The sequence below is a fragment of the Genypterus blacodes genome, unplaced genomic scaffold (genome assembly GCF_046128005.1).
Source record: "Genypterus blacodes isolate CSIRO-AG114 ecotype Tasmania unplaced genomic scaffold, CSIRO-AGI_Gbla_v1 ptg000090l_1, whole genome shotgun sequence".
Taxonomy (NCBI): domain Eukaryota; kingdom Metazoa; phylum Chordata; class Actinopteri; order Ophidiiformes; family Ophidiidae; genus Genypterus; species Genypterus blacodes.
In genome coordinates this window covers 2,260,267-2,402,582 of record NW_027466895.1, presented here as the reverse complement: position 1 = coordinate 2,402,582, position 142,316 = coordinate 2,260,267, and the positions used below count along the sequence as shown (strand labels likewise).

General features: G+C 44.5%; 5 protein-coding genes, 1 long non-coding RNA gene and 1 other non-coding gene across 9 annotated transcripts; 2 read left to right on the top strand and 5 right to left on the bottom strand.

Moving 5' to 3' along the window:
• Positions 1-7,444: 7,444 nt before the first annotated feature.
• trnal-caa (transfer RNA leucine (anticodon CAA)) lies at positions 7,445-7,554 on the bottom strand. Its single transcript has 2 exons — positions 7,517-7,554; positions 7,445-7,490 (listed from the first exon to the last, which is right to left on the bottom strand). It is a non-coding gene; the product is annotated as a tRNA-Leu (tRNA).
• Positions 7,555-50,652: 43,098 nt separating this feature from the next.
• On the top strand, positions 50,653-81,082 carry atp2b1a (ATPase plasma membrane Ca2+ transporting 1a). Of its 2 annotated transcripts, XM_076158829.1 has the most exons (22): positions 50,653-50,743; positions 58,327-58,797; positions 64,787-64,984; positions 65,186-65,443; positions 65,667-65,792; positions 66,776-66,937; positions 67,400-67,438; positions 69,283-69,438; positions 69,559-69,773; positions 70,097-70,339; positions 70,454-70,695; positions 71,175-71,412; positions 71,507-71,686; positions 71,778-71,865; positions 71,971-72,077; positions 72,221-72,412; positions 73,547-73,760; positions 73,863-74,074; positions 74,174-74,281; positions 74,749-74,937; positions 75,556-75,672; positions 77,899-81,082. In XM_076158829.1, exons 2-22 carry the CDS (start codon positions 58,605-58,607, stop codon positions 78,286-78,288), a joined length of 3,867 nt encoding a protein of 1,288 aa, XP_076014944.1. In that variant the 5' UTR covers positions 50,653-50,743; positions 58,327-58,604; the 3' UTR covers positions 78,289-81,082. The 2 variants fall into 2 exon arrangements, with proteins under 2 accessions (XP_076014944.1, XP_076014943.1); XM_076158828.1 differs by lacking the exon at positions 75,556-75,672.
• A 1,027-nt stretch (positions 81,083-82,109) lies between these two features.
• mest (mesoderm specific transcript) lies at positions 82,110-85,488 on the top strand. Of its 2 annotated transcripts, XM_076158919.1 has the most exons (12): positions 82,110-82,198; positions 82,788-83,005; positions 83,138-83,217; positions 83,325-83,402; positions 83,500-83,636; positions 83,732-83,790; positions 83,879-83,919; positions 84,040-84,110; positions 84,219-84,320; positions 84,424-84,500; positions 84,972-85,035; positions 85,282-85,488. In XM_076158919.1, the coding sequence occupies exons 2-12, from the start codon at positions 82,852-82,854 to the stop codon at positions 85,397-85,399; spliced, it is 981 nt and encodes a 326-aa protein (XP_076015034.1). In that variant the 5' UTR covers positions 82,110-82,198; positions 82,788-82,851; the 3' UTR covers positions 85,400-85,488. The 2 variants fall into 2 exon arrangements, with proteins under 2 accessions (XP_076015034.1, XP_076015035.1); XM_076158920.1 differs by lacking the exon at positions 84,219-84,320.
• A 360-nt stretch (positions 85,489-85,848) lies between these two features.
• copg2 (COPI coat complex subunit gamma 2) lies at positions 85,849-92,384 on the bottom strand. The gene is made up of 24 exons (XM_076158918.1): positions 92,235-92,384; positions 91,766-91,818; positions 91,589-91,669; positions 91,433-91,504; positions 91,274-91,353; positions 91,105-91,180; positions 90,935-91,027; positions 90,757-90,843; positions 90,417-90,574; positions 90,073-90,206; positions 89,911-89,978; positions 89,429-89,617; positions 89,136-89,231; positions 88,522-88,765; positions 88,345-88,420; positions 88,116-88,219; positions 87,899-88,024; positions 87,746-87,814; positions 87,448-87,629; positions 87,231-87,360; positions 86,881-86,978; positions 86,641-86,779; positions 86,400-86,498; positions 85,849-86,233 (listed from the first exon to the last, which is right to left on the bottom strand). Exons 1-24 carry the CDS (start codon positions 92,269-92,271, stop codon positions 86,103-86,105), a joined length of 2,622 nt encoding a protein of 873 aa, XP_076015033.1. The 5' UTR covers positions 92,272-92,384; the 3' UTR covers positions 85,849-86,102.
• A 1,361-nt stretch (positions 92,385-93,745) lies between these two features.
• Positions 93,746-95,709, bottom strand: ucn3l (urocortin 3, like). The gene is made up of 2 exons (XM_076158981.1): positions 95,508-95,709; positions 93,746-95,216 (listed from the first exon to the last, which is right to left on the bottom strand). Exon 2 carries the CDS (start codon positions 95,204-95,206, stop codon positions 94,736-94,738), a length of 471 nt encoding a protein of 156 aa, XP_076015096.1. The 5' UTR covers positions 95,207-95,216; positions 95,508-95,709; the 3' UTR covers positions 93,746-94,735.
• A 2,067-nt stretch (positions 95,710-97,776) lies between these two features.
• Positions 97,777-130,548, bottom strand: col7a1l (collagen type VII alpha 1-like). The gene is made up of 106 exons (XM_076158894.1): positions 130,360-130,548; positions 129,459-129,552; positions 128,432-128,605; positions 128,172-128,335; positions 127,936-128,065; positions 127,656-127,772; positions 127,334-127,489; positions 126,647-126,763; positions 126,386-126,532; positions 126,175-126,294; positions 125,595-125,753; positions 124,962-125,075; positions 124,671-124,820; positions 123,758-123,895; positions 123,508-123,654; positions 123,076-123,195; positions 122,331-122,477; positions 121,983-122,252; positions 121,742-121,881; positions 121,071-121,194; positions 120,738-120,881; positions 120,461-120,648; positions 120,297-120,374; positions 119,994-120,011; positions 119,877-119,903; positions 119,592-119,657; positions 119,025-119,105; positions 118,899-118,925; positions 118,707-118,751; positions 118,510-118,584; positions 118,335-118,430; positions 118,159-118,185; positions 117,945-117,998; positions 117,717-117,788; positions 117,557-117,616; positions 117,360-117,395; positions 117,220-117,264; positions 116,997-117,032; positions 116,715-116,759; positions 116,060-116,131; positions 115,935-115,967; positions 114,874-114,945; positions 114,723-114,782; positions 114,577-114,612; positions 114,412-114,492; positions 113,736-113,771; positions 113,615-113,659; positions 113,432-113,503; positions 113,274-113,300; positions 112,975-113,001; positions 112,773-112,811; positions 112,610-112,681; positions 112,442-112,480; positions 112,248-112,301; positions 112,124-112,156; positions 111,891-111,956; positions 111,722-111,766; positions 111,574-111,609; positions 111,459-111,485; positions 111,308-111,379; positions 111,038-111,100; positions 110,829-110,846; positions 110,699-110,734; positions 110,476-110,514; positions 110,354-110,389; positions 110,119-110,253; positions 109,905-110,003; positions 109,516-109,722; positions 109,319-109,426; positions 108,623-108,667; positions 108,149-108,211; positions 107,808-107,867; positions 107,548-107,625; positions 107,184-107,237; positions 107,022-107,072; positions 105,797-105,850; positions 105,673-105,726; positions 105,516-105,554; positions 104,881-105,435; positions 104,718-104,753; positions 104,216-104,242; positions 103,985-104,044; positions 103,576-103,701; positions 103,428-103,499; positions 103,312-103,347; positions 103,164-103,223; positions 102,983-103,027; positions 102,846-102,881; positions 102,501-102,536; positions 102,368-102,424; positions 102,224-102,295; positions 102,055-102,126; positions 101,942-101,977; positions 101,779-101,859; positions 101,646-101,699; positions 101,490-101,543; positions 101,327-101,389; positions 101,149-101,211; positions 100,916-101,032; positions 99,830-99,907; positions 99,681-99,734; positions 99,519-99,567; positions 98,995-99,231; positions 98,450-98,527; positions 98,153-98,354; positions 97,777-98,034 (listed from the first exon to the last, which is right to left on the bottom strand). The coding sequence occupies exons 1-106, from the start codon at positions 130,546-130,548 to the stop codon at positions 98,028-98,030; spliced, it is 8,883 nt and encodes a 2,960-aa protein (XP_076015009.1). The 3' UTR covers positions 97,777-98,027.
• A 96-nt stretch (positions 130,549-130,644) lies between these two features.
• Positions 130,645-137,860, bottom strand: LOC143007474 (uncharacterized). Its single transcript, XR_012964480.1, has 3 exons — positions 137,605-137,860; positions 133,501-133,725; positions 130,645-130,793 (listed from the first exon to the last, which is right to left on the bottom strand). It is a non-coding gene; the product is annotated as an uncharacterized LOC143007474 (long non-coding RNA).
• Positions 137,861-142,316: the final 4,456 nt, after the last annotated feature.

The window sequence follows — 142,316 nt, the reverse complement described above, 5'->3', positions numbered from 1 at the left end:
TGAGATGATCATAGGTAATAAGGTAAAGAGAGAAAACGTCTTCGTATGTGATCCTTAAATGACCAAAATACCTTCTTTTAAGAAAAATATATATTCTATATTTTAATCCCTCTATTCTATAACAATATTGTCTAATTATGAGGTAAGATATAGCATCAATATATCGTTAATACCTAACCAGCAGTTTGATCTGTATTCAGTAATGATGTTTACATGATGCGTCATTCTTTGTTTAACTTAAGTTTGATTACTACTGATTAAAAATGCATCATATATTTCAAGCTGTATTGAGAAAATGCATCAAAAACCCTATTGGAAAATTGATAATATTGATTCTTACTATAATATTCTATAGATTAGAATGTGTTGATTGTTCCTTCAACCATTTTGAATTCATATAGAAAAAGACAAAGACACATATAGAGAACTTAAATGTGTCTATTTTTGTCCATCACTGTTGACAACTTGAGTATTTTCATTGAAATTGAAATGAGGCTCCAGGGTTCTAATAGGCAAATGAAATTGAATGAAAAGAAAAGATTAAGAGTACTAGTTTTCTCTGCATTGAATAGCTGAAATAGCTCTTATTTCAGAATATTCACCTGTGAGTTTCCATTTTGCCGTTGTGACATTTTGAAGCAAATGGGGAGAAATTTTAATTTCATGGATACAGAAGTCAACAACTCTGTCTTCACACAAGGTGCCAGTCATTTGGATTCACTGGATTCATTTAAAACTCCCCATCAGCCAACAATTGCTGCATTCCTTTTAAAGCAGCGATGATAAGTGTGATGCAATCGGGCTTAAGGTTTTTAAAGCCTTCTTTTGAAAAAGCACTGCATAATCGGGTGTGTTAGCCGACTAAAAAAAAACTTGTTTGTAATCTGCCAAGGTAGCGTCTTTTCATGGAAGCGGAGCAGCAGCATGCCCTCCAGAGCGTCTGCAATAATGTCCTGCTCTGTCTCTATTAGGAGGAAGGCTTTCATTCACTCTCTGAATACCAGGGTCATGATAAAACGTGGTTTGAATAAGTGCAACAAACTCGCTGCACTGCCCTATAGTCATGTGGTGCTTTGTAAAGGCAAGAATACCCTTCATTAGTCATCTGAGATTTTTGCTTTAGGAAAGATAATTACATCATTTTAACCTCCTCAAATAGTCCCTGACTAAGTGTTCCATACAATAGAAGGTTCTTGGACTTGATGTACAAGCTGCTGAAATGTCATCGCTGCGATTTGCAATAGCAAACTCACAGACGTCATTTCTATGTGGCAAAAACAAAAGCTGTGCTCTATTTATCACTCGGCTCCCAATTCATTTTAAAGCTGTTTACCGCCTTATCAGTGGGACTTCTCAGAGAAAGCATTCCTCTGTGGCTGGAGGCACACGCACGCACACACTCACACACTCAATGCAGCCTTTGAGTTGGCGCTCGTCTTCTCAAGGCTCCGCACTGAGAGCCGCACTTGTTAAAGAACACAAAAGAGACAAGGCTCAGCTCGGAAGAGGGTGATGAAGGCAGACTGGGTAGGGACATTAAGCCAGAATCCCCCCCCACCCCCCCCGATTCACTTTTTTTAATCATCATATCATCATTTGCATATTACCAAATGCAAATGAGGAGCAAGTATCAACATCTGGGACAGCTAACGACTGACTTTGCTGTGTAAGAAGATTGGCTTGTGTTGAGTTCATGCTGTGTCGTTGCTTTGTGGTTGGTCGGTTACACAGTGCAGCCCAGAAGGGTTGTTGTCACAACAGATGGATTATAATTGTGGACGATCACGATAATTTTCTTCTAGTTTGAGAGGAACAGGGTGCAGTGATGCCTCCATCATGTAATCCTGCTATACTGAGTGAGGCCTGGATCAGCTTAGCCACATCAGAATGAGCGAATCATCACGCTCCAGTCGTTGGCGTTAATCGCCCTGCCGACAGTGTTTCATCAGCCTTATTGCCTCGGGCCTGTTTGTCCAGTTGAATTTTATGGATATTTAGATGTTGTGTCATCAAAGAGTTGATTAGATATTGAGGCCGCCTCAGGACTTACAATCATGTTCCAGACTTGCAGCTACCACCATGAAGCCAAGATGACACAGCTGCAGTAGAATCCATGTTGTTTTACTCTCAACAGTTATTTATACAGATTCATAAGAGAATGATGTCACCAATGGGCAATACATGTTAATGTCTTTTCAGGTCCACTCATTCATCCTCTGCTTAGGCTTGCAGGTACGTGTTCAGCAGTAACATCAGCACCAGACTGCTGCTGCAACACTCCTCTGAATCCAGGAGGCATGTTGTGGCGTGTTTTTCAAAGAGCGCCACCCGTGGGCAAAATTCACCGCTCTGTTTGTGTTTCATAGAGTGACAGAGCCTTGGGCAAAGTGCTGCCTTTTTCTAGTTCAACTTCACAAAACTGTTCACTCAAAAATAACTCAAGCTCTATCCTCAAATCTAAAAGATCCATGTGTGAGTGGATTGGGAGGACTGATGGCCATCTTGGCTGTCCTAAAATGGCTCTCTATGAATGGATGCCATGTCTGTGTTCATTTGCTCTATTTTCTACACTGTGTGTAGAACCACCCGGGGAGATGCTCCACATTTTATTCTTAGCACTTTTTCTCTCCACGTCCCACCAATAATCTCCTTGATGTGGGAGTACAGAGGGTTCATGGGTCATCTGCCACACATGGACCTCAGCCCACCCACTGTCCGTCCCCTACATCTGCTGTAATGTCAGTGGACTGTAAATTCCCTTATATACCAAAGTGCGTGGGAGCTCCTCATGTCCATATGTATGCACCCAAACGTCATGTATGGAAAACCTACCATTCCTTGTGTATGATTGGTCACAGCTACTACACACACACTCAGGCCTGAGGCTCCCCTGTGACGCGTCCTGCAGCTCTGTGAAGTGCATCCATGCTAAGAAAAGCTCCTGCATCCATTGATTTCTCCTTCTAGTTTCCTTTCTAGCTCATCCCCACCACTGAGCGCGCCGCTATTTCCTTCTCTGTGTCATGGTGACATGTAAAGACACATGTGGCGTCGCTGACGTTGTGTGTTCTAGACAGATTACCAGTCCTGAAATAGATTAACCTTTTGTCTTTCTCCCCCTCCACCCCTCAGTCCCATTTATCCATCCATCTATCTCACTCCTGTCTTACTCCCTCTCTGAGAATTTTCACAATCAAATAAGATGGATTACACAAGTGCAAGGCGAGATGTTTTGAGTTATGGCTCCGAATCAATTACAACTGTTAAATAGCAAAGGTCAAGTGTGTATGGACAAAACTGGGGGAAGATTTTCAATATCTGCCATTCTGTCATTCTGACGAGTATTTTGCCTTCAGTCACGTCAAAGTGTATTTGAAAAGCACAGCATCACAGGCCGTCTCAAAGGGCTTTACAGGCCCCACAGCAAACGAGGATGAGAGAACGAGAAGACGAGGAAAAACTCCACAGGGAGGCAATTCAAAGAGAGATTCCTTCTCCTGGAGCGTCCATGTGAGCAACCGGAGCCATAGGTGGCAGAGACATAACTTACAAAGAGAGCCAAGGATGTATTAATACAGGAAGATAAGTATGAATCAAACATGTGTTGCTGAGTGGGGGTGTGGAAGTATAAAGTGTCCCGATGCGGACGAGTCCAAAGCAAGGTGCAGGGACAGAGTTAGTGTTGAGGCACTTGGCACCCTGACAGCTGGTATTGTCAACACAGAGACAAAATGGACTCCTCCCCCGCCTGCCCTCGCCGTGCCAAGGAAAACTAATTACCGGCCGTGTCAGATCTCCGGCTCGCGAATGTCCCAAAGCCATCGGCTAATGTGGCGCGGCGCTTTTGCTGTCAGAACAATGGCGGAGACCTATCACATCCTGGCACAGCACACACGCCTGAAAGGGAAGCACTTCCTATCGCGCTCATTGAAACGCAGCGCGGGGAGAGATTGAGTCTTCAGGTGGGATATTTAATGGAGTCAAACTCGGGCTTCCACCCAACTGTGAGTGAGCGAGGAGATAGCGGTGTTATGGCGTAATGAAGCAGGAGTGCGTGAAGGTGGAGACATGCCAAGATGAACCCTGTCGCTGCTTAAAATCACTTTCTCTCTCTCATGAGACAATGCTCCTTTGAGTCACGGAATGACTTAATCTACTGCGAAGGCCATCAGGCACACACACACACACACACACACACACACACACACACTCCGACTACATGTAATACCTCAAACTAGAAACAACTTTCTGTCTTCACTTAAGTTCTGATCTCTCTTCGTTCCAACACTTCTAAACTCAGAGATGTTCTTCCCTCCTGCTCTAGTTTCAACCCTGTCACCCCAGCCGTTCCCTTCACCCCTAACACCACCCTCGCTGGACCCCCGTGCCCCCCCTGTCCCAATTTGTACAATGATACGAATGTGAAAGAGATTATGCTTGGATTATCATGTGTTTTTGCCTTTATTACACACCAAATCAATGAATTTAGGGAAAATATTGATATGTTTGATGATTTCACTTGATTAGATATGTTTGTGGGTGGTAGTTTTGTTGGCTATCCACTATAATTGTCCTGGTTGTTGTTGGTCCACTTGCCAAATGTCTCCACAGCAAATCAAGTGAAAACAACACACAGGTAATTGAAAATGCATCGTACTCGGCCCTGTTTTTCTTTCTGCTTCTTCTTCTAGCTCATCTATCAATTGCGGCGTAATTGCACAGTCAAAATGAATAAACTCTGACATGGGAAAGAAACTAATTTCCGTTGCAGTTGCAGTACTTAATGCTGCATGTGGGCAAAGGCGAGCATGACAAATGGTTTTGTTCCCAATCTACTGTGCAGCGTCTAAGTTCACAAAGGTCTGGGCCCTGTGATGAAACCTGCTGTCACTGGGGGAGTGTGGGTGGTGTCACTGTAAAGCATATCATCTGTCAACACACACATGCTGTAGATACACACACACACACACACACACATCGCCCCCTGTATTCATTTTGGCATCCAAGACCAGGGGATGGTCATGTCACCCTGCGTAAGTTCTGCATAGGTGTTCCATGTCGCCCGTAAACATGCCTCCAGGCTTTAGAGGTTCATGCTTCTCGCTTGATTTTGAGTGTGTGTGTGAGTGTATGTGCAGGGTTGGCAGGGACGACAGGCGGACACATGGCACATGGCAGGTGTGTAAGCAGCTCCCAGAAACACCTGAGCCCCTGTGTGTGTGTGTGTGTGTGTGTGTGTGTGTGTGTTTCCATGGTGGAGGGGTGTGCTCGTCACCACAGCACCTGTCACTGGGTGTTGATGGTCTATCTCGCTATTCTTACCAGCTTCCCTTTAATTGGTCATTATTATCCTGCCAGTTTGTCCTACTGGAAAGCTACATGTTTGTTTGTTTGCGACTCTTCTCAATTACAGCTCACACATTGTGCACGTCAATTTTCTGCCGCATTCTCCCTCATTGTTTGGTGCGACTTTCATTAAAATCCCATTATGAACTCTAAAGGTTCATGTAATTACGTTGTTTTCTACAAGATGCAGCTGGAAAACACAGGAGCACCAGGCTGCAGGGACGGGAACATTCAATTAATGACACGGAAATAAAGTTACTACACTGAGTGCTGCACTCGCCTGATTTTATTAAATGTATTTATGATGATTTAATAGAATTTGTTGTAGTTTTTTGCAATTCTCTGGCTTCCCAAGCATGAACTATTTCTCAGATTTTTACATTTCTATATCTCCAATTACAGCTTGAAACTAATTTCAGAAACTCCGACCATTTCATACGCCATGCGTGATTAATTTAAAATATTGACTTAAAATTGTCGATCCTGACTTCCTTAGATTTCATCATCTGCTTTCATTCAGTGCTTTCGCTTGAATGCTGCAGTGCGTAAACGACTAAGAATAGAGCTCAAAATCCTCCTCGCCCAAACCGGAAACTGCTATATTTAACCCGTCTAAGTCTGGTTTCCATGACGAATGAGAGACACGCATCCTATATTGCATTACATAGACGGCTATCTGGGCAGGAATTGTTTTGAAGAGCAGATCAATAGATTGTAGACCTTGGCTAGTCATCAATATCATTAAAGTCAAACAACGATGATGCTGCGTGAGTCACTCTTGGATGTTTGCTGCAGCTTCTATGTCAAATAGGATTTATCCTCCCTGTGACTGCTGATGCAATTTCTGTGCTCGTTACAGGGCCGATGTTCAGTCCATTACGTTGGGAAGAGGTTTCAAACCACACATGCGGCACATGAGAACAAAATGTAAATGAAACGTGTGTAAAACAGACTTTGATATATTTAGGTCAGCTTATTCACAGTCGCTGCAAAAAGATCTGCCTCCAGCAAGGCTACACACATCCTGCATTCACATGGGAGATGTTGGTGCATTTGTGTGTGTGTGTGTGTGTGTGTGTGAGAGAGAGAGAGAGAGAGAGAGAGATGTTATTTCTAGAGCTGGAAAGGCTATAAATATTCCAATATCGCTCTGCCCCTCAGGGTGGTGAAGGAACATTATTCCAAACCAACTCATTGTTATACTGAAAATGTGCAGTTTATTGCTGTCCATTTAAAGGACATTACATATGCACATATAGACTATACACGCATACTGTAGAGACGAGGCAAAATGAGCACGCACTTTGCTTCCATTCTGCTTCAGTGTGTGAGTGAACAGTGAAGAAGAGATGAGTGTGTGAAAGTGTCGGTTTGCCTGATCCATGTTATTGCGGCTTTAACCCAGAATTGTGGGAAGTATTCCCGTCCCTCCATGCTGCTTTATCTTTGGTTATTATTGTCTTTAATGAGAACCAACACAGGAAGATAATAAAAACACACTCCCGATGGTTAATCATGTGATGGCAACATAGAGGTGGTTATGAATTATACTGCTGTAACAGCTACAGCAGTAATAGGAGTACCACATATATCTGGACTATAATGATGTGGAACCAAAACACTTCTAATATCAGCTGCTTACTTACTAACTGAAATTACAGACATAAATAAAAAGGAACAAATAATTACAACACCGGATGTCTATAGTTGGTCCCCCTGTCACATGTTCAGCAAATGTTCACAAATCTATCAACAACGGCTGCCATTTGTCAAATAATTCCAGTTGGTCGTCGTGGTAACGGTGTGTTTAACCTCTCAGCTCAGTTTCAAATTCTTGAGCAAAGTTGTTGCATTGTTGAATACAAATGCTTTGCATTTTGACTTGACTATCGCTCCTTTTGTGATGACTCTTGTAGATAAGACCAAATATCATTTATTTTATCAAATGTTACTGGAAAACCCTTTGGTGTCCTTGAGCTTTGTTCTCATCTCCAGAGTGATTGTGATAAGCTAAAGCGCTCGGTCCTGAGTCTGATTTATCTCACACCTTAGATAAGATAAAACTTTATTTATCCCAAGGGAAATTGCTGAAAAGACTTGTCAGGAGTGGGATTTGAACCCACGCCTCCATTCGGAGACCAGAAGCCCCTATGGTTGGGAAGGCAAACACCTTGAGTCTGGCGCCTTAGACCGCTCGGCCACCCTGACTGCTGAGGAGCTAACTTGCAGGGGATTATCAGGGTCAGATAGGAGGCCCAAAGTGTGTGTGTGTGTGTGTGTGTGTGTGTGTGTGTGTGTGTGTGTGTGTGTGTGTGTGTGTGTGTGTGTGTGTGTGTGTGTGTGCGCGCGCGTTTGTCTGTGTCTGTACAGTATGTGTCTGTGTGTGAAGGAAACATGATTAGATTATATGAAAATGTTCTGGTTAATAGGTTATTGGATCAAATAGTTTACTGAGAGATTATGGCGGTGTTTGTGATGGGCGGTGCAAATGTCATCTGTGTGTGTGTGTAACCAGAGTGCTGCTCATTTAGCATCGTCTTCAGTGTAGTTTGGCCACAGGATAATTGAGAGAAACCAGATTTAATTTGATCAACACAAAGGATTATAATGCTGGGTCAGTGTTCGGTAATCCATACAGATTACACTTTAAAAAGGAGCCTTGGACACGTGTGTGTGTGTGGTGGTGGTGGTGGTGGAGGGGGGGGGGGAGTAAGATTGCAAACAGGAAATGAAACACAGTCGTGCAGATGATACAAAAAAAGAAAAGGTTCCTTACTGTGGTCACTTCTCGCTCCACTTCCTGCCCGGCATCTGCCTCTGCTTGACCATAATGAGCGTAGGTGGTACACAGCAAGTGCAGAACAGAGAGAGGGCGAGAGAGAGAGCGGGAGAGAGAGAAAGAGAGAAGGGGTCAACATGCACTTATCTACACAATAATAACACTTTTAACTTTTTATGTTTATGACAAAAGAACACCAGACAAAGACAAACAAAAATGTCCCCCAGTGTGATGCCGCACTGCTGTTTGTTTGCTCTCCTCCCTGCAGGTAAACGCTGGCACACACTGCAAGGTGCCTTTATGCTCGACGGAGTCCCATTACGGTCTTGTTGTTTTCCTGCAGCTCCCCAAACTCTCCTTTTTTTAATTGGCAGATAGCTCTTGATGATGACGGATGGCCTGTGTGTGTTGTGTGTCTGTGTGTGTGTGTGTGTTTGTGTGTTGTAGCTACGTCCAGTCCAGTATAGTAAACACTCCACCTGTGCTACTGTCCAGGCGGAGCTCACTGACAGGAGGCAGATACATATCTCTTAGTCTGTCAGATGGGACGGTGAGGCAACACTTCCCTCTCCTGCCCAACGCCCCGTTTTCATTATTGAACGTTACGCCGACGGGAGGAAGTTAACAGGAAGGAGAAATACGTTTGCCCTTGGGCTAAAAGAAAAGAGAGGCATCCATGAGGATCGCAGTAAAAAAACTATGTGGTGGTGTGTTCTGTCATTCTGTCAGGAACTTTCTGCTATAGGGAGGCAGTAGCTCAGTGCTTCCGTTTGGGAACCGGAGGGTTGCCGGTCCGAGTCCCTGCCGAGGTGCCCCTGAGCAAGGCACCGAACCCTCAATTGCTCCCCCCTCTGCGAAGGGTGGTAATGTAATGTAAGTCGCTTTGGATAAAAGCGTCTGCCAAATGATTGTAATGTAATGTAATCTACAGAAGCACAGTAATATCACAACGGAGAGAATGTTTAATGTCTGCATGCATTTGTATTCACATATGCGTATATATAGATACTGTGTGCAAAGACTGTATGTTAATGTGGTTTTCACACCACAATGCCCCCCCTCTCTCATACACACGTTGGGCAAGCTGCTCACCGCGCAGGCAGGCTGTAATGTAATGTAATGTGGGCGCACAGGCAGAGGTTGAAGAACCACACAGGAAGCACCTGAGAGCGCCGCTCTGTGTACACACTCCTGGTGCTGTTATGGTGGCAACAAGGTGGTTTGCTGAGTGATGTATGTGCCGCATTTTTGCAACGGCACCATTATCAGTCTAACTGCAGGTTTAGTACTTGCCGTGTTCACATCTCTGTTTGTGTGTGTGTGTGTGTGTGTGTTTTAGCCAACAGCATGGCAGCATATGCAGGTTCACACTCCACAGAGCCTCAAATGATTTAATCAATTTGAAGGATCAGCGGAGAAGAGTGTGTGTGTATGTGCCAATGTGTGCAACATGGCATACTCATATGGTCTGATTTCTGTGTGTGTGCTTGTAAAATCTGTATGCTTCGATCCACATATCACACTGCGCACATAATATGAGCGATCATGCAAATTAATGTACACACTGCACATTTACATGCTTATTTACTGTATATGGCATGATGACAAATGGAAAAAGGATTGGAATCCCTGTGATGCTGGACTGGGCCGCATTGAAATCTATCTGCAGAAACATTAAATTTGATGACACATGTGCAAGTGTGTGGGTATCTCACTGTGTATGTTGGGCAACGTGATTCACCACGACTTAATTTAGCACATGCTGTGTGTGTGTGTGTGTGTGTGTGTGTGTGTGTGTGTGTGTGTGTGTCTGTGTGTGTCTGTGTGTGTGTAGTATGATGTAAAGCCCATCAGAAACTCTGATCATAGCGGTACAGTAAGAAGTGTTCAACCTTGGAACTGTTTGTAGTCATAATGGTTTAGACCCTAATGTTTGGCAAGTAAAAATGTATTTAGAGCTGCAGGGTGCGTGTGTGTGTGTGCATGTGTGTGTGTGTGAGTTTACGCCACAGCCAAACCTCCTCTCCTTGCCTCTCTCTCCTCTGCTGTGACATACAAAGTAGTTACATCTCTTTCCACTGTCACCCCCCAACACACAAACACACACACACACACACACACACACACAGCCCACCCTTGTCTCTGGGTTCTATATGTCAGTGTCATCACCTCAGTTATCCACCTTACATAATTAGCATCACTCCCCAATGATCCACCTTACGTTGCCGCTTGATAATTTTTCATTTTGCCTACTCCGGGTCTTTTCTTGGACACATACAGTTTGGTTACGTGATCGATGATGTCGCCCTGTTGTTTCATTCAGAAATCCCTCACTCTTCACCTTTCACTATCTCCAGTTGACAGATAGGCGTGTCGTTATTTCATTGGGGGAAAAGATCCATTTTGACAAAGTGAAGCTTCACTGGAGAATACACACCATCTATTTTTGTGAACACAGGTGTGTGTGAGTCATGTTGAAATGCCCTTGATGTGTGTGTGAGAGTGTGTGTGTGTGCCCTTTTGTCTTGCAGAGGGGGGTGAAGGTGTGTGTGGGAGGGGGGGCATATATGCATGCATAATGGGGCCAGCTCATAGAAAATGGACGTGAATCACTCTCCGATTATTTAGTCGTCACACCCTCCGTCTTTCTTCATTTCCTCCATTCTCCTACTTGGTCTCAGGTGTTATGGATGTGATTATTAAGCATGTTGCAGTACATATCATTTATCAGGTCTTCTATAAATGGACAGAATATATAGTTGCTGACAACCACAAATATACTGTGGCCCATCAAATACAATACGATACAAATACGATGCAAAAAACTGCGACGCTAAGAAAGATGTCGATATCAATATGTGGTGATGCAGCATTGGATTGCATCATCATATCAAATTATACTCCATCCACAAAATGTGGCTTGTCAAATATTGCAACAATTGCTGCAAATAATCCACACTTTTCCTACTTTGCCAGCTTTTCCCGGGCACATATTCCCCTCTGGGCTCCATCTCATTCAGCCTAAGCATCTTTAGCGCCAACACTCCTCATCCTCTGTTGCATCGTGTTAATGAAAGCAGCTCGGTTAAGCAGCTTTACCTAATAACTGCATTTTTCGCTTATATTTCTCGTTCACTGCTATTTGCTTCCTCGGCCTATTTGCCATCATGGCAGCTAAATCCGCGCACCTCCTCCTGCGCTATTGTAGATAACGTAGCCTTGGCTGGGAGGCGTGAGAGGGTGTCACTCTGGCATTACATAGCGTCTAATGTGCAGGCATGACACCCGCTCTGACACCTACTGTAGGCCCGTTAAATGTGGAGTGGGAGTTCCGACTCATTTTAAATAATTTGTGAGGTAAAGCCGTGCTAAAGGGAACGACTGGCCTGGCTGCGTTACTGTAGTTGGCTTTGTGGCGTTTGAAGCTAGATTAGAGTCACACTCGCTTTATCTCTCATATTGTGTATCGCTGCGCTGTCCCTTCCCATCTCCGTCATCATCTACTTCCTCCGCAAAGACAACCGCAGCAAGAATTCATCATGGGAAAGTTTGTATTCATTTTACGCTACATGGTTTCCACCTGCTGCCTGTTTTAGTCTTTTACATTTTTTGAAAGATAAATACTCTCAACAAGGATGTGATCTTTACCCGGGATTCAACCCCCCGAGAACCCAAGATGAGCGTCTCGTCTCGTTGTTCCCTCATGCAAGTCTGTGTTTGTGTCTCTGTCTGAGGCTTGGCTCTCCACAGTGCAGTGAGGAGGAGAGGGATTATCACAGCAGAGCATGCTAGGTGTCAAGCAAGCTGGTGACTGAAGGAGCTGCCAAATAGAAGCCTCTTTAACCTTTATCTTACTGCAGATAGCATCTCGGATAACCTTAGAGGACAGATGGGTGAAGGAGGGGAGGAATGGAGGATTGGAGGGAAATATGGAATTTGCTGCAGAATTTTCCATACATTTATCCCGCAGATGGTGAAAAGTTGCATCAGTAGATGGTTCAAGGTCAGTGAATGCCGCATCATAGGCACATAGGCTGCTGTTTAGTCAGTGAGGGCCCCGTTTAGTCTGCCCATCATGCATGGAGTCCTATTTCCACTGTCTGTCCCCTTTGTAAATCCTGACACCACTGTCTTTATTTCGTGTTACCTCTGCCCTTTGCTGTAGCAGTCCCTCTCTCTCTCTCTCTCTCTTTCTCCCTCTCTGTCTCTGTCTCTCTCTCCTCCGCCGCCTCATCTCCCTGTGCGCCGCTGATAAGCAAAGTGCCCGCCCTGTCTCGGAGGGGAAACCATGGAAACGTACCAGCTACGTGTTAACATCACAGCATGTTAAATATAACTGCCCCTCCCCCCATCACCCCCACCCACCCAACCACCCACACCTCAACCCCCTCCCCTCCCCTCCCGCCCACCCTGCCCACCCACCCGCCCGCCCGTGCCACACAGCCCAGTCGTTCTGCCGTTGATCCTCGCCTGGCTATAAATACATGGTTTCCTTCCCATAATTGCACCTCTGACAGGCTTGTTTGGATGGAGGGAGGAATAGGAAATGCCAGAGAGAAAGAAGGAGAGCCTCCTTCTCCTCTCCTCTCCTCTGTCTCTGTCTCTCTCTCTCTCTCTCTCTCTCTCTCTCTTGCCTCTCTCTTATCTGTGCCAGTCTGTGTGAATGCACATGTGTGTGCCCTCAATTGATTAATTCTCATTATAGGCCAATCAAGGAAACTGGTGGTACAGATTGTGAAATTCAGACCATTTAAGATGATCTCATTTAGAACAAACACGCTCCGAAATGACCTTATATGGAACACAATCACCTAATGATCTAGACGTCATTCTTGTCGCACATAGAGGCAGAGTGGTATTGATTTCTACACAGTTGGGATATGAGACATTACTGGCATGCTTACTCAATTCCTCAATTCAATGCTTAAAGCCCCTTAAACACAGCTAACTTCATACAAAAGATTACAATTTAACAGCGTTTAAGGTGAATTGGATTAATGGATTTTGCATAACTTAAATGATTCTTTTCAATGAGCAAATCAACAACCATGCACATATGCATCCATGCAAGTACGTATGACAAAGTGATGCTTTTTTTTGTCATTTTCCAGAAAGAATGATCATTTACGAGCCACCTATCCCTTAATTACTCATGTAAATTGGATGAATGTACATTGTAACTGAAGCTGACAGTCTGTAATTTGAGTCTGTCATGTCTCATCCACATGAATAAGAACACTGAGATATAAAAACAGAACTAAAACAGCTTTTATATTTTTAAATCCATTGTATTTAGCTGCTCCTTCTGTTTTTGATCATCTTCCACAGTTCAAGCTAAAATTCAGCGACGTAATGCAACATCCATACTGTGATTCACTCCACTGAAAGACGTGATTGATTAGGATTCTCCTTTAGGCAGCGTTGTGCACAAGCAGTTTAAGATTAATGCAAAACATCACAAGGTTTGAAGTATAGAGCAGTCGTGGCTCTCATGTCTGGAGTCTTGTCTGTGACTCTGTGTTGCTCTGTACCGCTGGCCGCCGGTGTGCACGGGAGACTGTTGTCAGCGAGAGAACATTGCATGTTGTGACTCAGTCTCTTAGCAGCCACCTCGTCTTCACAGCCCGGCGTCAGCGTCCCCAGAGTGCCACTGCAGAGGCGACCAATCAGAATCACACATTGACCAAAAGAATGATGCGGGCCTTTCACAAGCTACGAAATGGGTTAGGGCCAGGAAATGAGTGTTTATGTGTGTGTGTGTCTGTGCACTGTATGTGAATTTAATAGTCGCCAGTATGGAGCGAGAGGAGAGCTGCTACAATATGCTGTGTGTGTGTGTGTGTGGGGGGTGGGGTGGGGGGGGGGGTGGTTATCCCACTGTCTCCTAATGCAGTTTAATCTCTCTTAAACCCACACGATTTGTTATTTCCTCTGACACACTCACATCCACACACACACACTTTTATAAATCCTGCTCCTCAGCATGCATCAAGGAATGTGTGTGTGTGTGTGTGTCTGTGTGTGTGTGTGTGTGTGTGTGTGTGTGTGTGTGTGTGTGACACGCTTGACATGTGACCTGAGCTACCACAATAGAGGAAGTGAGAAGGAGGAAGAAGAAGAAGAACAATCGTCTTTATGTGTGTGTAGTTCTTTTATTACAGTGAACGGAGCTCAAATTGCTTTTGCATACATTTTCCTTTGAAATACTTGAAATGGGGATCATTTTACAAATCAGAGGAATGTGTGTGTGTGTGTAGGTGTGTGTGTGTCCAGGTCCAGCTGAGAATTTGATGGCTCCAATGACAAATGCATTCATCTAAAAAAAGCAAATGTAGGAGCGTTTATCAAATGTTCTTTGCAGCATAAAGTGAATGACAAAGCAGAATATGTCACCTTGACCTGTCATCATCATCCATCTCCTCCCCACCTCCTCCATGCTGCCTTAATATACTGGATTTAACCTTCTCATGCTGGACCTCTGGACACATCATCGCGCCGTCACAAAAGGTCAGAGCGCTGAGGTCTACGAACAATGATCTGTTCCAGCAGGTGGTGACTCATATTTATCTTCTATCCCTTCTGCTTCCTTTATTCACTTTGTCCTCTAAGACGATGGACGCTGCGATTCGGCTCGTGGACTGAGCTTTGACGGTGAACTCTGCCCTCCTGCCCAGCCAGTGTAATAAGCTGTCTGTCCATAATGAAACCATAAGTGAGGCTTTTAATGTAGTCTAAACTACAGAAGAGTGACGGCCTGCACGCGCTCAAGTCGCACCGTTTCACATGGATAAGATGGAGCTTTTATGTAGACTAGAGGAGGGTGAGAGGAGTGCAGGGGTCAAAGTTGAGGAACAGGTTTATCTCCGGAGTAAGTTCTTGGAATTCCTGCCCTGCCAAATATAAATGGCGTTTGCCGAGGAGACTTCCAGGCGTGCTCGGAGGCGCTTTATTTAGCAACTTTGACCTCCTTGAGTGATGGAGAAAAGGTTTGGAGGCGGCGAGGGAGAGAGAGAGAGAGAGAGAGAGAGACCTGATAAGTGAGATATGAAGATATTAACCCTTTCATTCACAGGCTTGCACACACACACACAGACATACTCCATTAGCCTGACTAAACACAAACGATTAGCTTTGGCAAGCACACATTGGTACACTGTCACACACACATAAATACCCACATATACACACACACAGATGTCACTTTCATACACACTTTCACGGATGGAGAGTTGTGCTTTCCTCATCCCTGCAGGCCAATTTATTCGCTGTTACGGTTCAGGGGATAATTGCTCGGGGCGCGAACAGCGTGGACGTATTAACGACCCGCCTCAAGGCTGAGCCGCCACAGGGTTGGGGGGCGAAAATGGACGGCCATATTTACATTTTGGGAGTCTTCTTCAATGCCATCTTACCAGGGTGGGACTTCATTCATTCCATTCCAATTATATATGAATAGCATCCTGTGTAGGTTCCCTCATGGGTGTGTGCATCCTGCTGCTCCATTCTGTTTTCCGCTTTCCCTGTGATCCTGTGTTTAGATATTTGTGGCATCTTGAATTTGCATGTGTATGGAGACCTTTTATGCCCAGCTCCCTTTTTAGCTGCAGTTTATTTTGGTGCTCACAATACTGGCAAGACAGAAGCACATGTGTGTGTGTGTGCGCGTGTGTGTAGAAACAGATTCAGAGCATTGACCTCTGCAGTCGTTCACACCTCAAGTTCTCCTCTCTGCATTCACAGTCAGTCCCCACGAGGACGTCCTGCTGCCATCTAAACCCTGGACACCTTCTCCCAGATTGACTAGTGTGAGGACGAACAGTCCATCAATAGAACGTCACAACTGTACATCTAAAAATTGTAAAACCTCTGTGTGATAGGACAAATGCACGATTAACTTGCCCGTCAGTCCAGCTCGCTCATCCATGAACCTCCGGCTGAAAATCAGTTTTCTGTATGACCGATTCCGAAATGGATCCGACCCAAGCGTGATGCTGGAGGAGGAGGTGAAGTGAAGTGAAGTACAAACAAAGGCGATCCGAATTACTGTTAAGATTTCACAAAGTTCTAGTACTGATGATTGTATCTGTGCCCTTTATTATCTTAGAAATACAGAAGCACCACACTGACTTCTGTGTTCTACCTGTGTTCATACTATGTGTGTGTGTGTAGACCACTTTTCTCTATCTGAGAGTGAGAGAGAGAGACAGAGCGAGAGAGAGAGAGACGGAGCGATGTGTCACCACTGCAGGGTCTCAAGTGAGGACTCAGTCACAGAAAGTAATGCTAATAAAAGCCTGACAGTCTCTCTCTCTTCCTCTCCCTCTCTACACACACACACACTCAGGATGGAAAGCAGAACACCAGATCCCACCACAAATAACTGCATGCCAGCATACTTAAAGAAATCCTCAGCAAAGGATCTGTTGGGGCGACAGAGGCAAACCGAGGAGTAATGTGGAAACGGTCACCAGGGACCCACCGAGTTCTGAAATTGATAGTTTGACAGTTGGTTGTTTACCGCACTGTCAAATGTATTTATCAACATCCTGCCAGTGAAAAATAGAATGTGTGTGTGTGTTTGAGTGTACATGAGCCAGAGAGCGAATAAAGCGAGTGGGCTTCAGCGCTCCAGCCGAAAGGTGGAAGTGTTACGCAACTCAAACATGTGATACTCTTCTTCTGTTTCTTCTTCTTCTTTTTTTTTTGCGACTGTGGCGGGGTCACCCTCACCAGCTGAAAATATCTGAGTGAGGCGGGGTAGGGGTGGGGAGGGGGGAGGCGGGCTTGACATTTGTCGCCCAAGGGTTTCCCCCTCCAGCACCATTTTGTGTTAACTCACTTCCTTCCCCTTGTTCACCCCTAAAGGTTTTTTCCACTGGGGGGGGACTTTGAGTGTGTGTGTGTCCATTATGACCCAATGGACACGTGCTTCACTTCACTGTTTCTCGATGGAAGTTTCCAGTATGGGATAAGATAAGGAGGAGACGTACTCTCCTTCCTAAAAGCCCCTGCTGGTATAATTACATCGTGACTCTGGCTCAATTGCGAAAGGGCATGTTTGTATTTCCGAGTGAGTGATTGAAGGGCAGAGCAGGAGGGGCGGGAGGAGAAAAGACACGCCGTCTCTCTCTCTCTCTCTCTCTCTCCCTCTCCCTCTCCCACCTTAGGGATTTTCCTCACCAGAGCAGCTGCCCTCCTCACTTCTCCCTCCTCTCTGTCCTCCTCTACGTCCACGTCTCACAAGGTGACACGAGTCCCTTAAGATCCCACCTCTGACCTCCCACAACCTGTCGTCTCACGTTGCTATGGCGACATGTGTCATCAGGACCGTCACGGTGTCTTTGCAGTTTATTTATAACCGCCCCGGTCACACAGCTTGTGACGCCTCAGTCGGCTGGAATGGAGGCTAAAGTCAAACCAGTGGGGGAATTACAGTGGGGCGGGGGGACATTTAGGTGGTTCCAGACCGGGACTTCCAAGCTGTGGTGATGCCAAGGTTGTCCTAGATCGGAATCTGAATCATCCATCCACATGATCTGTTTAACACACCATTATGTCAACCGGTGGGATGCTTACAAACGCTGCAGCAGCCTGGCTTCCAAAGTCGGATGGAAAATGCTTTCCTGGGTCGTCCCCGACAACTGCACTCGGGGGATTTTAGCTGTGGTTTGTTTAGCTTGTGGATCCGTTTCCATTTCCTCTGATAACGCCAGGTGCTGGTGTATGAGCACATGCACGTGTTTGTATACAGCCTATTTATTTCTTGCTTTTTCTCCTCCCCCCATTGCTTGTAATTGAAATAGTTTCCATGCGTCACAGGCTTTTCAGAATGCACACTTTTTGGCAGCCCCGGTGACGTTATTAGCCCAAATAAAATTCCCTCGCTTGTTAGTGAACGCTCGCTTGTATTTATGAAATACGTAATCACCCAGTGGAAACTTTGAGCCACATGTTTATCAATTCCTATCTGTTGTGGTCAAAGCATGGACGACTGAAAGAGGAACTGAAACATCTCCTCCTCAGCATGTGTGTGTGTGTGTGTGTGTGTTTCTTCAGCAGTTTGTTTTAAATTATGAAAATAGTATGAAAACATTTGTGCATATTTACATTTGTTTATCTTTTCAGTTTACTGGAAATTCAAAACTCTGAATGTTTACACACTCAAAGACAGCACAGCATCCATTACACATCCTACAATATAATTTCATAATCATAACAAAGCCACATAGCAGAGTGTCCACTTAGGAAATCTGTGTTACATCACATCACTGAACTGAACAGCAGCCCAGCATGTCACCGTGACACCACAGGCATACAAGCAACCTAATAGAGGAAGGATGGTTTTCACACCAAGTGGAAACTCCCACTGTCCTCCCTGGGCTCAGAGTGTCATGGCATGGTGGGTTAAGGGGTGCGGGGGGCTGGCTGGGAGCTGACAGGTCAACACATGGACACACTCGGGCTGGCACAGACTCACTTCCATGCTTTCCTTTCTATTTTTTGCCTCTAACAAGTCTACATTCTTTCTCACAACACCTAAGTGTCATCACAGGTCCACAGGTCATGATCTTGCATAATGATGGAGAGCGAGCCGGAGGGAGAACGGCAGAGACAATGTTTATTTTTAATGAATCTTTGAGTCTGACGGCTTCATTGAAAATGTAGTAATTACTGGCAGCCTTTTCTGGATCACTAGGGTCAGACTAATGTGCTCTGATCGTTTGATTCCCTGTTACTCACATAATTCTATCGCCTACTGATGATGTGGAAGTCAATGGTGATGTCAGAGCCAAGAGCTAAAGGCGCCTTTGGCGAGGTGCCGAGTAGCTGCGATGGGGAGGTCAGAGGTTAACGAAGTGACTCAGACAACAATCCATAATAGGCGAAAAATAAACACACACATTCCCACATATGTAGTAGCACTTGTGTGGGCGTGCACGCTCTGACATGTCCACACGCTTCGCCGTCCTCCTCAGTCACTTCCTCAAACAAACAAACAAACAAACAGCTGCACAGAGGGATTAAGACATGCAGCAGAATGCCGGTGGGAAATTGTCACACTGTGAAAGTCCTCATCAGATCAGCACTGCAGCGCTCCACAGATAGAAGAGAGAAGCGGCGTGACTGCGGGCGGGCACGTCACAGGGCCTGAGGCACGGTTGTGATCGTCACACACAGACCATGACGCAGCCTGATGCGGCTTGAAATCCCGATATTCCCACAGGCAGATATTTGTCCGTGTCCACCACAGTAGGCTGCCTTGGAAATTGGCTGAACAAACATTGATGGAGGGATTTCAGAGATTTGGGTAAACAACTGAGGTGCTTCACTGTGGGATGGAATGTGCTGCATATTTACACTCAAAATTCAGAATCTGCTTGCACACGTTTGTGTTTCGAGGGATTCAAAGAAGCTTTATCTACTGGATGAAGTGATTTCTTCTGAACTCCACTTCAGCTGTTGAAACCTCCTCCCGGCCTTGGTAAATATTGTTTAAGTTTACTTTGAAGGAAGCAGCTGAATCTATTTCTTAGCTGTTGAGTGGGCGCTTAAGAATTGAGCAGCTGTAAATGTGCTGATCACCAACAGCAAGTAGTTCTCACTAAAGTAAAAAGCAGCACAGCAATAAAGAGCGATTCAAATTAATCTGGTTTAATGTTGGGATTTATTATAGTGGGTTTGTAAGCGTCTACATAAAGCGTCGGCAGTGTTAGAATGAGGAGGGGTGGTATTGTTCCTATGTATATTCCCTATTCCCAGTGACTTCCAGCCCTGGAACTGCATCAATAGGCAAATGCCGTCTTTGCAATTGGCTGGAGTGGAGTCGTGTTCATTAGGGTAAACAAGCTGTGCTCCACAGATAGCAGCGAGGACATTCACCCCAGCCTGGCACCGAGCTGATAGTAATACCAGGCTGCATGCACGCACGCAAACGCACACACATACACACACACACACGTTCAACTCCTCTCTCCCTTGTGGACTTCAATGCATCGCTGCACCACTAGCACGTTAGCATAACAGAAACAAAGCAGTAGCCTACAGCCTCCCTGGACAGGATCTGGACAGGATCAGACAGGATCAGTCCTTTGGTTTTGCCCCTGGACGTCCTCCTCATTTACTCTGTGGGGGTTTTTTTTAACGACAACATGCCCCGTCTGTGCTCACGACCCTCCCCGAGCTATGACCTCATCTGATGGCACAGCTGTCGGCGAGCAGCAGCAGCACACCGACCGCTCACGAAACCAGGCTCTATCCCTAAACTCATGGGTTGTGCAACTGGAGTGGGAGGATAGTGGGCATCTGTGTGTGTGTGTGTGTGTGTGTGTGTGTGTGTGTGTGTGTGTGTCTGTGTGTGTGTGTGTGTGTGTGTGTGTGTGTGTGTGTGTGTGTGTGTGTGTGTGTGAGTGTTAAATTTGTCTGTGGCGAAATCTGCGTGGTTATGCAACAGGCTTGATATTATAGCTGCAAATAAAATTAACCAGAATTTTTGAGTTGTGTTAGCTGCTGTGTTTGTGCTGTTTACACTCAAATACACACACACACACACACACTTGAAAGTCTCCAAACACTTTTGAATAATAGATCCAGTAGCAGCGCCTCAAAGTCGTTGGAGTGGCCTGGAAACAGAGCAGATTAAATGTGCACCAACCCTGACCTCAGCCGGACCATGTTACACACACTCGCATGCACACAGTGTACCGCGATGACAACACACACCCACCGGCCAATGAGAATGCGGTGCAGCAGCGCAGAGCTCGGAGGAACAGTTTCACTCTGTTCTATGTTACTGAGGTCACTGCCTCTTATTTTGTAATTGTTAAAGCTGACACATAATCACCGCTATCGCACAGACGCCTGGTTTTATCATCCATGTTTTTGATATGTGAAAAAAAAAATGGTATCAGAGATTGTTGCTCTTTGTATTCTGAATATATGTGCCCCATTCACCTCTGAAGACCCTAATCTGGACCATCCTGGGGCCTCATTATGCCAGCGTGTGAAGGCAGGAGGAGCTCATGTTCTTGTTTTACTTCCCCGCCGCTTCTCCTCTTCCTGTTTTTTGAGAACAAACATGACCTACTTGTTGACAACTGGACCAGTCCCTGAAACTCTCCAACATCCTCTGCTTTCCATCCCTCCAAGACTCTCCTCCTCCTTCTAAGGAGACATGAATAATGGAGCGAGCTTTGCGTCATCATTTGCACGGGTAACAATGTTGGCATGTCAGGCCAAGGCATCCGATCCTCTCTTCCAATGACATGATGGAATATGTTGGCCGGTGTTAGCTTTCACCAGGTAAAGCTGCAATATTGATGAAGAGGGTGAGGCGATGTTTTCCACTGCTTCAACTCCCGGCTCTCCCTCCCCCCCTCTCGCTGGCTTGTCCCAATCATTCGATACGACGCGGCGCTGGGGCAGCGCCTGGCCGAGCGCGGCGGATGGTCGGGGCAGGCCGGATGGACGTGCGGAGGAGAGACTCGAGGAACAGAGAGCGGCCTGCTGCACATTTTCCATCTGTCATGAAAGTGGAGCAGCTCATTATCACAGAGTGCTCTCTGCTGAGCTGACCTGAAAAGACAAGGAGAGAGAGAGAGAGAGAGAGAGAGAGAGAGAGAGAGAGAGAGGACATGTAATGTATGTGTGCAGACTTACGACTGAGGTAATATGTGTATGTATTGAGCTGTTGGCTGGCAGGTCTCAGACATTTCATGGTCGTCACGTGAAACCAGTTGGACGATGACTTGAGTCAATTAAGAGGCAGATGGGCAAAGTCGGGGGAACCGGACCTCTATGACATCACCAGGTCCCCTCCTGTTTTTAAAACTACAGCCTATCCTCTGCTCGCTTTAGCACGAGCAGAGGATAGGCTTAACTTTAACTTTTTATCTTTTAGTTTTGCCGTCTTCAGCATCGATACCAGCCACTAACCCCTGCGATGTTATGGAGGATTGTTTTCCATCCATGAGCAATAAAATGGATTTGATGAGACGTGTACAAGATAATGAATAATTCAATGTTTTAAAGGTTGAATTGGTGATTTCCCATCTCCCTCTCTGTCCTTTCCATTGTTTCCCCCTAATTAAGCTTTTCTCGGATGTCATTTCCTTTTTTCTCTGTTTTTGGTCTTCGAAAAGCAATTTTAATTTTTCTCCCTTGATGCCTGTTGGTAACAGTTTGTTGTCCTTTGCTTAAAAACCACCTTGTGTACCTTGTCACGTACATATAGTTTTTCCATCGGTGGGGGAGGATATAAAACATTATTACCTGTCTGCTTGGTCCCCAGAGTTTAACGTCCCGGCTGAGAATTCACCCTGTCAATTTGTGGCCACCGCTCGAGGACACAACAGCAAGCAGTGGTGGTGATATTGGAGAGCAGATGGAGTAAAGGATAGGATGAGGATGAGAGGGTGGAGGCACAGCAGGCAGAGCTGGACAGAGCAGAGGAAATCTGAAGGGAACTTGCGGTTTGGTAACAAATCCCCTGAGTCCAATGTCCATCTGACTAAAAAGCTTTTTCCAGCAGTTATTTCTTCCCTCTGTCTACGAGAAGCCTCACTAACGGGCGGGTGGAGCTTTGTCAGGAAAGATCTGGACTGGAGCATGACCAAGGGAGATTGCTGCAGAGCACGTGGGACTGAATCTGGAACACAGTCTGTTATTATTAAAGGTCCCACACTTCAGCAAAGAATTTGCAGCATGCCGTGAATCCTTCAGCAGGCGTTACAAGTCGGAATTCACTTCTCGCCCTCGCTTAGCTGTGATGATTGATTTCAAGGTCCAGCTGCAAACACGTCCAAAATGTAATTGGCCAAAGAATCAGTCCTCAGTAGCCATTTTATAATCTTTCTTCCCTCTGTTTGACAGAAAGGAGACCATGCAGGGCTCGATAGATCACCTGCTGTGTTCTTGTTCTGTCTGAAGTGATGGAGCTGCAGAGAACTGGACGCTTTCCACTGCATGACTGCCTTGGTGAGACATGAAACAGGCCACAACCTCTAAGTGTGTTTAAAGTTTGCTCCAAATATGGAAACTGTTGGCAACATGGAGAATCCGAGCTGCATTGTGGGATAATTCATCTCACCACGGCAGCTCAAACATTAACACTAAGCTCATGGTTAAATTTGCTGACGACGCACTAAATATTGTTGACGTAATTTTGGCCGTTTCCGGTTGCGCAGACTTGCTCTGTATTTCTGTCTTCCTTGCTGGTTTATATTTCGATTGATTTACTGTATGTTATGAAGTGCATGCCTGTCTTGTCACACCCCAGGCAAGTGTGCTCACAAACAGGAAGTGAACTATCACCCAGCAGGAGGCACATCCTCTTTCGGTTCTTTATTCCAGGAGACATTTGACTGGAGCCATAAAGCGATATGCTCTGCTATAAATACAGCCGCAGAATATCCACAGACCATTTGCTAATCAATACTGCCTCTTTATTTTACAATGGAGAACTAATTCATTCTTGTACACTGTCCAGGAGCAATATAGCTACAATCTACTATCTCTACTGTTCGTTTTCACTCATTAATTGTCCCTCTTATTCAATCATTTCCTTCCCTTGTAATAAACCTCTCCAAATCCACCCCTCATCAAGGGACAGGGAAATTGTCAACTAAGCACGACATCGTTCCAACCTGTCTGCCGCGGCCGTAAAGCCTCAAAGACCAAAGGTGGCGGAGCAGTGAATTGTCGGAGGGCAAAGTTTGTTCCGTTTCAAACAGGCCATTGGGTTTGTTTGCTTTCCTCTGTGGAAATATGTTACTCTTATCTGGGATAAACATGTCATATTCAGGTCAGCTCACCTGAGAAGTAGATGAGACGTGCATAGTGTGACTTTGTTTCCTCAGTAAAGTGCAGAGTGCAGATTCTTGACCTTGTCCACTACTCTTTAAGCCTCCAGTTATGGGTGAAGCATCTATCTGGAGTTGGTTTATTGGGTAGACTGGCTATATGAGCTCTTTGAACTTTGATGGATATTGTGGGGAAAGTGACTTCAGTGAAACAACCTTGTGCTAAGGCGCAACCATGGGCCTTTAGAATCTTCACATGCGACATTGAAAATGTATGACAAGTAAATATGTTCCTGCCCTGGGGAGTTGCTGCTGCTTTGTGTCTGTGAAAGGTGAACCTCAATCAGTATGGAAATACTGTAATTCTAAGGTGAATGGACTAGACAGCCATGTCCTCGCCTGACCTAGTTACCATGTGCATAATATCCCCCTGCTCCAATTGCTGTTGACTCATAGCAGGATGATGATGCCTCCCGTGTAAGAGGCAAAGGGAGAAGCTGAGTCTTAATGTGAGCCAACACCACCGACTTTCCAAAGCTAATTTAACCTCACAGAAGACCCATGCACATCGTTAAAACCCGAAGACAAAAATCAATAATCAAAGTGTGTGTGTGTGTGTGTGTGTGTGTGTGTGTGTGTGTGTGTGTGTGTGTGTGTGTGTGTGTGTGTGTGTGTGTGTGTGTGTGTGTGTGAGAGAATGCAGAGAGGTGTTGCTGCGGTGTAGTAGTCAGGCAGGTTGTACTTCTGTGTCTCTCCCTCTCCACATCTTCCCTAATTGCCCCGGGGACTTACTGGACCTTGGCATTCCACTCACTCAGCACTCGGAGTGTAGCTGCCTGCCTGTGTCAGAGCATGACAGGCGTGCCGCCCGTATGTCCCTGACAGCGATACTGCATCGTAGCAACGCGTTAACACTTGTGGCCGCCCCTACGAGCAGAGCGCAGCATGATGAGCCATGGCACAGAGACAGGTAGTGATGTAAGCCTCCCCACAGTCCAGCACAGCCATTGCTCGTTGTTGTGATATCATTTTCCCCTCGCAGTATTTCTGTTGAGCTGGTGAGAAAGTGTAAGGGTGTGTTAGCAACTACACCCAGGGGAGGACTTGAGCAAAATGAGAGAGGAAGAGAAAAGGGAACTTGGTAAACTGCAGCTTATGCACACTTGCAACACTTTGACTACCACTTTGGTCACTCTGTGCCCAAGTGTTGCAGTTCTGTTGAAGTATTTTTTGTCATTCACATACTTTACAATTGGCCCAATTCTGATTTGTGTATATTTGTGCAGTTGCTATGAAAGATAAAATTGCCTTAATGCGATAGTCATATACAAATGCAAGATGTCTGCCTGAATAAGATGTTTACATGCCTGAATAAACAATTATCAATCACATTATGTAGGTATGTTACTCAGAGAATACATACCACATACTACATACCAATTTATTTAGCATGAAGGTGTACTGTGTTCTGTCTCCAGCTGTAATATATAGTAGCCACTGACAAATAGCAAAATAAGCCCTGTGGTGCTCTTTGACAGTCAAAGAATGACAGAACAACAGCTGCAGAGAATGAGTGTGTATCACCCAGCTGTGAGTGTGTGGAACTGTGTGTATAGGAAGCGCAGTGTTAGTGTGAGTGAACACAGCAGTGTTGTGCTGTGCAGTGCTGTGCAGTGCAGTGCAGTGGTGTACAGTGCAATGCAGTGCAGCAGAGGTTCTCATTCATTGGCAGCACCTTGCTGTTTGTTGAGTGGCTGTGTGGCTCTGTTGATTCATAGTACTTAACTATGACCTCTAAATACACTCTGATGTTTAAGTCGAATGCATGTCAAACACAAGGCCTCACTGCAGATAAGAATGTGTTTGTACAGGATGTAGCACATAAGTGCGGTCAGGTGGACACAGGAGCTCTGTCTATTTGACATGCCAATGCATTCTGCACAAGCATAAGTTTGATTATTATTCATATATTTTATGATTGTCTTGATTGATCTGTGCTCTACACACTTGTTATGATTCATTTTGTAAAGCAACATGATACCTGATAAAGCTCACAAATGCAGGGACATAAACACACTCACAACAGCACAATACACAACAGAATCCAACAACTCCATATAAAATATTTCAGAACAAACACTTAAAACACCAATGAAACATTTAAGTTGAAGTTATGCAGTGGAGGTAGTGTAAAGGGAAGTTGCTCTTCATTGTGGAACTATTTCTGTCCTGCCCCAGACATTGCTCTTCCTCTTACCCTGTGTATGCACCTTTCTCTCTCTGTCACCTGTACTTGCAGTCATGTTCTGGCTGTTTTTTTTTCCGATCTCACGCTGTGCCAGGCTGCCATGTGGCGAGTCAGCATATTCTCAATAACCGCTCTCTTACCTGGCAGGGGAATGTGGCCTTCTTTAGCTCCCTTCATTGAAGTGTTTATGTGCAGCATTCATGTCAGGTCCTCTGATAGTAATACTGCAGATGGGTCGTGTGCCTTTATATTTCCAGCAGGGTGATTGAAGTTAAATCAGGTCATGGAGTTTAAAAGGATGTGAATATGACTCGATCTTCCTCTGGCCTGGAGACAGTGAGTGACTATTGGGATTTATCTGACCTCTCCTTGTCTGCCTCAGGTTCCCCAGGCAACAGCAGCAGTTTGCCATTTGTAAAGCATCGTCCTTCGTCTGGATTGAACAAAGTTTCCTTAACACTTAAGTAGGTGGAAATGGGCAAATGTGATGAAAATAGACCATCCATACTCCTATATGCTGAAACTAAACAGACTTGGTGTGCTGCTCATATTCCTTCCTGTGCTTTAGTACAAGATGAGGCCGGATCAGTATTTCTCTAACCACATATGTACAAATTCTATTTCCCACATCATTGTGTAAAGAAACCGTAACCTTTTTTTGTGTGAAAAATAAAAATGGTAGCTTTTTTGTTAAAGTAAAGGACAAACAGAATAGCTCCCGATGGAATTTGAAACATTTAAAAAAACAAAACAATAGATCCCACAACCACATGGGGGCACTAATGAGTGACTGTCTATCATTCACGGCTAAAGTTAAGCATGCAGCTAGTCTGAATAGCGTTGGCAGGAGTGGATTTTGGAGCCTTCCGTTCATCCCCCCTGTGATGCCAACATTTTAAAATCTATTGTTACCAATGACTAATAGTGAAAATTGCTAAAAAAAAACAAAAAACGGTTTGAACAAAATTCAAGCTCCAATTTTAGTCTGAACAGTTTTCTAAGCTGGATTACCCTCAGGACAAAACGCAGTAGATCAGCCTCATAGAGATCATAGCCAATACCAATCAATGTGTGTTCATGTCTGTGTGTGCAGCCAGTGTGTGTAAATGTGCGCCTGTGTGTTGCATGTGCCCAATAGTGAAGAGATGACATCATGGTTTGATATTCACAATGCCTCGAAAACCATTACAAGCCACTAGAGCTGTGATGGCACTATAATCCCTTCTGTGTGTATGTGTGTTTGTGTGTGTGTGTGTGTGTGAGAGAGAGAGAGAGCGAGAGCAAGAGAGAATCCTAATCCTGGTGTGTCTGATGGTGTAGGATTTAAATCTGTGTGTGTCTGCCTGCCTTGTATGTGGTTGTCGTGTGTGTGTGTGTGTGTGTGTGTGTGTGTGTGTGTGTGTGTGTGTGAATATTGCTGTCATGATTGACTACCACTCACAGATTGACCGTCGTACTTACAGACAAGAGCACACGCAAACACACTGGCAGAGGTATCAGACCAGTTAAATACGTCTCTCAAGCTCCCTGCAGTCCACCATCATCCCATTTCCTAGCATGGTGCATGACATTAGTGTCCGTGTGTGTCAGTGTATGTGTGTGTGTCTCCGCATCCTTTCTCATCTGGCAGATGTATTCTTTAACAACAGGCTAAGAGTAGAGAATTACCTTTCCAGCAAAGCGAAGGCTTGTCAAGTTAAGAGCGAGAGAGACGGCATGATAGCGATAGTAAATTGGCCCTAATCTTGTAGAAAATGGACGTCCAGCAGGAAGAGAGAATAAGCTATAAAGCTAGTCGTGTAGAAAAGTAATAAGCTGTTACTGTTACTTCAGAGGGTTGGTGTGTTTCTCTAAAGCTCTTCAAGGATTCAGAGGAGGAAAACAGAGCATTCATTACTCAACAATTTGTAGGATTAAATATTGCAATTATAGAGGAGTGTGTTATGTGTTTTAAATGCCAGAGCACATACTTTATATTTCAGTCAGAGGTTGTGGACAGTGAAATATGTCCACTGTCTTTGGTTTGACAAAGTGCTGAATATTTTCCACATGTGAATAAACATTTTCAACAATTTGGAGTCAATTACAGATGAAAAAAATTGCGGTGTACCAACAATTGCACCATTGCACAGACAATTCTTGTACTCACACACTCACCACACCCACAAACATACACACTTGTGTGCACAAAAACATATACACACACATACAACCACAAGTACACCTTACAATGAACAGACCTCAGTGTTGATGGAAAAATAAGGCTTTTAGTTGTTTTATTTTGGAAAATTCCAGTTTGCAGATGTGTTGCAGACATAGGAAGCTAAATTGAGAAAAGCTTTGCTTTAACACTCTTTTTTTCCAGGCTTTCCTTTTCCTATAACAAAGAATTAAGCCCTTTTCCTTCCCCAGAATGTGTTTTTCTACAGATAACTCATACAAACTCTTGACATCTGGCCAGCGATTTCACTGCTTTCGGGTAAACCTTCACACAAGCTGTGTGATACGGAATGACAGATAGTGACGCTGTGAGAGGGACAGAGGGGCAGCGTCAGAAAAACTGAGATTAAATAAAAAGAGACAAGAGGAGATTGAGTAAATATGCAGAGCCCAAGTGACAGCAGCGAGGGTAAACACATTTGTATGCATGATAGAGAGACTGAGATAGGGAGGCAGATGGGACGAGAGAAAGAGAAAGAGAGAGAGGGGCGGTGAGTGCGATGACATCACTGGAGTTAGATTGTGTCAGCATGCATGTGTTGAAAGTGGATGTGAGTGTGCTGGAGCGTGTGCCGCGCTTAGCCTGAAGCAGTGACGTATTGTAATCTGGAATACTGAGGAGCCCAGCTGTGCAGAATCTGCACATAGCCAGGGCTTAAGTTACGTCACACACACACACACACACACACACACACACACACTTGTGCTTACACACAAATTCAGACACTGCCTGAGTCCTGAACAACACGACTGTCACTCTGGGGAAAGGTCAGCAGAGTTAATGCGCAGTGTGTGGATGTTTTGATGCAGCATCATACATTCTCTTCACTTCCTAACAACCAGTCCACTCACCTCCTAACAAAGCTTTTCCTCCACTTCCCCAGTGCATCTTGGGAAGGATGCTGCAGTGCCAATTGGGTACATGATCACCCTTATGGCAGGAGCCGGGTTGCAGTGTGGGTAATTTGGACCCTTCTCGCAGCATTTTACTCAGACCTAAAATAACTCGCTCTTAGGCTGGAGAGTCTTGTTTTTAATGCACCTCTACACAAATGACTGGTGGCTCAGACTCTGGAGAGAGCTGGAAAAAAAACCCTATTTCTGGCATCGTGACCATATTTGGCTATGACCTCAGGAAAAGGAAATAACTCTCCCGTCACCCTCCCCTCTTCGCTGGGTATTTTGGACCGTCCCCGCAGCTCCCGTAACCCCGAGCTCCTTTGTACTCTCTTTGATAAACATCGAATGGATTCTTTAAAAACTCTTCTCTTGACTTTTATGTTCTATGAGATGTGTGTTCAGATGCAATCGGGATTGGTCAACTTTAACAGCCCGACCTTTGAAAGTGCATCACCAGCAATAAGTCACAGGGCAACGTGAGTCTATGAAAATTCATGTTTATTCATAACTTTGGGTGAGGGCATGTTTACCCTTGGGGGTGTCATGAAATAAGGTCATCGGGCACGGTTGCGTAATTATTTGCATGCGCCACACACAAGGGGTCTATTGTTAGAACACACGTATGTTTCCTCTGTTGCGATATGTGTCAGCCTGATTTATTCAGCCCATCCCGATGCACCTTTGGGTCATTTATAACAACTGACAGAAACATGGGGATAAGAGCTTGATCATTTGGAACTGGGCCTTGTGATGGATGTCTCAGGGAATATTGAGGCCACCAGTGCTGCTCTCATGCTCGTTTCCTCTTCCTCCGCGTAAAACGTCTGTGACAGAAGCCACATGTTTGATTTTTGAGATTTTGTCAAATACTTGCTGCTTTCTTCCCAAATCTGTTATTGATGTATCCATAGATGTGTTTGAAAGGGCTGCAGGTTTTTGTATTAATACCGTGTTCGGCTGTTTGTTCTGTAGCTGAGTGTGCGTGTTCATGTGCTGGCCCCTCCTGTAAACGGCTTCAATCCATTCCAGAGGACCTAAGTGGGCACTGAGTGGTTGGCGTGGTGCCGCGCTGCTGTCAACGCTTCTGATACTGCATCCTGCCTGTTGTCTTTTGCTGCCTCCTCCTCCCTCTTAGTGGGCACGGTGCTGGGAAGCCGGATGAGTAGGCTTGTGTGTTGGTGATGAAGGGGCACTCCGCTATGTTCTCTTCACACCTGACTCGCTCACTGCAGCGCTTTAATATCGTCTCATAGACTCATTTCACAGAACTGGGAAAGCACTTTTTTCCCATTTTAGCTGAGAGACATACTGGTTATACTATTTACAATGTATTAAACAACTTAAACTCCTTGTAGACAGGATTTGACACCGGAAGAGTCTCAACTTTGATCTAATTTACTTTGAACCTTTTGCCTTCCATGGCCCAGCAATCACATGAGACCATTAACAACACTGTACAATGTGTTCTCCGACCTTTCCACAAGAGCAAATGGAGGGTCTGAAAACCTTAAATTGTCCCTTCTTGATTTTTTTTGTATTTATGTGCAGAGGAAGAGAGAGCGGCACAAATAGGACAGCTCATGTGCACTTGTCATTATGTGAGAAGAGCTGCATTAGTGGCTGCAGATTATAACTTCTCTCCAATAAGGATCACTTTGCCCTCAGGAGTACTGTGCTGTACTAAAAGGTTGCGTGTGTGTTGTGTGTGTGTGTGTGTGGGGGGGGGGGGGGGGGGGTTGTGTACCAGTGCCTTATCCTTGAGCATTTGTCCAGTATGGTTGTTTACGTGAGCATGTTTTGTGCTCAAGTCCTGTGTAGGCGAACACTTCATGTCGGTAGCTTCTGAAGCAGCGTCGTCTAAAATTCAGCGATGTGCGACTCTTTGCATGGGAGCATTATCAGCACTTCCTGTCATTAGCAGGAAGCCTGGATGTGATTGAAATAGATGTACAGTGGAGTGCTATTGACATGGACAGAGACAGTGAGGTTTGCCCAGAGGTGAGTATGTCTCTCAGGGGCTCTTAAGTGCTACATCCACTACTTCACCATCGTCTGAATCCTCTTGTCACCGCTGGCCTTCTGGACGAGCGGCTGCATCAAATCCAGAGTGGTCTGAAGTGTGTCAGAGTTGCAGCAGGAGGAGATGCCTGTCATGATTAAAGATCTCTGATGTGCCATTGTCATGCAGAATCACATTCACTGTCCTTGTCAAGCAGAAGGGGATCTGAGCAGTTTATCTTTAGTAAACATAATCTGGCAGAGTTTTGTTTTGTGGAAGGCAGGTACTTAGGCTCAGAAAGTTTCCAGGCAGGAGTGAAAGCAATTCCTCCCACTCCTCTTCTCAGCAGGGGGGCTACATTAGCCGGCAGCCGCGGACGACGGTGATGGAGCTTTACAACGTGAACATTGCCATACGGAAGCTGCGTTTGATCCCACAGTAGTCATGCTTGACTGTGTTTGTTCTTGCAGGCTAGCTGTGTGCGCACATACCATAATTAGTGTAATGAGTTATTTATAGCTGACTGTGGAATTGGCTGTGGAATCGCCATGCAGCCTCAGGGCTGATTAAGCCACTTGCCAATCAATTATTTATGGCTTCCTGGAGGAGAGTAGCTTGTCCCCTTTTGTATGCAGCACCATGGCAACACAACAGGAAGCAGAAAGGCCCATGGACAGGAAGTTGACCCTCTGATAGCATCAGCGGTGCCATCACTGTTTGCACATGCCCCCCTCTCTCCCTGTCTCTCCTTCTTTCTCTCTCTCTCTCTCTCTCTCTCTTTCCCTCTCTCTCTCACACTTACTAACACAGTAACACACACACACATTTACACACAGTGCTCTAATCTAAACCATACTTTTATTAGGCGCGCTCTATGTACTCCCTTGACCCAGTAAAAGGTGTTTATGTTCTCTATTTGAGCAAAAAATAAATAAATTCGAAGGATGAAATTAGATTATTCCCAGTTGGTGTGAGAGGGATGAGGAACAACTGAATGTAGCACATAAAATGAGCTTTTCATGCAGCGTGTGTGAGCTCAGGTACACTATGGGTGATAATAAACACAGTTAATGAGGTTCTCAGGGTCATAGAAACCTCTATTTCACACTTCCTAATTGTTTTGGCAGTGTAACGTCCCCTGTGGTAGTGTATTCCAAGCCCCTCAGATACAGCAGTGGGTGGTGTAAGGTATGTGTTTTTTCATTCTGAAGAGCAGAAGTTTTTCCGTTGCAAAATTAAATTTCCTCCAAAGCTTCCTCCAGCCGTGTTATGTGGCTACAGCCTTCCTATGAGTAGGCATGAATCAGGTTTGTCAGCCGGGCAGCCAAAGTCAACTGATCAAAGGTTACAGCCAGAACAGCCTGCAAGAGTAGTCGAAGTTAAGAAATTGTTTTTCCTACTTTCCCTAGCATTTACAATTGTCCACATGCCTCCCTATCTTTGTGTGTGTGTGTGTGTGTGTGTGTGTGTGTGTGTGTATTTGCGTAGTGAGGTGAGAGACGAGCGTGGAAACAAACCTGTGCGCCGAGTGCGACAGATCGATACGACGGATGTCCAAATGAAAGCGAAGGCGCCAGCTTCCCGTGTGCTCTACCTCTCACAAAGTCTACCCTCTGCACGTCAACGAGGGCAGGAACGGTGCTTAGAGCAGAATTTCAATCAGTCTGCCTCACTCCTACACAGCTCACTGGCTTCTGGCTGTGTGGGAGGCCCATAGGACATTGCCATGGGCTCCGTCTTCTGAGATCTGCCACTGAAATTGAATCTGTTTTTTTGCTCTTATCCACTTTTCTCCACTTATATAAACCTTGAGGTTCATGTTGCAATTTTCCCACCGTGCCTGCGCGCGTGTGAGTGTATGCACGCGCGTGTGTGTGTGTGTGTGTTGACCTTTCAGTTTTCTGTATACTAGAATGTGTTGATTCAAGAATCAAGGCACAACTCCATGGTCTGTTTCTTTAATTATAAAATATATGTCTTATACAATCAGGCATTCAACAAGGGCAAACCAACATTTTCAAAGTGAAAAACACTGTCATTGCACTTCATCTCTCACAAATCCCCATGTGTGCCTGTGTTTTTTATCACTTCTTCCTTCCCATTCTCACTTTCTTTTTTCACATTTTCTCCTCGATAAGCAGTATATTCATTGCCTCGGTCGCGCAGGAAGGACATCTGTTTGCCCGGAAATGCATCAATCCCAGCATGCCTGGCTGTTTCCCAAATGTGGGTATGTGTCTTTTTTACTACCTGCTGTCTCCTGTTTGCAGATCACTCATGACTTTCTCATTTGGAGCGATTAGACAGGATGTGCGTGGAGGCGGCGAGGAGCGTGTCCCTTGGCTGTGCTGACACAAACCCACTTTTAAACACACATGTACAGTGTGTATGAATAGACTCTCAACCCCCGACATCTTTGCATAAGTGAGGGTGAACAACCTGAAGAATAGTCAAGGTCTGATGATGAATAGTTTGTTGTAAGAGCTTTGAGGGGTTCTGTATTTGTACAGAAAGACTGCAGCTACTTACTTTCATTACCATCTATTAGTTTCTTTCACCAAATCATTTAATGTATAAAATATCAAAAACAATACCCAAAACATTCAACTGTATTTTACTTGACATTTTCCCTTTAGATTGCCAAATTAATCACTTGACTCATAATTTTGGTGCTCTCGGAATTGAAAGTTTGCCTGTTTGATTCCATGCTCCCCATAGCCTGTCCAAGTGCACTTAACCCCTAACTGCTCCTGATGTGCAACTGATTCATCTGGTTGATCTATTGCTGGCTGCTCCTGTCTTCTCTTTTACAATTTTGACGTTTACTTTGTGCTTTCAGGCATAAGTACTCCGTTTAATTACATTCATTTTCCCGCTGACTCATTTGTAAATCACACACACTGATTCCTGTCTTGTCTTATTTTCCATTGGGCGTTATCTTTGTCACACTTTTTCTATAACTTGTTGCCTCTGACTCCCACCTCGTCACTCACACACTCTCACACTCACACCCACACACACACACAGACTGTTCATTGTTTGGCCCTCAGCCCTTACATCATGTTTCCATTGCTCAATGAAAAACGGCCCAGCACCACGTGCAGCCGTGTTATCTGTGTCATCAGTGGAGCCCACGCTGTGTTATTCTTTCCCACGTTTCTCCTTTGTTGAGTTAATTTGACACAGAAGAATAAATGACAAAGTCTCTGTCTCATCCATCGCTGTCTCATTTTTGTGTATCATATTTGCTTATTTTGTTCTGATCCTTGCCTCACAGTTTCAATTGATCTTTATCTACCATAGCCACCCGGAAACCGTTAAAATAACCCTGCAACACAGGCATGTAACCACAAAGACACACACACACACACACACACGCACACACACACACACACACACACACATGCATGCATACTCACATTCCTCCTGCTTGTTGTATGGAATTAAATCCATTATGAAGTCTCCGAGTCAACTGCATAAAAGGTAAAACAATGTCTCTGCAGTCATAATCAAAGCTGAGCTAGTCTCTCCCGATAGAAGCTACCAGACCTTCACAACACAGACACCCACCCACCCACACACACGCACAAACACTCTCAAATATACCTTTAATTGGTTTTTCACTAATTTGAGCCCTGGTTTAGAGTGTTTTTTGTTGGAAAATGTTCAGTGTCAGCACAGTAGCTTGTAAAATGTCCCCTGAATTCTTGTATCAGCAGCTGACAGGCGAGCCTGGGAAGAGGCGAGGGTGAGTCATACAAATGTATTACTATCTGTACTGTGTGTTACTGCCCAAAAATGAGATTGCTTTTCTTGTGTGTGGGCTGGCGTGTGTGTGTGTGTGTCTGTGTGTGTGTGTGTGTGTGTGTGTGTGTGTGTGTGTATGTCTGTGTGTGCATATGTGTATGTGGTGTTGGTCATTGTGCATTTGCATACAGTATGGAGTTGTAGCATCTGTTTATGGCTTGTGTGAGAGTTAACAATAATAAATACACAAAACAAAGTCAATAGGTTTGAGCAATAGTTTTGAGGCAGAAGTGAGGGAGGAATACAGCACACACACACACACACACACACACATCTTGCAATGCATTCAAGGTGGAATGTGTTTGACGCTGTCCATTGCCGTGGAAACGGCAGGCTGCCGGTCGAGGTAGGAGCCCTGCAGAGTAATGATGTTATCACTGGATTGGGGTCAGTTCAGGACAGACCCCCACAGACCCACTGTACACACACACTCAAAAACCACATGCACGTTCGTTTTTGGCCAGTAATCTGCATTTTTTCAGATGTCAAAAAGGATATCATTCAGAAAATCTAGATTCTCCCAGAGCGAACATCTGTGAACATCTGTGAATATGTATGTGCTGTATCCTGACTTCCTCCTGCTGTAACTGATGGCATGTAGATTTAAGCAAATCTGATGATCTCCCTGATTGCATACCTGTGTACATGCATATTAATACAGATACCTTACATCAGAGAGCAGATTCCTCGTCTTCACATACATAAACACCCAAAATCTAAATCTAAAACAAAAAAGGCAAATACTTGAGTGATTTGGAATGTACTGAGATTTATTGTAGCAGGGAGATTGACATATAGAAGAAATGCAGCATCGGGAGGTGAATTGGCAACCACAAAAATGTCTCACAGAATCTGTCAGAAAATGTGTTCACAGCTGAGATTGGCAGGTGAAATGTGCCACATGTCCAGAAGCAAACACTTGAATGCACACACACAGACATTTTCTCCCATCTCTTCGTCAGCTTGTTTCAGTCTGGCAACATGTGTCTGTCTGAGTAACGGATGTGTGTGTTTCTTGGCTGTCACCCATGCCACATCTCCACCACCAAACGCGTCTGCCATTCGTCCCCTCTCTCTCTCTCTCACACGCCGTCCCCATCCCCCCACCTGCAGCCTCCTCTCCTCCCTGGTCTCTCTCCACATTGAACCACAGGGAGACACACATAAGGGTGCACGTTGAGGTTGTGGTCAATTCACATGAAATGGATTCAAATTCAGAACATAAACTGACACTTTGTCCCCTTTGAGCCTCCCTCCTTCCAATTCTACATCCTCTGCAACATTTCTCTACCTCCAACTAACAAATCGGACTCCACTTAAACTAGTTCTCTGTCCCTCCTTTGCCTGCAAATAGTGGCCTTGGCCTGATTGCGGCACAATAGAAGTGTGTGTTATATAAAGCATTACATAGGCAATCCGTTCCTTTTACAAGGCAGCTAAGTGGATGGTTAATGTTCAGAGAGCCTCTATTCCTCGGGCTTGACTTCTTTGTTGTACAATTGCCACGGTTCAAACATGGCAACACTGCTGCTGTTTCTACTTTGCGATGCTTTTAGAACTTGAATCAATACTAAATGCTTTCCGTTTGCCTCACCTGCTTATTAGTAAAGACGACCCAATCAGTTTTTTTGCCCCATTCAATATAGCCAATCCAAGTGAGATGTATTTGAGAGCGAATGGTTTTATACTGTGTTCTATGGTGTTTTGTGTAATATCTGTAGAGAGGGATATTGCAGTGTTATGCGTCAAGCAATATCAAAAAACACATATTCAGGTCACTGGAGATCATTTGACTTAACTATCTGCTTCCTTTGTGCAGTATTAGTATTTTCAGTTTAGGTTCATTCAGGTGTGTGTGTGTGGGTGTGTGTAGGTGTGTGTGGGGGTGCGTGTGTGTGCAAGTTGCACAGAAGTAGAAATTATGACTGAGTAGATTCTACCTCTGTGATTCTATCGCCGGGGTCACATCTTCTCTGCAGGCACTCACTGCCGTTGCCATGGCAATACCGCATACAATAAAAGGACAAGCAACTCTCCTCCTTGAAGCCATAAACTATGTTGGCCTTACACATCACCATTTGAAGGCAGAAATGCACGCACACACGTTCCCGCACCCTGTCTCACACACATACAGACAGATTAGAGCACATGAGCACATTTGCTCTGCCTGTTAAATTAAATTATTATGATGCAGGAGACCTTATAGTTGTGGGGTTATAGAATGGGTTAAGCCAGTCTGGCATGTCAGCCGTGTTCACTTAAAATAGGTCACTATATTCAGATATTCACCAATCACATCACTGTGGATTACCAGATGCATCAGGACATTAGATATTGAAAATTAAGGAGGATTTGGTAACAATAAAAATGTTTTCATGATGTATTGAATGTGAATGGATCAGAAACTGCAGTGCTGTCAGAGAGGAGTGAGAGTTTGCAGGCAGTCGACTTCACTCGACACGTTCAGTGTTGTGGTGGAAGTGTAAGATATCACAGACGCAGAATTAATTATGATTCAGTTCCTTTTTAACTTGTGCCAACGTGGTGGCGCACCGGCTATCCACTCATAAAAACCCACATGAAATCTTCAGATGTTACTGTTTATTGTTGTACTTTCTTCATCACTGCAGTGGTGCTTGTCGGTGTCTAGCAGTATGAGATTTAAGGAAGACTTTTACGGAAACGTTTGCATTTTTAGAGGATTTATACCCAGATGTTCCGATGTCCTTTACTATGGAGATGAAACGACCTGCAGTGGGTCGGCAGCAGTGTGTGTTCAAATATGTAAAGCCTCCGTAACAACGTTCAATTACAACACAGCAATTGTTTTCATTTTTCCATGAATAAATTTAAATTATGATTTAATCCAAAGAAACTTCACCCCGCTCACATTTACCCCTAACATTAACAACGGGTCCCACTCACATCCTACCCACAATGCAGCAGGTGTTTCATTTTAGGAGGCATTGACCTCGGGGTGCCACGATGACAAGATCCCCCGATAACTCATCAGTCACTGTCAGTATTTCAACATCCAATCAGAGGGACCTTGCCAGTGTCATGTCCAATCAGATTGATAGTGAGTCTTTCATCTTGTTTCATCAGACCGAGTGTGGCGAAGAGCTCTGCTGGATTAAATGAAGCCCGGCTCACCCATAGAATTGGTTTGAAATTCCATCATCATTTCGTGGCGTTATCTGTGAGTTGCAATTGATGAGATTCAAACACGATGATGTTGATACTTGATACTTATCAGCCCAAACTAAGATAATGTCGAATATGTATCAGTACGATCGTGTTTGGAAGTTTTGGGAGTATTGCTCATACTTGCGATTTCTGATAAGTAAATGCAGTGATTTCAAACTCAGGCCAGTGAATGAGAGATGTAAGAACCAAAGATGAATTAGATGATGAGTACTTCATGAGGTTCACATTATTCTGTAAATGTATCATTTAATCACTAAAAATGTATGTAACTCTGTTAGTTTAGATGACATCAATGCTGTAAGTGTGATGACACATCATTTATTTAAGCCAAGCTTTAGAGCACGGTAGTCTGTTGTTAGCAACATTAGAATTGGAAACCCTGGGCTTTGTAATTTTGTGTTTTTGAATTAAACATTTAAAGGAAATTAACTTGTCTTGTCATGCATGCGACAAACAGTTTGCCAGGCCAAGAAGTGACACATCAAGGCAAGACGTGCCACTACAAGACAGACATATTAATCTGTTTAGGAGTAAATTTTGTAAAATGACTCAAAGTGACTAATCAATTAGACTCAAATTATGAAACACTGGCTTCCTTGTGGCTGTTTACAAAATGGTAAATGTCAGCCGTCTATTTTTCGTGCATTACTGACGGATCAGTACAGATGAAATGAATGTTTCCTTTGGAATGCAGACACAAAGCGTCAATCCACACTTAAGTAATGGATTTCCAGATTTTTCACGGACGTGTCACTGAACACACAATCGGAAAATGTCAAATAGTATCTATAGTACAGATATAATGCAGATTTCATGGCCTTGCATTAGCACTGCTGCAGCAAAAGTTTTTTATTGTAAGGATGAAATTTCAGACATAAACACGGCCACAGTTATGTACGTATTGATGATACTTGCTGTATACTGTGCTGTTTTTTTTTACTTACTCTTCCTCGAGCATATTCAACGCATATGGCCATACATATGTACAAACATAATCATACATTTGAAGAGAACAATGTGGGGAGGTTTCAGGTTTAACAGAACAAGATTACACAGCTCATGGATCTCAGTTGGTGTGATAGTTGTAATATTTGATGGATGTTCTTGTACACATCTATGTGCCCAAAAAGTGCTTAGCAAATTTCGATGACATAGAAAACAAGCTGTTGACTGGAGTTTGAATGAAGCTCCAGTTATACGAAGTCCACATGTACATGCAAACGAAGACATTTAGTCTCTTGATATGCAGGTGTATGAGGCGTCAATAAGAGCCGTGGGCAGCTTTTGAAATAAACTGGATCTTGCACTGTCTTCATAATCCCACACCACCACCACACACCACAACCACTTTCCTCCAGTTAACCTCAATCTTGATTTTTCCATCCAACACACCCAGAAGAAATCTTAGATACTCATGCTGTATACACATTTACAACATTCCCACAGTTACTCGCCAAAATGTTCACCTCTGCAATTTACGAATCCTTGTAGTTTGTGGAGTGTCTATTTGCCTCCAGTGTAATATATACAGATACAGTCCAGAGACAAGTCGCCGTCCTCCTCCACATATTAGCTGAACATCAGAGGCGTTTGTGAATGAATATGCCTTTGTTGCAGTTTGCTTTGTCATCCGAGTCGTGAATGTATGAGTTTGTTCTCTCTATCGCTCTGTCTCTCTTTTGCTCTCTGTTACTCACACTCGCTCTGTACCGACACCAATTCCCCTCACACTCAGAGTCACGATTCATGCTCTCATATAGAAATACAGAGCAAGTTCATGGCTGATTTCTTTTTTATTCTGGCAGATTCGTCCTTCCACACACACCCACAGCCCAAAGCTCTCCAATGTAATCGCACAAAGTATGTTCGAAATCCTTTTTTCCATCCTCGGGTAGGGTTCATCATCTTCTTGGCCTACTCGCTGCAGCCACAACGCTGCCTCGGCTTTTGTGTTCCTACAGAGATCAATGGACAGCCACTTAGAAGTGAGGAGGCTCTAATTAAATAAATTGAGCGTATCAGTGCTGGAGTTGGTGGAGGAAAGAGGCTGACAAGAAGGGGAACAGTGTGAGGACAAAAGTGCGGAGGGCAGTACAAGCTGTCTGTTCAGAATCCCACCCCCAATGTAACCATGAGTCAGTCACATATACACACTCGGAAACACACCGACTCTCTTTCTCTCGCTCTCTCATAGTCCATCAGGTGTGTGACTAAGCGTACCGTTGCCAGCGTGACTGAAGATGAGCCGCACTAATTCATTGGTCCCACCACCCACCCTCCTACATGCACTCACACACACACGCGCACGCATGCACGCACGCATGCAAGCACGCACGCGCACACACACACACACACACACACACACACACACACACACACACACACACACACACACACACACACACACACACACACAGAGGGAGAGAAAACACGCACACAGAGCCGTCCCTGTTTCCCATCTGTCACACTCCGCAGACAGCAGTGTCGCCTGTCAAAAGTGCTGGTCATTGATTGCTACTGTAAGGTGGGACGGGCCCTGCGGTGTTGAATTTCGAATGACTACAGCGAGCTATGGAGCTGGTGGAGGCAGTGACAGCTGTTTTGGGTACAGTACTCCTTTTGTAAGACGCAGCTGACTCAAAGATCTCAGCGTGGACAGTTCATACTGGCTTTAGGACGAGGGACTGATTCATCTTGGCCTGTAATTTAATGGCTGTGTTTTGTCCCTTTTTCATTCCCTTTTCTCTCGGCTGATTAAATGTCACCACAGCGCAGAACTGTGCTCATGTCATGTCTGTTTTGAGTAGCAGTTACCATAACTTCTCCTCAGTGATGTCACGCCGGGCTGTCAGGTTCTCCTTTCTTTATGGCAATGTTCCTCATAAATACATTTTCAGCCAGCTTGTTTGTTTGTGCTCTGGTAGAGACTCGACTGGCCCAGTGTTTGTTTTCGATGTAGCCACGTCCGGGTGGGCATCGTGTTCCAGTGTTCTCCGAGTAAGGCTTGTAGGCCGACAACAGGAGGAGGCGGAGGAGGAGGAAAAGGAGGCTAAGGCCGGAGCAAGTCTCCATGTCCCACCGCTTCCTCAGGTTACTCACCAGCCTCATTCATTATTGCAATCCCTCATCCATTATGAATGAGCAGGTACAATGCCACATGGCTCTGGATCCAGCGCTCCCCAAAGCTGAGCCCGCCACCCCACCCTACCCCCTCCAGCGCCACCGCTGCCGCTGCCGCCCTGCCAGAAACCTCCAGCACCACCACAAAGCCTCTCTATCTTCTCTCTGAGCTGTGACCTACATAAACGAGGAGCAGGGACAAGCGTCTCAGGGGTGCTGAGACAGAAAACAGGGAGAACGAAGAGGAGGATTGCTGTGACGCAAAGCAGGACAGGGTGCCGTGATTTAAGGGGGGGGGGGTGAGATAAGACGTCGTTAAATCTTACAGAAGAGGTTTTGTCTCTGTTTTTATTTGGCTGATGTTCCTGTTCCTTAGAAACATCAGCTCACCGTTGCCATCTCTTGTCCATGTCCAACGATTAGTAACTCCTAAATTGGCGATGTGCCTGCTCACGCCACTTCCAAGATAATATCACAGATGATGACTTGCAGCCTCAAACTGGGGTCTCCTCCAAGACTCGTCCTCTGTCCACCTTCCCTTTTATAGCAAGGAGCTTCTGGATGCTGCTGCTCTGGGGAATGTATTCAGCCACCGCTCCCTTGGATTTGACAGTGGAGAGGCCCTTGTTTGACATTGGGAAGTAAACTGGAAAGAAGCAATGTTTCATCCCAGTCTGCAGCACATCAAGGCTCTGTGTTAATGTTTGTGAACCGGGCCTTTAGCTTAACTTGCTGTAATAAGACAACTGAAAATCTGTAATAATTCTGCGTAATACTAAACACTTGTCAGAGGGGTAATATCCCAGTCATGCCTGCAGAGAGGATACTCCGTTATGTGAATAGGCCACTATAAACTTAACACAGCACAGTACAAGGCTTCATGACAGTGTTATCTCTATCCCAGCTCTAGGTGGCTGGGGGGCAGACACTCTAGCCATACACAATTTAATAACAACGCCTCACTAAATTACAGCACTTCTCATTGTGCTAGAATTCTAAAATGCCACACACAACTTTAATCTCTGCAAAAGCCAATCAGTGCCAAGCGACCGCCACGTCTCCTTCTGAAGTGTCCTATATTAAGATCCTGATCCCTTTCCTCCGCGCAGTAAGTCATCGAGGGCGAGGCGAGGCTGTAATATACCCCCACTACACTTCTGGCTCCTCGTGACAGTGCTTGCCCAAATTTCCCTCTTTATTCTAGCTCAAACATTAGTTCAGAGTTGCCATGACTTATTTGGGCTCGGCTCTCATGGAGAAACTGACTCTTCTGGGGTGTTTTTGTAACTGGGCTACTGGAGCTGAAAGTAGGCGAGCCCTGAACTAGGCTGCACGCAGACTCCTCTGGTTCGGCTTTGACTCACCCGGTCATTCTAATTAGGCTAAGAACTATTTCCCAAAAAGTGGACATAACAGCTGACTCACTCACACAGTGATGTTCTAATATGCGATTCTGGCTTTGTAAAAAACATCTAAAATCGGAAGAAGAGAGGGTTTATTTGAAAGAAGAGTTGATGAATTTCACCATGGAAAAAGAATCATCTCTGAATCTTGTCACAGCTTTTATTGATGTCATTGTTCGCCCCGCTCTTCTCCAACACTGCATGTGTGTGAGTGGGCCAGTCATCTGCCGCAGCAGTATTACTCAGTGCAGCTCCCGGGACACTTTTCCCCCAAGCTTGAGAAACAAAGGCCAGTCTGTTTCTATGATTTCACACATACTGGAGATCTGAGTGGAATTTAACATAGACGAGGCTTAATGGACAGGCTGCACCATTTAACGACATTTAACAAATATCAAGCAGAGGTACTATGACAGAATGTGAAACTTCAATGTTGCGTGACTGACTTTGAGCTGGTGTCACTGAATGGAGTTTTCATTATTACTTGTGTGTTGCTCAAGTGTAGTCATTACATCACAAGTGGCCCAGGGAAACTGAGAGAGAAAGAGCGAGCACATGCGTCTGTGACCCAAACACCACCTCCTCTCAAACGGAGCATACACACACCCTGACATACACATGCGTACACACAGAAACCGTTTCACTACTGCAAGTCAAAACAGGAAGCCCACCAAGAGAGCTCTGCATCACACGAGGGGTAGCTTTTTTCCGACGGACAGAAGACTGGAAAAGTCTCTGCCTTGGCCCCTTCGTCTGAAACACCAGCAGGGGAGGAAAGTTTCCATTAACTATTGGGCAGCTGAAGGACAGTTTGGATGTGATCGAGACAGAGACACACAATGACACAGTGGTTTGAATTTGTGACGTGGACGGGGAACGTTCTGCATTAGACAGATTGGACCTCGTCCTCGTCAAACCTCGTTGACGTGTCCTGTAATTTGATTGCAGGAAATGATGACGACACCCAGACTGATGTCCTGCCCAACCTGGTCAAACAGCTGTTCGCCAGTGTGGTCCGTTTTTTTTAGCCGTTCTGCTGATGCTCTTACCCAGCTATTAGATATTAGACGGCCCTCTAGTAGCCGTCATAGTCGGTGGTTTCTCTTCGTCTTTATCTTTATCTTCATCTCTCACAGGACTGCAGGGGCTTAGTTGTTGCTGCCGCTGTCTATGTCCTGGCTTCCCGTCACAGCAAAGTGACCGAGTTTTCCCCAGGCAGACTCAGGGTAATTGGAACAGTGGATTGAGGGGCAGACGGGCAGATACACACACACACACACACACACACACACACACACACACACACACACACACACACACACACACACACACGCAGAGGTCATTACATTTACCACTAAGCATCTCCATAAGCCCAACCAGGCATATCTGACATATCCATCTGCTATGTTAGGATCATGCTGGATCTCTCTCTCTCTCTCTCTCTTTCTCTATCTCTCTGTATTTCTATGTGTGTGTGTGTGTGTGTCCGGGTACTTTTGCTTACCATCAAGTGCAGGTCCCAACTCCATATCCCTGCTTCTCTTCCTCCACCCCATGCCTCCTATCCGTCCCTGGGGGAAAGGCCACCATGCGAAAGGGAAGAACTGGGGTGTAAAGGCCACTGAGTTCCCACTGGATCTCCTCCTCCTCCTCCTCCTCTGTGCCCCCATCTGTGCCCAGTCTGTGCCAGGCCGCTGACTCGGGAGAAGAAAGCACTTTTTAACGTGCCCCCTCTCTTGCTCTCTCCATGATCTGGAGGTTAAGCAAGCATCAGATTCGGCACTTTAATTATGTTGCTATTAATTGTTTTTCCTGGTCCCCAGTGAGGCTCCTCTGAGTTTTGGGGGGGAACAGTGTAAGCGAAAAGTGGGTTTATTAGGCCTATGGGCTCCAGGCCTCACCCAACAACTTAGCACAGCAAAAACAATATGTAATTACCGGCTGTTGTCTCTAGTTTACCTAAATTCTCCTCTGCCAGCAAAATCGCAACCCCTCACTGACTGCTTTATACAACATCCCTCTCCTACATGTTTCCTCCTATGTATCATCTTTACATTCTCTTCTTGTGTCGATGGAATTTTAGCACCTATATTTTTAGGCTAAGCAAACACAGACAGCGTTTTAATCTTTTTCATTTTTCTCTCGCACGGTTTGTTTTCCACCTCCGTTCCTGTTGGATTCTAATGGTGGCGTTTTCCACGAGCGCTGCACAGAGTCTAAATGTGGAATCTCAGGTGGTTTCTCTGCCTCGGCGGTAATTGAATCAAGACTATTTATATGCCCTTCATTTTATGACATGTAAATGTTCAGTGGCCTGGGCGAAATACACTTTCCAGCCCCGCCACGAGCTGAGCCAAATGTAAATACAGAAGATATCGACGGAAAACAGAGCATGGAAAACATATTCTGGAGGTCAACGGTACACCCTCACACACCTTCAGCGCCCTTCTATGGTTCTTCTGCTTGTTCACACACACACACATATACACATATTTATACGCTGTAGACGTAGTATAGCCTTACACAGCCTCTTTCACTCACGCACCCACACATTTGCTTGGGTGGGTCACCATCCTGACAAAAGTCTAGCCAGAATGGGCACTTGAGGTGAATTATTGTTTGTGAGTGGAAACTTGGCCAGATAATCCCGGTGCTGCTGGCTCAGGGCTGAGTAAGACCACTGTCTCCCTCCCTGCACACTCACACACCCTTTACACACACACACACACACACACACACACACACACACACACACACACACGGCTTTGTTTTACCATCTCTATTTCCAGTTCACACACTTTTGCTGACTCCTGGCCTTTGACAATAACCCCTCTGTCTCTCTCTCTCTCTTTCTTTTCCTTCACGACAACATCTCTTCTCTCCCTCTCTCTCTCTATTTCTTCACCCCACTTTCTTCCCAACAACTCTGGCCTTTATCCTGCAGACCATTCACCTCTCTGTGGCTGCCCTAACCAGTGCCTGCAGTAAATTCCAGGGGTAGTTGGAAACACAAACATGCCCGGGCCTTGAGGCAGGCCACTCAGACGTTACAGAACTCCTCACTTCCACCACTACTTCTCGCACTACCCCCACCCCAACCCCCCTCCTCTGAGAGATCTTTGTGCGATCACTTCACAGGGCAAGGTCTCTCTTGACACTCCTGTGTGTATGTGTGTGTGTGTTGATGCTAGACGTATACCTGCATCACATGTGTCATACGTCCACATTTCTCTCTGTCTCCAGTTTTTTCCCCACCAGTCAGCAGTGTGTGTATGTTTATCATGTAATTGGGGACTCATCCAGCAAACCTAAACCAATGTTTGGACTCTAGTGGATTTCAGGGAAAATGTGATTACAGTAATTGTGGCAAACTAATGACATGTTAGATAGAATGAAGGTTTGTTATTAGAATGTGTGAGACCCATCCCTCTAATATAAACTTTGCCTGATTGGTATAGCTATTGTCCAGCATAAATAATACGTCTAACCCGTCTAAAGTTAATTTATCTATCTTACTCGAAATCCAGCGTGATGACGGATTTTCCAAACGAGCAGATGTTGCGTTCAGGAATTGATGGCCACTGGACCTTTCAGGGTCTTTGCGAAATATTTTCTCACACATCATTAAACAGGAACCCCGAAAGCAGTCTCGAAAGTATGCAATGCTGTTTTTCCTCTTCCTCTTCAAAGGAGGAAGCCCTCCTCCCCCACTTGCCCAACTCCTTGCCAATATGCTGAGCCAGTGGAAAATCCAACGTGCATTCAAGAAACAGAGATCGGTTGACCAGAGGAAGCAATATTCATGTCCTGCTTGATAGGGACATGCATGTTCGTGTGTAAGTCAGGTCATGAGCCATCTCCACATTGCATTTTTCCACTTACCTTGGGTAAAAGGTCACATGATCTCCAAGTGTTCCATAAGCATTTGCACCACAGTCTTGTTTACTTAACTTTTTAGGAAATAACTGATGATCTCTGTGCAACTTGTGATTCATTTTTTCCATTCCCCAGGTTTTCCATTGTGCTTTGTTGCTTGTGTAAATGGCCTAATCAACTCACAGCACTGCTATCTCAAAGCGTGATAAGACCATAAGACCACAACTAAGTTCCTCTCGCAGTTAGAACTGCAGACACGTTTAGGCAGTGCCACATGTGAGACACTCCTCAACCGAACCTGCAATTATTTGTCAAGCTATCGCATCTCATGGTGAGTAGCGCTCTACCCCAGTAATTAAAGTTCTATGTTGGGATGAAGACACACGCAGAACCACAGCTATCTTGTTTATTCCACATGTGCGACTCCAGACTAACTTTTTTGTCTTTTGTTTTCGGGAATATATGAATTTGCGAGACAATGCGCTGGCTTGTTGCGTAATTTATTAAAGTGATTCTGTTTTGAATGTGTTTTTTAATGAAACACACAAGTTACCCTAAAGGGAATTTCCTCTTTTGGGAGACTTTTGGCGTGGCTCATCGCTAATGCTTACTCAGACTGCGTAAACAACACATTAGCATGCACAGAGGCTAATGACACTTGACATTTACTGTAGTTCACAAGATGCTCCGGAGCATATGGCAAATTTCCATCGCGAAACTGAGTCAACAATAAGATTCAGACAACAGCTGTGGAGAAAAAGATTAGTCTCCCTATCTTAGAACCTCTCGACAGAACCACTCTCTGATCGTACATAATAATACATCATTTTAACAAACAAACGGCCGGCGATAACACAAGGCAGATATCCAATTTGCCGTCTGTAAAGAATGGACGCTGCGAAAGTTGATCTCATCTCTAATTCTTGGGGGGCAAATGTTGTCATGGAAAGGCACATGAAGCAGATGGATTTTGCATAATGAATTATGATGGTGTTTGATTTACCAACTTTTAATGAACTCATGTAATCACTCTCAGTCTCAAGTGTATCTGCGGGTGAGTGTGTGTGTCTGTGTGTGTAGATTTCAGTGCATTTTCCTTCCTCCTGATGTCATGCCATAGTCTGTAGTCGTCTTGAATGCATGTGAGCAATATGACCGCATATAACAAACACGCACAGTACATGAAAAACACATGCCTGTGTGTATGCTGGAACAACTCAAATACTGGAGCACAAACAGTTTTGTATTTAGAATAGTGTATCTGCACATTTTCTCCTCATTGCCTGACCCACTCTCCTCTCTGCACATTAATCATCAAAATGGCAGACAGACAAGTCTGAGAGCGCAAATGACTACAGGCCTCATTGAGAATGGTTTTATAATGATGGAAGTTCAATGAACCCATGGTCTTGTAAAGGCACTTTTGATTTTAGATTCACATTTCTACCCTGAGATTCTTGGTGTCTATAGCAGTGGCAGAACAAGAAAGGGATCAAACGGGGTGATGCACACACGCATTGATGGACAGATGAAGATGGACAGAGAGTGAGACATGGGTGGGATCAGTGTCATGATAGAGAGACATCTGCTCTGCGTTGGCCAACCACAAAGCACCGCAGGCCTCCAAATCAAGCAGCCTCCTCAACCGCTCACAGTGAACTGGAAAAATGGCAGACATAAAAATAGGATCTCATCTCTCTTTTGGCACTACAAGGTTTGAAGGCCCTTAGAGCAAAGACTGTTTGCCAGCGCACACTCAGCTGAGGCCTCTGTTACTTTTAGTTCTACGCGGAAAACGTCGGCACCGGAGCACCGCTGGGCAAAAGGCCTAGTTTGATGTTCCAGAGTGGCAGACTGATTGACAGCTGCAAATGTATGTGAAGTGAGGGGGATATTTGACATGTAGACCTGGCCTACAGCATCGCCTCTGTGATGGATGGATGGATGAATAGATCCATCCCTGTTATCACTTCATTCTGTCTATCTGTCTATCTGCTCATGATCAAACTAACAGTCAAATGCCACAAACAGACATGAGACCAAGTGATTGCACAAGAAACTTGCATAAATCAAGTTTTCTCTCTGTTCCTCTTTTTCCAATCTCTTACTCCTTGACGTGGAACTGACTCAGAAGTTCTGAGTCGACATTTTCCAACTTTTAAATTGCACACAGGCATAAACATGTTGAACTTTTCCCCTGTTTACAGATCTTCAGAGGTAAATGCTTCTGTCAACTCAGAGCTGTTGTGTTAATGATAAATCCCATTATGTCAAGACAGCAAGCACATTACAGTGTGGTTTAACCTCAACTGCGGCTGTTTTCTGTTTATCATCTACCACCACTCATGTCTTTTTAACCTGAAGCTCATAAAACAATTTAGGTTACGTGTCAAGACTTTTGTTTCTGTCTTTTGTAGACTTTGACAGTAAGCCATTTTGTCACCATAATGCAATTGCACATATTCCATTTGTGCCTTCTACTACTTTATTAATGGTTTTGCTCAGTAGCTGCAGCGTTGCAGCTCATACTCCTCATTGGTCAGCTGAAACTATAAAGGTGATAGTGAAGAGTTTTATGTGCAAAAAGTCAGTAGCTGTGCACCATTCTGTAGATCAATGTCTTGAACGTCTTAAACATCTTTTTTTTGTGAAATAGATGCAATTTATTTGCATTGGGTCTGACAATTGGGTTCAGTAGTATTGTGGCTGATTGCCAAGTGTGACTGCTTCTCCATGGCACTGCTGAATGGCATGTGATGTCATATGGGGTGTTGTGTGATGTCAAATGGGATGTCGTGATGTCATGTCATGTCATATGTTATATGTGATGTGATGTCATGTCATGATGTCATATGGGATGTCAAGACATGTCATATGAGACATTTTGAGCTATTGGGACATCTTGAGCTGTGGGACTACTTATGTTTTAATGTATGAATGGAGCTGTGTGTTGTTTATTTATTGTTATTTATTATTTATTTATAGTTGTTTATTTATAGTTTATTGCTGTTTATATATTACTGTTCAAAGATTCAGGCACAGCACAAATACATTTCGTTGTATTATCATGTACAATGACAATAAAAGCTATTCTATTCTAAGGAATTGGTGAGAATACAGGCATTGAATCCAGTGAAGAAGAAAAGGGTGCTACGTCATGGAAACATTGACGTAAGGTTTGATTAGACGCCCAGGGAAGATCCTTGTGGAGCTAAGGTGGAGCCCATGCAAACACAGCAGCGATGATACGAAGAGGTGCGCGCCTATTCATTTACGACGCATCAAATGATGGCGAGAACTGTTGAATACTCCCGTTATTATTACAGTAAGAGCGACACTGGCTCGAAGAGGAAAGTACGAGGCGGTCATGATGACGTAACCGTTTCCATAGGCGACTGATATGCTGGCTAAACCAATGAGAATCCACACCAGAGGTCCGTACCCATCCTCCTCTTGACGCGCATCACATGTCCCCGGCGGTTTTGTGATAGAAAAGAGTTGGAGGAAGCGAGATCGTTCTTCTTCCCCCACTTCCGACTTTGCCAAAATCCCAATTTATTGAAACGAGAACCCATGTTTTTAAGTGTGTAAGTGTCCAACTGTTATCATAGTATAATACATGTTCACTGTACCAAATGTTATCATGCGTTGACATTTAGGAGTCTGGTGATTGCGTTATGATATTTAAACGTTCCATTCTATTAGTAAATAAAATAGCAAGTGCTCTTTGGTTATAACTTTCGATACTGAATAAGAATTCGCGTTCTTACTTAAATTAGCTGTAGCCTGAATTTTAGAATCCCCACTTTGAGATGTGTGTCACAGCTGTACGCACGTACGGCAGCTTCCGGTCAAGTGGCAATGGGCCGTCGCGCTCGGGCGGGGAGGGGCACTATCTTGATAGTTACAGTGTGCGAGTGTGGTTGTGACAGCGCAGTGGGCGGGGCTTTACCTCCGATCAGGGGAGCGAGTCTGCTCTTTGGTGAGACTGAGGGGGAGTTACAGAGAGAAGGGGAGCTGGGGTGCACTTCAGAGAACGGAGTAAGTATTTGGGCTATTTTCGGACTTATCGCCGCGGATTTCTAAAAAATTCTAATGAACATGTTGTATTTGAGATATTAGGGGTTTTAACTCCTTATTTTTGTGTAGAGGGATCAACGAGGGCCAGCCACTGGTGGGTAGCTGCCTCCGGTGGTTAGCGCTATACCAGGCTAACATCGGTGGCTAACGTTAGCTCTATCTTTGATCGATACCGATATTGGCTGTCTGGTGTTCTGATTTATGTGGTCAGTCAGGGTGCAGACATAAATTCTTTTAGTTTGTTGGACAAGCTGACACTGTCCCTTTGCTGTGGTCTAAGTTTCTTGACCTGTCAAACTGTTGGGAGTAGCTTTTGTATATTACTATTCCCTGCCGACGGAGAGCTAGTTGGCTAACGTTGAAAGGCTAGCCCGTAATGTCGATTTTTAAGCGTTAGATTCCACACGCCTCATTTGCTCATGGGCAGCGGGTTGGTGGTAGGAGATTATAGCTCATCGTTTTGACACCGCTTGTGAAAAATCGTCAGAGACTGGGTGCAATTATTTCCGACCGTCATACAGTGAAGTTCCCAGTATTCCACTCTTAACGCCCGATTCACATGGGGTTACATTACTGGATGTGTGGATCAATCTGTTTGTGTAGTTCACGTTAACGGCGATTGTAAACCGGTGTAAACAGCAATCGAACATAATTTTCCGAATGCCTGCACGCCTCACGCTGCAGTTACTGTCGAACAACTCAGTCATTTCGTCGGCTGTGGCTGTGAAATTGCCATTTAAAAAAAACAAACAACCGAGGCTGGAGACAAAAACTATGGAATTTAATACGAGTCATCTCACGTCTAGAAATGTCAGAGCAGACTGACAAAGTGAAACGCCAGCCCGGGGAAAATCACCAGCGACCGCATCTCGGCGCGTAACCCAGCCGGTCAGCAGCGGCGCTAACCAGCAGGTAGTGGTTAGGTTAGTTGTGCACACGCCAGGCTCGTCGCGTACTCTGTAAGGGATATCGTGTTATCCTATCAAGGCAAATCCTGCATTTTACCACCATTTTCCAGCTATGGTTTTGTATAAGTCGGTCTCTCCACAAAGCGCAACTCATTTCCACGCTAGGAAACTGTCATCAGTTACACCATGTCACCCGTGGGAGCTGCTGTATATTCCAATGGAGATGGAAATGCTCGCTTGGTGGCTAAGCACCGTGATCTAGCCAAGCCAATTATCTTCTAAAGCGAACTTATCTCGTATTTCCCAAGCAATCAAGCCACAGCAGGTTGATTACTCAGCTCTGCGCGTTACACTCTTGACCTTGATGCACAGTGTAATGTAGTGTCACACTCGCCTGCATTACCTCCCAAGTTTCCAGCCTGGTGTGAGTGTGGGTCACTGAGCACCTATGGTGTCTAGTTGAAGGGATCAGTCCTGATCCAATTAAACAACACCCAGCTTGTTGCAGCGCCGGCGCAGGCTTGCTGTGTTCACGTAATGCTTTCTGATCTTGTAGTGTAAAGTAATATTCTACTAATTCTATCAATCTACAACCGAATACCATACTTGCCGTAAAGCTATACGTGGTGTCATTATCTTTAGGCTTACATAATGTAGTGATCCCTAAGCAATTCTATGGCAGAGATTGACAGTGGACATGTGATGTGCTTGATATAATCATTTTACTGAAATGTACTCGTGCTCGTCCGTCAGCATTTGAGCTAGACTCGAAATATTTGCTTTGCTTTGCCTGGGAATGATGACTTTTGTGTGTCCAGCTCAGCAGAGATAGTTGTTCAGAGCTTGTTTAATGATTCACTTGAATCATAGGTAACACAATATCTGCTGCTGTGTCTGAGGCCTTTGAACTCAAACTGTTGCTGTCAGTCAAGAATGAATGAACCCAGTTAGTAGCTGACAAAAATATCCACATATATGTATACTTTGTCATTGTATGTGTCTTCACATTGATAGTAGTGCTATTCCTGAATAGAAAACGGAATGAGTCAATAGTTAGTTATTTCGGGGAAAGGTTATTTTTCAGTCATTGATGAACCCTATGGCCACTTCAGCTGCACAGGGGGTTTCCTCAGTACATGTAGATCAGCAATCCTTCAGCCGTAGAACTTCATCCCCTTTGCAGTCCATATTAGATTAATTAGCCATGCTGAAGAATATGTGATTTCTAATCATATGACATTGTAGTCAATAGTATATAGGGCTTTTCTATTTGCTGCTCGTGGTATGGCAGCTCTTCGTAGTCAACGTCAAGTCATGCAGTGTGTTCAGGCCCTGAATGCATCGTATATTTCATCAAACACAAAAATCAATAAGTCAGTCAAAATGTTGCATCTGAGCCTTGCCTCATGTAAACTGCTTGTGGAAACTAAATATAGTCTGTTTTTGTACTAATACGTGCAATGCATTTATGATGCCATTTGCTCAGTGGATGGAGCTTTGCTTATCTTTATCCATGTGGCTTGTAAGGCCAAGGTTATTTCTACTGAGGATATTAGTCGAGTCGGTCTAATGTATTACTCCTCATTCATTTATCTCATTAAAAACTGGCAACATTAATTGGATACAACGTTAGTCTACCCACAAAATGTTTCTCCACACTGTCTCTACATCACTAATCAATTTCCTGAAAATCTCACCGTGGACACTCAACACCGTTTATGATTAAATGGCACAGTGAAATAACACGAATAAACAAGAATTAAATAAATAAACGAACAGCAGCTGCAAGTAGGAGAGATCAAATGCAATGTCCTGTGACTCATAGAGTGGGAGATGTTGAGATTTCAGAAAATTTGTTTGTAAAAGAAATGCAACTGTGCAGATCATGTGACACTTTGCTTTCAGCAGTAAACCAGCTTCTTTGTGTATACAAGGGTTTGCATAGAGTGTAAGGAAAATTTGCATTTTGTGGCCCGTATTTTATTTAAAATGGACATGGACTATGCCTACTCTCAGTGTTTGCAACTCCTCCGTTGTGCTCCTTATAGCTCAATCATGTCTTGCTACCGTGCCATTTTACTGTATGATTTCAAATTATGATTTACTATACTATGGCTGGCTATTTCACTATACTCAATGTTCTTTTTTAGATAAACTAATATTCAGTCTGAGTTTTAACACGTCGCACGAGTTTTAAAGCTATTTTAAAATCTTCAAAAAAAAAAAAAACGCTGTTAAATTTCTCATGCGGCATAATCCTCAGATATCACTGAACTTCACCACTGCATCTATGCAAATTCCCCTCACGCTTGCCTCTGGCGTTTCATTGACCTGGAGTCTAATCATTATCTTAATATAGTGGTACAACCAGTGAGTCAGCATCTATGCCATAGCCAGATTTAAATAGCGTTATCATAATCACAATGTCTGAATGTTGGTGATGGCTACTCCTTGAATCTTACTGAATAACAAAATTCACAGTCTTACTACTAAGAGTACCATTGTAAGATTTGCTATGTTAACTCGTGCTTCCGTGTAACACAGTTTAACCCTCCGTAATCACTTTGTGTACACTAATTGCATTCTCGGTCGTTGTAATAGATCTGGGTAAAGCGAGGTTAATGCTCAACACTATTGTGTAGGAATTGGAATGGTAGGGAGAGCGAGATCACACAGTGGCAGCACACATCAGGACCACAGGCCCACGAGCTGCTGTGCCGACTCACAAACAACACGCAGACTTTCTTATCCATAAATATGCTTGTTTGTCTCATTTTTAGAACGCTCAGATGTGTGACTGGGCTAATCTTTGAATATTCTAAGATAGATTCATATCTGCCTCTGTACTTGCTAATTTGTTTACCTCATTATCTTTAATAAAGGTAAAACTATTTACTTGCACTCAGCAGCTCAACCTCCCATGAGTTTTTGACTGTGCACATACGTCAGAACGCTCAGGGGAGATGTAATTCCTGTTTTGATGCTACCGAGAAACACTTCTAAATGGGTCAGGAAAACATTTTTCTTTTCAATCTGCAGGTACACAGCCCCAAAACTCCAGGGTGTATGCTTTATTATATATCATTTTCACAAATAATTAAATAAAAGGAATAAATTATAGACCCTTTTTGACTTCCGTGGAATGAAGCATTCATGCCCTCAAATTACTAAAAGCATTGACATCAACAATGCTTTAAAATGATTATGGTAAGAACATGTGATGAATATAAATGTTTAATTTATAGTTGTTAGCTTATGCACTGATCAGATGATGCATCTTTTTATCCAAACCTCGAATAAATAACAGATTTATGTTTTGAATAACATAATAAAAATACCAAACTGTGCCCAGTAGGCCTCATTATCAAGACTCCCTTCATTATCAGCATCATTACCATTTACATTATTTACCAAAGGCAGTTACAGCTCTGACTCAATGTAAGCTGTGCACTCTTTCACCTATGTACCTGTGTACACTACGTACAGCCAATGATGGATGATAATTGTGCCTTTGTGAACATTACATCAGACACCCACACAAATAAAATATTTATGTCGGCTGTAATAGTTGTGGGGGTATTTTTAAATTATTTACTTGTATTTCCTCGCGGACTCTGTCTCATCCCTTGGTAACATTGTTTAATTGCTACATTTGTCAATGCGAGTCAGCATTAGGAATTGTATTGTGTATATCGAATTGTAGAGACCACCGCAGTTCCTTTCATGAACAGCACTAAGCCTGGGAGGATAAATGTGACGATGGCGACTCCTCAGCATGTCGCTATGAGCAGGCAGCGTGACGGCACTTCAGAGCCGCGTGGACGACGTCCCCACAGCACAAGGAGGGCGAGGTGTCTCTGCGCCGTACCCTCCACATTTACACGGGTTGACCCAGTTCAGCGATGGCTAGCAGTGGGGGGAGGGGGCCGTCTGGGGGAAGCTAAAAATATCACCCCCTCGCATCGGCAGCTCCATTGCAGAGGGATCCCTAGAATCGCTATCCATGACTTCTATCGAGTTGTTGGCACGTAGAGGCGCAAAAACTGCCAGAGGGTTTCCTTAGAGTGGAAACAAAGACATGGGGACGTTTCTAAGATGCCCACCACCTTTGTCGCTGCTCTGTGTTTCCTCTTGCCGCTGCCTGTTGGGTGGAGGAGTTGGTATCCATCTCATGTGGTTGCAGTCATAAATAGCTTGGACAAAAAAAGACTTGTGACTTAAGTCTCTGGTCCTTGGGTGAAACCCCCACATATTCGTGCTCTTACCGAGCCGAGCCTCTGCTGCGGCTGTGCATAAAGGGTTAAACCTCGTCCCTGTCATTCAACCATACCATGCCAGCTGTTGGCTCGGAGATCCAATCACAATGATTTTCCACTGTTGTGACATGTGACCTGCCCTGCAACCCGAAACTGTCGCAGCACAGCAAATGTTGGCACCTCCTTCATCTTGGCATTGTTTCCGTGTATGTGTGTGTGTGGGAGGGGGGCTTATAGTGTAGGACATAAAAAATAGGGAAATGGAGAAAGCAGAGAATGGCTTTATTACTGTAGCCTGAGCATGTGCTTTGCCCGTGTTGTACCCAAGGCAACTGAAATTTTAACATTCGGTCATTAGGAGAAGCTTGTAAAAACTTGCACGTTATCAAAGACTTTTCAATCCATTTGTCTCAATGTGCTGCAATTTGTGGAAAATGTTATTGGTCGGCATAAGGAACTAAAACAGAGAGAAAAAAGGAACTTTGACTGCGCTACTGTCATGCATGTAGATCAACCACAACTGTCATGTCACTTCAGTAGTGTTGGGTAGAAGGACAAATGGATTGAGAAAAAAGTAAAATCCACTGATTGTTTTTTCCTTTTTACTACCCATAATAAAGATGGTGCCTGGATTGTGACTTCCCTTCTGGCCTTGACTAATATCCTTTGAAATACTTATGTCGCCTACTGGAATAATAAGTGGAAGTTGATGCATGTCAACAGCCCACATTCAACCTAGAATAACGTAAAGAGGCAGAGACACACCGACATGCATGACTAGCCTAATAAATGTCACATGTTCAGTTGCTGAAGTAGTATTACATTTCTGATGTAGTGGAACAGATACCTGAGTAGCCTGATGAGTCAGACGGCTTCTTATAGGGTTATTTTGATGTGCTGGGATGTTGTATGTGGTTCATGTTCCTTCCAACAGTGTGTTCATGACCCTTTACCCAAAATGTGTCAAATGGCAGACCTGTGCCTGGCTAATTCCTAGTCATTTACTCATTATCAGACTTCTTTGACGCATGAATTAGTTGGTAAATCGGTGATCTCCATCGCCCTTTCAGCTCTTTAATATAATCATATTAGTCAACAATCCTTCCTTATGCAAATTTCAGCAGTGACTGTTTCCCTACTGCTGAATGAGTGTAACACGAACACATCCTTGATCACGTCTCTCCAGGCAGACGGAGCAAAGCAGATTCTACACCCACGTCTTTCAGTCCACTCCCATGACTTCACCCCCTGGTAACCAGAGATAAATTCTCCTCAGCACACAAGCAGAAGGGATGTAGAGCCGTTGGTAGAGTCCCTCTACAAACTTCTCAAACTTAACATGTACACATGTACCCCAACGTATCTGCGTCAGATGATTTCCTGACAACACGGGTGACATAGTCAGCTGTCGGCTAGTTTATTTCATGATAAATAATCTATTTGTACATGTTTCATAAACTCGCTGTCCATGGTTTGTCGCATCATTCAAAGAACATTTGAATCTGTCACATCAATTCAATTCTTTTTTTGTCAGATGCTCCGAATAGAATCTCAACATGTGACAGAATATGTTCCAAGAATCTCATAGGAAGGAGCTGCATGCATTCATTGTGCATTGAACATGAGGCTAATAAAAGCCACGTTTTCACTCATTCCATAACTGCACAACAGGTTCTGGCATATATTTTAATTTGGGATGAGCGGTAGAGAGTAACGTGTCTTGAGCTTTGTGTTGCAGTAAAAACAAGTAGGCAGCGAGGAACTTTGCGATGCCAGTGACATTTGAAATGACAGAAGGTGTTAATTGTTTCACAAACTTGTGATTCTAAGACACTCACAGATTCCTCTTTGAAAACAGGAAAATAGCAACTACTGGACTTCAGAATGCATTATTTAAAAAAAACGACTGGCTCTCATTGTGTGAGGCAGATGAAAGCTGAATGGATAGCCTGTTATTTGAATGGCCTCTCCCAGGTTGAGCATTGTGAAGCTCCCTGATGCCGCAGATAGTCTTAATTAGATTAAACGGAAGGCTTTTCCTGAGATAATCAGTCAGGCAGCCCCGGCTCACCATGTAACACCACCGCTTATTGTACAGTCAGCATTTTTCTCCGCACAGCAGGCTACTGCGATGAAAGACGAGCAAAAAACGCCCTTATTGATCTGGGCTGCGAACTGAAAATAATAAGTGGCGTTGTTTTATTTATCACCTGATATTGCTCGAGTAGGAAACGTGCTGAGTGGCAGGTCGGATAATTGTAGTGATGTATCAAGATGATGACTGTAATGTATGGCAAAGATTGCTCTGCGGCAATGACGGTATTATTGCTTAAAGTACAACGATCATTAACAGGTTTCTTTGTCTGTTCTTCTCTTTCAGATCTGAATGTGTGGCGATCTCCAGCTCTGTGGGTGATCCTCCGTCACCATGAAAGACTAGGAACTCAGCTCTCCAAGGGAAATGGCTTTTTTTGTAATATACCTGTCCTGCTACCTGGCATCTGACTTAAGCTGCCTCTGAAGGATCTGTCAGCTGTTTATGGGAACTACCACTGTTATTACCCTTGTGAGGATTTAGGCTTTTCCAGGACAACACTTCCCCCCACTTTTAAGCTAAAGCGGCAACGCTGCTCAATAGAGTGGGAAGGCACTGAGACAATGGCGAACAACTCGTATAGCGGGGTGAAGAACTCCATGGTGGAGCAAAACCACGATGGAGACTTTGGCTGCACACTCAAAGAACTGCGCTCGCTAATGGAACTGAGGAGCGCAGAGGCAATAAGCAAAATTGGGGAAACTTATGGGGATGTTCAAGGATTCTGCAGCCGGTTAAAAACATCACCTATAGATGGTAAAGTCTCCACAACACTCAACACCATGCCTGTTTGTGATTGGACCAAATGCAGGATGTTTACCAAACAGTGCCAGTAGCGAGTGCTGTTGGAATGCTAATGTGGTGCGCACATAGTTTTGGAGGCGTGTCATTGGCCGTGTCGTCCACACTGCCAATACCTTGACATCACTTCCTCAGAGAGCTCATATGCCAGACAGGTGGCCGGGCAGGCAGGCTGGCTCTGACCTGGGCCAGTCCTGCTCTATTTCTAGGCCTGTGGATCTATCCCTCCACACCCTCTCCCTCTCTCCCTTTTCACCTGTGTGTGTGTGTGTGTGTGTGTGTGTGTGTGTGTGTGTGTGTGTGTGTGTGTGTGTGTGTGTGTGTGTGTGTGTGTGTGTGTGTGTGTGTGTGTGTGTGTGTGTGTGTGTGTGTGTGTGTGTGTGTGTGTGTGTGTGTGTGTGTGTGTGTGTGTGTGTGTGTGTGTTTCAGACACAGCAGCTGTCAGACCTGCCTGCAGCCTGGTCCTGTGCCTAGTCAATGTCCCACATGTGGGGAAAACAGGCCGGTGTAAGGCTGGGGAGTAATGATTTGAACATGTTTGGGAAGGAGTGAGCTCATCTTTTGAACTGCCCCTCCCTGTTACTCCATTGCCACCAACTTACAATTTGTTTCCTGTTGCCCTGGAGACAAGGTTGAGAGCAAAGAATGTATAAATTCATTTACCCGGTGAAACATCACTTATTCCTTTTGGATCGTTTTTAAAAAGACACACAAGCTCAACATACAGTGGTGTGGCATTACTTAAAAAAACACCTCATACTTTGTTGTGTGTGGTGGTACGCTTTAAAATTACCAACCTGCAACTGGGGAACAAACCTGGGGGTTCTACTGCGGAGTGTGAAACTGCCTTTTTTGGTTTCCTTTTTCTCCCTCTCTTTCACTCGTACTCTCCCTTTCTGTTTCGTTTCTATCGTTTCTGTGCTCTGTCTGTCTAATCATCAGTGTGACCTTGACTGAACTCCTACTAGATGGGATTTTCAGTTTGATCCCAGATTAAAACGGTACAGCGTATCTACTGTCGCAGCGATAGACCTCGGTGTGCTGTGTGGAGAGAAACGAAAGAAATCCCCGTCTAAATGAATGTGATAAATTCCAGGCTTTGTGACAGCTCAGGGCAAGTCACAATCCAGTGACAACCATCAGCCTGTCGTTTAACTCCTGACCTTTTGTTTAGAGGTGGATTTTACGGGGCCCATTATGTGGTCGGTTTAACCCCTTTCAGTATCTGTTACACAGGCGATTGTCTGAAGCGTGTGGAGAAATTTCGCTGAATAGGAATTTGGCTGTTGAGAGAGCACACGTTGTCTAAACATGTATGTCGGTGAGATTTCGCAGTCCTGTCATATTTGCAGCATGAACATCACTGCATGTTCACCGGCCTCTGAAACTACAGTGTAGTGGAAATTTACGAGGCTGTAGTCAGACTCTCTCCACCTCATGTATAAAACTATAGTTGATCAAAATACTGTATTAGTTACCTCCAATGAATGTATTGTAATTGATAATGTGCTGCAGCTGTAAGTACTTGGCATATACAGTACATGGACATTGTTGTTTTTCTCATACATGTCTCGGCATTATATCGGTGGTTCTTCAAGTAAAGTCCATTCCAGCATTTTGTCTGCACTCTGAGTTAGTGTTGGACTGTATGAGGCACTCGATTGGCTCTTCACTCATTTTTCTCTGTGCGTCTGCTTTTAGCAAGTGCATGGTGCAGATAAGCTTAAACAGGTCCACTCAGGAGGCGCTGCTCTGCTTAGTATGCAGCCACTTTGTTACACCACGTGCATTTGAAATGAGCTCACTTGTCTCTGGCTTGACAAATTAAGCCGTCACTTTAGATTCCAGAATCTCGACAATTGAAAAGGGATTTGTAATTAGTTATTTGGTGGGTCATTCCTCTAGCCGCTAATCCTTAAATAACCCCTTGTTGTTAATCTGCCAACGCTTTTAACTGTGTAAATTTGGCACCGTTATACTTTAAGTACTTTTCATAATCAAAGACCTCAAAGCATGAAGTGTTTGGTTTGTCATGGCAGCATTTTCCATGGAACCGCATGGGAATGTGTTTAGGGAAAGAAACAAATTTCAATTACCTTTCAAGTGGTTGCGCTTAGACTCAAACTACATTTTGTGTTTTTAACAACTGCATATCATTTGACAATTTGCAGTAGCGTTGTATAGTGAAATAAGTTACAGCTTGAGGGAAAGGTGATTTTAAAAACCAAATCAATGAGTTGTCCTCATCATTGTAGTTTGATTGAAGCTCTTATTTTGTAAGGGACCTCTTGGCTGTGTTAGAATGAGGTTTTATGCTTTAGTACATAAACTCCTCCCCACTCTTGTTCATGGTTGCTGCTGTTGTGCAGTTTTGGTTGAGCCGGGTCGCTGCGGTTGCTGCAAAACATCACAGGGGAATAGCTTGCTGTGATGACATGTGACTATCATGGAAAAGTAATGTCAGGCATTCATGTCAGTGTTTTGAGAAGCAATGTTCACTTGGAAATACATTTGGAAATGATGTTGGGAGCGTAGTGTCGCTTTTCCAACCATAGCAACATTTCCTCCTCCCACAGGGATTCTCTTGATCCCAAGTATAATGACTTGTACACTGGGCAAGACCACTTCACATCAATATTATTGATGGTATTCCCTTATTTTTCCCTTTCAGTTATTCCCTGTTGATTGCTAAATTTACTGTAGTCAAATATTTGGGTTCTAGGCTATTGATCCAATCGATTGGGGGCTGAGAAGCTTCCGCAATTGCTGAAAAGCTGAGAGGCTCTCTGTATCTGTCATTCCAGACAACACGCCTCCTTATTCAACTAGAAGGTTCAGACTCTTAAATGATAGTTTACGCTTTGTAATTCCGGGGGCTGGCTCAGCTTGTCTGAATTCAAAATGATGAGTTAGAAAGCATCTTGCCAGTGAGTGTATAGAATAGATTTCACTGTTCTGCATCTGTGCACCAGAGTTGTTGATTTGTGTTGAATGACCTCTTGTAATGACTGGTTTTAAAGCAGTGATATGTATGAACAACTACTTCCATGTGTATCTTTCTGTTACAGTCTCAGAAGTAAGCTGACGTGTCCTTGGATGTGTCAATGTTTTTGCTATTTTGTGGCTATTGTATCATTGCTAAGGGTGATGGCATGGAATTTTCCTATAACGAACTAAATCCAGAATCTCCTTCTCGCATGTAGTTGAATGAAGCACTATGAGGTGATTGGTAAAATTATGTCAGATGGTCTATGTGCACCCTAACAATCCAATCTCATCATAAACTAATACCACAGCTTTAGCTGCAGTGTTGATGTTGGCAGCCTGACATGCAGATTTGTGGTTAAACCTTTGTTTCATTCAAGTGTGTGTGTGTGTTTGCGCCAGACAGTGTGTGTGTGTGTGTGTGTGTGTGTTAGAAAGGTCAAAGAGAAAACGAAACTTTAGCACCTGCACAAAAGCAAACGGATAACCTTGTTATAATAATAATAGGTATAATGTTACAAATATAATCTAGTTGGTGATTGTTGATGAAGGAAAATGGAGGCGATATTACAATGACTGTGCAGTAAGCCTCCTAAGAGAACCATGTATTGTCTAATCAACTGATCTTAGGCCGGTTGATCCCTTTTTTTACTATCTTCACTAGTGTGTGAATGAGAATGTACTCGGAAGTGAAATGGCTTTGTGCCTCATCTCCTGCACTTTGTGATGTTACTCCCATCTGCAGCCAGTTGTGCAAACGTACTAGAGACAATCTGTTCTATTTATTATTTAATTGTGACAGGTGAAATGAAAGACATACCATGACCCCCCCGCCCTCCTTGCTTGTGGCTGCAGTGACAGTTCTCTGCGGGGTCAGCCGGGGACATGCATCCAAATTAAATTGTTAATGATTAGCTACTTGACTTGAGACAGACTCACGGCGCTAAAATGATGTGAGGGGCTCTGGCCGGCCTATTCTGTCGGCGTGTCAAATGGAGGGTGGTTGGTTTTAATTTGATCCTCCGCTGTCACTAGTATTTATCGCAATAACGCAAAGGGGGAAACGTGTCAAATCGAACGGGGCATTAGCTGTCGGCGCGTTTTCATTAGAGCCGCAGCGAATCAAAGGAGACGGTGAGAGGCGGCCAGGGAGCAACGACAGACAGGCAGCCACTGAGGAGAGTACATATAGCCTCTTCATGACTGCTGGGCTGTGGTGAGTCATCGTCACTCTGCTCACCTCCCTCATGCCTTGGTGTTGGCTTGTAATGTCGGTGAACCACGTATAGTGATGAAGGATTTGGCTATTTTCTGTCTGAACGGTTAGTAGAAACATGTAGTATAGTGCAGCTTCCATGATGGAACTAGTATTTGTTATATTTATTCAGAAGTAAAATATTCTCCTGTTAATGTGATTTAGCTATAGAGACAGCAGGAGGTGGCAGATGCAGTTTAGTTTGGATTGTCTTGTATCCTTGTAGGTTGTATTCACGTGTTGGTGTATTTTACGCTCGGTATTGATTGTTGGGACTGTTGCAGTAGAGGGGTTTGCTTCGTCAATGGAATAGGATGAAATCGATGGGAATCAAGTCACAGGCCCCTTTTACACCTTCCGTTAGAATTCAGTCTCGATATATACGGATACGTTATCCGGACCAGATTGGATGACTGGATTTGTGTGTACACCTCGGATCATCACGCTCCGGGGCCAGCAACCTATTTGCAAGTCGAAACTACAATTCAAATAACTTCATGAATGAGTGAGTCTTGCCAGGAAGAGGAGATGCGGTGAAGTTTGCAGCCCTGGTCGGAACGTGTCTCCTCTATGTGCGCTGCATTCTCACTTTGCCAGCCTGAACACAGATGTGCAGTATGTGGTCTGCCGGATTTGCATTTGTGTTTCCTACGTAAACTTGTAGCTGACATGACTTGTTTTGCACTTCAGCACAATGGCTGTTGTTCAACTTGGATTTACAGTCTGCACAAGTTGCTCAAAATGTGTTATGTAGCAGCTGCAGTGTTTGTTGGGAGCCTAAGGGACAGCACTGTAGATTGGACCCAACGGTGCTAACATCATGTCCAACTGGTTGGACATGATGTCCAACCAGTTTTCAGGGTTTATTTGGTGGACGGACAAATGCCACTAATGATTTCATTGTCAACAAGCAGTTCTTCACAGTACTGATGTAGCATGTTTATTCCCACTTGGCCACGACATTAGCGAGTTCTCCAATAGTTTCCTGCGGTGTTGTCTTTTGACAACTACGCACAGAGAGATAGAGAGAATGTTCTCTTGTCTCTTATCCTTGATGCGCACAGCTCCTCGCTCACTGTTCTTTGGTCTCACCGCTCTGCGCAGCATCTTAAAGTGATGCTATGCGCAGCTTCCCTCCACCCTCGCTAGCTTCTACTGTTCATTAATCTCAGTCCCTTGCACCTTCGCCCTCCACCCCCACCCACCCCCATCTGCCTGTCAGTAGCAGTTTCACAGTCACTTTTGCTTGGCCACCATTTCTGCTACACCTCCTCTCGGCCACACACACACACACACACACACACACACACACACACACACACACACACACACACACCCTCTGTCTGCACAGCCACCCACACACGCAGTCAGTCGGCATGAATAGAGCTGAAAAGCTGTCATGCATCATCAAATGTGCGAAGGCCCTTTCAATACACGACTCTGCCTTGAATGCGGAGACATTTGAATGGCTGCAGAATCCACTCTGCACATGGATGAATTGGTTTGAGGCCAGCCAGACATGGAATGTATGAAAAAAGATGACTGTGCAACGGGACAGTAGTGAACATACAGACATCCAATTGTATGTGAGAGTTTGTAGGTTTGCTCAAACTGGATTTGTTTTGTTTTGGTGAACTGCAACATTTGATCGCAACAGATTGAAATGACTTGAAATGCTTATATGCTCTGTCTCTCTCTCCCCAGGTCTAAGTGGACAACCTGGAGACATTGAGAAACGGAAAACAGTGTTTGGGCAAAATCTTATACCACCCAAACAGCCCAAAACATTCTTACAGTTAGTCTGGGAGGCGCTACAGGATGTCACGCTGATTATCCTGGAAGTGGCCGCCATAGTTTCACTAGGCCTTTCTTTTTATAAACCTCCAGATGCCGAAAGAGAACGTAAGCACCGACATTTCATAACTATAATATATTCCTCCTCTTTTTATGCCTTTTACCTCACATGAATGCATATTGCCATACTCTGCCCTCTTTTGCATTGTTTCAGTTTGTCGATTTATGTCTTTTCTGTGTGCGTGTGAACCAAATGTATGGTCCGCTTGTGTGACGGGGGACTTTTTGTGTTGTGATGCGCGTCTACAGACTGTGGAAAGGCAGCCGGGGGTGCGGAGGACGAGAACGAGTCGGAAGCGGGCTGGATCGAGGGAGTCGCCATTCTTCTATCAGTTATCTGTGTGGTGCTGGTGACGGCGTTCAACGACTGGAGCAAAGAGAAACAGTTTCGGGGCCTCCAGAGCCGCATCGAGCAGGAGCAGAAATTTACTGTTGTACGCGGAGGGCAAGTTATCCAAATTCCTGTGGCTGAGATCGTGGTCGGCGACATCGCACAAGTAAAATACGGTAAGTAAGAGCAGCTTGTCAACTGTGTGATTCAGTAGATTAAATCTCTGTGTTGAGGATGTGCTCCTTTTAATGGATAAATTCTTAATTATGATGCTTTCAATCAGTGTCATGTAATCACAGCTCCTTAACAATTATAGCATAATTGTTGTTTTATTCCCATCTGATTTCCATATTAAAGCCCTGTTATGTACGTGTGTGTTTTTGTGTGTGTGTCTTTCAGGAGATCTTTTGCCTGCCGACGGCGTCCTCATCCAAGGCAATGACCTGAAGATCGACGAGAGCTCCCTCACAGGGGAGTCGGATCACGTGAAGAAAACACAAGAAAAAGATCCCATGCTGTTATCAGGTAACTGCAGACTCGGTTAAAAAAAAAATTCCGTCGTAGTTCATTGTTGCCAACAGACGTCTCTAAACAAAATTGACATCTTTTGTTACATGAGCAGATAGAAGTGACTGTTATTGCGGCCAACCTCTTCCCCTGCAATTTAAAACTTTCTCTAACGCTTGCTGATTGTTGCAAAAGTTTGCAGTAATTTTGGAGAAACGCCTTTTGGTGATGCCCGTCCTTCTATTGGAACACCTCCAAGAGGGAGACACTACTATCAGTGTGTGTTTGTGTGTGTGTGTGTGTGTGTGTTAACATTCCGGCACCACTGCTGCCTTTTGATTTCCCTTAGCTCATATAATAATCCCCTCCACTGTCACAGTAAAAAATGACGAGGCTTCCTCTAATTAATACGGACGGGCATGTGAGAAAAGTTGAAAATGCTTCTTCCCTTTCTTTTCTTCTGTGCCTTTTTTCTCTGTGAATCGGCTGCATTCTCCTGTGGCGTCAGAGGGAGGGAGAGCGGTGGCTGGTAAAACTCTGCAGAAAGCCTATTGTAACTCTCAGAATTCCATTCATTCACAGGGACTCTCAATTGGCTTTTGATTAAAGGCTGTTGATTAAAGGTTCAGGGAGTGTGTGCATCAGAGGCTCGTTCTGCTTTTTGTGTTAACTTGTTGTTGTGCCGTTCTTTTGTCTTTGCTGCCTACATTTGAAAGGCTCTTCTTCTTGTGTGTTGCTGAATTTGCCTCTGGGCCTTAAACATGCGTCTCAGTGACTCAAGGGGTCGAGCTCCACAGTCGCTCTGCAACAAGATGAAAAACTCGTTATAGGAAATATTTAGATGAGGTGAAAGCCACCGCCAAATAATAAACAAGAACATCGTACAAGTACCCATGTAAACAAAGTGGAACATTGGATGTTTCATTTAGCCAAATATATACGGTTTTCTTACCTCCCTTACTGACTTGTCCTCCTCTTCTTTCTCTCTCTCTTGTCCGAAGGCACCCATGTAATGGAGGGCTCAGGGAAAATGGTGGTCACTGCCGTGGGTGTCAACTCTCAAACTGGAATTATCTTCACTTTGCTCGGTGCCAGCGAGGACGACGAAGAGGACGAGGAGGAGAAGAAAAAGGAAAAAGAGGAGAAGAAGAAACAGAGAAAACGTAAGTATCCCCCCCCCCGTGCCGTACTTGTTGACGCAGCTATTTGGGGCGTCATCGATCAGTCCACAGCACCGGCGGACGTGTTTGCACAGACGTTCACATTTTCTGCGGCCGATCTGGCATCTCAAAGCAAGATCCCCTCATCTCCTCCTGGTGCACCTTATGGTGAATGGGAGAGGAGACTTGGGTTAAGAAAGAAAACTGCAGGGCCCTGAGGTTCCAGGACCGAGTGACTTGTGAATGAAGTTGTGTTTTGCATACATTAGTGAGCTGATGACACTGTAGCAAGTGCAAAACAAATCCGGAGACGGCGTGTGTCTGCACGTCATAACCCTCATGTGTTTATGTTTTGTCTGGCTGAACACACTGCTGTGGGTTGATGTATGATTTTACAGTTTTAGTTCTGCCTCTTTAGATTTCGCACTTACACTTCTGTCCTGTCTGGTGTGTTTTCTTCCACAGTCAAGAAGCAGGATGGCTCCGTGGAAAACCGTAAGAAAGGTTAGTCGCTCACCCACTCATGCACATATTTAATTGCCTTGGATTTTAATTTGTACCATAATGCATTAGGCTTTAGTTTTAATGGAGTCTCCCCTCCCACTTAACAGCATTGAAATGGGATTAAAGCCTGTTAGTAATTGGCTTCTGTGGGTTTCTACAAGTAATGAGAAGTTGCGTTCTTATACATGACCTCTCATCTGCGCTGTGCTCTCGCTCTTCATTATGCTATCCTCTCCTCTGTTCCCTCCTGCTCCTCGTCCTCCCCTGGTACATGGTGCTTTGAGTGGCAGGTGCTGCTGAATCCAGTTATAGCGATTAGTGATGAAGAGATTAAAGCCACGCAACAATTGTGGGGCCAGAACATCTGTTCCCCCACCCCCCTCTCCCTCAGGCCCCCGCAATTTAATTTCTATTGACTTCCCAATCTGGGCAATGCCGTGGCGACCGTAGGACGTGCAGTGATGTAATTTCAGTTTGACAACAGTGGTAATGTTGCTGCTCGGTGGTAACCAGCCAGCTCGAGTCATGCATGTGGTCCTGCTGGGAGGCTGTGATCAGTCTTGCTTGTGTCTGCGACCACAACCCTGGCTGTGGTCCCCGGTGGACAGATTCTCTCCGCCTGCTGGGGGAATCAGCAAATAATCCTTTAGACTGAGATTACACAGAACAGGCCACAGTCCACAGCAGCTGCAGTAGCCCGGTGTTAATGCCCCTCCTTACCCTGCTACACACATACGCATCACGCTTCCATAGCATAGTAAACAGTTTTAATGTTGACAAGTAAAAGATGCCCACAAAATACATGGTGATGTTGTGAGGAAACATGCAAAATGGGAAAGACGTGTCCATTGTCCTGTGGCAGAACAAGCAGCAGCAGCCTCCGTGCCAAGCTGAGCTAATGATTTTATCATGGTGAGTGACAAGGCACAGACCGGCACCCGCTATCCTGCCGTCTGGCCGTTTCACCCCCCCCCCCCCCCCCCCCTTTGCCATTAGAAGTGATGACTCTCCAAGGTTACTTGTTGGTGCAATGTTGGTCTCTGGCTCTGTAAGTGAGGGATGACGTTCACGAGGGACACAGTGGAAGACATGAGAGAGTTTTATTGGAATGTAACTGATGGCTATGGCTGCTGCTCCAAGTAGGGGGCGGTTTGACAGATCCTCATACTACCAGCCGCATACCTGATCTCCTAGTGGGAGTATGGTAATTACATTTCCAAATCTTTCTGCTAATTACTGCAGAGTCGGATCGCTGCAAACATAATTACACTTCCCACTTCCCAGGGTCCATGTATGAAAGGGACGCACACGGAAGCCTGGCAAAGTATTGATTGACGTGTCTCTCGTGTCGTTCAGAGGAAGTTTGCTTGTAATCCACCTTGAAATATTACCTCAGGTCTTGTGAATTGTCTGCTGAAGTGACATTCTGTGACTGTGTGTGAGCAAGCAGCTCGGGGCTGAAATCCGAGCAAAACCTGTTTTTCATCTGCTGCTTCTTTAAACAAACAGAGGAGGGAAATCTGCACATAGCTTTTCTTTGACTGACTAGGCAAAGTAAAAAGAAAACACGTTTTATTTGTTATCTGACCGCAAAGTTTATTCACTTAGCAGTGTTAAGAACACAGAGCTTTCCTACAGGTCTGGGAGGCTGTCAGTGTTTATATGAGATGCGTTTCGGATTGAAGTCGCAGCGTCCCATAATTGATGAATCTTTCCAATATGAGGGCTTTAAACAGAATGTGGTTTTGCGTAGTTATCAGACGGTAAATTTGATTCCACATGACACCTGTAGGATGTAATGGCCGATCCATCAAATTACCTCTTCTCCTTGTCCTCTGCCATAGCTAAAGCCCAGGATGGTGCCGCTATGGAAATGCAGCCTCTCAACAGCGACGAGGGCGGCGACGCAGAGGAGAAGAAAAAATCCAACTTGCCAAAGAAGGAGAAGTCTGTTCTGCAGGGCAAACTGACCAAACTAGCAGTGCAGATTGGCAAAGCGGGTGAGCAGAAGGAAACAGCAGTAGATATTTGCACAGCTGGATACATTATAGATTGTATTATCATATTTGTTTGCTAATTTTCCATCCCTCCTCCTTTCTTTGTCCCTTCGTCTTCTCCAGGCCTGGTCATGTCAGCCATCACTGTTATCATCCTGGTGGTGCTATTTGTGGTTGACACCTTCTGGGTGCAGAACTTGCCCTGGGTGAAAGACTGCACACCCATTTACATTCAGTTCTTTGTGAAATTCTTCATCATCGGTGTCACCGTGCTGGTGGTGGCCGTCCCTGAAGGCCTACCTCTCGCCGTGACGATCTCCCTGGCCTACTCTGTCAAGGTACAGTCTCCCAGCTAAGTGACCTGCGCCTTTGCCAACCAGCTTACAGTTGAGCGCATTAGTACGAGCAGGTCAGGCGCTTTAGGCACAAGGAGATGTCGCTAATTGATACCCTTAAGCCAAAGTAATGATCCCCTCTGCTGGAGTTGCCAGGCCAACAGAGATTTAACGAATCAAAGAGCGATTAATTTCACTCCTGTTACATTTGCACATAATTCTTTGTCCTAATTAAATTCTACTTCAATGGATATTGCTGTTCACCTCTGAAAATACAGGGTTTTCATTGTACAGTTAGTTATACTTACTGTTCCTACTTGTTCCAGAAAATGATGAAGGACAACAACTTGGTGCGTCACTTGGATGCCTGTGAGACTATGGGTAATGCCACTGCTATCTGCTCTGACAAGACCGGCACGCTCACCATGAACCGCATGACTGTGGTGCAGGCCTTCATCGCTGAAAAGCACTATAAGAAGGTCCCTGAACCAGAGAGCATCCCCGCCTCTTCTTTAGATCTGCTCATCCTCGGCATCGCGGTCAACTGCGCGTATACCACCAAAATCATGGTAGGCCACTTGCACTGTGAGCGGTTTGTTCATGAATGTTCTCTAGATATGGACCCTTTTACAATCAATCATCTTTTTCCTGCTTCTCATCCTTCTCCCACCTCTCGCTTTCAGTCTCCAGAAAAAGAAGGCGGTCTGCCACGTCAGGTGGGAAACAAGACTGAATGTTCCTTACTTGGCTTTGCTTCTGACCTGAAGCGGGACTACCAGGCAATTCGAAATGAGATCCCAGAGGAGAAACTCTACAAGGTCTATACGTTCAACTCGGTCCGCAAGTCTATGAGCACTGTGTTGAAGATGGCTGATGGCAGCTACCGCATGTTCAGCAAAGGAGCTTCAGAAATTCTCCTTAAAAAGTAAGACAATTCAAAGAGTTTCTTGAATTTTATATAGAACAAATAAGCTGTACTGGTGTGCTATTTTCTGTGAATATGAAGATGGATGTGCAGCAAATGGTTCTATTCTGGAAGGAGTTATTCCCTAGGATTTTGACTTGCTCCAGTTGTCCAGGCTGTGCAGTATATGATGTGTTTGATGGTTTAAGCAGCTAAGAAGTTCAAGTGCAGCCCACTCAAGCCCCTTACTTTGCGACTTAAAAACGGGTACTGAGAAAATGAGCCAGTAACAACCCAGTAAGCCTCTTAATCAAGAAGGCTTCTGTTTAACCCACACAGGGTCTAGTGTCTTACCAATGCTTTGTCTTCTCTTCTCCCCTCCTCTTCACCCCTGACTGTTTCTCTTTAACTCCACTCGCCATTCTGCCCCTCTTTTATTTTCTCTTTCTCCCTCCTTTTTTCTCCCACCTCCTCCCCCTCTACGCTCTAAACATCCGCAGGTGCTACAAGATCATGATGGCAAATGGTGAAGCCAAGGTGTTTCGCCCGCGTGACAGAGATGACATGGTGAAGAAGGTGATCGAGCCCATGGCTTCTGAGGGCTTGAGGACCATTTGTCTTGCGTACAGAGATTTCCCCGTCTCTGAGGGCGAACCTGACTGGGACAACGAAAATGATATTCTGTCTGGACTCACCTGTCTCTGTGTTGTGGGCATTGAAGACCCCGTGAGACCTGAGGTAAGTTGAATGATGGTGATGATAATGGGGATTGTGGGAAAAGTTATATAAACAAATAGCTGTATCTGCTATTTTCTATTCTGCTTTCCTTCAGGTCCCAGACGCCATCAAGAAATGTCAACGCGCTGGCATCACAGTGCGAATGGTCACCGGTGACAACATCAACACAGCGCGTGCCATCGCCACCAAGTGTGGCATCCTGCTGCCCGGGGATGACTTCATATGCCTGGAGGGCAAAGAGTTCAACCGCAGGATACGCAACGAGAAGGGAGAGGTGGGCTACAGCAAAATACACCAAAGACTGTGAAATCAGTGAATTCCTTGTACTTTGGAGATTCTATTGGGGATTTTGTTCATATTTCTAGATTGAACAAGAACGCATAGACAAGATCTGGCCCAAACTACGAGTACTAGCACGCTCCTCCCCCACAGACAAGCACACCCTAGTCAAAGGTACGTCATCAGTGTTTTTTCTGTTATCAATGAAATGTAAGTGGGCATTGAGTGTTGCTAATTTGTTTGTGTACGTTTTATAAATGCTGTGTTTTACTTCTCCAGGTATCATTGACAGCACAGTGATAGAACAGAGACAAGTCGTAGCAGTGACAGGAGACGGTACAAATGATGGTCCTGCTTTGAAGAAAGCTGATGTCGGCTTTGCCATGGTAAGTTCATGGAAACCTGGGAGAAGAAGCCAACCAAGGATTTTTAAATTTGGTTTCCACCGTTGATGTGTAGAAAGAAACAAGAATATAAAATGTGGTCTGAACAGATGTCGACACACCCTTGATCCTCTCATTGCCCACAGGGTATTGCTGGCACAGATGTAGCCAAGGAGGCATCTGACATCATTCTGACTGACGACAACTTTTCCAGCATCGTTAGGGCTGTCATGTGGGGACGCAACGTCTATGACAGCATCTCTAAATTTCTTCAGTTCCAGCTGACTGTGAATGTTGTGGCAGTCATTGTCGCATTTACAGGAGCCTGCATCACGCAGGTGGGCACCGACATTACACACACACACACACACACACACACACACACACACACACACACACACACACACACACACACACACACACACTGGCCTCTTAATGCAGTAAACCCTCATCTTTATAATGATTTCAGTTGTGTTGACGTTTGGGTCAGCTGATATCATTGAATCTACATCGCAGCTCAGTTACAGTATTAAATCAGCAGCAGTGTCACTGACTTGATCATTATTTGGTTAAGTTTACCATTTGATGTGCATCAGTGTTATTGTGGAGAGTCTTTTGCCTAACCACAGTAACCTGAGAGCACCGAGTATCTTATCAAATTAATTATTCATGCAAGAAACTCCAACTCATTGAATTCAGCGGCTGTAACAGGCTGCTCTGTGTCTTGCATTCAAATATTGATTCAAACCTCTAGCGGAATTGAGATTTAGATGATGTCAGTAAGTTGCTCTAAAATCCTTACGACGTGTATGTGTATCTAAAAATTACCCTTTCAGTCATTTAATGAGAGATTGAATTCAGCAATCTGCCAAAACATGGCTCAATACTTATGACCTTTCAAGACACATTTTGGACTGGTTGTACAGTTGGATATATTTAATCTTCTTTTCAGGTGCTCGTTCTTTTGTACTTCGGCAGGCTAAGAGTTTCACGAATTCCTCTGAGGTCTTACTATCATTAGAAAGTGTAACATAAAGTGTTACGGTCACAGTTGTAAAAATACCGGTTTATTGAGAAGTGAAACTCCTGCTCAATTTTCAGCTGGTGCTTGTGTGCTGTATTTTGGCGACTCCATGATCTGTTTGGTAGCTGTCGACCTCAGACCAGTGCAGGTCTGACACGTCACATGGAACTCATCCCCGTCTGAGCACACATGAGCCGTCTCTTTATTTGAGCTGACAGGCTAATGTATACAGCTGTTTCAACAAACAGCCGGCCCAGTACAAGTGGGGAGGATTCACTCACCACCTTCCTCAGCCCCTCCAAAGAATAGCACGCTCAATAAGGAAATCTAACGTGTCACAAATCAGCTTTTTATTGCATTTCCTTATTGTGTGGTGCTGAGTGAGTTGTGTAGATGTGGTTGTATATCTGTCACCCTGACCCTCCACCAACTCTGGTGTGTCTCCCAGGACTCTCCACTGAAAGCGGTGCAGATGCTGTGGGTCAACTTGATTATGGACACCTTTGCGTCCCTGGCCCTGGCCACCGAGCCCCCCACCGAAGCCCTGCTGCTCCGCAAGCCGTACGGCCGCAACAAGCCTCTGATTTCCCGCACCATGATGAAGAACATCCTCGGTCAGGGAGTGTACCAGCTCGTCATCATCTTCACGCTGCTTTTCGCTGGTAAGAAGCCCGAGCCTGTGCGCGTCGTTAGTTTCTCTCTGCACACAGATGAAGCTGTCTAAAGCAGAAACTCTCATCTCTTCCCGTCTGACTTTTCTGCAGGGGAGAAAATATTTGACATCGACAACGGTAGGAACACGCCGCTCCACGCCCCGCCCTCTGAACACTACACCATTGTCTTCAACACCTTTGTGCTGATGCAACTTTTCAACGAGATCAATGCCCGTAAGATCCACGGCGAGAGGAACGTCTTCGATGGCATCTTCAACAACCTAATCTTCTGCAGTATTGTCTTTGGTACCTTCATTATCCAGGTACGGTGGACTGAAGACTGCTGTCACTATGGTGTAACAGAAAAATCCAAATTTGCTCTCTGACTGATTACTAATGAATGGACCTTGTTGCTCCTCTAGTTCGTCATTGTGCAGTGGGGAGGGAAGCCGTTCAGCTGCGTGGCTCTGACCATCGACCAGTGGCTCTGGTGCACATTCTTGGGCTTCGGCTCTCTGCTCTGGGGACAGGTACGATGTGAAAAGACAAATGTGCCTCACAGTCAGCTGGCCAATTCCACAGATGCGGTGTGACACTGCCCCCATGTGGTTGAATTGCACATGTATACATTTATGTCGCCTTCTTCTCTTATCAAATCTAAACTAGTGTTGGTGCTGGTGTTTCTAGACAATACAATTTTGACAATCTTGATAAGCGGCCCAAACAGCTGATAGTAATGGGACTGAAGAGGTGGCCAAGTTGTCTACAAGCCAAGCCTTCCTGCTATTTCCCTTGACCGACACACTGTCCCCTGAATTCGTGAGCTGGACCCTTGATGCTGCACTGCGATTCTGTGCTCATAAATAATTCTGACAGGTCAAACACAGAGGCTTAAGTTCCCAGTGTGGATAAATCAAGTGCAACCCAACTCCCCCTTTTTCCAAATAAAAGTAACAGAGCTGCCTTTAGGTGTTAAACTCACCTTCATGTCTTCCAGGTGATCTCTTCCATACCCACCAGCCGTTTGAAATTCCTCAAAACAGCAGGCCACGGCACCCAGAAGGAGGAGATCCCAGACGAGGAGCTGGAGGACATGGAAGACATGGAAGAGATTGACCACGCCGAACGTGAGCTCCGTCGCGGTCAGATCCTCTGGTTCCGAGGCCTCAATCGCATCCAGACTCAGGTAAAGTCTTGCGGTCCCTCCCGTGCACCACCAAACACCTCGCCTGACACCAAGGGAATTAAAAGCCATAAACCCTTTAACACTCTATTGCTCTTCCAGCTTCAAATCTGTTTTGCTCTTCCTCTCATTCTTAAGAGTGGCTTGTGCCCTAAAAACAAAGAGCCCTCTCTCTAATTCTTGTGTTTTTGCTCCTGAGCTTAAAGCAGGTTCCTCTGCCTATTTCTGACTCACGGGGGCCTGAATCTATCTGCTAATTCCGACGTGTCGGTTTGAAGGTACTGATGAGAAGTGGCTGAATTTAGAGGGAGCGTGTGGTGTGTGTTGAAACACGTTATGGGCGTGGCTCTAACTGGTTTAGTCTGGAAGGATTTGCAGAGGAAAGAGCGAGCATGAGGTCATATTCTGGCCTCTGGATCAGTGCCTTTAAACCCAGACGCCCTCTGTTTTCTTCTCTCTGCGACTACAATGCTTAAGTCTAATTTTCCAAGTGACATTTTTTCTATGGTTACTGGTGCCTCTCCTTTATTTTACTCTCTCTTCTCTCTCCTCTGGCTGTGTTGTGCTTTTATTTCCTCTGGGCTTTTTTTTTCTCCTGTCACGCTGTCTGATTCTTCGCAGATGGATGTAGTGAGTGCGTTCCAGAGTGGAACTTCCTTTCAGGGGGCCCTAAGGCGACAGGCCTCCAACTCCAGCCAACAACAGCACGATGTAACCAATGTTTCTAGCCCTACACATGTAGCCTTTTCTACTACTACCACTACTGCCACTGCCGCCAACACCGCTTCTGCCACTGTGGGGTGTGAGTGCGTGTTCTCCTCTAGTGCATGAGACTTTTTACTTCTTCTGTTCTTCTAACATCTTCCTCCTCCGCTCTCTTCTCACCCTAACGTTGACATTTTGACTCTCCCATACTTCTCCTAATGTTCCCCCCCACTGTTCTCTTCAAAATGGCACCAAAAACCCCCCCAAACACATCTTCCATAAAGCTTTGATAACACTGCTGTATATATATGTACCCTGTAACCAGGTCGCTTATGGCGTCAAGGTGTTTTCTCTGTGTCATCATGTCGTTCTGTTCTGCTTCTGCTTTGGTCTTAAAAAATGGAATGTTTCTTTTAATGTTATCTCTGGGGGGGGTGATGTGTTTTCTATTATATATTCAGGATTGACAGTCACCAGGTTTGTCTGCAGCTGCCTCAGTTTGCTCTGTGCCCTCGTAGCACTCATGGGTCTGTGTCGCAGCTCTCTAGTCCCCAGTCGGGTAAATGTTTTGAGTATATGCCCATGATCACGGCCCAAAACAATCTGGTGATAAAACCATGACATGGACCTCAAGTGAGAATAGATTCATACGTGTCAGTGGATGCGTGACGACATTTCCCCCCCCCCAGCTTTGGGCCGCTTCTGTCTTTGAAAGTGACATAAGCATGGAAGATCGCGGTAAGAAACTTCAACAGCACCCTCTAGAGGGCACAGCCTGCTACAGCGGAGGGTCACGTGTCCTTCCACTTCTCTGAGGCGTCTGGTTTGACCTCTCGGACGCCTTCCTTTTCGACCCTGATGGTCAATGAACTGACCCCCGTTTCTCTTTCAGCGCTTCCCCCAGACCATTTATCCCGAAGTGTAATGGAATGCGGTGAAAGAGTTTGTCTGTCCTCCTCAATGTACACATGAATGACACCTGGGGGGGGCGGGGGTTGTGAAGAATCCCATCCAAGTTCTCCTTCTACTCTACTAAACTGCACTTTTCCCTTCCAGGTGCTTCATGAAACGGCTTCTTCATCACAATTTGTAACAACCTTTCTATGTTGATATGTTGATTGATTTTAAATGTCCACTGCATTTGGCTAAAAATGTCGACAGCAAAGAGTTGAATCCCACTGACTCCCCACATATTCTCCTTTAGATTCTGTGAAATGTGACATGGGCTATACTCAAAGGTTTACTACTGTTGAACACAAGGTAGCGCCGCGCTCTGCATGGGTTCAAAGTCTCTGGTCTCGTTTGTGAGTTTTTCCTCTTTGTGCTGTTTTTGACATGTTATACCAGCTTGTCGACATGCTTGGCTGCCGCAGCTTTTTTGTTTTGTTTTGACTCCACAAACATAAGCTACTGTATGACTGACCACCCCTCTCTCTCACTCTCTCTCTCTCTCTCTCTCTCTCTCTCTCTGTCTCTCTCTCTCTCTCTCTCTCTCTGTCTCTTTCTGAGCATGTCCAACAACAGTTTTAAAACTCTTGTGTCCAAGCCTTCTGTCCCTCTTCTTCTTCTCTCTTGGGTGTGTTCTTGTCTAACGGAACAGTAGTCTTCCTCGTCTCTTGGTTCCCCCGTTTTTTTGCATTTTGAGTAATCGATCACGGGCCCCTCACCAAGTGTTTTGTGGAGCACTACTACCGTACTTACACGAAACCGTACGTTGCATTTGGGTTTGACAGTGGTTTGTACCCTCCTCCCCCTCCCCCCTCTATACATTGGCTTAGTCTTGAGCTGATTGCCCCTTACACGACTCCCTTTTAGTTCGGTCGCTCAGAAACACTTTGATTTGACCCAAATTCAGATTCTAGGTCCGGTTCTGTTGCGCCCACACACACATGCACACACCTCACCTTAAGCATCAAATACAAACTTCTGCTCTCAGGTGTTCATCCACCGAAAAGGCTTTAAAGTTATAGATGTAGCTACGTTCCGATTGGCCATCGCTCCGCGGTTACGCATGAAAGATGAGGAAGAAGTTGGCAGTAAACAGTGTCAGATTACTACTACGCATCTTTATGTACTTTACGCAGGTGTTAGGAGCGTTCCCCCCCCCCCCAACACACACACACGTTTTTGAAGGCCCTTCCCCAATTCTCCAAACTGAATATTGACCTACTAAAACGTCCGAGTGTTGCAACTGAGTGTGTGTCTATCATGGCCGTTACGTGTCTAACTGTGTGTCCGTCCCCTCTGCCTCCCCAACAGATCCGGGTGGTGAATGCATTCCGCAGCTCCATCTCCCTCTATGAGGGGCTGGAGAAGCCCGAGTCGCGATCATCGATCCACAACTTCATGACACACCCAGAGTTCCGGATAGAGGACTCTGAGCCCCACATCCCCCTCATAGACGACACGGACGCGGAGGACGACGCCCCCACCAAGCGCAACTCCTCCAGCCCCCGCAACACCACGCCCACGCCGCCCTCGCCCACCACTGCCGCCGCTGCCGTCGCCACGCCCACGCCGGTCTCCCCCTCCCCCAACCAGAACAATAACGCTGTGGAGAGCAGTAACCATCTCCTCCCAGAGGGCCCCAAATCAGGAATTCTCTCGGCCCCAGGGAGCCCCCTACACAGTCTGGAGACCTCCCTTTGATCTGCACCCTCCGCATCCCCCCACTGCTCCTCACGCACCACCACTTTTCTACCCGCCACCACGGAGCTCAACACAGACAAACGGACACGGATGAACACGCTCAAGAGAGAGAGAAGAGAGAGAAGAGAGTGAGGGAGAGGAAGAGCGAGGGGAAGAGAGAGGAAGGGCATGGAGAATCTTCAGCGAGCTCGGCCTGAGCTGGACTAAAGAACAGAGAACATTCAGACGAATGTACGGCTTGGTGTGGACGCTTTGGTCTTTTTTTTCTTTTTGGTTCTTATTGAAACGCCCCCCCCCCTCCCCCACCCTCCCTCCTCCATAACATTTAGTTTTTTCAGTAAACAAGGGGGTGATTATAAACTCAGATTGAAAGTGACCTGTTTTTATTATTCTATTACTATTGTTATTATAATTTTAATGGAGATGGTGGAGGTGTTCCTCCTGGCGTGCAGATGGTCTTTAAGACTTTTTGAAAGAACCTTTTAGCTTCTCTTTTCTCTGAATGGTGTATATTTATCTCTTTGGCCCTCGCTCATTCAAAACTTACTTCTGCTCCATTGGCTGTTAATATTTTGAGTTATTTATGTTTTTGGAAAAAAGCAGGTCTGTTTACAAAGTTTGTAGATACTTTTTTTCTGTTTGTAGGCAAAAGAGCTTCCTGATGTATGATGCAGAGAACTGGGACAGAATACAAAATGAATGAGAGGATTATTTCAGATACTGCTGTATTTTCAGGAAAAAAAGGGTGTTTCTATTGAAACTTAACTATTTTTGCCTGCAAGTTTTATTTGTTATATATTTGTAGATAAATATAGAACCTTCTAGCCAAACAGATAAACACTAAGGCTTGTATAGAAACGAGGTCCCTGGGGGGTCGAGGCGTCTTCACAGGAGGGGATGGGCAGGACAAAAAGGGCCTCTGTCTACTAACATTTCTATAAATATTCTTCCCTTTCTTTGATAGTTTTCATGTGCACAAAACCTTCTGGAACTCCGGCTTCTCTTTTCATCTGTTCTTTCGTTGTGTTCCAGGGATTTCCACATGTTGAAAGGTTCACTCGCTTAAAGGGACTTTAGGATGCGCCGGCTCGTGTTTATCAAGCGTCTACAAGTGGCTCGCAGTCCTCCCGAGGTTTCTCTCTCACACACACACATACACACACAAACACGAGGCTTGTTTTGAGTCGTTCTCACTTTAGTTTGGGTTCAGGACTGGTCTGTATAATTTGATGCAGGACAACGTTGAGGCAAAACTGTATATTGGATAGGACATCTACTCGCCCTGAGTTACCTTGAACCACTCGAGGTCTAGAGCTGCACAGCCTGCGCACCTGTTTGTTTCTAAATTAGTTTATACGGAATAAATGCAAATGTGCCTTGGCTACATAATAATTTAGGCTTTTTGTGTGTTTGGCACCACCTGCTGGGAGGGCAGAAGAAGGACTTGGTGGAATCGTTTGCATCGTTCAAAACGTTTATGACCAGTCAGGACTCGTTTCCTACTCTGAGATACTTGATAAACACAGACCGCTGTCATCATTTTAAAGAATTTTTTTCTTTTTGATTTTCTCAGAAAATCCCAAGGACGAACAAGCAGACTTGTACGTCCTTGGAAACACTTAAGCCCCTGCCAATGTACAATATTGACATTTGTTTACTCAGGCATAGAAAAAAGTATTTGATTTGAAAGGAATCTACTAAGAAAGAACCTTTTAACTTTAAACTTTGTGTATTTAGGTAGTAAAACATTGTCTTGGGCAAAAAGCAAGTGACTTATTTTCATATTTAATTCAGTCTTTAAGATTTCTCTTTAGGAAAAGTTCATTTTACTCCTCCAAGCTCTGGTTTGTCGACACTTAAAAAAAAAAATATCAAAAATCGATTTAAAAAATGTGTCTTTCTTCATACCTGTCCATCAAACTCCTTACACTCTTGGTAAATGTTGCTGCATTTGATTTGTTTGTAGAATATTTTTGACACCTGATGTACTGGAAACACTAAAGAATTGGACACATGCATTTTTCAAGAATAAAGACTAGGCATACACTGGTATCTATCTGCACAGGGTACTTTATTTCATAGGGTTCCTTGGGGGAAAATAATTTTGATACGAATCAAAAATATCTACCTTTGTATTTTTATGACGACACTGATGATACTTTTCATCACACTAAACACACTTTGGATGATTTGACACCAAATATGTTCTACGGGTGCGGGGTTTAAATGTGTGTGGTTCTGACAGGGATATTCTCAGGGTGCAAACGGTGTGAAAGAGGAGAACAGGCCTCTGTAAGTTTGTGGATGAAATATTATCACGCTTAATTCAATGTTTGGGGATGTTTGCTCCGTGTCAGCCGTGCAGGAAGATTTGGACAGAAGGATGCACATTGCTCCTGCACCTTTTCTGACCTCGCCTGAAGAGGACAGGAAAGAAACGAGCGGAAATATATTAAATCAACCAAATTTTTTTGAGGGAATTGTTTTTTTTTTTCTTTCCTTGTTTTACAGATGAAAAATAGCAGCTACGATCGCATACAACCAGAGAAATAGCAGATACAGTACAAGAGGAATCCATACGAGGAGTTTGTTCTGTAGCTTCTTCCTATAATGGGAATGAATGTTTTTCCATCTGTTTTATGGATTATTATTTTTTTATCTTTTAACATTTGGAAATAAGAGTACTTCATGTCTGTTTATCTTGAGCATTCTAAATGGATATCGTGATTGGATTTACATTTGAAACTTGTCGAGTAATGTGTATGGTTTTTAAAAATAAATGTATTTAGCCTAATTGCAGGGCCATGTTCTTCATTTGTCGTACAGTACACCACATTGTACATTGCACTGACATGTGGAAGCTGCAGATCCTGGAAGTCAAAGCCACAGATGACAAAACATGAACATAAAGACAAATGATCAGTATAAGAAAGAGCGCCCAGTACTTCAATCCTACAGGGAATGTGAAGTAAACCTACATGCAGTGCACAGCATTACATTAAACATTTGTCTTTAGTTCATATATGAAACAAAAGCAAACATTATTTTAGCACATTGTTGATAATTTTCCTTCTAGCATTGGAGGGAAATACTCCACTTTTTGTTAGATTACATATTTACATTTTTAATTCTAATACTCTTGAATGTGAGGTGGACAAAATAGCCCCTTTGACTGTTTTAGATGTTAGTTGTTAGTAATTTGTGTGAAAGTAGTAGTGTGCTGTCTTTGACCAGCAGAGGATGGTTGTGCCAGACAACTTCACATCAGGAGTTGTCGACTTTGTCGTTTTGAACGATCGATGTCTGCAGTAGCTTACATTTTTAATGTCATTATAAAGTCTGTACTGTTTTAAGAGCTGTGTGAGGTGTGGTTTTTGGCAGCAGGTAGGTCTATAATAACTTAATTGTACATAATTATTTGTGTTAGTTTTATTTATTTTTTAGTTCACTAATTTACATATTTTCTGTTGCGCTACAGAAAGTAAAGTGGCTCCATGCAGACCCTCAAATATTGGTCACAGAAAGAGATTTCCTCGCTCGCTGCATTCTCTCAATGTTTAATTTTTCCATCCAAATTCTCCTGCAGTCAACTGAGAAATTTGGAAGCGTTGATTTGAAACTGTAGTCCGCATCCAGGCCGGCAGAGGACGCTGCTTTCCTTCGAGCGGTTGATAAATGTAATACGTAAGTAATTATTTTATTATTATTAATTTATTTTAATTTGGTAATCTGGCCTTCGGGTTGTTTTCATACCAAATATGGAAAATTAAATTATTACAAACGATCAAATTCTACAGGAAGCAGATTCCACACTTCCTGTTTCTCTACAGACCGCACTTCCGTACGAGTTTATGGACAAGTGGACTTGCAAACACATGAAGGTCTGCGGATGACACAGGATAGCAGTCATGTGAGTACTGGGACTGGAGTTTGGCAGGTGAACCAGAACCGGAAGCAGGGACCTCACGAGCTCAGTCTCGTTCCTGGCCGCGCCAATGCTGTCTTATATTTTACCAAACAAACCAGCTATTTTACCATTTTAGCTTCATGACAGCGATAGCAGTTCCACACTTTAAATATCCGAAACAAATGCACGTTAAACCACCATTTTAATGTGACGTTGTTTCCTTCGACGCGACGCTGATTCATCTTCTGTTTGGAATATTGCAGTCCTCCTTAAGTGTGACGTAGCGCCACCGGGGGGCGCTGTTCAGTCTTTTTCAACTCGACCCCTGTTCACAAATAAAGAGAAGTAAATCAAATGAACCGTCGCTCCAGCGTTAATTTATGAATTAAAACTGTACATAAAATACAAGAAAATATTACAGCGTGTTTTTTTCTGTTTTTATTTCAAACTCAATTTCTGCATATATATTAGTTTGACAATTTATATGATTAGTTTGTTATTCAATTGTTTATTATTCCTCTACCTTTATTTGCATTAGAATGTTCTTACGTTATCTGTACTGTACATTTGCTTGTTTCTATTTGAATATCAGAAAGAAGAGGGTGAATTGCATTGTTTGGTGAATATGTGGTGACTCCCCCACCACTGAGCCCAAGATGAGAGAGTGGTGGGTCCACGTGGGTTTGATCTGCATCCCGCTGCTTGCCGTCTACCTACACATCCCGCCCCCGCAGCTCTCTCCCGCCCTGGAGAAGTGGCACAGTGCCGGAGAGGTTTTCCATTTCAGGGACAGGAAAATCTTCTTCAGAGGTGAGTGTGCAGATTTTCACTTAATGCTCCTAGTAACAAATCAATGCAGAGTATTTGTAGAATATTTAAAATCCACACTGTCTTTATTATATCCAAGAATAAGTTTAAATCAATCCTATATATCTGATCCAGACTCGTATGGCGCTCTGGGCTCCTCTGATGTTGTCATTCTGCTGCACGGCTTCCCCACCTCCAGCTACGACTGGAACAAGGTACTCGCTCCATGCACTCAGTGACCAAACACTGCCAAGCATACAGTCAAATGGAGAGTTTCCCTGTAGAGCAGTGGGATGTAAGCTTGGTGTGTGTTTACCTTTAGATCTGGGATCCTCTTACTCAGAACTTCCACCGAGTCATTGCACTGGACTTCCTGGGTTTTGGCTTTAGTGACAAACCTGTGAGTAAACCTCCTAAATCATCCGTTTTCCCCGACATGTTACCTGAACTTAGCCTGTAACGCAATTTGTTGGTCTTGTCTTCCCGCACGCCCCCAGCGTCCCCACAAGTACTCCATCTTTGAGCAGGCAAGTGTGGTCGAGGCTTTGGTGGCTCACTTGGGTCTAACCAACCAGCGAGTCAATCTGCTGTCCCATGACTACGGCGACACCGTGGCCCTTGAGCTGCTGCACAGGTGTGTATCCTTGTGTGTGCATTCATGTCTACCAGTTGTCAAATGCAGAGTAAATGAATGAACTTCCCTTCTTCATCTCTAATCTCTGCGACTAGGAGTGACCAGAATCGGACCGGTCACTTGAATGTGAACAGCCTGTGTCTTTCCAATGGAGGTAAAGTACGGCCTGATTCTCTTCTTGCACAAGGGTGGAAGTTCTCTGTGCTCTTGGATAATAACCATTTGGCTTTTGCTCTTAACAGGATTATTCCCTGAAACTCATCATCCACGACTGCTGCAGACGGTGAGTCACCTTTGCTCCTCTCGACAGGCTCTTGGGCTCACGTGGGCTGATTGGTGTGATGTGGTAAGATACGACTCGGCTCTAGAAGAACTGATTTGTCTTTTGTCGCCTCTCCAAAAGCTTCTGAAGGACTCCACCTTTCTGGCTCCCATTCTGATACGCCTCACCAACTACATGATATTCACAAAAGGGTGAGCGCACACGGCCAGCCTTACACTTTGACCACCTCAGTTACTGAAAGAGCATTGTGGTTAGACTTAAACACTCATTCCCTATTTACTGGCTGTTACCTGTGCTAGGCTGGGGGAAGTATTTGGTCCGTACACGCAGCCTACAGATGCGGAGTTCTGGGACATGTGGACAAGCTTGCGCTACAATGATGGGAACCTGGTTATGGACAGGTGTTGTCATGTTGTCTTGTGTGTTTAGGTTGTTTAGGTTCCAAGTTTGAATTTGTTGATTGTCTTTGGATTCAGTTTCATGTCCCTCCGTCTCCATTTTCAGTGTCCTCCAGTATATCAACCAGAGACTGAAGCACAGAGAGAGATGGGTGGGAGCGCTCACTTCCACCTTTGTCCCATGTGAGTACAGGGTTGCATCACAGCTCGTCTCCATATCAGATTAACAGGGTAGGAGGTGAGAGAGAGACATGAAGCTTTTGAGCACAACACCCTGATGGTACTAGTATCAATCGCTGGAAGCTTGGACAAAATTTAAGTTTTGGTCAAAATGAAAACGACAGGGACAAATTCCATTTCCAATTTCCAACAACCCTTGGCCAAGGAAAGAGATATGAAGCTGGACGTTCAAGCATCCTAATGTACTAGTATCCACTGGTATAATATGGAGTTGTAGTAGCAGTGACATACAAGGATATTAAGAGAAGAGGGAGTGAAAGCTTGTTTGGATACAATGAGAAGTCTTGGTCCTCCGGGGATGATAAGTTTCCAACAGTCCTGTGGTTCAGTTCTGGGCTTAGCCTGGACTCAAACCAGGAACAAGGGGACACTTGTTACACCGGTTCACTGTTTCCCTCCCACCTTGTCTTGCAGTGCATATGATCTATGGACCCCTGGACCCAGTGAACCCCCATCCCCAGTTCATCCGTCGCTACCAGTGAGTCATTTGTCCCTCGTTCTTAAAGCTTCTTTAGGTCATCAGGGAAGTAACACCAATAAGCATGAAAGAATGAGCATCATGTGTTTTCCTGATGGTCTCCCTTTTGTGATTTGTTCTAATCCAGACAAAACCGACCGATTCTTAGTTAACCCTTTAGTTTCTTAGTTAAGTTTTGTCTTATGATGCTGCAGTTTGATTGACCTAGTCCAGGTGTTTACAGTGGCTGTCAACTTGTCCCTGCAGGCAGCTGGTCCAGAAGTCAACACTGACCGTCTTGGATGAACACATCAGTCACTACCCTCAGCTGGAGGATCCCACTGGCTTCCTCAATGCCTATTTCAATTTTATTCACTCCTTCTGAAGGGAAACCAATTCTCTCTAATATGGAAATGAAACTTGTACAAGACTTCTTAATGACAAGCGTTAGAAAGACTTGTTTCTTCCTCCTGACTGATTTCAACATCGGTTTAAGATTTAATTATAGCTGATTTTACCAGCATCTTCCTGAGATGTCAACTACTGCCATGTAGACAAGCGCATAAGAGCTATGAACAAAATGAGCCTCCCTGAACATGAGTGTAATAATCCAGAGATGGGACAGTGTTAAAGCAAACCTCACAGTAAGCATGCCGCCTGAGTATTGAGCGCATCTGTTGGGCTCCAGCTTCCTTCCATCCTGTTGATTGTAACGGTGCAAGTCGATTCCTGCAAGCTAATACATTTCAAATGATGTTGATATTTTCTACATTCCTATACATGTCAATTCTTTTTCAAATAAAATTAGTTTTATAAAAAAGAAAGAAAGTGTAGTTTACTTTTTGACAGTCTGAGTTTATTGGACATAGATTTGACAGAAACAGAACCAGCAGACTTTATAGAAACGTCAGACATTGAACATACATGGAATAATTAAAAATTGGGACATTAGGACATTTTCCAAGCTGTATGATGTTAACATAACTGCAACAGCATGGACTTCATCTGGGGCTGTGAAAGGAAACAAAGGTGATGTTGTAGACAGGGATAGCGCTTCACAGTGGCACGTATCTCCACCATGAGGCCCTTCAGCCCACGGAAGCCAGGATGATGTCAACAGCAGTGTCATCGCTACTGCGAACTGTAACCTGCATGGTGACGCCGTCAGCCAGCGCCAGTCGAGCACGAACCAGCACGTCATGACCTCCCCGAAACACACCTGAGGAGAGGGAGGGAGGGAGGGAGGCGTCAGTCTCCAAGCAACAGCTAAACAGCATTTTTTCTTTTGCATTACGATCTCCATTCTCTAAAGTCTTCAGGTCTTTACTAACTAGTCCAGTTGCCTGAGAAAGAATCGCACTCTATATTGAATTGAAGGTGGTCACCTGCGAGGAAGAGGACGTGAGAGTTCTTGTTTTCTGGGACTTTGTCTGAGCGCTCACATGGCTGCATCCCCAGGAAGCTGATGATGTTACCCACCGCCTCTGTACAGGGGGAAGACACAGCACTTTCATGAATGGACAAATTAAATTAAATAGACTCATTCTTTCTGCAGTTGCAATCTCTAAATTCGGTTGAATTAATGTAATCATTTTCCTTCCTGTATTGAATTTAAAACTTGCGTACCGTCTAAAGTCCGTACAGACGCCAGGGCGAAGGTCTCTTCCTTCTCAAATTCATCTCCCACTTCATCCCAGGCTGCTCCAAAGTTTGGCTTCAGAACCTTCTGGATGTGGTCTGCGACTGTCACCTCCAGATCCTCCAGCTGAGAACACAGCAAAGCAGAGGCAGGGCGTGAGGTCACACTGAGGCGCCTACAGTCACGGCGAGGTCACGTCAGTTTGTCCGCGTGTTGTCGTTACGTACCACATATTCGTCGTCATAACCGTCATCGTCGGGCTCGCCTGTGTTGGGATCGCAGTCTCTGACCAAGTACTTCATAGTACAGCTGAAGGTACAAGACACTGCAGACACAAGAGACACAGCAGGACACCATTTAGGTTCTCACACGTTTAAAAGTTGCATTTCATGTTAACATTATTGCATGTTTTTTACTAAATTCTAATCATTAACTATTTGTTAATATCAATAACACTGCTTTTTCTGCACTGTGTTTAAAGCAAGAATGCCAATACGAGGTGAGATCTCCTGCTGAGCAAATGTCTTAAATTGCCTTAATCCCAGTATAATCAAAGGTTCTGTTCCAGTGTTCCTACCGGCGGTGGGGTCGTCGTCAGGCAGGCGGACCAGAGTGTAGCAGGAGCCTGGCTGGCTGTAGGGGAGGTTGGGGGCCGGGACGTAGTGCACCACTTCATACGCCTCTGACGGCTCCATCTGCACCACCACCTGATACGGAACCACATGGCACATTCACTGACACGTTCATCCCTGTAGTTTCATGTTCAGTACAAACGGTCATATTGTAAACGTTACCTTCTGTAGCAGCTGATCGTTCAGGGTGTTCGTGCAGTCGAACTGGAACACCATGTGTCTGGCGAAGGTGTGCTTGATGCAGCGCACCACGTATTCCGTCTCCGCCTCCGTCAGCTGCACCGACTCGGACGACTTGAAGAGCGGGCCGAGCGGCTGAAACTCTGGGATGGCGGCCAGTTGCTCTGTCACGTGCGTGGGAAGTGAGCGCAAAAAGAGGAAGGAGGCGTCCACTCGTTAGGCCAGTGTGTGAGCCATGGAGGACAAGTATCAGACACGAGGTGAATGTTTGCTCTCTTACCCTGGTAGATATCTTGGCGTGATGGCGCCAACTTCTCAGGCAATTTACTGGTGGCCACAGGTGCCATTTCTAGGAAAAGAGAAGATCAACCATCATCCCAAAACTGAGACTCGTGTCTTCCAAATAAATCCGAAACCCAGAACAGAGTTGTACCTGTCTTGTGTTCATTGATGGGGGTGGTTGCCAAGGGGACGGTCTTCATGTCGAAGGGTTTCTCTGAAGGCTCCAGTGTGTACTGGTGAAGCGACTTCTCCAGGCCGGGGATGGAAACGGACAAACCTGAGAGGAACGCAGAGAGAAACTAACGCTCAGCAACACAAAGGTTTTGCTGCAACCCTGATCAGGTCAAGTTGTGTGCAGGAGGCCTCACCGTTGAAGATGTAGGCGGCGTTGAGGGCCTTCTGCTTCTGCTGCAACACGTTCATATAAAAAGTAGCTCTGTCACGGACTTCATCATCACTGTCCATCATACACCTGGAAGTAAACAAGCGCAGGAACACGTCAAGAATGTCAACACTAAAAAGGATTACAGTTTTACATAGTTTACGTATTTTACAGTGTCAAAGTAATTATATGAATAAATGGGGGTAAACACACACCTCTGCATGAGCACCAGCACACTTGGCAGCAGATCATCATTCTGAGCTCCAAATTTAGCCAACGCGCTGACGGCCGCTGATGGTTACAGAGACAGGAACCCGTTCATTGGTTAGAAAATGAGCAAAAACCCGTGCTGCTTTACTGACATCAACACACAAACACCCTATTTGTCTCACCTGCACGGACCGCCTCGCTCTCCAGCACCACCCGGTTGAAGATGAAGCGGATGTACTTAGAGGGCTGTGGCGTGCGCGGGCCCTCCTTGCCCAGCAGGTGCAGGATCTTGGTGGCCAGCACCGTGTGCTCACAGTCCTCGATGAACTCGCACAGGTGGGCCAGGCCCGTCTCCTTGCTCTCCGGGTTCTCCTCGATGATGCTGATGATGCAGTCCACGATGGCGCGCTTGTAGTCGAAGCCGCCCTGCAGGGGGAGAAGAGGAGAGGCTGAGTCTGGAGGTAGTACAACTGAGGCCGGATGCAAAGACAAACATAGATTACTACATATCAAGTAACTCCTAATGTCATATATGAAAATGTACTTTCAGAGACACTACTGGACTTCCTCCTCCATGGGGCGTAACACTCTAACTGGCACATCAGCACTGATTAACAGGGTTCATTGTTTACACCGTGTTCCTTTCCTTTGAGTAATAAAGTGACTTGTGTGGTTAATGTTCAAATATTTCTGATGCAAAGGTATCAAATGTAATTAAATTGGGGATATGCACCCATAAATCACAAAAACAGTCACAGTCTAACTTCAGTGACTGATGGTCTGCAGGCTGACTCACGTCGTCACGCAGCATGTTGGACAGGAAGTTCATCATGACGCTGTGCTTCCTGGGATACTTCTGACACAGAGCACTGATAGCCTGAACCACCACCACCTGGAGGACACAAACACATCATGGACACAATTAGATAAACTCTGAAATACAAGTTGAGGGACAAGCTATTTGATCCCTTGCTCAAGAGCACTTCAGCAGAGTAGGAACAGTCCCAAGAGCTGAAGGATGACATATCTACTCGTATTAACTTCAAGCCTTATTGTAATGTTAGCTCAATAACACAATGTTTGTCCAACCTTGAACTCGTCTGAGATCTCTGACACGAAGGAGGAGATCTGCTTCATGAGTCGGTCCACGCTGCTCTCACTGCCCGTCTTCAGCAGAGTGGTGATGGCCAACGTGGCGATGCTGCGGTTGGAGTCTGTGATCAGGTTCTCCAGGTCCAGGTTACACGCCGTCACCGCTGACGGGTGCTTCATTGCCACCTAGTGGCCACAAGGGGAATGTCAGGGTGCAGTGTTGCCACATTTACAAGTCAAACATGGAGACAATCCAGTACGACAAAATATTACTGATGGAAAAGAATGTGAAGACGCATTTGCTTTCCTAATTAATATTGTGTGGAATTACCAATGAATACAGAATATACAGTTTAAAAATGAATAATCAGCATTTTACAGGAGCTCCATCAGGTGGTGGTGGTCTTCTTGTTTTTTCTAAACTTTTACAAACAAATGGATGAACGAGCCATGAAGAGGAATGGACCGTGTGACCGCACCTTGTTGAGGGTCCTGACTGCAGCGTATCTTAAAGCTGCTTTGGGCGAACTGCAGAAGAGCTGCAGCACTGTACAGACACACACACACACACACATTCACAGGGTCAGAACAGTGAGGACATGTATGCAGCATCATGTGTATGTGCATGATGAGCCACTGACCTGACACAGCAGGTGCCAGCTCCCTGGCGGTGCAGTTTGGCATGTGGACGATGGCAGAAGCTGCCTCGTACACCACCATCTCATTCTTATTCCTCAGGCAGCTCTCAATGAAGTCAAACAAGGGGCTGTCATGGCTGAAAACACACAGATGGAGAAACACACAACACAATGAGAGGAGACGTGTCTGTGTGTGTGTGTGTATCACATCCAGCAGCTTTCTCTCTAAACAGCACTAGTGATCACACCCGCAGTTCAATCCTTCACAGAAACTTAATAAGTCAGTGTCAGGCTGCATCGTGCCAAGACCCAATGTCGCCGTCTGAGTGCAGCTCAGCTCTACCTACCCGCCCTCGGTCTCGTCCAGCAGCTTGCTGGCAATCCGGATGAGCATGCAGTATGCAAATGGAGACTTGAGACCAGACTTGGTGAATTTGTTGAGCATCTTGGTCACGGCGAGACGGTCGTTCTTCCTGAGGTGATACAACAGGCCCAGGGCGTGGTACTGCAGGAGGAGGAGGAGGAGGACAACACACACACACACACGTCAGTCAACATCTTCCAATATGAGACATTTCATCTGTATTATGTTTATGAATCCCTGTGTGCTTCAAAGTAAGAGCAGTTAGTCTGTGTGTGTGTGTGTGTGTGTGTGTGTGTGTGTGTGTGTGTGTCTTCCTGTCCCACCTGCACCATGACGTTGTCACTGGACGCAGCCTCCTGAGCTTCATTCACCCAGCGCTTCACCACGTCGTAGCTCATTTTCACCATGTGCTGAACACACAGATGGACAAAATGATTATGTAGGGAAACAAATGACTTAATTTGGTCTGGATCTGAAACCTGGAACTGTCCCACGTCTTACCAGGGAGGAGACCAGTGCTGAGCTAGACACGCTGGGGACCTTGTCAACAATGGCCTGCTTCATGTACCTCTCAATGGCCTGGAGCATGGTGGTCTGCGGGGGACAACATGAGGTGAGGCGGAGGAGTTTGTCTGGTTGAAAGTCCTTCAAGAGACAGAGGCCATACTCACATCAGTGATCCTGCACAGGGCTCTGATAGCAGGTCCTCTGTACACGTCCTCCTTCCCGGTCATGTCCTTGGTCAGGCTATAACAACAACACACACACACTGTAACCATGGGAGACACAGCTCAATAGTCTAATATGATAACAGTATAGCTCTACATCGATGCTACAAACCTGCTGGTGACGATGATGACGTCCTCGGAGATGTTGGCCATCTCTTTGATGGTCAGGTAGCACATCCTCCTCAGGGTTTGCTGAAAGGACAAAACGCTGAGTCAGCAAACATCAGCTTCATGTGAGCTGATCCGTAATGATGCAGGGGCAGTGACTTACATCGTTGGACTGAAAGAGCCTGGTCATGGCAAAGAAAGCCTCGGTGGCCTCGGTGGTCCCAAAGTGTTCCCCCTACACGGACAGAGACGGACATGAAGACAACATCGCAGATAACAAGCTGAAGGTTCTGTCTTCTGTCCATCTTCTGTCTCTTACCTGGTTGAGAAGGTAGATGATCTTGGTGAGAATGTGTAGACATCGTCTGGGGTTAATGGGGGTCTCATTAAAGATACGAGCCTGAGAACAAGAAGACACAAGGTCGATATTATTATTTTGGATGGATTCCTCTGGCGTGTCTGCAGACATCTGTCATCTGTCAGCTGCTCGCTTTACCTCCTGTAACACCGCACTCTTCTCCAGGTGCTGGAAAGGGTTGGACCCGCTTCCTAAAAATGACAAAAGAAGTAAAGTCAGGAGTCCGTACATTCATTTAAAGCATCACGGATCAAACAGCTGACGCGTCTTTGAGTCGTGACCATTTCAATCATCTTCTTGAGCTAGGATGGGCTAACTTGCAATGCTAATGGCAGCGAAGACAAGTTACAAGGACAACACCGAGCAGATTAGAGAACAACATTGAGACGACACATATGACGACTAACTGAGAGATTAAACAGAGCGGCAACATAAGTGACAAACAGTCCAGGCTAAGTGTGCAAGCGGATGAATTTGCTCGGAAACTACGGCGGCTACCAGCTAGCTAGCGGGCTATCACATCGCTAACCGAACCGAGCAAGTTGCGCAGTGAGCGTCTTCACTTAAACGATGTCACCGTCAATCGGTTACAACGCCACGAACTCACCGGACTCCTCATCCTTCTTGTCGAACTTCTTAATCATTGTTGCGGAGTGAAGCAGACGATTGAAGGCAAACTCTGATCTCTGCTCCGGTCATGAGAGAGGCTACTTCCACGTAGCCAAAAGGTAGAGCCTTTCCTGCAATAGCGTCCACGTCAACCGGAAATACGTCACTCCACTTGCGGTATTATTGCTGCGCATATTATTCAGAACATATTTTACATTTTAAAACTATATTAAATGGTTATCGCACTGATATTACCGCCAAAATATTAATAATAAATCCATCTATAATATAAAAGTATGTTTTCAGCATTTATTAAGACTGCTTCAGTGTGTTATATGTGTCTTATAGGTTAATTGTCTTGCGCTCTATTCGCCCTAAACTCGACTGATCCATTTGGAGATAATTCTGTAAAAGCCGAAAGAAAGCAAAGTAATTAATTGTGGACTCCAGCTGAGCAAACGACAAGTCGAACGGCCGTAACAAGTCTTTTTAAAATGTCCTAAAACAAGAGCACCGACGCTTGACAGGCGGTGTCACACAAGCACCCATACTAAAGGAGCAGTATCTATAAGAACGGCCAGCAGAGGGCGCTGCACACTCTCATTACCACATGTTTATCATACAACATCTATAATGACACTATTACTTTTTTATTGTGATGCGTTTTTCCTAACCCAAAGCGCCACAGCAAGAAATGTATAGGAATAAAATGGGAAAGCATATTGAACTTCTAGAATATTCATCACACACACACGCCACGTCAAAACAGTAACACAATCATATGCAAAATACATGGAAATTAGTACTCACAAAAATGTTCTCTACCTACTGGTATTAAAACAACGAAAATATAGGAGTTTAAATATTACAGTTTATAATTATATTTACCCAGCGATATAAGTACTCGGTGATTCGTAAGCAAAAGCAGAGAATTTCTATTTCTATGTTGTTGATTTTTTTTAAATTGGACTTTTGACCAGATGAAGTTAATGAACGAAACAATGAATGTGACAAGAAGAAGAAGAAAGAAAGGAGGAAGGAAGGAAGAAAACAACAAATATGAAGTATTCACTTCCAGAACAACAAAGGACACCAGCACTCAGAGACAGCACACCTGTAGCTCTGATAGTGGCTGGTTTTGTTGTAGTTTGTACATATGTCCACAAGAGGTCAGTAAAGGCTCTTATCGTTTTAGTTGAATGCCAGTGAAAAGACGAGGGGAAATTTGGCTGATCGATGATAGCGATTTCACACCATTTGTAATCTCAAACTGATATATAATGAAATAATCATTGTTATCTTTATATAATATTCTATCACGACTTTTCAGGAAAACCAATCCTGTTTTTATATCAGTTTATATCATCATATTGTTTATTTTAACAATATGATGAAACAATTGTACAGATATATTTAGTTGATTTAGTAATCGCACAGTGTAAAACTCACAAATGTACAGACAAATATAGTTTGGTACATTTGCTTTATTTCAGGAAAAATAATCCTTTATCTTGAGTATAAAAATAACAGACTTCTGATGAGCACATACAGTACATTCCCATGCATTTACATTTGACTGTATTTCATGATGTTGCTTGGTCACGCTAGAATCTCTTAACTCTTTAGAATACACAAAGCAGCAAAGAATATCCAGTTCTTGAGCAAATAAAAACCATTTTATTGACAGCTTCTTGATGAAAAAGTCATCAAATCAATCCAAACAACATGATCATTATGAGACGTATAGGAGACAAAAACATTGAAATAAAAGTGGAAGAAATTGGAAGAAACAGAAACTCACCCAGGAGCTTTAGGACCTGATGTGACTTCTTACATCTTAGGTTACATATGTAATCCTTTATCATGATCAGCGCCTCTTGTCCAATAGTTTTAGATTTGGAGCACTAATGGGTCAGTGGAAGAATGTCTATGTCGAGTCTTGAACAAATAATGAGGCTAACATTTGTTCATAATAATGTATGTAAAGATTAATCTGCTAAAGGGAGGGATTCATTTCATGATTTAAATTACAAATCTTGATACATGTGAAATTGTGTTGTTGTTGTTCTGATATTGACACATGTTGATAAACCAATTGATACACGTGGATTCTGAAATCCAAGCGCTAATATAAATAAAAACCTAAAACCCAATCTGAAAATATTTATTGGAATAATTTCGTCAATGCGTCAATGTTTTACTAACTTATTTACTAACCAGGTTATTTTTACTAGCAAGCCGCGTTTCAAGCTGAGTTTTCCTTGTTAATAAACTTCCTCAACCATTATTTTTCTCCCTTTGGCATCTTTACTTTCTCTAGTTCTTCCACTCACCAGATTTGGAGGAAAAAGTTGTAATCTCCTGAGCAGCTGATCTGCATGACCTGTGGTGATAGTGGGCCGTTACACCTAAAAACAATAACATTACCTTAAAATGAGTAAATCATGTGTAACAGTTTGGGTAATGAGTCCAAAATACGCCGCGGCTGCGTGTCCTCAGTCACTTCCTCCGTCCGATCTGAGCCAGCATGCGCGCGTTCTCGGCTGCCTTGGCTCGCAGGTTCTTGGCCTTGGCCACGTCGAAGAGGACGTTCATGATGTTGGTCGGGACGTCCAGGGACAAGGTCAACCGGCTCCTCCGGTCCCCTTTGCTGCTATTACGGAGCGTCTGGCCCCGGAGCTTCGTCCGGCTTACGAAGCGGTAGTTTGGCGGACTTGAAGTCCTTTTTTCCCGGCTGGACTCGGCGGAGGAGGACGAGGAGGAGAGATACTCCCCGGACTGAAGGAGGGACCCCCAGCCGTCCACCGGGGAGTAGACCGTCTCCGTCTCGTCCTCGCCGCTCCGGATGCCGACATCCACCTGGTTGTCGCAGAGGAGGTCGAGGCGGCTGTGGTAGAGGCGGAGGCACAGGCTGGAGGTCGGTGTGCACAGGACCGAGAGCAGCAGCAGAGTCTTCAGGGACGACAGCATGCTGGCTCCTCTGCATGGGACCAAGAGCGGACTTACAGGTCAGAAAACGGCCTTAAAGCGACCGAGAACTATTATTATCACGAGTTATTATCAAATTAAACGTGTTCATGAACATTTGTAAGGAGTAACAGACTCCTCCACACTGGCACATCTCCCTTGGTCTCCTATTCCTATAACTAAGCAACCTGGTCAAATGAACTGTTTTCAAATGGACTGCTTAGTTGCTCAGTATGGTGTCTTAATATTCAAAGTGACTGAGACTAAATAGATTCAATAATGTGATTTTTGTTTTCAAACTTACCACACGCGTCCTGTATGGAAGTAAACGTCTGAAAGCTGCACCTGCCCGCGACGAGAAACAGCTGAAAACACTCAGAAAGCCTCCGAAGTGATTGTTGGGATAAGAACCCAGACAGACACACAGGCGGGTGTGTGCGGAGGTCAGCGGCGCGGTGTGTCCGCTCGTCCATTGCCTGCATTCATTTAGTAGCAGCCATCAAAACGCAGCGCTACGCCTGCAACGACGTCATCCCTCTGACTATTTGGGCTCTAAACCAGCCCATTGGTTGCGGTGTAGTGAATTAAAAATAAGAAGTTGGAAAACGTCATCTCCTATAGGTCATGATATACCATCACCTGCACAACACTAGTGGATGAAGTGGATATGAAACGACGCATTTACGCGCTGTTACACCGTTTTCATTTAGAACGTAGTGGCAGCATTTACCAGCCCTCTAGACACCTACGTTTTTCAAATAAGTTCACTTTCAGGACCGCGGACAGCTCTCCCGCGCTACTTTGGTTCCCCAGCACCGACACCCGAGATCCGACAACTAGGACGCGCTGTCGCTGTCATGTGACTCAGAAACGTCGTTGGTCTTTCTCGGGTTCGCACTAATAATGACGTAATTCTTTACCCTGAACATGTACAAACTGAGTATGCACAAGTTTGACTTCTGGACTGGTTGCCGTGTTGTTGACCTGCTCAGGTCCACATACACTGTATCTCCCATGTACTACTACGACACAAACAACACAATGAAACTATAAACTAGAGTAGTTGTGCACTTTATTTGTACTTACTGTCATTTTCGTGTCAAAGGAAGGAGTACATGAATATAGATATATCACATTTCAAAACATCTTGGACATGTGCAAACCTTAATCAACTTGGTTACTTTAACAGGTACTTGTCTTGGTATTCAAAAAGTACAAAAATACAATAAGAAACAAGACATTTGCAAATAACCAAATAAGCAGGTCCAAGCCCCTTCAACATAACAGGATGGTTCTTAGGATTTAAAGCTATAAAGTGGAAGTTATAGTTATTACCACAGATAAGAGACATTAGAGACGTGGTATTTCACTGGTTCAGTGGGAGGGAGTGTGGACATGAGTGGACTACTGCACTGTTTGACTTCAGTGGCTGTGAACTTTTGATTAAGACTTGGATCATACAGACTAGAAGACTTGTATATTACCGTGTTGACATGTGAGTGAGTGGATCAAAAAGTGTGGGGTCATAAAGCCATAATGAGAAATCTCCCTGTGGGTAATAGGACTGTAAGCCTTCACAGCTGCAGTAATCACAGTCCATGACACTCTGAAGTCAAATGTCCTCCCACACTTCCTTCTGCTCTACAATTGATCCCTGGAAATGGAATTAATTGTGTCGCACTTTGACAGCAGAAGCAAAAGTGAACCTCCATCAAAGTGGCTGAGGTGGATTAAATCTTTCTAAGTTGTTTGCAGGACCTGAAAAAACGGGAATGTTGCACAGAACAGCAAGTGGACATGTAGTAAATAAAACAAATGATTGAAAACTGTAGTTAAGTTTGATATTTTGTTGGTGATTGGCAGTTAGAGTGGCATAACACTCTGAGTGTGACGTGGTGTCTCAGTGTGACATGGTGTTTCAGAATGAGTGGCGTCTGACAGTGACGTGGTGTGTCAGGGTGACGTGGTGTCTCAGGGTGATGTGTTGTCTGTGAGTGGGCGTCCATTACAGTGCAGAATCGTGACTGACGCAACAGCGCTGCAGCAGGACTGTCAGACCAGTCATGCGTCACTCTGAGGTAAGAGAGATTCCTCATTGAAATAAAGGCATAAGCCATTCTTTACTGAGACAGTTTATGTGCTTATTTCTGGCCCAAATGCCTGATAGAACCTTTTAACGCAGAGGTCACGACGTCTTCTTTTTGCACGTGTGAAACGTCCAGAAAAGCACAAGGAGCCACAAAAGCGTGCCACCACCACCCAAACGCCCACGCAGGAATCCCCCGTTACTGCTGTGTCAGAGGGATGGAGAGTGTCCTCCCAAACAGGCCTGCTTGTGCTCCCTCACAGGCCACCGATTGGCCCCTCATCTGGCTCCCAGCCGGACCCATAACACCCCCTGCCACAACAACATATGTACTGGTGGAGGCGGCAGCAGGCAATCAGCTGCCAGCTTTTTATTTTCTCTTACTGTCAGCATGGAAGGAGATATAAATATATATATATATATATATATACATTTATATATATATATATATGTTTATGTGCTGTATATAAATATATGTATGGTACCTATTAAAGCCTTCATCCATAAGGCAGATTTATTTTTTCAGTAGTATTAATAAAAAAAAAACTTCAGAACTACATTTATAAAAATTACACAACTTAACATTCACATTTCTATATTGTCAGTACAGCACATCGTGACTACATTATCAACTTTATATAAATACAAATGACAGATAACACAGATAACATTTTACACAGTCATGTACAAAAGTGAGTGTCCTGTGTGAAGATGTGCTGTTGGCCTCATCTGCAGGATTCAGTGCCTGTGGAATGTAAGCACCAGAATAATCTCATCATTCATCGGTCAGATTGTACCTCCAGTATTACTGTATGTTTCCAGTAAGAAACACAGTATACAGTAGTTGGTGTGATATTTCAGACCTGATTGGCTCCCTAAGTCTCCTCTCCGCCCCACACCACCTTTGGCACTCCTGTCTGGAGGGGAATCGGTTCCGGTTGCCGCCACAGCCCCCGTACACAAACGGCCTGCACTCCCCTGAGCGGGGGTGGAAGTACCAGAGCAGCACGAAGTCCGAGCAGGCTCCTTCCAACATGGGCTCCAGGCAACGCTCGGCCACCGAAACTGGGAAGAGGGAAACACATTCAAGTAAGAAGGGGAGGATGAGGAGAAGAAGATGAGGAAAACTTAAAGGTTTCTAGATCCTGTCAGTTACTCACCGCCAGCGTTTCCTCCAAAAACTGCCCTCTTCCTCCTCTTCCTCTGTCCCCACTCCACACTCCCTCCACCTCGAGAATCTGGAGCATGAAGGTCACAGATTTGTTGATCTTTTCAGCCGTAAACATTCATAATCTAAACTAGAAGAACGCGACCCTGTTTATCCACCAGCCCCGCCTTTTTAATATAATTGATGCCAAAACAAGATGACAAAATGAACCCAAGCTGACATTGACAACAGGCAATGACAGGAGGATTCTTTGAAAATTGTCCCAGTTAAACTCTTACCAGAAGCAAAAGGCATTAATTACAATAAATTGGGCTTCAGGAAGCTTATCTGCCTAATGAGTCATTATGATGCTTCTCTGACCCGTTCTTCCACTTTCTGCACCACTGTGAACTATCAAGCCAAAGGTGTATTCTGCTGAGATGATTGATTTTGACTTGACCTCTCATTATGCATTACATCATTGCTGCTGCTGATAAACCTTCTAAATGCGATACTCTATAGATAATACCAAAAACCTACAATAATTAGTATGATTACCAGTATCATCAGTGCCATTTGCTGTCATCCCTTCTTCTTTGAGCACCACAGGGGGGGCAGGTGTAGGCGTTTCTTCTTCCTCCTCCTCCTCCTCCTCCTCCTCCTCCTTTCCCATCCCTACTTCTGGAAGGTCACGAGTGAGCGATATCACCACATCCTCTGGTTCTTTCTCATCCTTAGTGACCACCGTCTCACTGTCCGGATCCACAGACTTCAGCACAAACCTCAATTCTATCCCTGTAATAAGACACACTTCACTCACACATTTGAAACACATCGTTTGGATATCAAACATGTAAAGACGTTCACACACACTGAGGTCACGTTTGATCACAATGATCACTGACGGTGACAGTGGCAGAAATGAGGCGTCCCAGCAGAAGCCTCGTGTTTGTGAATGGCTCCACTGTGGCTGGCACCATGGAGTGTGTTCCTCTGAGAGAACACAACAGATGGCACGACACATGCGGGTGCCGTGCTGCTGCCGCGGGAGCTCCACAACACACACACACACACACACTTACCACACTTTTCGGTCACCTCTTGCGTGACAAGCTCCTTCACTTCTTCAGCCTTGGTAGAGAAAAACACAACGTCCAGTAAAAACATATAGATTTCATTCATATATTGGTTTGTCCAGTGTATTATGTGAATGAATATGTGTTTGTTTGAGGTGATATACACACAGAGAGTCCAGGCTCTCCCTTCTCTCCCTTTGCTCCTCCAATCCCTTCAGCCCCCTTTGGGAGAAAACATTTATGAATGATTTGTAATAATGAGAACAAAGATTACATTTGAAGGAAACGTGTGTGTGTGTGCAAGTGTGTGTGCTCACATTGTCTCCTCTTCCTCCAGGGATCCCGGGTGCCCCCTTCAGACAGGGCTTGGATCTGCCCCTTCTGCCCCTCTCGCCCTGTTTGTGCAGAAAACACATTTATTGGGATTTTAAAAGGATTGAACACACAAGACTTAACTCAGCGAAACCAACCGGGTCCCCCATCTGGATTTCTAAAGAGTATAAATGGCAAAACTCCTCCCATTGAGGCCCGTCCTTGGAATATCCTCATTAGAGGTTTCCAGCCGCTCCCTGTCAACACCCAGAGTCTACTTATTGCAGCTGAAAGGAGCTAATTGAGTGAGATATTACTTGAAAGCTGCAGACAGAAATAGCTTTGTGTGTGTACGCGTGTGTGTGCGAACAAGTGTGTCTTAATTAAGGCCATGTCTTGGATCTTGGACGTATCCGCTGCCTGCCTGTCTCTCTGAGTTGCACATGCAGGACAGGATGATGATGACTGTAATCAGGCTCAGTCTGTGCCAGTGTCAGTCTGTGCTCGGAGACTTTTTTACTTTACAGCACAGAAAAGAAGTTGCTTGTGTGTTTTTGGAAAGAGAGAGAGAGAGAGAGAGAGAGAGAGAGAGAGAGAGAGAGCACCACTGGAGTTGCTTTGACCCCAGACACACATTAAGGTAGTGACGCAGGGCCAGCTCAAGCATTTTAGGGGCCTGAGGGAAAGCAAACCGTGGCCTGACTCTTGCACTGGACCGTTGTTGCATCTCCCTCTGAACAATCTCACTGGGTCGCTGCTGCTGGACGTCAGTATTCATACTATGACTGCTGTTTTTAATCCCGTGTAATGAGGACTGCTGGACTGGTTATACTCGATTTCAGACTGTGAGAAATTCTCTAATTTCTCAACTATGGCACCCCAGAGCAGCTGTGGATACTCATAATAACTCTCAAAAAGCATTTACGCGGGGGTCACGACTTAATGTTATCATTATGGTCTAATTCACTGCATTATACTAAGAAGTGGTTTTAAATATTCAGTCTGTAAATGACGGTGCTTCAGTCAGATTAAACAGAAACTGAATAGTCTAATAAGTGCACGATACGACTGTAGTAGAGTGAAAACTGCACCTTGCGTCCTCCATCCCCTTGTTGTCCTGGAGGTCCCGGTGGGCCGTCGTCCCCGTCCCTACCTGGCCCCCCTGCCAAGCCCTTAAACCCGGGAAAACCCGAGAAGCCTGCAGAACCCTGCATGGAGGAAGAGTAAAGAGAGGGACAGTCCAGAGGTCCATTTCCTGTTGTATAACATAATGACGTACAGAATAAACGAGCAGTCAAGCAGCTCTGTGCGTTTACTATCCAACCTTTCCTCCCTTTTCTCCCGTCGCACCATCGACGCCATTGGTTCCTCCGTCTCCCTTATCGCCCTAAAATTATAACATTAGAATACAAATGAAGGGAAAATACTGTGTGTGTGTGTGTGCGCGTGTGTGTGTGTGTGTGTGTGTGTGTGTGTGTGTGTGTGTGTGTGTGTGTGTGTACCTTTCGTCCAGTGAGCCCGTTAAGTCCTGGTATGCCCGGGCTGCCGGGTAGCCCCATGTCACCCTGTTACACAAAGAGACCACGCAGATCAATGACAGGACTTTATCAAGGTACAGCGTCGGATGAATAAATGACTGCTTTAAGACTCTAGTACAGATCGAACCTTTTCTCCATCCTGTCCCGGGGTCCCAATGCGTCCAGGTAAGCCTCTTATTCCCTGTAAAAGCAGTTTATGACATGACTACCTGAACAGCTCTTACAGTATTCAGATCAATATTCAGATGACACATTAAATGATGAGCAACAGAATTTGCTTCACCTTTTCCCCCCTCTCTCCTTTGTCTCCTGGTAAGCCTGCTTCTCCTGCATCGCCCTGTGAAAAACAACATCAACAAAAATTAAAAATGAGCAAATCAGGTCACAATCTTGTACAGTTTGTTATTCCACTGTACCTGATCACTCTTCTGCCCTTGTAGTCCCATGTCTCCTTTGTCTCCTTTCCCTCCGTCCACTCCGTGATCCCCATTGCGACCCTTAATAAATGACACCGTTTGCGGTTTAGGATGATGATGATGATGATGACGTTTGCCTCAACTTCTACATTGACATCTATACCTTTTCTCCGTTGAGTCCTGGCTCCCCTGAATCTCCCTGTAGAAGAAGAAGAAGCCAAGTTCAACTCAGCTCAACACAACATTTCATGCTTCCACGAGATCAATATTATCAACCTTTTGTCCTCCTGGTCCTCTGGCTCCAAATCGACCCATTGCTCCTTTCGTGCCCGCGTCTCCCTTTGGGCCCTGCCGGTTAAAAATCATCCAGACTGGATTACGACTAATTGTCTCATAAATTCTTCTTCTCTGCCTTTTTTAAACGGTGACACCAAGGAGTTGTTACCTTGAATCCCGGCGGTCCGTCCTCGCCCTTCTCTCCTTTATCTCCGTCAAACCCTGGCAGCCCTCGCTCCCCCTGAAATGAACCAAACATCAAACATTGTCCAGAACTTTACTTATGTCCCCACAACATTTGAGAGGCTCTTACCGCCTCTCCTTTCACACCCTTAGATCCTCGTGGGCCGTTGATTTGAAGCGCGCTCCCCTGTAAATACAAATAAATGTTGTGATCGATATTTATGTTTAGTTTATTATAATGCAACCGCGTGCCACGTTCTCACCCTTTCTCCTCGTACTCCAGCTAATCCACGGTCACCCTGGAAACAAACATGCAACAGTTGATTAGATTCCTTCTGTTCTGACCTTGAAAGTCTTCGGTGAGCTTTAGTATTGATGTTTGTTGTGACATTTTTGACTCCTTTCAAAGCAACTCCAGTCAGCTGACACTTCAAAATGAATGGGAAATAAACCATCGCAGAACTAAAAAAAAACCTCTACATAGGGGCGTGTAGATATTCTGACGTCAATTCAAACTTTATCCCAGAACCAGCTGGTGCACAACTGAGTTTCTTAGTCTCTGTTTTTCAACTTAGTTTCTGAGACTTTTTGGTGGATAAACGTCTCACCTTTTCACCTTTGCTGCCACGCAGGCCTTTTGCACCCTAGTGAGAGAGTTCAATACAAGAGATCTGCACATGAATGGAGCTCAAATGGTCTTCAATGTTAAACATCGTTGAGAATGAAACAGCTGTGAGTCACTTACTAAATGCCCAAGAGCTCCTTTTACACCAGGAACGCCCATTTCACCCTGAAAAGAATGAAACAGATCAGGTTTTCCATACAGATATTAGATGAGAGAGAGCGATGAGGACATTCCTGCTAATCTAGACGTTACCGGTCAAAATGTAATTTTCCATCACAGGTAAAATACAAACGGCACTCACCCGTCTGCCGGGGAAACCAGCCAAACCTCTGGCACCAGGCTCACCTGGAGAACTGTCACCCTGAGGAAAGTGATCAATAAAAGATAATAAATACAGTGATAGTGAACAAAACCGATATTAATATGATGATAGATATAGATCGATGTACCTTTTCTCCTTTCACCCCAAGCACACCAGTAGAACCCTTTATTTCAAAGATATATTCAAACAATTATTTACAGATAGCAATCAATCAGGTATTAAAATCAATATAAACTTCCAAACCTGTGGTCCTGGTCCTCCCCGAGGTCCAGGGCCTCCAGGCGATCCGTTCTTCCCTCGTTTGCCTCGATCTCCCTGCGTGAACACACAAAACATCTCAGCTTGTGTCACCTTCTTGACGGTGGCGAGGCGATAGCCAGAGTGGATTTACCTCTCTACCGGGCTCTCCTGGATCTCCTGAAGAACCTCTTAGGCCAGGGGAGCCCTGGATGCCCCCGTTACCGCGGATCCCCTGGATCCCCTGTGCACCTGGAGGGCCCGGCTCACCCGGCTCACCCTGAGCAGAGAGGACGGAGGGTTGTTTAATATTGTTTGTGTAATATCATTCAGGAAATGATTCTAAAGTATTCCTCCTGGCCTTTGTCAATTTATATGTTCATACTAATTTTAAAGGGTGAGTGAGTCACCGTGAGTGAGTCAGCGAGGCAATTAACAATCTGAATTAATTAAAACTGAAATGAGACACAAAGTCAATCAAAGTGTGACTGATGGAAAGAGGACAACATTTCATTTATCATGAAGAGGCGCTAACAAGGGAGCGGAAGGAGGGGAAACATCACCTTGTGTCCTGGAGGACCAGCCTGACCCACGGGCCCTCTGTGTCCGATGCCAGGCTCACCCTACACACACACACACACACACACACACACGCACATGCACACGCACACCCACACACACACACACACACATACACACACACACACATATATAAACAAAAAAACATGTCTACAAACGGTCAGAGTTTACCTTTTAATGTAAAACACTATGATTTGATGATGATGTGATTTTACCTTTTGTCCTATTTCACCAATTACTCCCTGATGATTGAAGACAAACAGGACAGCAAGTTAAGTAAACGGAAATCCAAATCTGATTTGATTTGATCTCAAAAACAAAATATTGAGTATATGTTCCAAATGTGTCAGATTAACAAAATGGGGAATTATAAATGTCATCTTTAATCCAGCCTCTGTCCAAAAAGTTGCCCAAACAGAGAAGAGGGGATGTCGGAGGACATTCGGCCGTCCCGACTGACGGGGACAGAAGTTGGCCCTGAGCTCTGATGTCACTCACTGATGCAGTGTGGGTAGGCGGTGGTAGAACAGAGGGGCGGTGATATTTATATGTGGTGACTGTCATCCTCACTGTATGGATGGTGATCGGATAATCAGTGCCATCAGTATCAATCAGTATCAATTGTAGTTTTCACGATAGAGGGACACATTCATGTTAAGATGAGGGGCTACTGTTGTACATTAAAGGGTTTTAAGTTATTTGCAATTCTTCCATCACCTTTGGTCCCTGTTTTCCATTCTCGCCTTGTTGTCCCTGTTGCACAAGAAATCAATATTTATAGTTTTACAGGATGATATTGAAGTGAAAATCGATCTGTCTGATGATTTCATAGTTAATAGTTAACGTGTTTACATAGAGTATATCTGTATTCGTCCCTCACCTTTAGATGAAAGTACTCTGGAGGATATGGATATGGCCTCCCAGTCTCCTCCTCATAATCTCCCCCTCTCTCCCTCTCCATCTCCAGCCTCTGCCGCTCCCACTCCTGCCTCTCCCTCTCCAAGTTTCTCTCCCTGCCAGGCTCCGTCCTCTCCACCTCCCTCTCCCTCTCCCTCTGTCTCTCCACCTCCACCTCTCTCTCCATCTCCGCTTCCTTCTCCAGCTCAACTCTCTCCCTCTCCATCTCCAGCCTCTCCCTCTCCCTCTCCTGCTCCAGCTCCTCCTCCACTCCTGTCCTCTCTCGATCCACGTCCTCCTCCGTCTCCCAGTCGTAGTCTCCGCTCCTCTCCTCCTCCTCCTCTTGTGCCTCATATCCGCCTGGATCAGGGCCTTTTTCTGTGAACTCATTCCTCTCTACCTCCTTCTCTTCTTCCCACTGCTCCACTTCCTCAGTTGTTATCTTATCCCCTGCTTCCATCTCGCTGTATCTCTGTCCTCGCCCGTCTCTCCTCTCACTCCTGCTGTGTTGTCCACGCTCAGGGTTCCCTTGCTCCTTCTGGAAAAACAAAACATTTAGGATGGATGAATCTTAAATTTGATGAATACATCTGATGCTTGTCCGTATGGTTGACTTACATTCCTGCTGCTGTAGCCTCGGGCTCCGGAGAAAGAGTGCTAAAATTAAAATGAAGAGGAGGCAAACGTCATCTGTGGTTAACAATGGCGATACAGTAAACATGTATGAAGTGCACACCCATATTTCCAACTTCTTCCCAAACACAAATCTACTGACTTGTTGTGCCTCCTTGTACCGATTTCTTCCACCTCGGGCACCGGGCATGAAAACCTAAAACACAACTTGTATTTAAAATTGAAGTTATATTATCTCAATTCTCCAAAACCAAAGTGTCTCTTACCATAGAATCATGCCAGGGGGCGCTTCTCTTCACCCTGGTTTGGAATCGAAGGACCTGTCAAGTCCCCAAAACTTCATGAGCACAACTGGTACGCTTCCAGTAAACAGCTGTGTTTATGTGCAAGTGTGTGCGTGTGTGTCTGCGTGTGACATAATATGCATCAGAGTCCAAATGGAAGAAAAAAAGACACATGGACGTGGTAAGAGTGTTATTTGTACCGTCTTTAATGAAGGATACATGCACAGAGAGGTTAAACTCAGACAGCACAATGTGATAACAGAAAAATTTCACCAGCAAAAAGAGCAATCTGGCTGCTTCATGTCTTATAACAGCAAAGTCTGAATAATATTATATTTTACCAAGTAAAATACAACATCTTTCCATGTTTCAATAAATAAAAAATCCAGTACAACTTGACACAGAGCTATTTAAATGGTTGACACATGTTTGAGAAAGGATTAGGTTTATCTAATGTCATCTGACATGAACATTTGTTTCTTAATAAATAAATTAGGGGTTGTGGCTGAAATTGCATGAACATTGAACAAATTGTGAATCAGCTGCACATGAGGACACACTTGTCATATGTTAACAGTGACGTCTTATATCCTATAGTGATCTACTCACGTTAAAAAGCCCTGATACAAGATATGGATTTTGCTATAGGCATGGCTTTAGATGCGTGACATCATGGCTGTGTGAAAAGAAGCTCCCCCTCATGAAACGGTGGTCAGGTTCAGGGCAGTTCACACTTTATACACACTCCCCATGTGCTGCCAGTTTGCTTATGAACGCTTACAACTCTATAGTCACAGTCTCTCAGGAATTAAGAGATGTCCTGTTTAAAAAAAAAAACGACAGAGAGAGAAAGTATTAAAAGGAACTCTGTGGTGTGACTCTCATACTCATTCAGCCAAGCTTTAGACAATTCATGCTCAAAGCATGCGGCCAAAACACTCTCCTGACTCATGCTCTGGTAACGTTTACTCAAGGTGACACTTCAGACTGAGCTGGTTTAAGGATGTTTTCATTCCCATTAGCACCTTTTTGCACTGGTGAAATTTTCACAGGAAAGTAAAAAGGTCTTGAAACAGGATGCCACGTGCTCGTACCATCCATCAGTTTCAGGCTCTATTGTGAAATGCAAAAAAAGGAGCTTTGCATTCAGTGGCATGCAAGGGTCTTCAGGCTGGTTTAGGTAAAAGAGTTAAAAAGAGAGCTTTACCTGGTCTGCTTCCTCTGTCGTGATGGGAGGTGTGGGGAGTGATGCCTCCTCCTGATCGGGGAGGAAAAAAGAATTTGATAAGAGCGTTAGTCTGCAAATGTAAAGGAACTGCAGTCAACTGAGCTTTTCATTGAGGTCAGAGGAGATCAGATCGCCCTTTACCTTCTCAGTATCGCCCGCAGTCTCAGATGGAGGCGCTGCAGTTGTTAAGTCACCCTAAAGGAAAGGAAAAATCCAACACATCCATTAACTGCTAATACCCACATTGGGCATTAAATAAAAGACAATGACTCTAAATTAAACTTAAATCTATTTCTAAATGAAGCCCATATATGTGAATAAGTGGCATGAATAACTGCATTTCCATAGAATTCCATCTAGAGTTCAAGCAGGACGCTCTGTAAGTACCACAGTTTGAGAACCATGTTACTGATATAAATTTGTAAATGGTAGAAAATGTGTGCTTCAGATGATTGTTCTGTTACCGTCATGAAATATAAAATGTGTGAAGCAAGTGAACAGTCACCTGTGCGTCTGTGTCAGTGGGTGTCAGTGGACGACTGGAGTCTTCCTCCAATGTGTCAGAGGTGAGTAGATGTTCCTCCTTCACACATGGAAACAGCAGAAGGATTAGAGTTTGATGGTGTCAACCAAGAGCACTTTGTTTCATGTATTCTGTAGATTGGTCTGGTTGGACCGCATGTCATCAAACATTTCATTACTTTATACTAAAAATCAATCATAAAGTTTGTATCCCTTCCAGCTGTTTGAAGCATTAACACCAACCTGTGTGTGCTCTCCAACCTCCTGCACGACCGAGGGCTCATATGTGGAAAGCTCCTCCTGCTGGAACAAAAGTACACTTTGATTATAACTCGATCAGTTTTTATCATTAGATGGAATGTGCAATTGGCTACATTGATAATCTAATTTATTCTTAATAATTGATTCAGCTGGTGGGCGTTAATGTTAATCATCTCTCTCTCTTGGTTTGTGTGGGCTCAGATAAGTTGTTTCAGTCTCCGGAGACGCTACAGCTATTTTGATTCCAAATTAATAAGCCGTCATGTAATAACACATCGTTCTACATCGTCACGTCCAATCCCAAACTTCCTGCAGCTTCTCACCTCATACTCATAACTGTACTCCTCACTGTTATGAAACCCGTCCTCCTGCTCCTCCTCGCTCTCCTTCAAATAAAGGAGATAAATGACATTAAATCCAAGACGACACAGGCGCAGAATATGATGATGTTGTGAATTTTCTCAATGATTGGAAGATTACAATGAAGATTAATAAAGCAAACCATTAATCAAAATGGACCGTACTGTAATCAAATAGTAAACAAAGCACATTAATGTTAAGCCAAATGCATGCTTTTAGTTTTATTAGCCACACCATTTATGCTGTAACTGCTTAACTCTGTTTAACGTATTTAAAACAGGTTCATATATCATAAAAGGTATATTTTAAGTGAGAATTTAGAGAGTTTTGAGTTTCATGCAGAGTGTTAGACAGTGTTAGTTTGTGGTTTGAGTTGGGGGGTCAGAGGTGAAGTTAAGTTTTTAGGTTTTGCTCCGAGCCCCTTTAAGGACATTTACCAGGCGGTGTCTCTGCCTCTTATGTCGTCCTTTATTTCCTTTGCCCTGGTTAAGAAGTTCACACAGTCAGAGAGAAAAAACGTAAAGACTTCCCATGCGTCAAAGTTGTTGTTGATAAAGCACCAAAATTATGAGTTGATAAGTTTAAGTAGATATTTAAGAGGGAAAAGTAGTTTTTTTAAACAAACTCCACACTCTTATATTGAGATAAGGAGTCTTTAGTGTTCAGCTATTTAAAGGACTGTACCAGTGTGTGTTTGTCTAATTGAGTTTATTACTGTTGACCACTTTTAGGAAGTTTTGTAATTATTTCCAACCTTCACTTCATCCATGTGTATGAAAATTAAGTGATTTCGCTCACTGGTCATGAACATTACAGCATCTGAGGCAGGAACATTCACAAATACACTGCAATAGTTAATAGTTAAATAATTAATGTTGTCGCATTATTATCATTGTTTAAAAATGGTCGGAGTTAATTCATTGTGTGGTAATGCGGTCAATGACTCTTCTTAGCTGTAGCAGTTGATGGACTAAAACAGACATCAGATCAAGTGTTGCCCTTTAAAAATATGCAGTTATGCTATGAAAGGCAACTGTGAAAGATAAGAGTACTCGTTAAAAAATGTGACCCTGGAAGAATTATAGATGATAATAATCTATTTTGGCTGAGTTTCAGTGATTGTGAAGCTTTACCTTCCCACGCTCCCTGTTCTTCCTCTTGTGTCCTGAGTTCTTCTTCAGAGATTCCTCCTGAGTGATGAGGACGTTCTCCACCACAGAATCTGGTAACTCTGAAACCGTCTGACACACACAAATGCTGATTAACAAAATATCCTATGTATGGAAAATTATATTAAGCATGTTCAGTGAAGTCTAATGGGGATTGTTACCTCCTGAGTTGTAGTATCATTGAAAGTAGAGTTGAGTGCAGTCAGATTGATGTGGAGTGATGATATTTCAATGGTGTCCCCGTCCACTGTCTCCCTCCTCTCTGTCTCCGTCAGCCAGTCGACAGTAGTGCTGGGCTCCTGCTCTCCTCTCTCCCGCGTGGCGAAGTCCCAGGAAGTAGGACCCTCTGCAGGCTCACTCAAAGAATCCTTTGCATCCGAAAGGGAACAAATGCAGGTTTGAGTTTTGGAGTTATTGGAGATGCTGTTTTCCAGGGATGTTCAGTATGGAAAGTATTGAATGTTGGAGGTTGCTGCACTAGTCCCTTAAATTCCCACTTTACTCCACAAAAGTGTGGATTGCATTGTTTCTATTAAGTGAGGTGACTTACCTCCAACACAGGCCCTGAAAGCTGTTTGTCCAACTCAGGATCCACCATGGCATCGATCTCAGACAGCGGCAGGCTGGAGAGCTCAAACTTCACAGCATTCTGTTCAGGAAATACAGCCAGCGTGTTCATTCCCCATTCAATGTCAAAAATTGGTGGATTTGTCTACTCGTGTTCCTAAATGCCAGACTCACACCTTAGAGTTTACAGTACGTACTGAGTATTCGGTGATGATGTTTGAGCTGTGAGTTTCTATATTTTCCTTATTTTTCCTGTAGGAGCCGATCACATGAAGCAACTCCTCTATTCCATCCTGCAGAAGCCGGTCGATGAGCGCCTTCAGGAGAGGCAGCTGGGGGGGAAAGTCATCATTTAGACCCACAACGGGACTCACAACGGGATACAAATGTTAGAAATGTCTAAATGTTTACTGTGTCACTCTGGGATCTCACCCTAATGCCGTACTCATCAAACATCACCTCAATGTCCTGAGGAGGAGGAGGGAAGACATGTGGATCAAGTGTTTCATGTTAATCTGAAATTATAATCTGAGGGAAGAATTCATGTGCGTCACCTTCATCTCAACTGATTTCCCAGCAGGCCCAGCATCACCCTACAGAAACATGAAACCAGCAAGCATATCAATGAGAGAGAGCATTGCATACCTCCGCCGCGGCCGAGAAGACCTCCAATGTTTACTCAATCAATGACAACATGTAAACTGACAAAACAACAAACTTCTGACAAATAATGACCTGTTGTCATAGCACCACCATCAGGCTCATTACAGTACATACCCGCTCTCCTTTTATGCCCAGCTCTCCTTTATCTCCCTGCACCCAACAACAAACAAACAAATGAATTACATAGCAAATATATAAGTCAACATATAAGTCGACTTCAGAACAAACCCTGTTACCATCTTACCTTTAGTCCGGGTGAACCCTACACACACAAAGACAGAGGAGCCAGAGATTGGAACATGCATTTGAAATGCATGACATCAAGCACGTCAGACAGATAACAGTGACCCACTGTGACCCAGATGCCGGGAGGATACATGTTATGGATTGTGCCATGCAGCAGCTGAAATATGCCTTGCACGTGATAAGAGTGTGTGTGAGAATCAAACGCACCGTAACTCCTGGAGGACCCATCGGCAGTGGGAACGCTTGTCTGATTTCATCAATGGTGGCACCCTGTTAAGTGATCAGGGAATAATCCCTCAATAATCAACCTGTTCTTTATGGAGATTTAGGTGCCCAAAATCAAGTTTGTATAAAGAATAGATGTCATATGTAATTTTATTTTGTAAAATTTTGACTTCTAATTATTTTACAGAAATCATAAATCCTCACTTATCCTTCGGTTTAATTAACTAAGGATTGTTGGTGGTTATTTTTTACCTCTGGAGTGACGAGCACCTGCATACCAGGCAAACCTGGAGGTCCTGGTTCCCCCTGACCCCCGTCTTTACCCTGTGAGGGAACAAAAATGTTCGGCCTTGGGTTTGACACAAATAATGTGTTGTTGTTTTAAATCATAAGCAGCACTTACATCTGCTCCTGCCTCTCCCTTGTCACCCTTAGAAAGAAGGAACATATTACACATGTATTTGTTTAATGTCGCTTAAATCATTACTTATTATAGGTAGTGAATAAAGTTAAAGCACCGTTTTGCCGTCATTTCCTGTTGGTCCACTTTCTCCCTGTGTGAAGCAATGACACATTCAGTTTCAGTCACCATGTTCTGAAAGTTGAAACTCTCACTTATCGGTAATGTTTAATATGGGAATATGTGTGGCTGTGATGCATCCTCACATCTTTCCCTGGCAGTCCCCTCTTCCCGTCGACGCCTGATCTCCCCTGTGGAGGCGAAACAAAACCAACATAGTCTCAGGAAATGTTTACTAGATTGATTATAATGGAGGAAAAATTACTTCTGAGAAACACAAAAGAGGAGGAGATGATATTTCACACTGATACTCACTGGAGTTCCTGGTAAACCTGGCATTCCAGCGATCCCCACCCGGCCTGTGTCCCCCCTTTCTCCTTTCTGTTCACACACACACACGCACACACACACACACACACACACACACACACACACATACACACACACACACACACACACACACTCTCTCTATTATAGTCTCTAATCATTTGAAGGAATATTAGGATCTCCTGAGCTGTAATTCAACAAAAAATCATGTGCCTACTTACTGAACCAGAATCTCCCTTTGGTCCCTGGTCACCCTACATTTAAAATGAAATATCTTGTGAGTGCACTCACTTAAGATCCTTTTAATTCACACTGGCTTTGTATACATCAAGAACTTGTTACAACCTTCTGTCCTGGATTTCCTGGTAAACCATCGAGTCCATCTGTTCCAGATCCTCCCTGCAAAGCAAAAGACTTCATTATTTAACATTTATACATTTAAAAAAAATGTTTTGATCACTTTATTGCATGAACTAAACCACATTGGTATAAAGAGTTGCACAGCACATATTACATGCAGTTTAAAATAGTTTATATACCAGAGATGACCCTGGAAGTCCTGGTTTTCCCTCTGGACCCTGAGGAAGACCAGAAAAAAATCAGATATGACTTTAATACTGCTGTTAAACTTGCAGTATATTCATTCCATATACTGTAGTACAGTATATAGTGTATAATATAAACTGCAAAACAGATGCAATGCTCACTCTTTGACCAGGCAGGCCTGTTTCTCCGCTCAGACCGGGCTGACCAGGCTCACCAGGCTCTCCTGGTTCACCCTGGAGATGGAAGAGAGAAAACAGAATCATTTATTTAAATGATTATATACAGTATACAAAAAAGTATATGGCATATGAGTGTTTAAGTTACCTTAATGACTCTGGTTAGTATGCTGTTGTCTGATGAGATCTGATAGGACACAATAATAAAGATTGGCCACATGATTGACACTTTGACAGTCTTAAGGGAAAGGGTGTGTTTGTTTTGTTCAGATTCTTTATAATGAATGCCTCTGTCAAACATGGCTGAATTGATGAGAAGCTGTCGAAAATGATAATGAAGATTTGTTTACTTGTGCTCCCGGAGGTCCAGGTCGTCCCTTTGTGACGGCGGCAGAGGGATTCAAACAAGAGGAAACACACTTAGACACTCGCACATTTGCAAAACAAAGGGGAAATAGGTGCAGTGAAGGGTGGCGCACATAAAAAGACAAAACTTAATTAGGGAACATATGAAAAGAGAATCACAGGAGGATAAGAGGTTTTGAAGATGTGAAATGGTGAGTGACTCAGAAGAACAATCAGAAGGCGGTCAGCCAGGAGAAACAACAAACACACACGTCCAAGGAGAGGAATCGTGAAAATAACATACAGGCTCGCCTTTCTTGCCATCTGGTCCCTTAAAGAAAAAGGAAATGTGTTATAGTGAAGCTTTGCAAGAAAGGTTAAAGTCATCCAGCAAATTATGGCACAATTTATTGTACAAAAACTAAATATAGAGTATAATAGTAGATAGATGAAAGAACTTACTGGTACGCCGCCGTTCCCACTATCTCCTTTCTCTCCTGGGTCCCCCGGTCGCCCTGGTAACCCCAGTGGCCCCTGATCAACATGAAGTATGGCATTAGCAAATGTGTCCACCACATCGGCAATGGTATTACCACTATGGTCTTACTGTGAGTATCTCTACTAGAAAATACACAACAGCAATACCCTGACTCCTCTGTCTCCAGGCTCTCCAGATGGTCCATGTTCACCCTGTAAGGACAAGATGAATTACTCAGTCAATGACTAAGAGAAGATATGTACTGTCTGATCAGGCTGGGATGAGTACCTTCATTCCTAGATCTCCTTTGGCTCCTGGTTCACCCTGCACACAAGGATGAGAACGGTCAACAACACTGACACATACTGTATATCTGGAAGAGGAACTAGAATTTGGAAATGTATGATTCCAAAGTGTGGAATCAATTAAAAAAATGGAGCTGCAGTCAATGTTCCCTCTAAACTGCGCGCGTGCGCAATCGCGCACTACTCGCACATTCTCAGCGCACAAGAAAATCTATGCTGCGCATAAAATAAAATTCAACATAAACTGTAAATGAATTAGACCAATAACCTTTTTTTCTGTACCATTTTGCAATGTAACTCAGTGAGTGACAGGTGTCACTTACGCTACGCGACGATCGCAGACAGCACCCCCCCGTAGCACCCCCCCCCCCCCCCCCCCCCCCCCCCCCCCCTCAGATGTTGCTTACAGTGGTCCTCAGTGTGCTCAAGGAGCTTGTGTGTATGCCCAGACACATGAAAAATTAGAGGGAACATTGGCTGCAGTGCACCAGGACGACAACTTGAATAATGGCTGTTCTACTGTAGGTCTCTACATGCTACACTCCCATTATAACTTTAAACAATTTTAATACATTATAATAAATGTTACAGATAAATATATTTGTATTCTGCAAACATTGTTGTATCATTGCAGTAACAACCACTCAGGATTTACTTACATCTTTACCTCTTAATCCTGGTTCTCCAGGATTGCCGGTCAACCCAAGACTCCCTTTGCCACCTTTGGAGCCATCATGTCCCTGAAGAAACACACATCCAAAACTCAGCTAAGTGTCTCAAACTTCTGACCTTTTTTTTATGTAACCTGATCTGATAGCACTTACTTTTGGTCCAGGTTTTCCAGACAAACCAACATTTCCCTGAGAAAAATCAAAAGTCATCATCATCATTATCCTCGTCATCAACAACAACAATCCCCTGCCAGGGCATTATGGGAAAGCTACAGGTTAACATTTGACCTATGACTCACCCTCTCCCCATTCTCTCCCTTTGGTCCCGGCTGTCCTGGAATCCCAAACCCAGGACTTCCCTTCACACATCAGAACACATGGAAGCATCTTTATGTTCAATTATTCTTCATCAACAACAGCAATTCATCCCATTGTAATATTGTTATTAACCTTTTCTCCTTTGACTCCTTGGTCGCCTTTTATTCCCTGGGGCCCAGTGGGACCAACTGGACCAATGTCTCCCTAGCAGACAGAAGGTATTCACACACACACACACACACACAAAAAAAAGCAAAAACTTGAAAGGATTCCCTGTGGAGTGAGATTACACAGGACCCATTCAGTCCCACTGCAGACGCTAATGAGAGAAAATCTTAATTGTGTTTGATAAGAGGACCCAGAGGACCGAGCCTGAGTGTGCAAGAATACCCGCAACAATTAATTAACAATGTTTCTGCAGAATAATACATTAGGAAAATCACTTCCCTCTGGCAGAATGATTTATTTGGAGCCAATGAAGATAAATACAACCAAACAGACTCAAATCTAGGCTGTGTGTTAGGATGTTCAGTCACATGATGGCAGCTTCCTAAAGTTTACTAAAGGGTCATGACTCTTTCCACTAACAGAGGGAGGCAGAGGCGGCCAAACCTAAACGCCCTAAACTGCAGAATGGAGGCTTAATTACGCAAATATTTGGTGCCAAAGCTCTTCTAGAGGCGGAGTGGGAGGCGTTTGATGGGCCCGAGTACAAAGGAAGCGAGGCCAGCCTCTACTGGAATGCCTTCTCCAGGCACAATGACGCGTCGGATGTCGGTATATAACGTTAATCACCACAGAATTTACGAAGGTCCAATTATCACATTCAGTGGGTGTGTGTGACAGTCTGTGATGTCACTGATGATCTCTTTAAACGTATTTTGACGGTAAGACTATATCTGGACATCTGGGGGATCATTAAGACTGACCACACTGTAATTATAGATATGTTGATTTGTCACTTGTATTAGTCACATCGTTATCAAGACTGTGTCAATATCAAGAATGAAACTTTAAGTAGCAAACTAGTTGGTAACAGTATGTGTTCGCCAGGCTGAACCTTTTTTAATGACGATCTGAAATCCAATCTACAAGTCAATTTCCTGCACATCTACCACATTTGAAGGTTTGTAAGTATTACAATTAAAGTGTATGCTACCTCAGGAAGGATAAACTGAAAGCGTTTTACTTACCCTGGCACCCTTCTTTCCGGTCGGACCAATTATCTGTCAAGATGAAAAACAGATACTGAGTGCAGCGTAATCCCATGGAGGTACTTACAGTATAACTGAAAGTGAAACGAGCCTGATGTTCTTACACCCTTGGCAGGATCTCCAGCTGCTCCTCTTGGACCTTCATCTCCTTTCAGTCCAATTGGTCCTGTTAATCCCTAGAGAATGAAGGGCAATGCAAAGGATCTCTATTTGTGTTGCTGTTATGACTGATTGATGGGGATTATTACTGTTGCAGAATTTTATTTTCTTATATTACTCTATTTACATGCACAGAAGTGCCCCAAAGATTCATCCTCTGTGAGCCCACACAAAGGGCAGGAAACACACCGTATGACAAGGACAACGTGGTCCCCATGAGGATGTTTTTCATGATAATCTGCCGCTGCCCCAAATTAAAATTCAGCCTTGCAAGACAAAATGACTCGTCTGGAAGAGATACGCACTGAGGTCTGACATTCTGGCTCTGATACAGGCCTAATCGGAACCATCTCTGATAGATCGAGCCCAGTCTGGAGAACCTGGAAGAAAATAGCGCTCTCTTTTGTTCATTTATCAATATGGAGGAGGCCTGTTTGGAGATTGTAGGGAGTGGTTATCTAATGCTGCTTTTTAATAAATACACTGCGTCAGCCTCATGCTGCTCTGTTATCAAAGCGGATCAGAAAGTTTGCACTGAAGTTGAGTTTTAGAGGAAGTTTAGCCTGAGATCATGTTCATCTGAAGGACCACAACACTCACTGTGGGTCCTTGTGGGCCGATTGGTCCAACATGTCCTCCGTCTCCCTGCAGAACAAAGTAGATATTTAATCAATGGATGGCAAAGTTTTATGCACATGTTGGCTTTAAACAAAAATAGTCCAGTTTTAATCTAAGACCGAGTTTGACATCACACCAGGAAGCGGTGTAGCATGATGGCATGTACAGTATTTGTGTGACTCACGGCTGATTTAAATGGATTCTCTCTCTCATTATCATATTAATAACACGCATAGGCTAAATGTGTGAGTGGGATGAACTCACCTTGTCCCCTTGTTCCCCTTTAAGTCCCTTCTTTCCCTGCAGGCAAATATAAAACACAGAGTGAGAATTCTTTCATCACTGCTACTTACATGGTATTCAGCCTATAGTGAGGTTTGGCTTCATTTTATTAGACTAAATTGGGATTAAATCATTTGCATATGACTGAGGGTAAAAGCAGCAGCATGTGGTTGGTGCTGAAGCGGAGATAATGATGAGTGCAGACCCGAGGACCGATGATTCCTTGGATGCCTTGATCTCCACGCTCACCCTTAGAAGATAAATTGGAAAAAGACATCAGGGTTTTGGTTAAAGACATAAACACTTCACATTCGAAAGACGCTAAAAATACTTAATGGCGAGCACCTTTTGGCCTGTGGATCCTAATAAGCCCATATTGCCCTGCAAAATAAAAGGTGGAAAAATTTAAACACTAACAAGATTCACTTTTGGACTAACTTCCAAAAAGATGCTGCTTTTGCTTCATTAACAGGAAATTAATATGAAACAAAATGCTGCAGTGAATTGATTATGCCTTCAGTGCTCATTCCGATGGACAGCACCTTCTCTCCTGGCTTTCCATGAAGACCTTGAACACCTTGTATGCCAATTCCTTCTTCACCCTGAGTAAATGCACATTTATTAGATGGATTATAATCTGCCACTTATTTCCACAAGCCATTAAAATGAAAAGCTGTAATTTATTGATTAACAGTTGTTTACCCTCTCTCCTTTCTGTCCTGGTATTCCTGGCACCCCATCGATGCCAATAGGACCTGGCAAACCAGCAATACCCTAGTGTGTGTGTATAACATGTGTGTGAAAAGGAGACAGAGGGGGAATTTGTCATATATTCACAGATGACAGCATGAATGAATGAATGAATAGTTGGTGTTTCAAATGTCCTTTTCCATTTGTACAAATGTAAACAGGTGGCACGTTCAAACTTACATCTTGTCCATGGTCACCTTTGTCTCCTTTCAAGCCCTGCTTCCCCCGCAAACCCTTACAGAAAACAATTTACATATTACATTTTGAAATGCATGTTTGAGTTGAAACAATGATCAAATCTGGCTCTAAATTAACATACTAATGAATACAAACAATTAATTTCTTTAATCTAACTGTAACCTTTTAAGCCTCGCAAACCAGCCTCCATACTCACTCTAGCCCCAGGCTCTCCAGCATCTCCCTACAAAGCACAAACCACACACAAAAGGCTCTCAGTTCTGTGCTGTCAAAGTAGATCTGATGTGATTTGATGTAATCTATTATCACATTACAAAGAGAGACGTCTCTTGCACAGCTTGTCTCATATGTTGTTGTTAGTCTGACGTTTACCTTGACAGACAGGCCAGGTGACCCAGCTGGTCCCGACTGACCAGGCAGCCCAGGAGGGCCACTGACTCCAGGTAAACCAGGGGGCCCCTGGGGTCCCTGTAACATGAGTGAATGGTACCTGAATTTTCCAAGTGAGTTGTTGGGGGGAAAAATGAGAAAGGCTTTTTTGACTCACTGATGATCCTGGTTCTCCTTTTCGTCCAGGCACATAATTGGCATCTGCGCCTGCTATGACATATCCAGGCTCCCCCTGTGTGGAGACACAGAACCAGCATGAAGCTCTGCAACAAAGCATTTCTATCACTTCTGGAGATGCTGAAGTGTTGTAATGGCTGTCCGGAGAGAATTGATCTACTCCACACAACGACTCACCCTCTCTCCTCTCTGTCCTTTAGGACCAGTGAGTCCAGGAAGGCCCTGCCATTTACAGAGACATAAGAAACTGCCACATTAATTCATAATTATAATCCTAATATCTGTGAAGGACAAAACCACAGACAACTAAACCAACAGAATGAACCAAAAGAAGATTTTCCTTTCCTAAAATAATGATTTTGATCATACCATGTCACCTGGAACGCCTGAAGTTCCCTGAAAAACAATGACAAATATAATTTCCACAGTCAGACTAAAATGGAATAAAGCATAACTCGGTCAGTGAAAACTTGTGATTTTTCTTGATGTAGTTACCCGTTGGCCGGCAGAACCTGGCGGCCCAGTTCTCCCTGGTCGTCCAGGCAACCCAGGAACACCATCTGTTCCATGAGGTCCCTGTTAAAAATAAAATGACATATTCTTCTCCAGAAAATAAAATTAAAGCCTCACACATCAAATACACACACAAATCACTGTGGGTTAACTTCAAGGAAGAAGTAAACAACAGCTGTAATCCTTTCCTATACTGGTCCTATGAAGACAGACACTTTGGAGTTACATAAAGATCCCTGTCATAAATTATAGCAATTAAAATATTCTTGTCATATGTTCTTCCTTTAGTTAAACGGCCATTCCATAAATCAGATAAAGACCCAGTACGTCACTTTTACAAGCCTAGAAAAATTTGTAGTAAAACGAACATCTGCAAACCTGTAAAGCCGCCAATCCCAGAGCTTCCTTCTTACATAAGAGTCTCTATGGCTCCAGTCTCTCAGAATGACCTCTAAGCTTTTTAGTGTGTAAGCTTGAATTCAACTAGATCGTAAAAACTACTCAGATATGCTTGTTGAGCGTGTGAGTGTGTGTGTGTGTGTGTGTTACCTTCTCTCCTTTCTCTCCTTTGGAAGAAGTAAAGGGGTCATATTGTCCTGGAGTCTGTGTGAATCTCTACATACACAAAAAGAAGATAATAAATTATAGAAGTGATTGTTTTAAAGGAGTGTTTCCAAAATGGTCACTAAGTACTGATTTATGCAAATTATATGTTGAATATGCAAAAGGTTTCCAAGTTCTTTGAATTAAGCTCAAAGTTATCACAAAATTTATACAAATTTATGGGAAAAAAGATTGATTTTGAAAGTGAAAAGGAGATAATGAGGTACATACCAGGCCTCCAAAACCAGACCCATCTCCCTGAAAATGTAAGGGAGACAGTTAAATAAATATCAGGGACTTTACATGAACTTCTCTTTATTTTCATATAATGTGTTGTAATTCACCCACCTTTGCACCTTTCTGCCCCTGGAGGTGCAAAACAAATGAATACAAAATTAATTCTGATCAAATTGGAACTGAGAAACATCTGCTTAATTAAGAGAAAAATGTTTTTGAGACGTTGGGATAAATGTCAGCACACGTCAGCGAGCTGCGGCTGTGTTTGCACCAAATGTGTCATTTCAAACAATTTAGTGCAACATGTCATTCATGAGAAAACCCGATGTGACAGTGATGATGGCGATGACGATAGTGTCGACGACAGTGGTGATGATGGCAAAGAAGAGGAGAAGAAGGAGGAGGAATGCCAACCTTGCACTGGGAGAGGCAGGGACCCTGAGGCTTGAGCAGCTCCTCTGGGTCATCAGTGGGCGTGTCTAACTGAGCAACCTGAACATGGAGGAAAAGGAAATCATTGCACACATTTGGTCCAACTGACAAACTTCTCCCTAAGTCTATGCATATGTTGGTCTCACCTCGTCGTGTAGTTTAAACTCAGCAAGGAGCGCCTCACTACATATGCTACTGATAAATTCTCTCTCTATGGAGGGGAAGTCATCAAAGGTCGGGGAGAAGAAGATGTTCTTGTAGGTGGTGGGAGCTGCTATTTTATGCAACTCCTCGATATCTGCATTGGCAACTCCAATTGCCAGGACACTGACACCTATAGGGGGGAGGGAGGGAGTGAGAGAGAGTGTGTGACCAAAGTTATCCTACATCAAAATCTCATCAAATCTCTCAAGCCAAACTGACCCAGAGCATGTGCGATTCTGGAGGGCTGCAGCACGTCATCCTGGGCCCTTCCGTCTGTGAGCAGAACCACAACGTGGGGCACGTCCTGCCTCATGCCCATAGACTCCTGGAACAGCTCCTTCAGAACATAGCTGATGCCTTTACCTGGAGGTAAACAACAGCGCCATGAGCCAATAATCAGATGTTTTGGACAGATCTGCTGTGATCAGGCAGAGTTGTAGTGCTTGTCTGCTGTCTCATTACAGGGTGAAGTTGTGCCGCACCACAGACATGTTTACACGTGTGTGTGTGTGTGTGTGTGTGTGTGTGTGTGTGTGTGTGTGTGTGTGTAACCTGTTTTGGTGTTGCCCCCTCCATAGCGTAGCCCTCTGAGCGCCCTGAGCACAGAGGTTCTGTCTTTGTAGTCACTCAGACGGAACTCTATCCGAGGTTCATCGCTGTAATGAACAACGGCCATCTGAGGGAGGAGCAACAGAGGAAACACACAAGATCTTAACAGGACAATGTAGACGGTTTTAAATGGCTTGAAATTCTGTGTGATTTCACTTAAAGCTTCAGTTGTGATTTCTATTTCAGTCGTTCTTAATCCTGCTCCTGACCCACAGCACTCCTCACTTTCCGTCTCAGCTCGCTCCACCTAATCTTTTTCAATTCCATTCTCCTAATTCAAATCCATCTTCCTCAGACATACTGTACATTTTTCCAGAAATTACATTTTACTCTTCCACACTGACAGGATTGCTTTCTCCTCCTCCGCTACGGCTGCCACTCTTTATTTGGCTTTTTTATTTTCTCCCCTCCTGCCAATCTTCCAGTCTTATTCTCCTCACAATTTACATTCTAGCAAACGGTGCAGTGGTAAACATGAGACTCACTGCTGCGGCTTCAGACCTTCGCTAAAGCTACTATCATTTCAAAAGGCTTTGTTTCACAGATGTTTTGCACCAAAAGGAGGAAGATCAAGAACACAGGAGAATACATGTGCATCAGGCGGTTGCTTGTACCTGTGTACCATGAGGACCAACAACAGGGAAGTAAGTGGCCACCCGGAATATGAAGTCTTTCATCTTCAAAAAGTTATTGGCACCGATGCTCGAGGACTCATCCACCAAGAATACGATATCTGCCTTTGCTTTACCGCACACTGACAAAGAAACAAACACATGACATACAGATAATAATTCACATTTATGGGCTTAACAAGGCAACACTTCATCACATCATCATGCCATCTGTCTAAAACACCTGGTCTGGGCGGGGTTGTGGTTTCTGCACTGAATATGGTAGCTGCCGCTGTTTTGACTTTGGTGACACTTGGTTGTCCTGGAGGCTTCTTGGTTGTGAGCGTGATCGCTGGAGGCGAGGCGATGGGGTTCCGAGTGCTCCTGGTGGTGGTGTGGGCAGCAGTGATGTTGATGACGGCGGTGGTCCGTGACGCAGCGGTAGAGGGAGTAGCGGTGACGGGACGGGGGGCCGGTTCAGACTGACCAGGTGACTCTGGAGGATGTTTTCCCACTGGAGATTGAGAAGAAATATTGTCAGTATTAATGTAAAATGCTCTAGAATATAGAGAACATTGAAGTCATTTCTTACATATTCTCTGGTAGATGGTGCTGATAGGCCCCTCCACCTCTCCATACAGAGGTCTGATGGTAAATATATAGGTCCTGCCATACAGCAGATCACCAATCTTATAGTGAGAGAATCCTGGGCCCAGGACCTCCGAGTTAGTGTCCAACACTGAAAACAGAAACAAACGATTTGAACTTTAACCCTCATTATGTCTTTGACTTGGTGCTGCGACGAGTAACTTTTAAAGGTGAAAGAAAGATGCGTGATAACATGATCAAATAGAGGACGATGCTCTTTTTGTTTTTTTTTATGTAATCTGAGGAGATATTATTGCTGGAATGAACGTTACATGTGTGTTGCATTGTAACCTACTCATATCAGGCTTTCACTAAAATCAGAAGAATTTCCCCTAGTTTGCACATAACCTGCATGTTTGATTAACTCAGATTATTGTCTTTGTGATGTTTTGATGATCTTTAACAAAAGGGTGCTTATGCTGAGCACCAATACACAATGCAATAACATGTGTCATCTTACATATCCTGCACAAGACGCCTGGGATGGTGGAACAAATTAGGATTGTTATTGTCGTTTTTGGAACCTGATCAAATAGATATTGAGTTTTCAAACAAGCAGCATCCTTAAACATCAGGCTCAATACACACTGCAATAAAAACACTGTGGCACAGAAAGGACTCAGTTCTGATTGATGTTAACATGTTGGGGGTGTTATTTTGTGTAAATTTGTGTTGGTTGATCACTGCACCTGAGATGTGCCGCCAAGAAAGAAGGTAACCAGAGATTCCTGCCACACTCGTCCAGTTCAGAACTGTGCTGCTGTCTGTTGTGTTCAGAGCAGCGAAGCCGGTGACTTTTGGAAGATCCACTGAAACGAGTGTGACAGATAAAGACAGGAAACAAATCAATGAGAATAACAGATGACACATGAAAATAAGAGAAGTGCTCATACGACACTGAGCCAGGATAGCGGTCGAACCTCCTTCACCCTTACTTCACCTCACTGTCCTGCATATCATCCAATAAGCTGCTCTGTCAGTTTCATGGTCCCACCTAACAGCTAGAGGGGATCATGCATTTTCTGTTGCTGCGCCAAGGCTATAGGATAAATCCCTTTTTATGATTTGGTAAAGTACTTGTGTCATGATGTTTCTCACTGTTTGGGGTTTGCAGGACTCACAGGTGCGTGCAGTGACCAGGACTGGGCTTCCCTCTTTGCTGCCCACCACAGAGGCCACCTGGATTTTATAAGCGGTGCTTTCCTGCAGGTCGTGGATAGTGAAGGTGGTGGAGCCAGCAGATGCCACATGGGACTTTCTCTCGCCCCCTTGAGAAGGGAATAATCAAGGAGAAATAAAAAAAAAAGGCATTCATGCGTGTGTGTATCAGTGTGTATGCAGGAATAATTGACGGCGTATGTGGCCTCTTACCCAAGAAGGGGCTCCAGGAGATTTTGTATCCAGATGTTCCTGGTCTTTCCTTCCAGGCCAAAGTGAAGGAGTTGACTCCAATGTCCACAACCTTCACCCCCTTCACTGCCTGGATCAGTTCTGAGTCTGAGACAGCAGCTGAGAAAAACAACACCAAACCAAAAGATCAGCAGAGCGCATTGGTCAATATATTTCCACAGGAAGGAGACCCAGCCCTGGGCTCCTCTCTGCCCCAGCACAGGGCCATCTGTGCGGGCTTGGAGAGAGGCGTCAGGACCCTGGAGGAAACACTAGAACTGGAAGAAAAGGGAGGAAATGGAAGAGAATCTGACAGCTTTTAATGTGATATTTAACACACACCAGAAGAAGAGGAGGTGAGACGCTGATGAGACATCATCAAGTGAAATGCACTTTATGTCCACATGACACTGAATATATATCTAACAGATTCTTGATCAAGGGCAGAGACGCAAGATACACACGGCTCAAAAGAAATCAGTACAAATCTTCAAATTAACAAATGGACATGAAGGAATGAGCCATGGGTCTATAACTAATGGGATTCTGTAGGAGAAAAGCTATAGGTATGTGTAACAGCTGTATAAGGGTTATATTGATGTACTATCAACCTGTCAGTGTAATAAATGAAGCCCATACTGACTTTAGACCTGTTGACCTGCACTGACTGACAACACCAGGGTCTGTGGTTAAATTGGGAAGCGGAAAGTACATGACCTGTCAGTCAAACACAGACAGCATGAGGGTGCCGGGGTGCTGGGTGAAGAGCAGCACTGTCCACCCCGCTCAATTACAATATCAAGTCTGTTAGTTGCAGACAGCGACACAGGGGACAGCGACAAGGAGGAATTAGGGGTCAAATAGAAGTAAAGTGCGATCTTCTGTCCCTCTGTACCTGTGAGCTGAGACAGGGAAATGTCTGGTCCCTCCGCGTTGCCGTATACTGCACAGATGCTGACAATGTAGGTGGTCTGTGGGTTCAGGTCTTTAATGCGGTGGAAAAGGACACTGCGATCCAGGTAATGAGACTGGGGACTGGTGTCACCTGCAAGCATCAACACAAACACACATGGTGGACAAGTACAATTAAAACATGGTGGTTCTCTTTTATTATGGCAGCACAGGAGAAACACACACACACTCCACAGCTTAAGGAGGCAGAATTAAATATGTTTTAATCTAACACCTGTGATCCAGGAGAGTCGGTACTCAGTGGCTCCGACTATGGGACTCCACTCCACATCTATGGAGGTGCTGGTGTAGGACGGCACCTTGAAGTTGGACACGTAGCCCAAAGGAGCTGAGAAGGAGCACGAAGAGTCCACATTTGATTTGATACAAGGCATTCTGTGCTCATTTCTTTTATTTAACCCATTGTGAAATCATAAAGGACAAATGACCTCATGGAAATGTTTTGGTGCAGATGAATGAAACTCTGTATATCAAGCACAGGGAATATTGTGCTAATATATATTAAATAGTGTTTTCCGTAGACATTTCCAGTTAAAACCTCTGCCTGGCCTTTTGTGCGACTTGCAGAGCTGCTGACTCAGAGTCACTGACAAGCACAACAGATGACAGGGACTGTGGTTAAAATGGGAAGACTAAAGTACAAGACCTGTCAGTCAGACCTGTCAGTCAAACAGAGACACCACAAGGGTGAGAAAGGTGAGAAAGAAGACTGCTTGGTTTGGACCTGGATGAATGGGACACCTCCATACAGATTGTGCTTTTAGTGTTATTAGTATTTTATCCCACAAATGGAAAAGGGGACATCATCCGTCCTGTTCGCCTCAGGAGCATCATCACTGTTACTCACATGTTCGGAAGGTGGCACTGATTCCAGGTCCGACCACGGAACCAAACAGCACATAGAGCGTCAGGACGTACTCGGTGTCATGAGCCACATTCTTCAGGTGGTACTCGATGGTGCTGCCGTTTAGAGCCAATTGTCTGGGGCGGTCCCTACCCACAAACTCTGAAAATGAGAGATCTCAATATTATTCTGTAGGTCCATAAGGCAGAAGTACATTTGATATATTTGACACCTCAGTAATATAAGGTTCCATCTGCAAGCTTTAGGATCTTGTCGTGTTATTTTTCAAATTTGAGGGCAAAACTTTTTCAAACAGGGTCAGGGGAAGGAAAGTAAGAACCTTTTAATATTAAGATCACAAACTGCAGCAGTGGGAAAAGGTAAAAGAAGTGACATTTCTAGAGCTCTTGCTGGTGTGAGTCTGTCACTGGGAGAAGAAGAGCCAGCAGATCAGATAAAAAGCTATCGCGTTTGTGCCGACATATAAAAGGAAAAGATAGCATCACTGTCTCCTCCTCGGGAGAAGGGCATCTACAGACTTGTGTCATGACATATGGACACACGAGCACGTCATGAGATATACCTGCCGTGGTTCCCCAGGCCAATCTGTAGCCTGTGGCCCCTGGGACCTTGTTCCAGGAGACCACGGCGCTGCTGGTGGTCACAGCCGAGACCTTCAGACTCTGGACGGCGCCGCTTTCCACTGAAACACAGAGAGAGATTGAGAATCTTACCTTTCCAACGTGTGTGATATGCCATTTTACATCCACAGATATCTCCTCATGTCTGGTTACATGTTTTAGCTGTGGTGGTGATGACGGGACCCTCAGTGTCTCCAAAGATGGGGTTGATGGTGATGGTGTACTCAGCGCCTATGTTCAGACCCTGGATCATGTAGAAGTTATGAGTGTCTCCGAGGTTTATGTTCGCTATGTGGCCATCTAAAAGACACAAAGAGGCACTTGAATAACAGAAAAACTTAGCAGCAAACATTCAAATCAATATTTGTGTAGGCAGTTCAGCTAACAGGAGCTAACTATGCCAGTGTACAGTACCTGGAGCTGACCATGTCAGCCGGTATCCTGAAGCACCTTTAACCGGTGCCCATCGAGCCTGAACAGTGTCTGTGGTGGCATTCTGGACCAGGAACTTCTCAACCGAAACCAGCTTTACTGTTGAACACACGCAAACCCATCCACACACACACACATACACGCACATAAGAAATTCCCAGATGCAGAACATCTTTTTTATGGCATTAGATATCCTCCCTGCAGGTCACTGATTTAGACGACCCTTTCCTTATATATTTAAATAAAATAGGTAAATGTTAATTTCTCCCACATGCAATTCACACACATAACTCAGTATAAAGTCAATATTGAACTTTAACATCCCACAAAACAGAGGCAAATGAGAGATTCATGTGACTGATTCAAGGCATTTTTTCTTACGCAATACCGCCCCGCTGTGGTCATGTTCTGTTACTACACCTACCACCAAGACAACGTACTGTATAGGCAGACCTGCTCTGTCCTGTGTTTTATTCTTTATCTTTCTTCCCATTGTTTAATCATCTCTCATATTGTCATATACATTACAGGCTATTTCTCTTAAAAGTCTAAATATAAATGTTTTGATCAGTATCTTCGTCATAAGCCAGGGCCAACCCCCTTCAGGTGCAGACAGACAGAAATGTAACTGATACTAATAACGATGTGCAAAACAGGCTGACTACTTACTTGTCTTGCCCACTATGGAAACCGGGTCGCTTGGTCCCTGGGGGAACACGGCATAAATACTGACAGTGTACTTCTTATCCTCCTCCAGGCTGTCAATCACATGAGAAGAGGTGTCTGCAGGAAGCAGCTGCTCATAAGCAAATCCTGGTCGGTTGGCTGCAGTTCAATTAGAAATCCCACAGAATTAATAGAGTGGATACACCTCAACATCAATTTGTTCCAAGTGCTGTTAATGTAAAGCAATTCTGATAATAGAATGTAATGTGGCTTTGGCTGTGGCATCTAACTGTAGTGTTAACTGCGCTGGTGTGTGTTGTCATACATCTTGGGATGAAGATCTTGAACCCGTTGAGTTTCCCTAAAGGGAGCGTCCAGGCCAGACGAAGAGAGAAGAGACCCTCCTCGATGACACGGAAGTTTGACACCGGAGGCAAAGGAGCTGAGAGGCAGATAGGAGCTTGTTCAGGGTGTCTGTGAAAGCAAACTGTGTGTATTTTCTTTGTGTGTGCGTGTGTGTGTGTGTGTGTGTGTGTGTGTGTGTGTGTGTGTGTGTGTGTGAGTGTGTGTGTGTGTGTGTGTGTGTGTGTGTGTGTGGGGCCCACTTGTCTGGATGGTGATGGTGGACGAGTCTCCTATGAGGCTGGGGTAGATGGCATAGACTGTGAGGGAATACTCAGCTTCAGGAGCCAGGTCCGTCACCACTGTTGTGCTCACATCGCCCTTCAGATCAATCTGTTACAGGAGAGACAACACACACAAACCCACACACACACAGAGCGGCTTAGAGAATGAGTTGTTTAGTGTGTTTGTGTGTGAGAAATGTGGCCGTGTGATGAACCTGTCTCTGCTGTGCTTCAAGGAGTTGTCCCTTGGCGTTGAGAGGGATGACCAGGAGGCGATATCCGGTGACATCGCCCGTGGCCGGACTCCATGTTAGTCTGACGGAGCTGTGGGCCACCTCACTGACCCGCAGGTCGCGAGGGCCGACTATACGCTTCTCAACTGTATAGATTAGAAGGAGGGGAAGTGGACGGAAATGAAGGACAAATACATCTGAATACATCTCATGCTGCAGGGTCCCTCCCTCTTTTCACTCACTGGGCGGGGCAGTTTTCACAGGGCGCGGAGGTTCAGACGCAGTGAAACACACTCTGCGGGACAGTTTGGGAAGGATTGTTTCCAAGTGAGAGAAGCCAACGCCTAGCAACAGGTGCTCCTCCTTGGGCTCCGACACGATCCTCCTCAGCTCTGACTCGTCTGCTCCCCAAACACCTGGACACAGCACACAGGGACGGTGCAAACAGCACTTTTACATACATTAAACATTAAACCTTGACAGGAAACACAAAGAGAAGATGTATGAGGTGAAGAAGAGGAGTGTCAGAGGGGTGGAGGGGCGACACACGAGAAATGCCTCATGAGAAATGGCAGCAATTAACTCACCATCGGCTAATTCACTGTAATTATTATACCGCTCCCAGCTGACGGGAGTGTGATACACGTGTGTGTGTGTGTGTGTGTGTGTGTGTGTGTGTGTGTGTGTGTGTGTGTGTGTGTGTGTGTGTGGGCGCGTGTTTGTGTGTGTGTGTGTGTGTGTGTGTGTACTCTATTAGCGATAAGAAGAAAGGAAAGAGATAATCAGGGAGTTTCAGCATGTTGAGCATTGTACATATGTATCTCACTGTAGCTTTGGAGTATATTTATACAAATTCTCAACATACTGAATAATGTTAAACAAAAATGTTTATAGCAGTTTTTACATATTTACACCTTACTAGTTAAAATAAGCAGTTAATAGAAGTAGTTAGTTGATACAATATCCATTCATGACCTGCCCTATGGATCTAACACGGAGTATCTGATACAGGAGCTGACTGCCACATAAATCCACAATATTACAGATCGAGTAGGTGCACATGAACGCACCTACACAGAGTCTCTCATGCAAACACGCTCACACACGCTCACACACCGAATCCAATGAATTCAAATGCAGAGGACATGAATTTCTTAAGTGCAGACGGTGCAGATAAGAAGATGAGGGGGGAGCTTAGATAGAATCTGAGGGCCACTGCAGTGGTGATGATGTGAGGAATTTACAATGGTGTGTGTACTACACACTCACCTACGGCGAAGAGAGAAATCCCACTGTCAGCCACTCCTCTTGCTGCAGCGTCGACGTGGTCATCCGATGGTCCGTTTGTGATCAAAACAACAATCTGTGCAGCAGCCAGACGCAGAAAAGCACGAGTGCAAGAAGAAGAATGACTCATGTGGAAGGTTACAGATATAAAAGGATAAACATTTCTGTGTTTCTGTGATCCATTATGAGTATAACTACGTAATATCATATAATTAGTATATAAGTATATGGACTATTGCTGATCCATCAGGTTTTAACCAATGAAAGATCAACTGAAAACATGATTATGAATAACAAATCTCATCATGCTGGTGTTGCCAAATTTACTCGACAATTTGATTTAGTTTCATAATTATTGTGTTAGGGATCTGTTTCAGTAGTTTTACCTCGGTTTTGATAAATCTACGGCTCGTATCCATGGAGATTCACACTTTGTTTCATCCTTGTAAACAGCAGTACTTAAAAAAAGCCCCTGAGGACCAGTATTGGATGTGCTTTAATTCATAACTGAACACAAAATTAAACAAATGAAACCAAAGCACAAAGTGGAATTCAAACGTGTTAAATTGCACGTTAAGAAAAATATGCTCAGGGTCATTGAAAGGTCGCGCCTGAGTCGGCGAGGCCGAGGCTGAACTACATCAATATGAGAATATGGCTTTTATATTTCTTGCATGAGCGCCGGATTCACAGTTCAATAAATCAGCCTAACACTCAGGGATGAAGGGCTGATTAGAGTGCTAACCAGCTATGTTATATTAAAATATGATTGGTTAGCTTTATGAGACAGGCAGGCAATTATAGTTCATAGAGAAGAGGAATATTTGGAAGGAAAAATTCTCCTCTGGATGTGAAACAATGCCTGTGTTTTAAAGCCTTGTACCTTTGGGGTATGATCCCGAGTGATGGCAGAGCTGAAAACATGGTCCACCAGAAACCGGAGCGCATCACTTGTCCTCCTCTCCCCCCCATCATAGGGAAGATCTCTGACGGCCCTGAGCACCTCCTCCAGCGAGCCGTAGTCACTCAGAGCAATCCGCATCCTGTTGAGGACACAGTTACACAGACACATAATCCAGAGGGTGTCTTCTTATCTCAAGATGTGTGTGTGTGTTAACCTTGTGCTTTAACGTTACCTTGGGATATCCCCAAAGACGGTGACCCCAAATCGAACTCCCTCATTTCCAATCGCGCCGTCCTTGAAGGAGGAGATGATGGCCGCGATGAAGTCTTTCACACTGGAGAAGCCAGTGTGTCCTACAGTCCAGGACTCATCCACCAGAAAAACAATGTCTGCCTGCACCACTGACCTGCATGCTGAGTGAGGAAGGCAGGGAGAGACAATGGGTTAACAAGTGTGTGTGTGTGTGTGTGTGTGTGTGTGTGTGTGTGTGTGTGTGTGTGTGTGTGGAAACACCTGTGAGTAGGAATGTTTAATTGGAGGCTGAGAAATAAGTGAAACAATTACCAGCTGTCATGTCTAACCTTTATAGTTAAATCAGTTACCTGGATAATAATTTAGACGAAAATTAGTGGAAAATAGTGTAGATTTCAACTTATTTAAGATTAAAAGGGTTAGAATAAATGTGTGCCCGCCCTACTGTCAACTAGACCGTATTTGTGTATTTCATAGAACAGTCTGAAGATTGATGTTCTGTTCCTACATTGACCATCAGAGGGCAGCCTTGTTCCATGCTGTTAAGGGTTTTCTATTTCACTCCTGTCATTCAGCCAAGGCGCCACAAGAATCCCTATGAATTCTTAATGAGACACAAGTGAGCAAAAGACACCATCAATATTCTGAGCACTCCAGCTGTAAAACTTTAGCACAGTGACAAGGAACGCTTCCAATAATAAGATAAACACACCCCCAAATCAGGGTCAGTCCTTTTGCTCAGGCAAGCAAACACATTTAACTTAAGAAACTGCTGTGTTTGGAGGGATTCTGCAGCCACACACACACACACACACACACACACACACACACACACACATACATAGTTACACCAACATAAACACACACACGGTAGCTTCAGCAGCTTGTTTTCACATACCCACAGAGATGCACACATAGCAGCAAACACATACACATACACACACACACACACACACACACACACACACACACACACACATGCATGATTATGCAGCGTCTGCATACACTCTCCAAAGTCAATATTCTGGCATTACATATGCAATAAAGCACAGTGACGACAGCATTGATTAGGCCTGTGAATAAGAGATCGGCACCGCTGATTGTCCTGTAAGTGATAAGTCAGCTTCTCTGCCCGTCCTCTATTTCATTACCAAGCTTTCTCTCCTCTATTATCTCTCCCTTCCCTTGGCTGCAATCCCAGAATTCAGTGGGGGTGACATATGTCTCGGGCTCATGGCGACCTAACATTATGTTCTCCCTCACACAGCTATACATCTCTGCCCATGCGGCGCAGAAACAAAATATGAGGGGGAAACCATTTCGAGGTAATTTGCCACTGGGAAGCTAACTATCCCTACACCAAGGCTATAGTGTCATATATTCTGCAATAATGGCTTCTATAAGTGATGCAAAAAGGTGATGGGGTGCAACAATGTTCATTCAGTATTTTCCTTGTTCAGGTTGGAGTCTTATATAGGCGCCTAACCAACCCAGCACACATGTGTCTGTTCCTTTTACGTGTATCCAGATGCATTTTCTACCCCATGGGTTTCTGTGAAAGCACATAAAATATGTTAGGGACAATGTACCAGGGAAGCAGCAGGGGGACGGTCACTGTCACACAGGCACACACTGAGGTGGAAAACAAGATCAATTATCTAGAAGTTTTTTTGCGTCTGGGCCAGCGGGTGAGAACCGCATGCTTAGGATAAGAAGACAACACATGCTGAGGGATTAGGAATATATTCTTAAAGGTTATCTTTGCCCCTATATCAAAAGATATTCTTACACATATATTTTATATCACAATACTGCACGGTGGTTACATGTACTTCAAAAAGAAGAATACAGGAAGAGGAAAAGAGTGTGATGTTACGGGCAGCGTGAAAGATGAACCCGAAGGATCACAATTTTTCCAGACAAAATGATCTAAAAAGTTACTCTCAAGTGTCAGCGGAGGAGAAAGTGAGGAAAAATAGCAGAGAAGCACATCAAAAACAAACAGCCCCCCCTCCCCTTCCCAAACTGATAGCGTCTCATAGTCCATGCATCACAGAATGTCCACAGAGGGATGAATACATCGCTCTTGTCCCAAAGATCAATTTCCAGCGCCGTGTTCCTGTGCCGATGCCTTCAAAAGTGTCGGCATGTCGATGTAAACAAGCAGGTCCAGTAGATTTAAGACCTCAGTCTCCTCTGCTAATATTGGGCCTTTCATGTTGTACATAACTTAGTCAAAAAATCATCTTAAGCTGTCTTCAGACGTCAGATTGTTGGTTCAAACGTCCAGACAAATCTCTCTTCTGAAACTCATTTCACTTCATTTCACAGTATATGAAAGGCTGCAGCCCTGAGGCAAAGACATACAGTCAAATACAACGTGTCAAGAAGAAACACTGGTAATAGCTGCAAAGAATAGATTTATTTGTCTTTCCACAATGCTGCCCAACAACGTCACCCATCACTTTGTGCCAATCACAGTGCGCCTGGACACCTTCTAACTTTTTGATTGGCTGACTGACCTTTCGGTGACATCTAATAGCACCTGAGGCTACGGTCATGTATCTGCCGGACGGGTTTGACAAGCTGGCTGACAGACAGACCGACCGCGCTGTGCTCGACATGAGGCTGGCAGATGCTTAAACTCCCCGACGAGACGCAGAATTGGGAGGAAGCGCCTGCCTGTCTGTCTCTCTGTCCAGCGCACTGATCCAAGTCTGGAGGTTTAATGATCAAGCACTTGCATCTGCAAACCACTGAACCTTCTATATGTGGTTTAGAATAAGACCTAAGCACTGATGGTGCTATAAAGAACTGCACCATGTCACTCCACAGGTGTGTCTCTATCTAAGAGTGGCATCAGTTTACCTTCAGCTTGTGCTGTGACACTTTGACGGAAGAGCGAAAGCGACACGAGCAAAATCCACACAAAAGAGTTTCCCATAATCCTCCTCTCCTCCTCCTCTTCCTCTTCCTCTTCTTCCCTGGATCAGCTGTTCTTCCTCTTCGCCTTTCCTTCGCTTCCTTCTCTCGCAGATGCCCTTTGTGAGTCACACTCTGCGATCATCAATTCCAAGTCTTTGGTCTTCTTATCTAAAGGTGCACAAATGAAAAATAAATATGTGAGTCATTCAAGGCGCTGAGAGATAAAACATCAGCAGAAATGTTGTGGTTACGTGTGTGTGATCATCATCCCCACATTACATGTGACTTTTTCACAGTGATAATGCTCCTTAACTTGTGTTCTTTTAAAACATAACATTTTACACAAACAACCACAGAGTATCATCACGTTAAAGGAAAAGTAATTTGACTGACATATCTAAAGTACCAAAATGGTTCTTAAAAGGAAAAGCTGTGTTGAAACTGAGAACTCAAACACATACAGTAACTCAGTAAACCAGCTCAGCTAAAGTGTACGACTGTTAACGACCGAAATGCAAACAGTTTATAGCAAAAAGCCATGAGAAATGATATCAAAGGTGATTATTTACACAAGTAATGAACCTGCATCACAGTGGACATTTTGACTCCTTGGTTTTGTGATTAGCAGGAGAAGCACAGGTGCAACTAATAACATGAACATAACATGGCTCAGTTCCATGTAGCTGAGTGTTGAAACCATGACCACGAGTCCGCACAGATAACAGCAGAGCTCTTAAATATGGAACGCGGCCATGATTAACGTTATTAGCTACACCTGCGTTTGACGAGACAACACATGCTCATCGGCATACATAACACATTAGGTAAATGGTTGTTATGACGATGGAAATGTGCTTGTACCTGACTTGTGGTGTAAAAAGAATGATATCAATATAAAATAAATGGGAATAGTTTATGGCAGGATTGAAGTTAAAGCCGGTTGAAGCCCTGATATGCATTCCAGTCAGAGCCACAGGTGTAAACGATGTTTGGGCCAGTCTGCCAAAACTCCACAGCAATGCACCTGTGCTGGGGAGCAGATTAGCCGTAGCCCCCTGAGGCCCCACAATGCCCCTGGAAGTCACACTGCAGCGTGATTATCTACCAGAATACGGCTCGGACAGCATGGCTAATCACTTCCTCAATTGTGTGTGTGTGTGTGTGTGTGTGTGTGTGTGTGTGTGTGTGTGTTTGTGTGCACTACCTTTGCGCCCGGTCAAAAATGCAGCCACCGTGCCAAATCTACAATAATGGGGCACCAAGTGTGTCTAATTGCAGTTTCCACCTGTGTGTGAATGTTTGGCCGGGACACCGCGACACAACGGGTAACATGCGGAAAGAAAGCGACATGTGAGTCAAATTGTTATCTATGCTGGCATGTGGGCAAATCATCACACACACACATATAAGCACGCACGAGTCATACAAAGGCTTGAACGTGTGTGTGTGTGTTTGCTGTGATCACATTCATTTCTCAGTGTTTTCAAAGAGATGAAGAGGTGAGTTTAGAGAGAGACGGGCCTCGCCGGTGAGAGCACAGGCTTCTGTTCTATTCTTCACTGTGCCGTCTTGGTTTGGCGGAGAGGATTACCTGTCCAGGAGAGTAAATGGAGGTACAGTAACGCTCTGGGGAAATCCTGCACGCTCTCCTTTTTCAACAGAGAGAGAGAGAAGGGAACAGAGGAAGGGGCTGTAGAGAACCATACACTTTCTCTTCCCTGACATAAAGAGGAAACTCCAGGTTAGAATGAAAGGATCGGCCCCCAGGCAACAGCTTTCCACTCGCAATAAAGTGCTGAGTGTTTGCCATGGAAACGCCGCAGCTGTTTCACTGATGTCTTATCTCCCAATTAGGTATTTGCCTTGTGGGGGTGATTTTTCTGAGGGGAAGTATGAAAGAACACTATCACACTATCTCATTGTTGTATCTTCTCTGTGTTTGTGAATGGATTAAAACCTTTTCTATGTTGTGATTCTGCAACAACAGCAAGAAATCGCTTCCCATCAAGAGAGTGAGTTAATCGATCATAACAAATGGCCAAGTCGAGGAAACCCAACACACACTAGTGATGGAATTATGCACCAGTAACTGATTATCCCATTTGCACATTCCAACACATTAAGCATGATCAAGCAGACCATCAGCTCGCTTTCTGCCAGATAAGCTGAGATACTGTGTGAGCGTGCGAGCGTCTCAGTCCAGATGCTTTTCACAATCCACACGCAACACAGCATCAAAGAGAGATCTGCCTTCACTCAATGCTAGTGCAGGAAGAAAATACATAAAAAAATGCTTGATGGATCTGCTTTCCATCTATCCATGTAACAGATACACCTACAGCATGTATCACTTCCCCTGTATTGGCCCGTGAGATCATAGTTTTACCCTACATTCATATCAGAAAGGCGTAAAAAAAATCAATAAATGGGATCAGTGTGTCATTATGTGGATTCCAGATTCTTCTTCCCTCAGACAGACTGGAGAATGGCCGAAGGCTGACAACGTTTACTTTACAACCTCTGCAGATGGACGTGAGGATCTGTGCTGCAGTGCAACACACAGCCAAGAAAAAACAAAAAAGGAATCCACACTCATTCACATACCAATGCAGGAGTTCAGATCTGCCTCTGCATGCACGGAATTACATAGTATATCGTCATTTATCCGCCCTGATGATGCTTTTAGCTTTCATAGGCCAAGAGGCTTCGGAATGCTCGTCTGAACCAAGCAGGCAACTGTACACTTACAGGTACTGAAAGGAAATTACTAGATAAGCCTGTGGTTGGTTTAAGATCGTCATACATGTGAATTCTGTGGGATTATCTAGAAAAGTTCAAACACGACATTCCCGACATTCCAAGACATTCCTGCAAGCTCTGCTATCATAAGTGGCCTCACACAAAAAACATTGCGTACCTCCAACCCATCACTCACACCACACCGGGATCACAGTTACATCGGTCCAGCCTCAACGAGGAGTGTGTGTTTCTGTGTGTGTGTTACATCTGAGGACTGTTTATTACTGGCCGGAGAGGATTAAATAAGGTTCTCCTGTCACAACCATTTACACTCCCACACTGTTCCCTATCTCGCCTCTACACACACACACACACACACACACAGACACACACAGACACACACAGACACACACACGAATCGCATGCCCGACAAGTCTTTCTGCACGTCAGCAATTTCTACATAATAGCATTTTCCACCTCGCCACTTCACAGGATGGATTAACCCTGTAGGTGAGAAACACATACACACACAGCACAACAATATATGATAGCGCATATCTTTGGTGCATCAGAGTGCATACATTACTCGACCACATGCCGGCTAACACATATGGCAACACACAGGCTCACACATAGAAACAAAACACTCGTACATACAGCAGCTCCCACACCGCAGCACCTGGCGTTGCACGCTGACTCAATATGGCTCTGCAAATCCACAAGGAGGACAGGGAACAAGTCTACGCACGGGGAAAAATTCACCCTCCATTCATCATAGATTCATTTACCTGACGCCACTTTGACAACACAGACACACACTTCTTAAGCTGATATGACTTTTGGACAAACACCTGCACCTGAAAGGAGAAGTGACACTCCTCTCCTGTAAGGGCATGTAAGCATGCATGCAGGACATCAGTGTGGCCAGTGTGTGTGTGCGCGTGTGTGTGTGTGTGTGAATAGTAGACTAACATGTTCATTTGCAGGCTTACAGGTTTTGCAATTGCTTCACCTTATCGCCGACATGTAATTGAGACTGAGAGAAGAGAGAAGTGGGGCGAGTGCTGATATCAGACGGGGTCCTGCTGTTAAAGGGGGAATTGTACTGTAAGCAGAAGCAATAAAAATGCAGTATACTAGAAAGACATTAGAAAGGTGTTGGCCCGGGTCCAGGCTCTCCAACCATAAAGAGGGCATCCAGGCAATTAAGAATCTAATAGCTGCTCTGTAAAGCACCGCATTAAAACGCAGTTAAAGTAATAAGATTCTGACTATGCCCCTAAAATGGACCCACAGTTTGTCACTTACCGCCACAGAGATGCAAATAATGTCATTCTTTTTCCAGTCTAAGGAAATTGCTGATGGTTGCCAGGCCGAAGGGGCAAAAATATCCCCTGAAACAAACTGAAATGTTTCATCCAAGTTAAGCAAAAAAAACAAAAAAACAGAATCCAGAATTGACAGATTTTGTATTCCGTTAGAGGTTGATAATAGAGGAGCTGGATTTGAACAGGAATCAATGAGTGGATTTGTGGGTGTGTGGGTGTGTGCGAATGTGTGTGTGTGTGTGAGAGGAGGTATATGTGTGGATGCATGTAGGAACGGATGAATGACATAAAAAACTCTTCTGCTGTGCTGAAAAGTTTTTGGGGAAGAGGGGGGAGGGGGGCGGCAACCTGTTGGCTCAGAGAGAGAGAGAGAGAGAGAGAGAGAGAGAGGGGAAGATAGAAGGAGGGACGTGGGGGATGAAGAGCTTGACCCTGTCAGGAATGCAATGCTACTGTGCTACTGTGCTACTGTGCATGTTTGCACGTGCGTGCGTGCGTACATGTGTGCGTGCGTGCGTGCGTGCGTGCGTGCGTGCGTGCGTGCGTGCGTGCGTGCGTGCGTGCGTGCGTGCGTGCGTCTGCCGTGCGTGACTGGCGTGCGTGCGTCTGGCGTGCGTGACTGGCGTGCGTGCGTGCGTGCGTGCATGCTTGCGTGCGTGAGTGTGCGTGTGTATGCAGTAGATGAAGGTGTACACACAGACAGCCAAACTTTTCACCTCTGGGCTACTAGAGTGAGCAGTGAAGTAAAAATTATGTCAAGTACTGGGAGGTTAAGCCTGTCGTCAAACACACCCCAGCGTACTGTAAGATGGAACTGAGTAAGAAAAAGAAAAAAAAAGATAGAAGATAGAAGAAGAAAAAGTACCACAAGAAGGTGTCCAGTCCAAAATTTGACACCTCACAGGAAAGATAGCCAAATTGAACTTCCCTCTCTGCACATATCGGCTGCATGGCCGTGTCTTGGTGTGGTGTAATAACCTACATTAGATTGATTCACACACTACATTAGGTAACATCAACAAGGGAAAAAATTATTTATGAGTAAAGTTTCCCCACAAAGGTTGATTTGTTGAAGCATGAACTTCATTCACATACCTCAGTGTTTTATATACACACACACACAAACACAGAGAGAAAGAAAAGAGTGTGTTTTACAAGCCCTTGTCAATAGGTGTGTGTATGTGTGTGTTTTGTGTATGTTGGGGCACTGGGTCATCTTTAATGGTGGACCCCAGGAATGTGGTGACCAGTTTTAATAGGGTTTAGCCAGCTGTCAGCCTTGACATGCTATAACTCACAACACACAAACACACACACACACACACACACACACACACACACACACACACACACACACACACACACATTAGCACACGCACACGTGCACGCATGCTTTCTCCAGCAAGTACAACAGCGGGGGATCTGTCTGAGGTGAGGAAAAGCTCAGCAATGATCTGGAAAGGCGCAAAGACGCCTTATGAAATTCAAATGTGATTCATCGGCGATGCAGAAGTTCCTCCATCCATCCATCAACCTACAATGAGACTCAGCAGATGAGAAGCCTTCAAAGCCATGGAAGATCAAACCTTCTTCTCCTAGTTATCTCAATTTTTTACACATATTGGTGCAGATCCACAGAAGGATCCTGACCCGGCAGACAAAGACTGGGATATAACCTCCAATTTCATTTTGATAATCAAACATTTTGTCGGAGGAATGACATTAAAAGATTGAAATGAAACTGTGGCTGAATTCCCTGTTAACCCTCGTTGCCGCTGCCTATAGCACCGATCATACAGAACGCGGCTCGTCTGAAGCGACCCTGTCTGACACAAACGTGGAGTAGATGCTGGTCGGCTTTGTGCTCTCTCTGCTGCCTGAGGGCCGTCCGAGCCGAGCGCTGCCCTGCTGCTGACCCCTGCAGCATGTTAAGGAAGGTCAGGAAGCAGCACAGGGACCAAGAGAGAGCTCATCAATCAGCCCAGAGCCCGGGCCAAAAGTGAGCCAGTGTGTGTATGTGTGCCGTATCTGTGTGTACATCAGTGTTTTACAGCAGATGCCAGATATTTCACTTGTTGCGGTCAGCAGGTAAGGATGAGATCCTTAAAGACATTATTATACGTTTGCTTACTAAAATGGCCCCCTAACTCAAGTCCTGAGAGCTTCCCAGGTTCAATGGCTGCTTGGCTGACGAGTTGCAGCTATAGCATTGGAGACAAAAAGGTGTTGTGGTCCTGTTGGGGGTATTCAGACGGGGAATGTTACCCAGCCTTGTCTCGGCTAATTGCACTCATTCTCCAAGTGGGTCTAAATCCCCCGTAGTCGTCGGTGGTGCTGGCGGGAAAGTGAGCTTTGATTAAGTTCACGCTGTAGGCTAACCAGAAAACAATCGGTGCTTTTGGGAGTATGAGAGAGCGAAGAAGAGGAGGAGGAGGAGGGGAGAACCTGCAAACGCACAGCAAATTAGCCAAACCGTCGGGAGTTAAGCAGGCGGGGGGGATGCTTAAGAGTAAAATAAATACAGCATGTGTGTGTGTGAATGTGTGTGTGTGTGTGTGAAATCTTGCTGCTTAATTCATTAAGAGCCCCAATAAAGAATATCAAAGCAATTATGGGTAATGGAAATCTTCTTTTAGATTCTCTCTCCATCATATATCCTCAGTGGTTTGAATGCAGATGATTTAACAATTGAAAAAATACATATAAACAAATTTTACTCCGTCAATTTCCAAGGGATGAAAGCCGCCCTGGTGCCAAAGCTGCGGTGTGTTAGTGCCAAGGCCGCACGCTGAATGAGACGCAGGCACAAACCAAACCAACATAATTATCCATTAATATTCTGTTTGGGTGAACCTTAACCATTCAGCGCTCGCGCCCGCCGGCTGGTTCTTAAAGAGCTCCTACGTGTAATTTGATGGAATACAGATTTTAATGCGTTTCTGAAATCTTCATTCCGCCGCCTTCTCTTCTCGCTCCGCCGGTTCCATCAGCTCCTATGAAGCCCAATCAAACGTCGCTTTAGCCACCGGTTGTCGCGCTTGCCGTTAATTGTGTCGATTTCTCACAAGACACTTTAATGATGTAAAGTCGGCGCGTTCGGTTGAAACTCAGAATTGATTATTTCCTGATGCAGAGCGCTTTCTAATTATAGTATATTACACTAATATGATTAGTTTGAGCTCAGAACCGGGGCGACAGAATGTGTTTTTTTATCAGCAACTTTGTGATGAACTTTGACCGACAACTTTGACCAAACTATTAAACTCCTGGAACCTGGAACACGTTGGGCCTTTGTTTTCCTTTGCCTTTGTTTCTGTGTGTGAGTGTGTGCATGTGTGAGTGTTAGTGTGTGAGTGTACCAGTTGACAGCATTAGATGTCAGGCAGATTTGATGCTTGTATGTAATGCCGTCGGTGTTGGCACATGTGCTGAAGCTTCACACCAGGAAGATGGGCAGTCTTCCTCTGGCCTGAGGCTCACACACTCCTGACTCAAACACACAAGCAGGGCGATGCAGCCACTGTAGCCCACTATAAAAGCAATACACTGTGCCAAGGCTTTTAGCAGTACAGATACACACACACAGAGCAGACACACACACACACCAGGCATAGACAGCATGCAGACGGATACACCTCCATGTGCACACAAGGAATAAACACACACACACACACGTTCATGCTGCTGGATACACACTCAGCGTTTGTCTTGTGCAGACAACTTAGTCAAGATCAATTCATGTCAAAAACTATGCAACTTTCCCCATCTCTGTCTGAGATCCTGGCTGTCATGGCAACAGAAGGAAAGCAGAGTTGCAGCAGAAGGGCGGGATTGTTTGGGACGAGCTGCACCAGAGCTGAGAATTGAGATACAGCGCAAGTCTAAACCCAGAGAATTTGTTTTGTGTGTGTGTGTGTGTGTGTGTGTGTGGGTGTGTGTGTGTGTGTGTGCGCGCGCGTGTGTGTGTGTCCAATTACCGCCTTGAACAAAACCAGTTCTCTTCCGACGGGCTTAAGAACCAAACAGCAAATTAAATGCACAACATAAACGAGACAGAAGAGGAAACAAAAACACGAGTCAGTATCCTCACACCAATAATCGCTCTCATTTCACACAAGCTTCTTATTTGCACAGTGAAATGAGGAGAGATTAGAATGTGTGTTTGGTTAGGAACATCAGATGGTACAGAATCCCATTATTACAGGAAGGCGGGTGTATTGCAATCAACTCTGTCTGTCTGTCTGTCTGTCTGTCTGTCTGTCTGTCGCATATGCAGCGAATCATGACAAATTGTTTGAAATACTTTAACTGTAGATTTATGCGCGTCCTGATTCTTAGATCTTGCTGACTGATAACAAACAATCAGCCTCTGTACAAGTGAGAGCGGTGAGGTCGTAGTTGACCCTGAGAGATGGTTTTCATACGTGTCAGATGATAAGGAACTAGAGAGCTCCAGAAGGTCAAAGCAGCTGTCTACACTTGACCTTTGAACCTTTCAGAATGAGCAAGGGCGAGAGAGAGCGAGAGAGGGAGAGAGGGAGAGAGAGAGAGAGACAGAGAGAGAGAGAGAGAGAGAGAGAGAGAGAGAGACAGAGACAGAGACAGAGAGAGAGAGAGAGAGGGAGGGGGAATTAAGTGCCAAAATTACTCAAGGTCACGCAGAACCAGAATAGGACTGTGTATGTGTGTGTG

Excerpts from the sequence above, each read along its gene's own strand:
- mest (XM_076158919.1), top strand. The coding sequence starts at position 82,852 with ATGAGAGAGTGGTGGGTCCACGTGGGTTTGATCTGCATCCCGCTGCTT. Across the intron at positions 83,006-83,137 it reads CAGGAAAATCTTCTTCAGAG|ACTCGTATGGCGCTCTGGGC; the intron begins GTGAGTGTGCAG and ends TATCTGATCCAG. Across the intron at positions 84,321-84,423 it reads GGGAACCTGGTTATGGACAG|TGTCCTCCAGTATATCAACC; the intron begins GTGTTGTCATGT and ends CTCCATTTTCAG.
- atp2b1a (XM_076158829.1), top strand. The coding sequence starts at position 58,605 with ATGGCGAACAACTCGTATAGCGGGGTGAAGAACTCCATGGTGGAGCAA. Across the intron at positions 58,798-64,786 it reads AAAAACATCACCTATAGATG|GTCTAAGTGGACAACCTGGA; the intron begins GTAAAGTCTCCA and ends CTCTCTCCCCAG. Across the intron at positions 64,985-65,185 it reads TCCAGATGCCGAAAGAGAAC|ACTGTGGAAAGGCAGCCGGG; the intron begins GTAAGCACCGAC and ends GCGCGTCTACAG.
- ucn3l (XM_076158981.1), bottom strand. The coding sequence starts at position 95,206 with ATGCTGTCGTCCCTGAAGACTCTGCTGCTGCTCTCGGTCCTGTGCACA.
- copg2 (XM_076158918.1), bottom strand. The coding sequence starts at position 92,271 with ATGATTAAGAAGTTCGACAAGAAGGATGAGGAGTCCG. Across the intron at positions 90,844-90,934 it reads CAGCACTGGTCTCCTCCCTG|CACATGGTGAAAATGAGCTA; the intron begins GTAAGACGTGGG and ends CTGTGTGTTCAG. Across the intron at positions 89,979-90,072 it reads GCTGGCACCTGCTGTGTCAG|TGCTGCAGCTCTTCTGCAGT; the intron begins GTCAGTGGCTCA and ends GTGTCTGTACAG.
- col7a1l (XM_076158894.1), bottom strand. The coding sequence starts at position 130,548 with ATGTGTCTGTGTAACTGTGTCCTCAACAGGATGCGGATTGCTCTGAGT. Across the intron at positions 129,553-130,359 it reads CTCGGGATCATACCCCAAAG|ATTGTTGTTTTGATCACAAA; the intron begins GTACAAGGCTTT and ends GCTGCTGCACAG. Across the intron at positions 128,606-129,458 it reads GATTTCTCTCTTCGCCGTAG|GTGTTTGGGGAGCAGACGAG; the intron begins GTGAGTGTGTAG and ends TGCTGTGTCCAG.